The 144,179-nt window shown below is 42.2% G+C and overlaps 4 protein-coding genes across 6 annotated transcripts; all 4 read right to left on the bottom strand.

Moving 5' to 3' along the window:
* Window positions 1-5,928: 5,928 nt before the first annotated feature.
* On the bottom strand, window positions 5,929-13,806 carry GSTO1 (glutathione S-transferase omega 1). Its single transcript, XM_063434562.1, has 6 exons — window positions 13,657-13,806; window positions 12,774-12,882; window positions 11,215-11,437; window positions 10,415-10,516; window positions 6,810-6,916; window positions 5,929-6,196 (listed from the first exon to the last, which is right to left on the bottom strand). Exons 1-6 carry the CDS (start codon window positions 13,685-13,687, stop codon window positions 6,043-6,045), a joined length of 726 nt encoding a protein of 241 aa, XP_063290632.1. The 5' UTR covers window positions 13,688-13,806; the 3' UTR covers window positions 5,929-6,042.
* Window positions 13,807-20,255: 6,449 nt separating this feature from the next.
* Window positions 20,256-71,311, bottom strand: LOC134575300 (glutathione S-transferase omega-1-like). Of its 3 annotated transcripts, none has more exons than XM_063434564.1 (6): window positions 71,096-71,311; window positions 33,728-33,836; window positions 32,588-32,810; window positions 26,906-27,007; window positions 23,879-23,985; window positions 20,256-20,421 (listed from the first exon to the last, which is right to left on the bottom strand). In XM_063434564.1, exons 1-6 carry the CDS (start codon window positions 71,124-71,126, stop codon window positions 20,268-20,270), a joined length of 726 nt encoding a protein of 241 aa, XP_063290634.1. In that variant the 5' UTR covers window positions 71,127-71,311; the 3' UTR covers window positions 20,256-20,267. The 3 variants fall into 3 exon arrangements, with proteins under 3 accessions (XP_063290634.1, XP_063290635.1, XP_063290633.1); XM_063434565.1 differs by lacking the exon at window positions 71,096-71,311 and adding an exon at window positions 36,543-36,597; XM_063434563.1 differs by lacking the exons at window positions 20,256-20,421; window positions 23,879-23,985; window positions 26,906-27,007; window positions 32,588-32,810; window positions 33,728-33,836 and adding exons at window positions 62,373-62,650; window positions 63,928-64,034; window positions 64,926-65,027; window positions 66,077-66,299; window positions 68,137-68,245 and having other exon boundaries at window positions 71,096-71,289.
* Window positions 31,904-32,395, bottom strand: LOC134575301 (stathmin-1-A). Its single transcript, XM_063434566.1, has one exon. The coding sequence runs from the start codon at window positions 32,346-32,348 to the stop codon at window positions 31,935-31,937; it is 414 nt and encodes a 137-aa protein (XP_063290636.1). The 5' UTR covers window positions 32,349-32,395; the 3' UTR covers window positions 31,904-31,934.
* Window positions 71,312-124,368: 53,057 nt separating the features above from the next.
* On the bottom strand, window positions 124,369-135,969 carry SFR1 (SWI5 dependent homologous recombination repair protein 1). Its single transcript, XM_063434149.1, has 4 exons — window positions 135,892-135,969; window positions 133,684-133,803; window positions 126,606-126,983; window positions 124,369-124,604 (listed from the first exon to the last, which is right to left on the bottom strand). Exons 2-4 carry the CDS (start codon window positions 133,783-133,785, stop codon window positions 124,413-124,415), a joined length of 672 nt encoding a protein of 223 aa, XP_063290219.1. The 5' UTR covers window positions 133,786-133,803; window positions 135,892-135,969; the 3' UTR covers window positions 124,369-124,412.
* Window positions 135,970-144,179: the final 8,210 nt, after the last annotated feature.

A 144,179-nucleotide genomic window follows, 5' to 3' on the forward strand; every position in this document is an offset into this window, starting at 1 on the left:
GAATACCATTGTGGTCAGCAGTACCCACAGAATTCCACAAGAGGGAGATCTCCTCAAACACCAATGCTAATATTATACATGCATACACATTATCACCACTACATTTATATTTCTATAAATCTGGCAGTCTAATGAATAACAGAGCGGATTTAAATTGGCAAACCAAATTGGTGAATTAAAACTCTTGCTGCCATTCGTTATGATTATCTAAATGTTATTGCTCTGGGGCTTGTGGGGTCCATTGTGGACTACAACCTGAATCACATTACATGGGGTGTACATACAGAGATACATTGGATTACCAAACAAAAACCAAAGGCACAAGTTATACATTTATACATCGAATAAAACTTCTGGTCATCATTTCATGACCTGTTCTGATTAATGCAAATATAATATATTGCTTTACTGAAAGAGTAGTGGATACATTGGCTGGAGGCTAGAAGAAGCAGAATATTAAATCAATGCTTGGGAAGTGTTGAAACCTCACCTGCAGAAATAATTCCAATATTTATACACTAATGAGGTTTTATAATACCCTGGCTATTCAAGTGTATTGGGCTTTTTTTTTTTTTCAATCATCATCTACATTTCCACGTTGTACCTAAATTCATCCTCAGTCTGATCTGAGAAAATCCCACATCATCTTTGTAAGAAGAGTAGATTTATTTGTCATTATAATAGGACATGGGGGGGGGGGGGCGTGGCTAGCTGAGACACTGAGCAGACGTGTATGTGTGGTGCTCCGGCTCCATACATTGGAAAAGAGACCTTATTGCCACGAGTTGCACAAAAAATGAGTTGCCCTCAAAGAGCGATGGGGCGCAAACATTAACCCCTTAAGGACACATGACGTGTGTGACACGTCATTATTCCATTTTATTCCAGAAGTTTGGTCCTTAAGGGGTTAAAGAAATGCTTGCCCAGAGAGTGTTAATCACCCAGACATCTGACTGTCCTTTGACCGACCTCAGGCCCGAAACAAGATGGTGCTGGGGAGGCAGTATGGCTCAAGCGACTCCAGTGACTCCATGGATGAAGAGAGATCGCCACAGGCCACCAATGGAGTGTACCAAAGGGCAGACTCAGACGCATCTCCCTCTCCAAAGGGGGACATAGAAAACTTATCCAGGACCTGAAAGAGGTCTGGAAGGCAGATTTGGTGGGAGTGTAGGCGGAGATCGACGGCTGCGCGGGGGATTGGGGAAGTGGAATGCGGAGAGTAGACACACGAGCGGCGTCTGACAGACACCTGCTCCCATGTGGAAGCCCTCACTCAACAGGTCTAAAGCCTCTCCTGCACGGTAGCAATATTCGAGGCAAGATACCGCCAGAAAAACATCAGGATTCGTGGAGCACCTGAAACAGTAGGCCCAGAGGCCCAACTGGATGTCGCTCACAAGGTGACATGGGCAATGGAGGTGAGAGGTGCAGGAGACTCACTGCATATCGTGGCAGCTTTCAGGATTTGGAAGGCACTGACCGCCCCACTGGACGACCCCATCGCTGTCACCCGGGACATAGCGGTGAAATCAGCCATTATGGCCTGTTCTAGGAAATACCCCACTGTAAATGTGGACAGCTGCAGGATTACAGCCTATGCGGACTTACCCTTCTTGGTCCTGGCAGCCAAATTCCTGCCCATCACCAAAACCTTGGTACCGGTGGGGTGTCTCGGGGACCCTAGGGGTACCACAGGGGTGGCGTCCTTGTTCTTTCATCCACAGAGGACCCAGAGGAACGTCTGCAGAAGCTCCAGCTGCCACCTCTGCCTGTGCCTCCCCCAACACAGCAGGAAACCGTAGCCCAGGGAGTTTAAATGGCCAAGGCGACACGGGAATCCAAGTCCCAGGCAGGGGAAGTCACAGGGCCCTCCATAGGACTGCACACATTGAAAGTCATTAGTGGCCTCCTTACAGCACAGCCTTGCCCTGGGATCCTCAGGGACTCATGTCCAGCTAATGTCCAGTTTTAGACATGAAATTATGCCTGTTGAAGTTGTCCTTATTTGCTTTTGTTTTACTTTTAGCAAGCTTCCGAGTTTTCAAAAATGCCCTCACATAGCTAGTGAGAGCACCTCGTGTATAGTATATGCATTACTCAATGTATTGTTAGCCCTAACATGTTTTCTTAACGATGTGACTACCATATTACCAATTATTACTGATGTGCTATAAGCATTGTACCGTACAAACAAATCTTGTGGTTCCACCCACACAAAACTAAAGAATTATAATAGGACATGAGAATTAAGCTACAAATTAAACTAGTAGTCGTAGAACAAGAAAGTAGGTTTGGGCACACCCAGTAGTTTCTTCAGCAGTTAGACCTTATTGTGGAGTTCAAAGATTTAGATAACGTTTCAGCTCCCCTGAGCCTATGCCATGTCTACCTGCTGAAGAAACTGTTGGGTGTGCCCAAACCTACTTTTGTGTTCCACTGGATTTGTCTCGACTGGGGCCCTCCCTGTTTTGGAGCACCCTAGTGGGAGTACTCCCTGAAAATGTGTGTGCAAGGTCCTCTGAAAATGCTACAAATTAAACTGTCTGGGTCACCATACTGGCAATATGCACAATGATTCTGTTTCAATTTAAAAAACAGACAGGATACGGAACACATGGGGTGGTTGTCAGCACTGTAACACGGTTGTGTAATGCCTTGACGTAACGTGATGTGCGTTGACGTGGCAGGTGAGCTTACACTTAGATGGCCATTGGAGTGATACTAAAAAATCTCTAGTTAGTTAAATGTCCATAGGGATTTAGGATAGTGAGCAAGTAACGTTTTTCCTTGGGTTTTATTGCATATGCTGGGGCTGATGTGTACTATAGTCATTGCTAGTGCCCAGCAGTAGTGGGAGTTTGAGTGAAGGACTTCATTTTGTATGTTTGTAATCTTTGTTTTATAGTTACTCACTGACTGACTTATATGACATTCATTTATTTATTTTTTTACTATGGTTTATTTTTTTTATTTTTTTTTATTCTGTATTATTTTTTTTATTCTGTATTATATGTGAATACATTTTCTATGCGAGCAGATCTGTTATGTAGTGTTATGTAATGTCTAACCAAATCAACGATGAGTTTCCTAATATCATCACTATGCAATAATAATGATATCCAGCATCATATTAGTACCAGCACTTAATGGACAATGGTTGGAATGTGGCTCTCTCTAGTGGTATTATGTGGAAAAGCCTTGATTTCAACACTCCGAAGTGTTATCACAGTAAATATCTTAATTCAACGTAACAAATTATGGAACATTGGGGGAATAACAGCAAGCATACACAACAAAAAACACTTGTGTACGTGCAAAAATACAATGAAAAAGGGACATTTGTATTTTATATACCAGGTTTAAATGTAAGCTCATTTTAGCAGGATCCTCACCACTATCAGTTTTTGTACGAGGGGGGAGAATGGGGTACGGTACTTATTCTTTGCAATAAGAAAACAATAATGTTCCTATTATGAACGGATCCTCCTTTATCTATACACACTTTTAGTGGCATTTGGTCACATATTGCTACTTTGTAGACTGCATTACTGTATTTGGACAGTAAATAAAGAACATTCACCAGAAACCTTTATACTTCCATTTTTGGAAAATGTGCCTCATTGTATTCAGTTTGTTTTCCTATTGCATATTTAGTGTGTATGCATTTGTGTGCTGCTATGTATTTTTTTTTTTTAGCAATAATGAAGTGTACTGTTCACCAAGCATATATATATATATATATATATATATATATATATATATATATATATATATATATTGTCCACTTCGTTGTGTTTTTTACATGATCTATGTATTTTTTACTTTTTTATATTTCACGTTTAATCATCAGGCGAGACCTAACCTCAGCATTTCTGCAGGGTAATGCAGAGCTTCTAACCAAGTGCAGCTCCAAAATAGGCATCGGCAAGGACTCCTTTCTGCAGGACCTCTCCGATTACTGCGAGGTAAGTTGCCATCGAGCCTCTGCCACCACACCAGGATCACTCCACACAGGTTTGCACTACCCAGCATTTCGGTGTGATGGGTGGCCTGATCCCCCTGATTTGTTTTGTGCAAGCCGCAAGCATGATGGTGATACCTCATGGTGTTTTGTCAGCCTAAGAGAATGGATACTATGAGATAATGTTTGCAAGGTACATAAACATCTCTGTATTGTGTGTGTACCTGTATTATACACAGAGCAGTGTGTGTGTGTTTATACATATCTATGGAAAGAGTGAGGGAGGCTCAGCAGCTCTCTATGTAAGCATACAGTATATCCAGGTGTTGTGTTACATAGCTAGAGTGAAATGTATTTTGTAGGTTAATTTAGTTAAATTCTGTACTGTAAGTGAACCCCTGATGTTGGAGCCAGCAAGTCTACTCTTGTAATTGCACGTTATCTACTACAGCAAAGGGCTGTGTTAATGTAGTCTAAGACTGTGCAACAGGGACAGTGGGTCCAGATATCTAGTTGGCCGATGAAGATAACCTCTTGCTGTCAGGGTGGACCTGCACAGAGGGAACAAGAATTAGTGTAACGAATGACTTTGTAACCAGTTCTTCCCTTTGTGCTCTATTTGCCCAGTTCTGTGTTCCCATTGGGAAAAATGTTTTTACCGTGTTTTTTTTTTTGTGTGTGTGTTTTTTTTTTACTGTATGCTGGATGTTTCTACAATAAACTTCGTAATAAAGTTCTTTGCGTTCCCAAGAAGAAGCTTGTTTGTCTCTTCATTGATGTCTCACAAGTATATTATTCACTGTCCTCTATATAGTAGTTACTAATAAGAGTATTGCCAGAGGACTAGACAGATATAATATGTTATAGTAACCAGATACCAGTGTATTATGTCCTGCATTGCCAGTGGATATGCCACCACAGCTAAGTCCTAGCATTTAGTTAAGCAGTCTAGTGGTGCAGATTAGGTAAAAGAAACCCATGGACGATAGCATGCCCAAACTGGTACACCGTCAGTGCCAGAGACACCAGGATCATATCGTCACAGCCGGCATCGGGAAGGACTGCAGATATTAGGTACAGGACTAACTATGTTTCCTTGATCACCGACACATACGTTTATTACTATGTCGAATGCTCTGACTGTTTGGATTTACACTCTGCTGCATTAATAAGAGACTGGATTTTTGTATTCACCTTCTGCCCATGTTAGGATCAGCTTCCTATTAAAACAGATCCTTTATCTATACACACTTCCATTTGTCAACATAGTGCAACATTGCGGACTGCATTACTGCATTTGAACACTATATAAAGAACGTTCACCAGATACCTTTATACTTCCATTTTTGCAAATTGTGTCTCATTGTTTCACTGTTTGTGTTTTCTTACTGCTTATTTAGTGTGTATATAATTGTGTGATTTTAAGTGAATTTATTCATTTTTAGCATTAATATATTGTCCACTTTATTGTGTCTTTACATGATCTATGTATTTTTTTCAACCTTCATTTTCTAAAGAATGGCTCCTGGTATTAGAGCATTGTTTAGTAGACAATTATTTTACCATACTTTTACTATCTATCTAGAGAAAGTTTCTTCTAAAGTACTCATATTTCTATTTTTTTACACCAAACTCCCTATTGGAATCTTGGCAAACTTTAGTTACCATGAGTAGAAATGCTGAGAAACTGGAAAATAAAATTTGTAGAAACTAACATGGTATATCCCTGTCTTCAATCACATGTACCAGAGTCCCTGTACGCAGCATTAACACTTATTTCTCTTAAGTTCAAGTGGTACAAACGTATTAAACATGTACCTGAATATTCCAGAAAAAGTTTAATTTTATTTATAGGCCTTGCATCAAACCATATTCCATTGCACTAGGGGGCCCTAGCTTGACCTTAATGCCAAGAAACTTGTAAATTATGCAGGTTTTTCCGAGTTCAAAATAAGAGACAATGCTAAACACTCAACGTTTATTGGTAAAATTTAGTTCTACAGAAAATAACATCATCACGAACAATGGTTTCAACCGAATAAGTTTGATAAATATGATTTGTCTAGGTAGCAATGATTTTAAAGACCGTAATCCACAGCATTGATGTTGCCCTGTATGTACAGCTTGAAAAATTCCTGCAAAACTTCTGGTGGAGTGAAGGTCTCCTTCACTGCAGGATCCTTAAGCATGAGGTTGTACCACTTCTTCAGCTCTGGAGTTTGAGTGAAAATACTACAAAACAAAACAAAATAAAGAGAAATAAAGGGTTGGTTTAAAGCAATTCTAAGCAGATAACACAAAGTTTAAATGTCCTTTAAATGCACTTCCACATTTCCCACAAATGCCCATTAATGCGCTGCAAGATGTCAAATTTTGGTGTCGGAGCTCTACGAATGACACAGGAAGATAGCTTTCAGCTTCACCCATTACCCAATCAAAATCCACCTAACGGGTAACCTTTGGTAACCTGATTCCCTGTCTCCATTCAAAAGAGAGCATGTAAAAAAAAAAAAGCTTTGCGGAGAAAAAAAAAAGCATGATTCTTAAAGATAAACTTTTTCAAAAAAAATCAATTCATTTTTTTAGAAACCCTATATGACCACGTGTGCAAAATGAAAACATGACGACAAAAGTAGTTGATTCGAAAGTTTAAAATGAGCTATATCACTGTAAAACTGACAGCTCATCAAAACGGGAAACATAGAATTATTCAATTCACCGGGATTCACTCTAAACTAGCATAAGCCAGTCCTTTAGAATCAGTGGGACAAAAGAAAAAAAGTTATCTCTGGTCACAAAGACCCCATGTGTGCAACATATAATATGTGATGGTAGATTCTCTTACTCTTCAACGCCAAATGCTACGAAACGCTCAAACCATGGATACAGCATGTAATCAATCATAGACAGAGATTCTCCTCCAAAGTAAGGTGTCTTTTTCTTAATTAGAATCTGGAAAATATATATAAAAAAAAAAAAGGATGTTAAAAAATGTACATAACATTTTCTCTTCACAGGCTCACATTCTCCTCTGCTGTTAAAGTTCAAGGTTTATTAGTCATGTCCCCGTGCAACTAATTTAGAGAAGAAACAAAGACTACAAACAGAACATTTAAATAATGCAACTACAACGCAAGACTCTCGGGTTGAATTCAAAATGGGGTTTGGGGGGGAAAGCTAAAAGGTTTTACTAATTTAACATCAAAACTAAAAAAAATCATCTTTGTAAAGACAGTGTCAGGAGGGGTCTAAGCACAGGCGATGCTAATTGCCATTAATAAGGTGTATCGGTGGTACGACTGACAGTCTGCTGGGCAGAGGGTAAGACCTTAAATGCCAGCCTATGCGCAGGATACATTCTTTGGAATGTTAATTTACAAAGACAAACAAAGGAGACCAGAAAAGTTTTAGTTACGAAGAATATTTAGAAAAATGGGCTTCAAGGGAGGATATTACAAATGTAGACTTACATGGAAGTATTTACTAAAGGATATCATAGAGAATAAACAAAAAAAGAAAAAAGAAAAAAATGCCATTCTACCTGTGTATGATTTACTGAGAAGATTATAGGCTTAAAAAGTAACTTTTAATAAATAAATCTATAATAAAAATATATTAAAGAAAAATCATATGAACAACAGGAGTGGGTGGAGACTATACAGTGAGTAAAACTCTGACTACTTATGCAAGCTGTAAAAGTGTATACATAACACTAATGCTGAAGCAATACTGTTTTGCTATAATATAACATCAGTGTATTCCCAAGTAATAGAAGTGATACTATATTATATATCACTAATAGCTGTAACAAGAGGGGGGAGATAAGACGACTGCTAAACCAGTGCTGTCAATAGTTAAAAGATTTATGGATAAGTAAATCCCTACATGATAGTACAACTAACGACATGGGTTAGCTCCACATACAATAATTGATAATGTTCTATGGTGCTTAACCTCAGAAAGATCCAAGATAATGGTTCAGCTAAGACAGATTACTGACAGATGGCAATTAGCCAGTTAAATATCACAAAAGCTGCCTAGATCATAGCAGCGTATTGATAATAAATAAAGGTTGCTGTCAAGCAGTAAAGTGTAAAATAAGGGGTTGCTGACCTGGCTCAGTTTTTTCTGCAAGATACCTAGCAGTATATTCTAGTGTAACAACGGCTGCCTGCACTGAGTTATCTTATGCTTTACCACAGTTGAGCACAAAGTAGTAGCTCACCTGTGAAGGACTGCTGACAGGCAGCAGTTAACCGGTTAAAAGTCACACAAGTAGCCTAAGTGCTAGCTGCATCTAAATAATAGGTCAAAGTATAAAGAGAGGGTTTACAAACAGTTTTGAACAGGTTGCCTAGGTAGTAGAAAATATACAGACAGTGACAGAGGAAGGTGTATAGAATAAAGATTCCTGAGTCTTGTGCCTTCGAGGGCACCCCTTAATAAAATGCCTGGTCTTATCAATCTCCCCCCATGAACATAATAAAGGAAAAAGAAAGAAAAATAAAGTATGTACAGAGCACATAAAATTAGTGTTAAGAGTCTCCAATATGCACTCCTGAGATGCTGGACATGAAAGAACTTGATGTCGGTAATTTAGCAATTGATAAGCAGAGAGTTAGGTGCCGACACCAATAATGTGTCAGTATACTGATGTTATATTGTAGCAAAACAGTATTGCTTCAGCATTAGTGTTATACACTTTTACAGCTTGTATAAGTAGTCAGAGTTTTACTCACTGTATAGTCTCCACCCACTCCTGTTGTTCATATGATTTTTCTTTAATATATTTTTATTTTAGATTTATTTATTAAAAGTTACTTTTTAAGCCTATAATCTTCTCAGTAAATCATACAAAGGTAGAATGGCATTTTTTTCTTTTTTTGTTTATTCTCTATGATATTCACCATTTAGGGGTTACCCCCCTTTTTTGTGCCCTCTACCTTGTGATATCTAAATTTTGGCCCTAGGTTAATTCTTTTCATTTTCTTCGTATAATATTTACTAAAGGAGTTCAGTGAGTTATGGTTAAAATAAACAGCAGGGTTTAAAAAAGAAAGGGGAAAAAAATACAATTGTGATGTGGGGCTAGAATAAGCAGCCTTCGGCACTCCAGATGTTGTGGACTACATCGCCCTTGATGCCTTGACAGCATTACGAATTTAAGAGCATTATGGGAAATGTAGTTCACAACATCTGGATTGCCATAGGCTGCCTGCCCCTTATGTAGTAAATGCCACCTTCTGCATGGTACATAGCACTTCCTTTAGGGGTCTCGTCGCAAACTATTTTGCTTGCCATACTGTGTGTGATGATATTTTCTATTTAACTCTGTTTCAGATTTTGAATTTGGTTTCTGCTGCTAAGAATTTTATTTTTTATAGTTGTGTCTTTTTGCCGAGCCACCGGCAGTATTTAAAAGCCAGCCATATTGTAGTTCTGCCATCTTATCAGTGTTGAAGAGCTTTCTAAAAGTCATTCACAATGGTTTGGCTCTTGGAAAGCTCACAATTCGAGCACCATGTAACTGCGTTTTAGTTTCCATGACTGCATTTCCCTTGTTTACCTCTGGATGATGTTTTTGTGCTAGAGTAGTCCTGACCCATCAGTCCCACAATATGTAGCTAGTTACGTCATAAGTTCTGTATCCTGAAAATTTCTTAACAAAACTTACTGGAACTTATTTAAACTTTTGGATTTATTTTTGGGGGTATATCCCTTTATGTTTTGTAACCTTAATGAGCTAGGAACCCTTCTCAGCAGATCAAACATTTGATTTTATCCTGGGGGTGCAGGTAAGTGGGGACACCTCCTGTTCACTCTGTTTGGTCTACACCTGTGAGTGAGTACTCATGTAAATTTATTTCATGTATGTCGTATGTATTGCTTCATAAAAAGTACACGTTCAGACATTTTCTGGTGATCGTTGTCCTTTAAATTAGTCTGTACTTGTGGCAAGGATCTGGAATATAAACACTTACCTGTTGCTTCAGTGTGAATGTACAGTTTCTGTAGTTGCCTAACACTGGTGCTTTATCCAACTTTTTAATTATTTCCCTCTATAATTTTATATATATTTTTTTGTCATGAACTTTATAATTTTTTTCTCAATGCAAATTCTTTTTTACTTTTAGCACAAGTCTAAGCTTTATTAAAATGAATATACCTCGTTATTTACTATAGTGAGAACCCAAAGTGATTTTCAAATTTCAAACCAAAGTAGCCAAACTCTAAAAATGTATAAATGCTTCCAGTTTGCATATTTCAGCCTTAAATTTCAAATTAACTTTCGTTAAGAACCCTGTTATATTCATATCACAGCCACATTGATTTATTTCCAAATATATATAAAATCTATTTGCTTTACATATATCTTTGGATCTTAGTATCGATGCACACAAAAATGGCTTAAAATGAAACCTGCTGGCTCTATATGAGATATAGCCTCACCTGTTGTAGTTTCTGGAGCTTGCCGAGTAATTCTGTCTTGAGTTCAGCAACATCTTTTTTTTCTTGCTGTGCCCCAAGGATTTTATAAAGTAGTGTGGTTACCTATAAATAATCCAAGAAGAAATTAGTGGAAAAAAAGTTGGCAGTCTTTTGTAGAAGAACTTTATATGAACATCTATCAGGGCTGGAAGTAAAAACCTATTTTTCTTGTGTGTGTATATACACTGTACACATGTTTATAACTTAAAAAAACATTGAAATTTTAAAAATTCTGCTTTGGTGCTTAAAGTGGTTATGGTGTCAGGTGTGCTGTGGATGTAAGTAGTCAAACAGTTTGCGTTTGGATCTGAGCCAATGAGCTAAGCTTTGCACTGTGGGGCTTAGCTCAAAGCAGAGCATCTGGTTCTCAGAGAGGCAGTGACTAGCGCACAGTGGACGGACCCCCAGTAAAAATACAAATTGTTGGCAAATGGTGTGACTGCTTACACTGGTGGGGTACCGGGACAATTGGAGCACTATAACCACTACAGCTCACTGTAGTGGTTATGGTGTTTGGTGTGTTCCTTTAAATTACCGCTCTGTCTGGGCAGCACAAATGATCTGACTGTAAGTGACTAAATGAAAAAAGCCAAACGGTATTTTTGTGAACATTTTGACGGCACTGCTCTACATAATCATATAGGTAAAAGCTATATACCAACTGTAACGGATCACGACCCAAGCCCTTAGAATACACGATGGAAAGGGAGGCAATATGTCAGGTTAAGCCAACAACATATAGTTGCCTAAATTATACATACCCCATTGTAAAACTCCAAAATCATCTTCTCCTTTGCCTTTTTGATTGGGTCTGCAGGGGTTAACTTCTTGCCAGGATAGGCTTCATCCAGAAAATCACAGACTATGGGGGACTCGAAGATTACCTCCCCATCACTCAGCTCCACAGCCGGCACACAGCCTGATGGGATTTTCTCCAAAAACCAGTCCGGCTTACTCTTTAAGTTGATGTTAATGACGTCATGCCTAAAATAAACTGAAGTAAGTACAAGGGATTTTTTCATACAATAATAGGCACCCTTGGGGGAGATTTATGTATTTTTATTCCAATCGAGATACCGACAAAACCTGGACTGTTAGTGTCTAGTGAGGACTGACTTGAGAACCACTGATCTAAATTAATAGCAGACAGACAATTGAAAAGATAGGACAAAAAAAAGTAGTCTTCTTGAGAAGTAGAGATCAGAATTGAGAACGCCGGTCCAAACCGCCTCCCCAAAACAACCCACCGCTCACCCATAATATCACATGACGTGTTTAGCCCATAGACTAAGTTAAGGAATTTGTTAATGGGCTCCGGCAGTTTCTGTTCAGGAGGAATTAGATATATATAATGTTCTCTCTTTCATAAAAATAATTCGACATGGTTTATACTTGTTGCACATATTTGTACAGAATTCTTTTGACTAAAGTGGGAATTCCAAGTACCGTAAATTTCAAACTTAAGGAAAATATTGCTGAGTTAAAAAAATTAAGTCAACTGTGCTTTCACTTCGGCTACGCTGGGCTATTTCGAAATCCCTATCAATTCTCTTCTTTAGTGAATATTCATGTTACATTATAACAAATTGCATACTTTATATATAAACAGAAATATCTTTATCGTCCTCCCTAATAGTGCATGTATTTGTGGCTTAATGACTTGTTTGTTGAACAATGAAAAGAAGACCTTACAGGACAAAAATATTCTTTTATTTTTTTTGGCCCCAAGAGGAATGTCTCAATAAAGTCTAGCACAACGGTGTTATTAAATCAACCAATAGCTGCTGTCAAGTATTATTTAGAGATAAATTTGATTTGCTGGTGACAGCCTGTATTTCAATATCTTATAATGAAATATCACTGCATTGGAATCAATGGAGATTTATATAAGTGGTTTTTGTTCTAAAAATTTGTGAAAATTATAAAAGAGGCGAAGTCACTAATTGAATGTTTTTGCTGGTTTCCATGGTAGTTAGCCCAATTTTATTACACATGAACACTGTGATAAATCTCCACTGTACTGTACACATCAAGCCCATGTGCATTGTTCTGTCCTCGTAGTGTACAGGATGGGAGAAATATTTTATCTCTGACTTAACACAGGTGAGTTAACACCTGTACATGGGGTGCGGTCCTGAGGATAGGTTTGGAAAAAAAATCTCTGTACAGACCTTTCTTCTACTGGTCATGACATGTACCAAAGACATAATCCTGCATTTATAAACTGCAAAAAAAATATGTCATTATAGATTTATTTAAATGGGCAAATAGGGCACTCTGATTCTTTATATTGAAAAATGTAAATTTTTGAAATGCTTACTTGATGCCCTTGGCAAATAAAACCAGTCTTGCTCGCTGGGCAAATGGACAGAACCTCATGCTGTAGAGACGAAGATTTCCTTCAGGGACAGGCCCCGGGGCAGGGGAGCCTAAAAAATAAAAAATAAATCTCAATATATAACTTACAACACATTGGGATTTATTCAGTCAATGATGACTTGCAGTGAACTGAAAGTCTGATGGCCAATTCTCCATCTCAGCTATAGTGGCAAATTCAGTATTTTATTCTATGGTGTGCATTTTGGTTTTCAGTTACCATTGACAATTAGAATATTGTATATAGCGACAACATATTCCGCAGCGCTGTACTATAGAAAAACGGACAAAAATATAAGTCTAACAAAACATGGTTAAAATTTCTGATGCAGATGAAGAGAAAATTAAATCACCTTTTAGCGAAAAAGCCCTTTAATAAAGTACAAACAAGGGCAAATTATTTAAAGAGACAATATAGGCACCAAGATCACTTCATCTCAGGGGGACACTGCAGTATTAGCAGTATTAGAAATACAGATTTCTATTGCTAACACTATAGTGTTCCTTTAAAAAGAAAAAAACCACAAAAAAAACTATAAACAAAATGACAGCTGTTTTGCTAGAATTGAAAAATATTTTAAGTTTTGTTGGTAACAATGCAGATAAACCTGTAACTCCTGGCATTTAAGAGGTATGGGGTCATACATCAACCATACAAAGTGATAGGAGCAGTTAGCAACTTAAGTATTTTTAACTACATTACCCATTGATGCTCATCCAACCTGCAGCACTTGAAACTGCAACTACCTTGCCCAAGCTGTCTAATACATGGTTAACACAAAATGGTTAACCTCCAGGATCCTTCCCAGCTGACAGCATGGATTTACCTTTTCCCAAACTCTTCTGAGACCCAGTCATGTCTGGGGAGGGAGTGCAGGCAGATCCAGAGAGTGAGACACAAACCCAGGGAGGAGATACAATGTATCCGGAGCTCTGCACTGCCTGCTGCCTATATACTGTATCCCCACCCCTCCGGTCTAATGATCACCCAGAAACAAACAGCAACACAGCACTCCTGCATGACAGACGCTAATCTGTATTATTTACACACTGACAGGGGGTTATAATACAGCCATTATACTGTACTACACACTGACAGGGGGGGGGGATTATAATGCAGCCATTATACTGTACTACACACTGACAGGGGGGGGGGATTATAATACAGCCATTATACTGTATTACACACTGACAGGGGGAGATTATAATACAGCCATTATACTGTACTACACATTGACAGGGGGATTATAATACAGCCATTATACTGTACTACACACTGACAGGGGGGGATTATAATGCAGCCATTATACTGTACTACACACTGACAGGGGGGGGATTATAATACAGCCATTATACTGTATTACACACTGACAGGGGGAGATTATAATACAGCCATTATACTGTACTACACACTGACAGGGGGATTATAATACAGCCATTATACTGTACTACACACTGACAGGGGGGGATTATAATGCAGCCATTATACTGTACTACACACTGACAGGGTGATTATAATACAGCCATTATACTGTACTACACACTGACAGGGGAAGATTATAATACAGCCATTATACTGTACTACACACTGACATGGGGATTATAATACAGCCATTATACTGTACTACACACTGACAGGGGGAGATTATAATACAGCCATTATACTGTACTACACACTGACAGGGGGATTATAACACAGCCATTATACTGTATTACACACTGACAGGGGGGATTATAATACAGCCATTATACTGTACTACACACTGACAGGGGGAGATTATAATACAGCCATTATACTGTACTACACACTGACAGGGGGAGATTATAATACAGCCATTATACTGTACTACACACTGACAGGGGGATTATAATACAGCCATTATACTGTATTACACACTGACAGGGGGGGATTATAATACAGCCATTATACTGTACTACACACTGACAGGGGGAGATTATAATACAGCCATTATACTGTACTACACACTGACAGGGGGATTATAATACAGCCATTATACTGTACTACACACTGACAGGTGGGTTATAATACAGCCATTATACTGTACTACACACTGAGAGGGGGAGATTATAATACAGCCATTATACTGTACTACTCACTGACAGGGGAGATTATAATACAGCCATTATACTGTACTACACACTGACAGGGGAGATTATAATACAGTCATTATACTGTACTACACACTGACAGGGGGGATTATAATACAGCCATTATACTGTACTACACACTGACAGGGAGATTATAATACAGCCATTATACTGTACTACACACTGACAGGGGGATTATAATACAGCCATTATACTGTACTACACACTGACAGGGGGATTATAATACAGCCATTATACTGTACTACACACTGACAGAGGGATTATAATACAGCCATTATACTGTACTACACACTGACAGGGGGATTATAATACAGCCATTATACTGTACTACACACTGACAGGGGGATTATAATACAGCCATTATACTGTACTACACACTGACAGGGGGATTATAATACAGCCATTATGCTGTACTACACACTGACAGGTGGGTTATAATACAGCCATTATACTGTACTACACACTGAGAGGGGGAGATTATAATACAGCCATTATACTGTACTACTCACTGACAGGGGAGATTATAATACAGCCATTATACTGTACTACACACTGACAGGGGAGATTATAATACAGTCATTATACTGTACTACACACTGACAGGGGGGGATTATAATACAGCCATTATACTGTACTACACACTGACAGGGAGATTATAATACAGCCATTATACTGTACTACACACTGACAGGAGGAGATTATAATACAGCCATTATACTGTATTACACACTGACAGGGGGAGATTATAATACAGCCATTATACTGTACTACACACTGACAGGGGGAGATTATAATACAGCCATTATACTGTACTACACACTGACAGGGGGATTATAATACAGCCATTATACTGTACTACACACTGAGAGGGGGAGATTATAATACAGCCATTATACTGTACTACACACTGACAGGGGGATTATAATACAGCCATTATACTGTACTACACACTGACAGGGGGATTATAATACAGCCATTATACTGTACTACACACTGACAGGGGGAGATTATAATACAGCCATTATACTGTACTACACACTGACAGGGGGATTATAATACAGCCATTATACTGTACTACACACTGACAGGGGGATTATAATACAGCCAATATACTGTACTATACACTGACAGGGGGATTATAATACAGCCATTATACTGTATTACACACTGACAGGGGGAGATTATAATACAGCCATTATACTGTACTACATACTGACAGGGGGAGATTATAATACAGCCATTATACTGTACTACACACTGACAGGGGGATTATAATACAGCCATTATACTGTACTACACACTGACAGGGGGATTATAATACAGCCATTATACTGTACTACACACTGACAGGGGGATTATAATACAGCCATTATACTGTACTACACACTGACAGGGGGATTATAATACAGCCATTATACTGTACTACATACTGACAGGGGGAGATGGACAGCATGTAGTAGCTGACTGACATACTCAGCCAGTGAGCCGCCATGTACTGCAGGGCTCAGTTTAGGAAATCCAACGTTATCTTTATAAAGAAAGTGCTGAAACCGAGACTAGGACTTGGCCGACCACGGGTAGGAATTCAAACCATTAGCATCATGTTGTAATCACATGTTGGGTGTCAATTAAACCCTCAACGAGCGATGTGATTAATGTGTATAATGTAAGGCACAACATTAATAAATGTGTGAATTGTTATTTATAATTGTTGTAATTCTCACCATACAAGTATTTTTAGGAATGCGACTTTGGTATTGTCGTTAATCTCCCAGTCTATAGAAGAATAGAAAGCGTCCTGCCGTCTAAGACTGGAAGCAGTAAAACCAGATAAACTTTCAAAGTCATTACAGAAAATGTAACTGCCCTTTAGCCATTAAACCGCCTCAACGGAAAAGCACAATTTTTTGTTTTGTTTTTTTTCTCGACTGGAATGACTAAGCACATACTTAACAGAAAACCTACATATTCATGATGACTGTCAACATACATTACGTACATTTATTAAAGCCGTTTGAAATCTGTCATGGAAAACATGCACATGCAGAAAAATGAACCAGTTGAACTTTTAAAGGTGGCAGACTCTTTAACTTATTTTTTTATTTTTCCAAGAACATTGTTGCAATTTCACTCTTTACAGAAACACGATAGGGTCAGGCACATAAACATGTATTCCTGACACTGTAGCTTTAAAATACCTATTTAGGTATCAGGCCTTTTTTCGCATGCTGTGCTGCGGCTTGCTCCACCTCCATGACTGAGATCATCAAACATGATGATCTCAGCCAATCCAATAGGGTTCCAATAGGAAAGCATTGGGAGGCTATTGTGAAGGCTCGGCAAAACGATGCATTGTGCCAGTCAGCATCTCCTCACTAGAATTGATCCATTGAATCATTGCCACTAGAGGTATTCCTAGGCAGCAATGTAAACATTAAAAAGCCTGCAGGGACAGGTTATAGATACCAGAGCAACTACATTAAGCTCTGGTGACTGTTGTGTCCCTTTAACTTAAAAATAAGCACATTGTATGTTAAAGGGACAATCTAGATTGGGATGACTCAGCACTCAACATTTTCTTTGCAAATTAAATCTGAGCTTTTAAACTGAGGCTAAAAATGGCAAGCAGTTACTAAAGTATACTTCCAACTTTCCAATTTACGCCTCAACGTAATATTTTTGGATAAACTTTTTTTTTTTTTTTTAAATTCTTTATTTTTCCGGTTGACAGAATTGACAAGTACACGGATGTTGCACAAAAGGTATTGCGTGGGCTTATGCAAAAGCCAAAGTGCAAACAGTTCAAAAATACATTGTGATACAGAGAGGTATATACAGGTAGAGTAGTTATTTGGTAATGCAACATTATTTTCTCGTATGCGATTCTGTTCTGTCGAGTTTCTAAACATTTTAAACAAACCAAAACAAATATAAACAAGTTTGAACGTACGGTCATGTTTCCTTGTTGCAGCACAAGGAACAGTAACTAAAATTTAAGGGGCGAGAGGGGATTATTGGATCAACTTTTTAAAACGATTATTTTAAAATATCAAAAATATATCCTATGTAAAAATGTAGCATTATTAAATCATTTCAAAAGTTTATGCAAAAATATTAAATAATTTGAAAAATGTATCCAAATATATTAAATCGATCGGTTAATTTGTTAAACTATAGCCCTGTAAGCCTTACTTCAGTAGTGGGGAAAGTAATGGAAACCATGTTATAGGGATAGGATTGTTGAACATCTAAAATCACATGGATTTCAAGATCAGAGACAACATGGGTTTACTAGAGGGAGATCATGCCAAACTAATCTTATTGATTTTTTTTTTTTTGATTGGGTAACTAAAATAATAGATCAGGGTGGTGCAGTAGACATTGCTTACCTAGATTTCAGTAAGGCTTTTGACACTGTTGCACATAGAAGGCTTATCAATAATCTGCAATCTTTAAGTTTGGATTCCAATATTGTTGAATGGGTAAGGCAGTGGCTGAGTGACAGGCAACAGAGGGTTGTAGTCAATGGAGTATATTCGAAGCTTGGGCTTGTCACCAGTGGGGTACCTCAGGGATCTGTACTTAGACCCATTCTTTTTAATATTTTTATTAGTGATATTGCAGAAGGTCTTGATGGTAAGGTGTGTCTTTTTGCGGATGATACTAAGATATGTAACAGGGTTGATGTTCCAGGAGGGATAAGCCAAATGGAAAATGATTTAGGTAAACTAGAAAAATGGTCAGAGTTGTGGCAACTGACATTTAATGTGGATAAGTGCAAGATAATGCATCTTGGACGTAAAAACCCAAGGGCAGAGTACAGAATATTTGATAGAGTCCTAACCTCAACATCTGAGGAAAGGGTTTTAGGGGTGATTATTTCTGATGACTTAAAGGTAGGCAGACAATGTAATAGAGCAGCAGGACTGAAACAGATTTTTAAAAAAGTCAGCTTTGCAGCACAATGAGGCGGCAGCGTATGAACTGGCTTTAACTCATGTGTATGGAAAATGACATCCTGAAGACCATTGACTTCAAGCCACTTATAAAGCAATTCTCTGCAAATACATTTTGCAAAGGTTTGTGTTGAACACTTGATTAATAATAAATAATTCATAGTTATGTCATACTGTGCTCTCTCCATCTGTATGAGTACCATTTTTATGTTGAATTTCCAGCTTTTCAACTTCAAAGCTCTTGTTATATTATTAAAATGTTTATGTGGATTAAAGGACCACTATAGTCACCCAGACCACTTCAGCTCAATGAAGTGGTCTGGGTGCCGCCATGTCCCCCTAGTTTTATCCCTGCAGCTGAAAACATAGTAGTTTCAGAGAATGTTTACATTGCAGGGTTAATCCAACCTCTTGTGGCTGTCTTCCTGACAGCCGCTAGAGGCGCTTCTGTGACGATGAATGCAAAATTTGCATCTAGTGTGCAGAACGTCCATAGGAAAGCTTTGAGAAATGCGTTAGTAAGGGACTGTTTGAATGCGCGTGCGGCACTTGCCGCAAATGCGCATTCGGCTCCACTCGGGAGCTGACGTCGGCGGGGGAGGAGAGATCACCAGCACCGAGGGAGCCCGGCGCTGGATTAAAGTATGTAACTGAAGGGGTTTTTACTCCTTCAGTGCCAAGGGAGGGGGACCCTGAGGGTGGGGGTTCATAAGGATGCTATAGTGTCAGGAAAACAAGTTTGTTTTCCTGACACTATAGTGATCCTTTAATCTCTGCTGCAAAGCATGTTTTTGTCATCTTTAAACGCTGATTTTATTGGAGGTACCGATAAATATAAGCTTAATGTTATTGATCATTTAAATTTTAATTCTTGTGAGTGGTTGTGTAGGCGGCCATCCCAAATGATTGTCATCCGTACTGCAAATATAAATACCTTAACTTACAGGATATAGCTCAGACTGTATTTCTGCCTCATGATAGGACAATATTTATATTGAAATTTAGTAAAGACTTTGCATCTAATCCAGTGGCGGTCGCGGAGCTAAGCAGAGGAGGCCATGGTGAATTACCGTATTTTCATTTTCTTTGGCCCAACTTCAGCGCACAGATGGCCAAATCCATATTCCATTGTGAAAGCCAATCCATAAATTGCCCTTAGAGGGCCACAGACCTTCATGATCAAATTTTTTTTACTAATACTTATGCAGGTTTTTCTGATTTTAAAATAACAGACGATGCTAAAGAGAACACTCAACGTTTATTGGTGAAATTTACTGCTACAGAGATCATCATGAATACTGGTTTAAGCCGAATGTGTTTGAAAAATATGGTTTGTCTAGTTAGCAGTGATTTTAGAGACCGTAATCCACAGCCTCGATGCTGTCCTGTGAGTACAGCTTGTAAAAATTCTTTAAAACTTCTGGTGGAGTGAAGGTCTCCTTCACTGCAGGATCCTTAAGCATGAGGTTGTGCCACTTCTTCAGCTCTGGAGTTTGAGTCAAAATACTACAAAACAAAAAGAAGAGGAACGGTTAGTTTACAGCCACTATAATCAGATGACACAAAGCTTAAATGTCCTTTAAATGCCCTTCCACATTTCACACAAAGGTCCGTTAATGAGCTGCAAAATGTGAAACTTATGTGTCGGAGCTCTACGATTCACACAGGAGGATAGTGTTCAGCTCCACCCATTACCCAATCAAAATCCATCTAAACCAGTTCTGGAACACACATTGTGCTGACCGCTAAAGAAATGAATAATCTTTGATAACCTGATTCCCTGTCTCCATTCAGAATAAAGCAGGTAGACGCCTTTCCGGAGAGAAAAGGGAAAAAAACATGGTTCTTAGAGAACATGTGTATTTAATAATTATAATCTTTTTTTTTTTTTTTTTTTTTAAATAATGTGTTTGATTATTTGATATCCTATGTGAACACGTGTGCAAAACAAAAACATGACAACAAAAATAGTGGATTGAAAAGTTTCAAATTTGAGATATCATGAAGGGCGGAGCTTCTCAGCTGAGCATACCAGACGTGTATTGTCTGTGCTCCTCTGCCTGGGACAGGGGGTATGATAGAAACATTTAAATATATAAAGGGAATCCGCATAGTAAAAGAGGAGAGTATATTTAAAAGAAGAAAAACTACCACAACAAGAGGACAGAGTCTTAAATCAGAGGGGTAAAGGTTTAAAAATAATATCAAGAAGTATTACTTTACTGAGAGGGTAGTGGATGCATGGAAGAACCTTCCAGCTGACGTGGTAGAGGTTAACACAGTGAGGGAGTTTAAGCATGCATGGGATAGGCATAAGGCTATCCTAGATATGAGACTAATTCAGGTATTAAAACAATTGTCCAGACTAGATGGGCAGAATGGCTCCTATCTGCCGACACATTTTATGTTTCTATTGACTAAAAAACAGTTCCTAACCGCTACCAGCAATCATCCTGATAAGGTGACGTTGGTGTATCCATTGATACCAAACTTGGGTTTCCCCATCGCTAGAACGCCTGCTATGAGGATTGCGGGCTACCTCAGTGTGGGCTGTGGAGCGACAGCTGCTCTCCTAGCCCTTCACCTGGCAGAGTGAAGCTAGTGTCGAGCTATTTCCTCCCCCCCCCCCCCTCTCTGGACCGGTGGGCGTCATCCCGTTTCCCCCAGATTTGCCCCCTATACCCTTTGTCAATGTAAAAACTGGTTTGAATCGTCACTGTTAAAGCTTCTTAATTTCTTCTTGTCTTTGATTGATACATACGTCTTTTGTATATATAGTCTTGGGCCAAATGCTCGCCCTATTAATAAATGTCTATATTAATAAAAAGTACTAATACGCAATCTGACTTACGGTTTCTTCAGGTTTATTCTTAGTTACGGATACATAATAAAACAACAAATGATGTTACAGGATAATAGATATTCAACAGCAGATGGTAATTGCTGGACTTTTTTACATCCTTACATCTTTACATCGTGCGAGAGGCAGAGAGAACCAAGAGCTAAGAGAGAGAGCCCAGAGAGAGAGAGAGAAAGAGTGACAAGAGAGACCTTGTGTCCCTCTGTTACTATATATATATGTGCCTGTGGCGAAACCAACCTCGCCACTGTGAACTGGAGAAGCCTGGTTGCCCGCCTGCTGCCTTTGGACTATGGTCCTGGGACATTGGGCCCTTTAAAAACAGTGTTCGGCCCTAACAGAGTGCATGTCACTCATTCTGGCCCCTTAAATATTGTGGGAGAAGGATTGGCACTTTTTATATGGCACTTCGGATGCAGCCGAAGTGCCGAAGTTGTCGAAGTTGCCGAAGTGCCGAAGTTACCGAAGTTGTCGAAGTCGTCGAAGTGACCGGCATCGGACAAAGGACCACGTGGCGGCGGCCATTTTAACTTCGAACACCGCCGACCCTTACCATCGACTCCACTTCGACACTTCGACTAAAGTCAAAGTACCGGCAACACTTCGAACGGGACTTAGCCGTTTATGCAGGAAATTGACCGACCGCACAGCCCAAATCCATGGAACTGTTTTGGGCAAGAAAATGTGCTTGCGGTCGGTCATAAAAGAACTCCCGTCTAACTTTTTATCCACTGAAGGGATTGGTATGATTTTTGAGAGTGTTTATGTTTAGAGTATGCTGAGTCTGAATATGTTATTTTTATGGAGATTAAATGTATGGTTTTAGAGTTATGAAAGTTGGGTAGAAAGTATGTTTTAACTGTATGTGTAATTGAGTTTCCTCTCAGGATAAGGGGAGGGAATATGTGGGATGTAACTGTGATATGATTGGTTGTTTTATCCCTCCCTGTGGGCGGTCCTGTATTTGCAACAACTGTAATAAAAAACAGGTTGGGTGTCCCAGCACCTGAGTTCCTGCTTAACCCTCAAAGTGAAGTGTTGTCTCATTCTTGGGGGGAATTTGACTGTATGCCGATTGCCAGGAGTGTAAGCTGTTCGTATTGCTTTTCCTGTTCGGCTGCTCCCAGGTTTCGTGTGTCTCTTGTTCGGGAGTTGGTGAATACGTGCAGTTTGCAGTTCGGGAGATTGGTGATTGCAGTAGCTGCTGGTCTATCTGGAAAGGGGATTATCGCCTAAACGATTTTAACCTCTTGTGAGCGAAACGGTCCGCAACAGTGCCCATACTGATGTCAGACTATAACTCTAGCCATATAAGGATAAGACCCCCAAATCCACATTCCAGAGCTCTCATGCAAAGAAAGCCATGTGACTTAGACCATCTGTTTCTTATGTCAATCCACACATCTATATATAATCAATAGAAACATAGAATATGCAATATTCTACAGTCGACTACAAGCTGCTGACATTGCACGGGCTCAAAGTTTTGCAGGCTCTCTTAAGATGGCAGACGCTCCTACGCTACATGTGCTCAAGCTTGACACAATCCACAACAACCCTACAAGACGCATTCGAGCACCTACTCACCAATGTAGACAAGCTCGTTGAAAGCTTCTGGGCAAAACTGGCAGCAAGTACCTCAATAACACCACCTCAGAATCGGGAGGAAGTGCAGGGTCAAGACTGAACAGAGGTGAGCAGGCCCACTCTGGCGCAACCTCTCAACAAGCATCATGCCCTGTTAAATATGTCCCACCTGGGCTGAAGGACATAGGGGATATGTAATCCCCCTACATCTACCTCAGAGGCTGAAGAATCCTCGCAGATGGCGGCGACCACCCAGAGCTTCTGCCCGATTGGGAAAGACTTGGTCTCATGTCAAAGTCCCCGAGTCTCTGGCCCTGTGATGCTGGCCTTCAACACGGTCCAGGATGTTAAATTGGCAGTTTATCAAACTGGGGGACCATAGAGTTATTAAATTCACCGGTATTCACTCTAAACTAGCATGGCCTAGTCCTTTAAAATCAGTGAAAAAAAAAAAAAACTAAGGTCCCAAAGATCCCATGTGTGCAACATATAATATGTAATGGTGGCTTCTCTTACTCTTCAACGCCAAATACGACAAAGCGCTCAAACCACGTGTACAGCATATAATCAATCATAGTCAGAGATTCTCCTCCAAAGTAAGGTGTCTTTTCCTTAATTAGAATCTGGAAAATAATAAAATATAAATGTGGTGTTAAAAATGTAAATATGTTAAATGTACATAACATTTTCTCTTCACAGGCTCACATTCTCCTCTGCGGTTAAAGGTCAAGGTTTATTAGTCATGTCCCAATGCAACTAATTTAGAGAAGAAACAAAGACTACAAGCAGACCATTTGAATAATGCAACTACAATGCAAGATTCTCAGCCTGAATTCAAAATGGGGGGGGGGGAGGTGGGGGGAGAGTTAAAAGGTTTTACTAATTTAACATAAAAACTAACAAAATGATCTTTGTGTCAGGAGGGTCTAAGCACAGGGGATGCTAACAGCCATTAATAAGGTGTATCGGTGGTACGACTGGCAGTCTGTTGGGCAGAGGGTAAGACCTTGAACACCAGCCTATGCGCAGGATACATTCTTTGGAATGTTCATTTACAAAGACAAACTAAGGAGACCAGAAAAGTTTTAGTTACAAAGAGTATTTTTCCAAAGTAGACCATTTCATTATCATGGCTTAAAGGGAGGATAAATATTACAAATCTAGACTTACATGGATTTATTTACAAAATAGGGAGTGAGTTATGGTAAAAAAAAAAAAAAACAACAGATGTTGTAAACTACATCTCTCCTGATGCTTTGTCCATATTATGGCTGTAAGGGCATTATGGGAGTTGTAGTACACAACATCTGAAGTGTTGTAGGCTGCCTACCCCTAATGTATGGGATGCCCCTTTCTACATGCTCTACAGCAAGCATTTCAAACTTGCTGGCCACAATGGACATCTCTGCGGCCCGGCGAGCTGCGAGTACATGCTTGGTTAAAGCAGAGTAGGCACATGCTTTCTCCACATTGCAGGTGCCTACTCTGCTAACATTTACCCGGCCAGGCCTCAGAGAGCGCTGGAGCTCAGTCTTCCTGCTCCCTCGCGCGTGCCGTCTATAGTGATGCCGGAATATGACGTCATTCCGGCACCCGGCATCACTAAACTGCATGCAAGAGAACAGTGAGCAGCAGGAAGGAGATCTCTAGATAGAAGATCCCCACTGGATCCCAGGGATAAATACAATGATATGAGTGTGTGCAAGAATGTGTAAATCTGTCTGTCAGTGAGTGTGTGTCAGTGAGTGTGTATGTGTGTCTGTCAGTGAGTGTGTATGTGTGTGTGTGTGTCAGTGAGTGAGTGTGTGTGTGTGTGTGTGTCTGTCAGTGAGTGTGTGTCTGTCTGTCTGTGTGTTTGTGTCTGTCTGTGTGCATCTGTCAGTTAGTGTGTGTGTCTGTCTGTGTATGTCGGTGAGTGACTGTGTGTGTTTGTGTCTGTGTCAGTCAGTGTGTGTGTGTCTGTGTCAGTGAGTGTTTTTGTGTCTGTCAGTGTGTGTGTGTCTGTGTCAATGAGTGTGTTTGTGTCTGTCTGCCAGAGTGTGTGTGTGTGTGTCAGTGAGTGTGTGTATGTCGGTCAGTGTTGCAATGGCCACCGCTGGACAGTGGAGGACCTGGAGGTGCACGGAGGCACGCAACGCCACATCACATTCCAACGTGACGTCGACATGCCCCACCTTCACAGGGTTTCAAGAAGTAGCAGGAGGATCCGTTTTGGCACAGGGTGAGGACGGCGTCATTTTGGGTATACCAGAAGCCGGACTCCGCAGTCGCATACTGGCAGCGGCAATGTGAGTGGAGTCTGCTTGTTAGCTAAAGGAGGGTGCTGGGATTTAGTAGAAGGGGGACTGGGATTTGGTATATAGGGGAAACTGGGATTTAGTACAGAGGGGGGGGGACTGGGATTTAGTAGAAGGGGGACTGGGATTTGGTATATAGGGGAAACTGGGATTTAGTACAGAGGGGGGGACTGGGATTTAGTAGGGGGGGGTGCTGTGGTTTAGTAGAGGGGATGCTGTTTTTTTTTTATACTGTACTTTTCAAAATAAACCTACGTTTCTATCAAAATTTAAGTTTGGTTTTTTTGCGGACCACATAAACTTAAACCTTGTTGCTAGCCTTCAGGGGTCTCGTTCCAAATTATTATGCTTGCCATACTATTCCTTATGATATCTTCCATTTTCATTTTTTTTAATTTATTTTGCTGCTAATAATTTTATTATTTTAGTTAGGTGTTTTTTTTTATCTGAGCCACCTGCCAAATTGAAAAGCCAGCCATAGTGTAGTTCTGCCATCCTACCAGTGTTGAGGAGCTTTGTAATAACCATTCACAATGGTTTGGCATCTTGGAAGCTCACAATCCGAGCACCATGTAACTGCATTTTAGTTTTCATGTCTGTGGCTTTCCCTTGTTTACCTCTGGTTGATGTTTAGTGCTAGAGTAGCTCTGCCGACACATCAGTTCATGCTAGTAACATCACAAGTTCTGTATCTTGAAATGTATTTAGCGTAACTGATTGGAACTGGGTCAAATTATGGGATTTATTTTGGGGGGTAAATTGCTTTAATTGTGATTACCTAAATGATCTATGAACCCTTTACAGCAGATCATACATTTGGTGTTAGCCCTAGGAAGCAGTCTGCACACGTGGATGAGTACTCGTGTCTATTTATGTATGTCATGCTATGCTTCATTAAAGGCATTTGTTTGGAAGACATTTTCTGATGACCGTTGTCCTTTACATTAGCCTATCCTTGGGGCAAGGATCTGGAGCACTTACCTGCTGCTTTAATGTAAACATACAGTTTCTGTAGTCGGTCAACGCTGCTGTTTTATCCAACTTTTTATTTCGCTCTATAATTTTATATTTTTTGTCACAAACTCTCATTCTTTTCTCAATTCAAATTATTTTCGTTTTAGAACACGTCTCAGCATTAATAAATTAATATGCAAGGTTATTTACGGAAGTGAGAACTCAAAGTATACAATGCCGACGAAAATGGCCAAAAACTAAACCTGCTGGTTCTTATAAGGACTCGCCTCACCTGTTCTAATTTTTGGAGCTTGCCGAGTAATTCTGTCTTGGGTTCAGCAACATCTCGGTTTTCTTGTTTTGCCCCGAGGATTTTAAATAGTATTGAGGGTACCTGAAAATAATCCAAAAAAAGATTTGTTAAAAAATTGTGTCAGTCTCTTTATATTAGAACCCTATGCGAACATATATCTAGGCTGGAAGTGATACCTATTTTCTAGTCTATATATGGTATGCATGTATATAACTTTTTTTAAATTGTGCTTCGGTGCTTAAAGTGGTTATGGTGTCTTGTGTGCTGTGGATTGCTCCAATGTAAGTAGTCAAGCAGTTTGCTGATTGCTCTCAGCTAATGAGCTAAGTTTTGCGCTGTTGGGCTCTCAGAGAGGCAGTGACTAACGCACAGTGGACCCAGGTAAAAAGACAAATTGTTAGTAAATGGCATGACTACTTATACCAAGGGTGCCAGGGCACTTGTTGCACTATAACAACTGCAGCACACTGTAGTGGTTATGGTGCTTGCTCTGTTCCTTTAATTACAGCGCTGTCTTCACTGCACAAATTATCTGATTGTAAGTGACCAAATGAAAAAAGCCAAACTGTTTTTTTTTTGTTTGTTTGTTTTTTTCTGACAAATGGTTTTATTTAGACAAACTATTACAAGTAATAGACAGAACCATTGAGATTGAAGTGCAATATGTAACAGTCTGAACACTGGCATGATACTAGAAAAACCCCACACGCCAAAAAAAACTAAAAAACTTTCCAGTTTAATACAAAAAAAAACAGGCACAGATAGAAGGCCGGATAATTGAAAAGCTACAATTCAATTATTATCCAAGCAAACAGAGTGCAATTTAACTATGTAAATGAAGAACTGTCACACTGTTGGCCCTTAAAGCGGCACTGTCATGCCGAACTTACCTTTCCTCAATCTCTTCCTCTTCTCCCCCTCTCTCAGGATCTGTTATTCTTTTCTTCCTGTCTTCTTTAGTTTTCTTTAAAACCATAAGACAAAGTAGGGACTCTTTGTCTTATGGGATTCCTCCGCTTGACCAGCTCTGACCAGCGGAGGAGCAAAGTGTGCTTCATTTCCGCTGGTCAGAGCAATTTTCCCATGATCCCTAGCTTTCCTCCCAGTTTCCACAATATTTCCTGTCAGTATTGCCGAAAGTCCTGTCACTTAGACAGAACGCCGGCAAAACTGCCGAATTGCATCCTAACAGAATGAGCACCGTTTCTCCATTGGTGTTAGGATGCAATTCGGTACTTTGTTCGGATCGGAATTTCATTCAAATGAATGAAACTCCGATCCTATTCATTGCTGTGGCTGCATCTTGCAGCCGCTTAGTAGATAACTCCCTAATTCCCACGGTATCAGGGAGCTATCTATTAAAAGGCTGAAAGACCTAAATTGGTCTTTCAGCCAAATTTACTAACACCAAGTAAAAATGACTTGGTATTAGTAAATAATATGCCCCTACTCGCTATACCGCGAGTAGGGGCATGTCTAGTAAGCAGTGAGCAGCCTGTGGCTGCTCACTGTAGAAAAAAAATATTGCCCCCCACCCCTAAATGACGGGTGGGGGCCGTAAAGTAAAATAAGGGAGGGAGACCTATTGTCCCCCCCCCCGGCCCCCACCCCTGAGCGGTGGGTGGGGGCCATAAAGATAATGAGGGGGGGGGACCTACTGTCCTCCCCCCGGCCCCCACCCCTGGGCGGCGGGTGGGGGCCATAATAGTAATAAGGGGGGGGGGGATCTACTGTCCTCCCCCCCCCGGCCCCCACCCCTGGGCGGCGGGTGGGGGCCATAACGATAATGGGGGGGGGACCTACTGTCCTCCCCCCCGCCCCCACCCCTGGGCGGCGGGTGGGGGCACTAAGTAAATTCCCCCCCCCCCCATCAAGGTGACTAGGGGTGCCCAAGCCCCTAGTCACCCACCCCCCACCCAAATAAAAAATGCCCCTACCTACCCCCCTCACCCTAAAAAATAGTGAGGGGGGAATAAAATTGCTAACCTGTAAAGTAAAATTAAACTTACCATTCGACGTCTTCTTTTTTCTAAAATCTTCATTTTTCAGCCCCAAAAAAGGCCAAATAAAAAACCATCATAGCCGTCGAACTAAAAATAAAATAAAAAACCCGAGCGCAAAAAAAAAAACCCGACGAAAAGAAAAAACCCGAGCGCACAAAAAAATAATCCATCTTCACCCATGGAGGGCTCCGCGCAGACTGAGCTCCGCAGGGCGGGGCAAGGCTTATAAAGCCTTGCCCCGCCCTGCAATTAGCCTAAGAACACTCTGATTGGTGGGTTTAAGCCAATCAGAGTGCTCTTTGTCATTTTACAAGCGTGGGAAAGTTCTTTGGAATTTTCCCACGCTTGTAAAATGACACAGAGCACTGTGATTGGATGGCTTGAAAGCCATCCAATCACAGTGCTCTGTGTCATTTTACAAGCGTGGGAAAGTTCTTTGGAACTTTCCCACGCTTGTAAAATGACACAGAGCACTGTGATTGGATGGATTTAAAGCCATCCAATCACAGTGCTCTGTGTCATTTTACAAGCGTGGGAAAATTCCAAAGAACTTTCCCACGCTTGTAAAATGACACAGAGCACTGTGATTGGATGGCTTGAAATCCATCCAATCACAGTGCTCTGTGTCATTTTACAAGCGTGGGAAAATTCCAAAGAACTTTCCCACGCTTGTAAAATGACACAGAGCACTGTGATTGGATGGATTTAAAGCCATCCAATCACAGTGCTCTGTGTCATTTTACAAGCGTGGGAAAATTCCAAAGAACTTTCCCACGCTTGTAAAATGACACAGAGCACTGTGATTGGATGGCTTGAAATCCATCCAATCACAGTGCTCTGTGTCATTTTACAAGCGTGGGAAAATTCCAAAGAACTTTCCCACGCTTGTAAAATGACACAGAGCACTGTGATTGGATGGATTTCAAGCCATCCAATCACAGTGCTCTGTGACACTTTACAAGCGTGGGAAAATTCCAAAGAACTTTCCCACGCTTGTAAAATGACAAAGAGCACTCTGATTGGCTTAAACCCACCAATCAGAGTGTTCTTAGGCTAATTGCAGGGCGGGGCAAGGCTTTATAAGCCTTGCCCCGCCCTGCGGAGCTCAGTCTGCGCGGAGCCCTCCATGGGTGAAGATGGATTATTTTTGTGTGCGCTCGGGTTTTTTCTTTTTCGTCGGGTTTTTTTTTTGCGCACGGGTTTTTTATTTTATTTTTAGTTCGACGGCTATGATGGTTTTTTATTTGGCCTTTTTTGGGGCTGAAAAATGAAGATTTTAGAAAAAAGAAGACGTCGAATGGTAAGTTTAATTTTACTTTACAGGTTAGCAATTTTATTCCCCCCTCACTATTTTTTAGGGTGAGGGGGGTAGGAAGGGGCATTTTTTATTTGGGTGGGGGGTGGGTGACTAGGGGCTTGGGCACCCCTAGTCACCTTGATGGGGGGGGGGGGAATTTACTTAGTGCCCCCACCCGCCGCCCAGGGGTGGGGGCGGGGGGAGGACAGTAGGTCCCCCCCCATTATCGTTATGGCCCCCACCCGCCGCCCAGGGGTGGGGGCCGGGGGGGGGGAAGGACAGTAGACCCCCCCCCCCCCTTATTACTATTATGGCCCCCACCCGCCGCCCAGGGGTGGGGGCCGGGGGGAGGACAGTAGGTCCCCCCCCCCTTTTTTCCATTAGGGCCCCCACCCGCCGCCCAGGGGTGGGGGCCGGGGGCTGGAGGACAGTAGGTCCCCCCCCTTATTACTATTATGGCCCCCACCCGCCGCCCAGGGGTGGGGGCCGGGGGCTGGAGGACAGTAGGTCCCCCCCCCTTATTACTATTATGGCCCCCACCCGCCGCCCAGGGGTGGGGGCCGGGGGCTGGAGGACAGTAGGTCCCCCCCCCTTATTACTATTATGGCCCCCACCCGCCGCCCAGGGGTGGGGGCCGGGGGGTGGAGGACAGTAGGTCCCCCCCCCCCCCTATTACTATTATGGCCCCCACCCGCCGCCCAGGGGTGGGGGCCGGGGGGTGGAGGACAGTAGGTCCCCCCCCCCTTATTACTATTATGGCCCCCACCCGCCGCCCAGGGGTGGGGGCCTGAGGGGAGGACAGTAGGTCCCCCCTCATTCCCATTATGGCCCCCACCCGCCGTCCAGGGGTGGGGGCCGGCGGGGGAGGACAGTAGGCCCCCCGTCCCCCCCTTATTACCCTTTTTTTTTTTTTTTTTTACAGTGAGCAGCTACAGGCTGCTCACTGTTTAGTGGACATGCCCCTACTCGCGATATAGCGAGTAGGGGCATTGGGGAGATTTTAATCTCCCTTGTGCTATTATGGGGGTCATATTGACCCCCATAGAGTGAGGGGGGGACCTGGGGGGCTTATGAAGTGGTGGGGAGCTCTGCTCCCTGCCGCTTCTATAGTTACATATTACAAGGAGGGAGCTGCACGCCGGTAGCTCCCTCCTTGTAATAAACTGAACGAACAAACTAACACTGATACTCAGTGTTAGTTTGTTCGTCTGATTTTTTCTATTCATTCATTCGTCTGTCTGATGAATGAATGAATAGGTGAAATTCCCGTTCGCATGTCCAGGTGTTTCACTGGGCATGTGCGGGAATCTCACAGTCTGTGTAGTGTGGGTAGATGACGTGTCCCATAGGGACTTCACCTACCCACACAAAGATGGCGGCGCCCTGAATAAAGATCGGGCAGAAAATAAAGAATAAAAAATAGGTAATGTGGGGGGCATAGGGGCATTTGGGGGTGACTAGGGGGTCGATTGGATGTAGTTGAGGCGGGAGGGGGGTTAAAAAAAAAACGGAATTCGGCATGACAGTGCCGCTTTAAGTTGTTAGACTTGTGATCTAACCAGTGATATGCAACAGCTAAAGAGCTGCAATGTGACAGTCTGGATTTACATCACTGCTGCAGAACAAAGCTCAGGAGGGGGGATTATTAGCTTTGCAATGCTGTGGTCAACTGACACAAAATGACTCAGTTTTCACAAACATCTTTGGACTATTTTCCCCTTCGAATTTCTTCCACTTTCTTATCCTTCTCTCGCAATCTCTCCAGTTCGGCAGCCATTTGAGCTTCTCTTTTCTCTTTATTAGTTTCCATTTTTGAAGTAAGCTTTTCTTCTGCCATTTTGCTGAAGTTATTATTCTCTTCAATTGCTTTTTGCAGAACGTCTCTCTCAGGCTCACGCTTTTCATTAAGTTGTTTCAGAATCTCTGCCTCATGTAGTTTCCTTCTCTCCTCTGCAGCCTCCAACTTCTTCTGAATTTCTTCCAATGAGCATTCCTTTTTCTTTGGAGAAGATATTGAAAGATCAGGAGCTGCATCCGTTGATGGAGGACTCAGAATAAGCTCAAATGCTTGGCCTGAAGCACGCTTTTCCAATTCTTTAACTTTGATATCTGAGTCAGCCATTTTGAGATCAAAATTAATGATTTGAGCAAGCTGTCTGTCTGCCGATGATTTCCCGCCAAACTGTTTTTTGTGAACACTTCGACTGAATCACGACACTGCTCCACAGATTTCATGAAAAGTAAAAACTATATACTGTACCATCCTTTATTATAAAAGACTAGCCCTTAGAATATACAATGGGGAGGATGTTAACACTCGATGTTGAGCAAATATCACACAATTCCCTAAAGCATGCTTACCTCCGAGTAAAACCCCAAAATCATCTTCTCCTTTGCCTTTTTGATTGGGTCTGCAGGGGTTAGCTTCTTGCCAGGATAGGCTTCATCCAAAAAATCACAGACTATAGTGGGATCGTAGATGACCTCTCCATCACTCAGCTCCAGGGTCGGCACCTGGCCCAATGGGTTTTTCTCCCAGTACCAGTCTGGCTTACTCTTTAAGTTGATGTTAATGACTTCATACCTAAAAATAAACTCTAGTAAGTACAATGGATTTTTTCATACAATAATAGGTGTCATTGGGGATGGGGAACATTGGGGGTGAGGAACACTCCGTGAACATAAAAAGACAAAGTTGGAGTAAATGTGTCAGTGTAAATGAATACCAGAAACAATTGAGAATTTAGGACCAAAATGAAAAATAGTCTTCTTGAGAACTTAACACGTTTAATGAAACAGTATTGCCTTTTTAATAGAATGCAGAATTTTAAAAAAAATGGATAAATAAATAAATAAAACAACCGCAGCTCCTGCATAATATTATATAGAAAATGTTTAGGCAGCAGACTAAGTAAAGACAATATTATAGTTATTTATAGTTTATACTTGTTAGATTTTTAACAAATTGTATATTTATTAGGAAATATCATTGCAGTGAAATCAATGGAGAAGATTTATCAGAGTGTTTTGTTCTAAAAAGTGGTGCAAATTTCAAATGGGCATTAAATTTGTTAATGGAATGGGCTTGCTGGTTTCCATTGTAATGACCCCAGTTATTACATCAGAACACTTCGATAACTCTCCTCCACTGTACTGTATACAGCAGGTCCATGTGCATTGTTCTGTCCTCAAAGTGTACAGAATGGGGGAAATATTGTATCTCTGGTTAACACCTGTGTATTATTATTATTATTATTATTATTATTGCCATTTATATAGCGCCAACAGATTCTGTAGCGTATGGGGTGGTCCTGAGGATAGGTTTGGAAAAAACTTGATAAAGACACCTTTCTGATATTGGATACAACCTGTATCAAAGACCCAATCCTGCATTTATAAACTGATAAAAAATACAAGTTCTGTCATTACCGGTTTATTTAAATGGACACATAGGGCACCCTGATTCCTTACTATGAAAATGTGTCTTTTTGAATTGCTTACTTGATGCGCTTGGCAAATAAAACCAGTCTTACTCGCTGGGCAAATGGACAGAACCTCATGCTGTAGAGACGAAGATTTCCTTCAGGAACTGGTCCTGGGGCAGGGGAGCCTAAAATAAAAACTCAGTATTTAACTTACAAGACATTGTTTTTTTGTTCAGTCAATGATGACGTGCAGTAAACTGAAAGTCTGATTGCCAATTCTCCATCTCGGCTATAGTGGCAAGTTCAGTACTTTATTCAGTGTTGTACATTTTGTTCTTCAGTTACCACTCACAATTAGAACATTGCATATATCGCCAATAGAAAAACAGACAAAGATTTATTTCAAACAAAACATGATTGCCATTCTGAAACGGGTGAAGAGGGCCCTGCCCAAACGAGATCAGGATTTAGCAAACAAAAAAAATAAAAAAATAAAGTATAAAGTATAAACTAAACCACAGCTGTTTTGCTAGAATTGAAAAACATTTTCTGTTTTGTTAGTAACAATGCATATAAACCTGTAACACCTGGCATTTAAGAGGTATGGGATCATGCAAAGTGATAGGAACAGTTAGCAACTTAGATATTTAAAACTATATTACCCATGATGCACAGCCAACCTGCAGATGGTTGTTTTAAAAAAAAAGTGAAACTGCAAGAATCCTGCCTGGGGGGCGTGGCCTGGCACCGCTACAGCCTAGACGCCATTTCTAACAGCTCCGTACCTGAACTTCCACAACCACCGAAAACGGTGAAAATAACTTCGAGCCGCCAACTACAAACACATATAGCAGGCAGGGGAACCCCTGCTGAACCGACTCATGCCCTTCCGATTCGGATCGACCTCAGCGCCATCCCGCAAGAAGCCAGAAGCCTCGGTCTGGAAGCCTGAGAGACGCAACTTACCACGCCGAGCTCCTCGCGGACTGGAGTGAGTACCTAAACCCCTATCAAAACACCCAGACATAGCAAACATGGGTCGATAAACACAGAAACAGGGGCGCCCATACAAGAGGCGAGAGACATAGGGACACTCCTCAAATGCTCCAGGCCCAAAACGGCTGGGCACTCAACTCCCCCAGCTAACTCAGACGCCATAGAGACCCAGGAGACTGAAGAGGGGAGCGGGAACGAAAGCGTTCAACCAGGCGCAGCGACAGCCGCCACAACTGAGTCCCACAACCCTGCACACGCCACTAAAAAGGACATTGCAGACCTTTACGATAGAATCAAGCTGTTGTTTGACGCTGACATTGCCCTAGTTAAAACAGAAGTGCAAGCGGTCACTGACCGTGTACAAGCCACGGAGGAAGATGTGATCGACATAAAGCAAGGCCTGGCAGCCCTAGAGGACACTGTGCAACAAATGAAAACTCTGCACTCCTCTCTGACACACAGAGTGGACACCCTGGATGACAGGAGCAGGCGCAAGCACATAAAAATCCGCGGAGTCTCTGATGCAGTGACCGCGGAGGAGCTGCCGCACTTCCTTAGGCGGCTGATGGCCACAACTCTACCCGCCAAACAAGCTAAACTAATCCCGCTGGATGGAGCATACAGGGTCAATAGACCCCAGCGCGCCCCAACGAGCTCGCCCAGGGATATTATCCTCAAATGCCAAACCCTCATGGATAAGCAAAAGCTTATGAAGGCTTTCCAAGACAGGGCCCCTATGGACTTTGAATCACACCAGCTCACATTCTACCAAGACGTCACTAGGGCAACCCTTCTCTGGAGAAAGACTATGCAACCCATCACAACTAAGTTGCAGGAGGCAGGAGTGGCCTACCGCTGGTCCGCGTCCCGAACCCTAACGGTCCTCAAGGAAGGAAAGATACACACAGCGACTTCCCCAACGGATGCCCCCACTTTCCTCGCAGCCCTAGACCTAACGAGAGACACTGGAAACCCAACGAGACCGGCAACACACCATCACTGGGACATACCTAATGTGACACCCTTTGTTCCATCTCGGAACTGGAACACATCTCAGGCTCAGGATTCAGTGACTTAATCTCTGCATTGATGGCACTACCTCAGTGCACCTCTCCAATGTCGGCGGCAAAGAAACACCAATCAACGAGCCACACACCAGTGGCACCCTACAGATCGAACTGTAGCATACGGTTATAACATGTTCTTTTTTATAGTTTCTGTTTAATTCTATGTTTTATGGCACACATTGCCAGTTATTACGCAAACACTGAAACACAAACAGACTAACCCTTTATTCCTCCTCTCACCCTCCCCTCCCCCCCCACGCACACACCCACGTACATGCACCGCACCACTGACTTACCCACCTCAAGACTAGAACCCCACACTAGGTGGTCAGAAGGCACGACCCAAGACGACCTGCCGACCTCTGGCACAGCACCAGCAGGAACCCACTCACCACATCCCGTTCACCACGGAAGCTCATAAAAAACACCCCACACAACAAGACATAACACACATTAGACAAAAACCGGGTGCACCTTCCCATCCACCTGACAATTAAGCTTAAACTGTGTATTGAAATGGTGATTAACCTGCTAATAATCCTGTAATTTACATAAAATGAGTGGTAAAAACGCATGGAACCGCTAGAACGGTGCTAAATTGTTCTGCCTGGTAGCCCCCAGACATACTGTACTCTACTGTTCCCTGGAACAAACCATGCACCGATGACAAACTCAGAGATCAACTAATCAAATGTGTATCTGTATCATACATATTTTGTTATCTTGTCATATAATCTATCTTCTATGTAACACGTACTATAAAATGCTTCAACCACTCAATAAAAGAAAGAATTACAAAAAAAAAAAAAGAATCCTGCCTGGCTTTACCTTTTCCCAAACTCTTCTGAGAGTCAGTCATGTCTGGGGAGGGAATACAAAGTATCCGTAGCCCAGCACTGATTGCTGCCTATATAATGTCATGGAACAAGGAACGTACATCCTCTTTGAATTCTGAGGTTTTACATATCAGGACATAACAAATTTGTGTTCCTTAGCAGGTCCTAAAATTAGGTAAATACAACACCACATGACATATTAAACAGTGTCATGATTTGTTTAAAAACAATAAAGCCAAAATGGAGACGCCAGGTGTGAAATTCTAATTACACCTTATGATTCAATAACCAAGTCAGTGTTTTCTGTTTGACTCGATTAGTCTCTCACATCGTAGTGGAGGAATTTTGTCCCACTCTGGTTTTGCATTTGTTTATGCCAGCAAAACCTCTCTTAGGTCCCACCACAGCATTTTGAATGGGTTGATGCCTGGACTTTGACTCGGCCATTGTAACACTTTTGATTCTTTTCTTTTTCAGCCATTCTGTTGTAGATATATGTTGGTGTGCTTTGAATTATGGTCCTGTTGCATGACCCAATTTTGGCCAAGCTTTAGCAGTTAGGCAGATGGACACATTTGACTCTAGAATACTTTGGTATACAGATGAGCATCTAAGGAAAGAATTCTCCCCTCCTTGCCTTTCTGTTTCTCAATCACACATAGATCATGCCTTTCCTACCCTTCAGACATTCTCCTCAGCTACTGACCAAGAGGTGGCTGCTCTTCTTTGCTCCTCTCGCCCCACCACTTGCCCGCTTGATCCTGTCCCATCTCACCTTAGCAGATCTCTCTCCACTTGTCTCGTGCCTTCTCTAACACACATCTTCAACTGCTCGCTCTCTTCTGGCATCGTCCCTGCTGACCTTAAACATGCCACTGTAGTACCTACACTAAAAAAAACATCCCTCGACTCATCCACCCTCTCTAACTACCGTCCCATATCCCTGCTCCCTTTTTCCTCAAAGCTTCTGGAAAGACTTGTCTTTACCCGTGTGTCTCTTTTCCTCAATTCCAACTCTCTCCTTGACCCCCTTCAATCTGGCTTCCGCCCTCTCCACTCTACAGAGACTGCCCTTATCAAAGTTACTAACTACCTAATCGCAGCTAAATCCAAAGGCCACTACTCCATACTAATTCTTCTTGACCTCTCAGCGGCCTTTGACACCGTTGATCATGCTCTCCTTCTTCAAACTCTTTAATCGCTTGGTCTCTGTGACTCTGTCCTCTCGTGGTTTTCCTCTTATCTCTCCCAACGCTCATTCAGTGTCTCCTTTTCTAATGATACCTCCTCCCCTTGCCCTGTCTCGGTTGGAGTCACCCAAGGCTCCGTCCTTGGTCCCTTTCTATTTTCTCTTTATACTGCCTCTCTTGGCAAACTTATTACCTCTTTTGGATTCCACTACCACCTGTACGCTGATGACACCCAGCTATATCTCTCCTCCCCGGACCTCTCCCCTGCCGTCCTGCAACGTGTCACTGCTTGCCTTTCTTCCATCTCTGACTGGATGTCCTCCAACTTTCTGAAACTCAATCTCTCAAAAACTGAGCTCCTTGTCTTTCCTCCTCCTAATACTAATCCTCCTCTTTCGCTCTCCCTTCAAGTTTGTGGTACCAACAAGCGCGCTGTCTAGGCGTCATACTTGACTCTGGTCTCACCTTTGAGCCTCACATCCAGCATGTTGCCAAATCCTGTAGATTCCATCTTAAAAACATAGCCCGCATCCGCCCTTTTCTTGCACCAGATACTACCAAGGAGCTTGTCCATGCTCTAGTAATTTCCCGCATGGATTATTGTAACCCTCTCCTGATTGGTCTTCCCAATAGCCGTACTGCACCCCTACAGTCCGTAATGAACGCTGCTGCTAGATTGATTTTCCTCTCTAGTCGTTTCTTTCACACCTCACCCCTCTGCCAGTCCTTATATTGGCTTCCTTTATGCTATAGGAGTCAATTCAAGGTACTAACTCACACCTATAAAGCACTGAACAACTCTAGCCCCTCTTATATCTCCTCACAGATCCATAGGTATGTCCCTTCTCGGTCTCTCCGCTCTGCCCGTGACCACCTCCTGTCCGTTGTCCGCACTCGTACGGCCAACTCACACTTGCAGGACTTCTCGCGGGCGGCTCCCTTCCTATGGAATAGCCTGCCTACCGCCATCAGACTCTCCCCTAGTCTTGCATCTTTTAAGAAGTGCCTTAAAACCCATCTCTTTAGGAAAGCTTATGGCCTCCAAGACTAACCCCTACCTCACATACCTGTCTCTTGCCCTCTCCTAAAGGGCAGCCCACCCTATTTGATTGCAAATTCCTGTCCTAATGTGTTTTACACCCCACCTCCTAAAGAATGTAAGCTCGATTGAGCAGGGTCCTCTTCAACCTATTGTTCCTGTAAGTTTATTTGTAATTGTCCTATTTATAGTTAAATCCCCTCTCATAATATTGTAAAGCGCTACGGAATGTGTTGGCGCTATACAAATGGCAATAATAATAATAATGAGTTCATGGTTGACTCAATTACTGCAAGGTTCCCAGGTTCTGTGGCTGCAAAACAAACCCAACACCTCATCACCCCACCACCACCGTGCTTGACAGTTTGTATGAGGTGCTGAGATGCGGTTTGTTTTTCACCAAACATGGTGCTGTGCATTATGGCCAAACATCTCCACTTTGGTCTCATCTGTCCAAAGCACATTGTTACAAAAGTCTTATGGTTTGTTTAGATGCAACTTGCAAACTTGCAAACTTGTGCCGTGCGGCCATGTTCTTTTTTGGAGAGATTATTATTATATAAGGGGTGAACTGACCATTGGGCAGTTTGGTATTCTACTGAAGGTCCAAGGCAGTCAGGGGTCCTGCTGAACAGCCATACTCTGGCTGTGGAAATCAGAGATTCCTCACATATCGTGGCCTGACCTTAATGGCGTAAACGCTTAACGCTTAACGCTAATGCATAAACGCTTAATTTCACTGACTACCAGCCAGCAAAAACGCCAAAGTTTGAGACTAACCTGATCCTGGAACCTACTGAGGTACCTCGGCTTGATCGGATTGATTGTAGTCAGAGCTAATTATCTGCGTTTTCAGTGGGCCCTGGTGAACCAACTGATCTCCCACTCCATGTGACACAGGCTTATCTTGGTCTCGTTTTCACCCCTCTTGACTGGTGGGGATTATCACTGGCTTCTACAAGACAATGAGACTCTCTGTTGCTGTACCTGCTAGAGGCTGGACACAGCTCCCGCGCACAAGATGGCAATGGTGCAATAGAGATTGGGGGCGGGGCCTGACATCCAAGATGGCCGGACGTGTCTTCAACTAGCTCCTGCAAAATTCGAGCCGTATCTCAGAATATGAGGCTTTAATCCTGGAAAAACTAAGTTAGACACTCATAGCAAACCAATACTACCGCTGGTGGTTCAATTCCAACTTCAACAAAATTAATCTGTTTGAAGAAGACCTCGTCTGGCACTGTGGCCTAGCGAGACTGACAGCCTGAAGGTGGAGAGAGGCGGTCAATCTCCTGCCTTGTAGTGCGCATCTCATTGCGGCCCCTGGGCTCTGGGGCTCCACTACCCCCCCCCCCTCTGGACCGGTGGGGGTCATCCCGGTACCCACAGGGAGCACTTACCTGCTTGCAACGCTTGCAACACGGGCATTGCCCTTAACTGAGTATAAGACCGCGTGGTGGGACCAAAATGGCAGCCGCACAGCAGCAGCAGCCCCACATCCAAAACAGCCCAGCAGGCCAGTCATGGAGGGATATCCTCGATGCCAAATTTAACGCGATTTGCCATGCATTCTGGCAAAGGATCAACACCAGGCAGCTCGCCAAAGCCGCTGCCGCCACACCACCGACCCTGCCAATCACTGCGGTACACAAGCCTACATCTGGACAGAGGGTCCATGCAGATCAATGCCTACCTCACCGACCACCTACCTACAGGGATCGCCGCGCTCTGGAGTCCCTGCAGGTCTATTGTTTACCCACCGGGAAGGGTGAAAAGCCTGGACATGGGGCACCAGAGCCCCTCAGGACCCGAGCTGAAGGAGGTGTTAAGTTGTGGCACTGCGGACCGGACTCTGTACTCCTGCATAAAGCCAAGCTACATCCTCATCGGGGTGTCAGGGTGCGAAGGAGATCAGTTACTGATACAGAGACTGCCTTCCTGCTGTGGCCCATATGTGGGGTTGGTTGACTACTGGGTACCACTGGTGCCAGCTATTTCGGCACTCCAGACATTTCAGACCCATGATGAGAAACAAGCTCTTGTTTTATTTTTATGCCATACTGGCACTTTTCTCTTCTGTGTAGTGCCATCACTGGTACTCCACATAACAGCTAATATAGTGAGCTACTTCCCCAACCATTCTCTAATACCTACTGACACATACAATGTCTTGTCCTCTCACTAATGTACTACGCGCTATATACAAGTGGTAAGGTGCCCATACAGCCGATTGCGACCCAGTGGTTCTCATAATATGTAACTCCTAAGTCTATACGCTGCGCGGTGCTTATTTGTCTAGTTTCAGTACTCCTAACAAGCAGATATTACGGTTGTTTCAGTTGTGTTAGCCAGCATGTTTTAAAAAGATCCAGACCTGTGAGTAGATAGAATGTATTAACCCGTAATGACAATGCTTTAGCACTGTTTTAAAATTGTTGTCTCACTGCGGCTCCAGCCCAAGAGCAGCCTGCTCAGACCCACTAAGCGATTGGCAAATGTATAAGATGTCGTAGGGTATAAGGCTACTCAAGCAAGCGTGTTAGACTCCTGTCTCCAACTTATTATAACTCTTGAAGCTACTATGCACGTCATGTCAATTTACTTCTTGCGAATCTCATCTCTTGCTATAGTTAAACGTATTAACTAATCTTCCAACTTACTCAGCGATATTCTAACTATTAAAAAATGTGCAGTTGTACTCTTATGTCACAGATTGTCAGCTTTGAAAGGTCTGTAACTGTTATTGTGGCATTACAGATATGTTTGTACCTCCCTTTGCACAATAAAAATAAAGAATATAAAAAAAAATAAAAAAGATGGCAATGGTGCTTCATCCTTGTGGTCCTGAAAATATACAGCCTGGGCTGGAACATCTTGACCATCTTGCTGCACACTCACTGAGGTGGCTGGAAGAGATATTTAACCACTTTTGGGCCTCTTTGAAGGTGGGACAATCAGCCACACAGCAACATCCTCTGGAGGGAGAGATGGAGAGCGAGAGCTGGGTGGCGCATGGGCCTCCTTCAGGAATTCCCTTTCATTGAGCACACATACCCTATGTTTCTATCCTACCTGGGCCAGGGGCTGACAAGGGCATGGCCCCATCGCATCAATCACACAGACAGAGGACCGACCGCTACCACAGACACTGTACCATCTGGACCTTCTGTTTCTCCCTTTTGGGAATGGACTTTGACTCCTAAAACCCTTGAGTCTGTGGCTCACAGATGCTGGCCTGGGACTGGAGGGACTCCCTGCCTCACACATCTGGCATCGCTACCTATCAAGCCCACTGCAAGCATGTTTTCTGTTTTCCAAACGTGTGCATTGGCTGAGTGTCAGCTTACCAGCTAGGGAAGTACTGCTGCTTGTATTATAGATCTCAGTAATAGCCAATGATTATTATAGCCATATCAAGTTCGCATAGAGATATGTTTTTTATCTATAGGTTTACCCATATGCGTATTCTATCTATGTACTCTGTTAGTACTTTTATTATGTTATTTGTATTACATTGTAGGGTGCAGTATAGCTAGAGTAACCTGATATTGTTACGGTTATCACTGCAACATACAGACAGCGAGACGTGGTCGCCCTGGAAGAGACTTGAACCTGAGGCCTTGTGCATTCCTGGTCTGTGTCTCTGTGCCTCTGAACCACATTTGGTTCTTACTCTCTGCCTGGAAGTTCATTCCTGCCCTGTCTAGTATCCAGCACTGGGGGCTGGACATTATTTGGAATTACTCCTGGTACACCTGTTGTGGATAGTCTCGTTAGCCAGGTATAAAACACTGCCTCTCCTAGAAGGCAGTGTCAGTTCCTTGACTCTGGTTATCGGTTTGCTGTCTCCTGTTCTCCAGTGTATCTCTTGACCCCGGCTTGTTGTTTCATTGATTCTGACTTCTGGCATCCTCTGACCTTTGGCTTCCCACGACTATTCTCCTGCTTTTTCTGTTCCTGTACCACGACTTGGAGTTTACCCTGCATAGCCCCCGTGCACCGACTCACAGGCCAGGTGAATTCTCACCTGACCACCTCGGCCTGTGTTTTCTTGCAAGGGTGAGCATATATCTCTGCCTGCTGGACTCCCAACCCAGGTTGCCTTTACTATTATCTGATCAGCCAATGTCTATACACGTTTCACTTCTTTCAACCATGATTATTCCTTATATATGTTTGATATTTCAACTATTATATTTCAAAATATGTTCATGTTTCATCTCACTGCCCTCAAACTGCACTGTACTCGGGTTAGATTGTTAATTGCTTTTGGGGCATAAGAAACTTGTATATATCCTTATGTAAAAAAAAAAAAAAATATCAACAAATATATTAATTATTTTAAAAGTTTGTCCAAAAATATTAAATAATTTTAAAATCCAAAAATATAAAATTGAATGTTTTATTTGTTGAAATTCAGATTTTAGTGCATAATCCTAATAGTTTTTGTAATCTTTCTATACCCCTCTTTACCCCCATGACTTGCCTGAAGGAACAAGATGTCAGGGTTAATAACTGAAGCCGGTGGTTGTTTGGGAATTTTTTATTTTTTATTAATTTTTTTTTTTTTTACCAACATTCATTATCGGTTTATTTACCATACTTCAAATTATAGAGGGCTGTAATAAAAATTGCTAAATGTATGCCTTACTCACTACAGTTCAGTGTTTATATTAATTTTTAAAAAGCCTTAAACAAATATGAAACCAATATGTCACACTAATACTGCAGTGTTTGTCTTAATCTTATTAAAGCTTTTACTGTAGGTATTTTATAATTATCTTAACACAGTACTATATGATTGTCCTCTGCACTACAAATATAAATTCCTTAATTTATTTATACCGGTATATTATATTATTACATAGTTCAAACTGTGTTTCTTCCTTACAATAATAATATTGTTATATAATATTTATATTGCAGTTTCATAAAGACTGAGCAACATGTCCAGTGGCAGAACTAATGTAGATGGCCCTGGTGAGTTTTCTTTTTTGTCCCCCCTCCAGTGCAAGGGTGGCCAAATTGTAGATCTCCGTCCGTTGTCCAACAAAGCTTTGCCAGCTAGGGATCTACAATTTTCCCATGCAAGATAAAACAGGGGTAAGAAACCTATTTTGGGTCTTAGATAACCTTTATTAAAGAGGCACAAACTAAATCACAGATACTCAAAGAATTAACAAGTTGGTGGGACAAATAAACAACTAACATAGGACTCAGAAATAGAATAATGGATGTGCTGCCAATCTCGATCATGCCAGATATGTTAGATAAAATAAAAATAGATACTTGGACAACCAGGGGGGTAACATAAAAACATACTAGTGGAACATAAAATCAAGTCTTTCAATCAAATTATGGAGGAATATAATATTCCCCCTAAAAGAAACCCTTTAATTATCTACGAATTAGGCTTCGTAGCAGAATACCTCCTTAAAAACAAGAGGGAGGAAAATATAAGTCTTATACAGCTACTTGAACTAAAGAATTATAAAAATCTGTTGGCAAAATGCGCCAAGGTTATATATAGTTGGAGACACGACAAACCTGATTAATAAATGGGAAAAAGAATTGCAAGTACATATACCAGAAGAAGAGTGGAAAAGTTCCCTAGACAAATTAGAAAAATATATACATTGCCTAAACCTTACTGAAACACAGTATAAACTCTCAAACAGATGGTACCTGACACCTAAACGTTTAAAGAAAATTTTCCCAGAGTCTTTAGATAGATGCTGAAAATGCAAAGTTAATGAAGGCAACTTGATCCATGTATGGTGGCAAGGCACACCCATAAATACATTTTGGAGAGATGTAATCAATGTAATTTATCAAATAACGGAAATGAAATTAGTTTTAAAACCTGAAGTGGTCCTGTTAAACCTGAACTGGCCAAAAATGACAAAAAAAACCACAAATGTTAACGCTACATATTATCACGGCAGCTAAATTACTTTTAGCACAAAACTGGAATACAGGAACAATCCCATGCACCCAAGAATTAATCACACAAGTCATATGGCAGGCAACAATGGAAAGGGGTATCTTGGTGAACCTAGGAAACAGATATACTTAAACAGAAGACTGGGATACATGAATAAACAAAATAGAAATGTCTACCTATAGTGTCAAAGTTCCTCTCGAGACCCCTCTCGTTCCCTAAATCCTTCTTTATTTATTGTATTTCTTTTTTTATTATTATTTTTTTCTCCTCTCTGAATATAGTGTGTAATAATCAACAAGGGCATAATTCACATCCAGTTACAGAGAGGGGAGGGGACAGGGTAGAGGAGACGAGGAAACAAGATGAACATATAGAATTCCCCAAAACAGAATTTAAAAAAAATATTTGTAATATAAAGGATGTAAGATGAGTTCTCTCTCTCTCCAAAGCAAGCTGTGAAACCTAGACTGACAGACAGGAATTCACAATAGGATTTAATTATCAGGGTAGGGTCAGGGTGGGACATGGGGAGTTTAACATGAAACACTTAATACATTTTAGGAGATATTTATGATGACAAGAGTACCAAGTCTGAATCACAGATGCATCAGCAAAAATAATACCAGACAGATACATGTCTGAAATGGAAAAAAAATGGAGAAAACTAAACAAAACACTTGCCAAATGCTAAGGAATATAGCCTAGCAGTGCAACTAAGACGTGCACTGGATTGGATACAAAACCAGCATAGATTTTCAGAGTTGCCATTGGAGTCCTTCCTGGCGGAGCCGGACTTACTGCTGGCTCTCCTGCACAGGCCACACCACCTCCTCTCAAAAAAATTCCTCACGAACCCACTTATACGTACCCCAATCAGGGCCTGGAAACAAGCCCAATCTAAGATGGGAGCTCACCCTTTAATATCACTGCCTTTCACTCGCAACACTAACTTTGCCCCGGGTACCGACTATCCCTTTCCGTTGTAGGCAGACCAGGGTGTCACGACTCTCCGCTCCTTAGTAGACCACACGGGTCAAAGATTTTTAACGCTGGCGGAGATACGGGAGAGATCCCCGGACCTTAGAGCCCCATGGTTTGCATACCTCCAGGTGTGGCACTACTACCACTCTATCACTCAAACTTTCACAGAAGCGGACTGGGAGAACCCTTTAGACACCATGCTGTGCTCCACTACACAAGCAACTCATTCCACTTCTAAACTCTACATGTTCATACGATACACTCCAGACTGGATTGGTCTTCAAACAGGCATGGGAAAATGGAAAAAACACTTTCTGATATAACTCCTACAGACATCTTGAGGGTGCACCAAGCCCAATGCCAAATTCTGCCTATCGTCTCTTACTGAGACCTGTTTCTAAAGACTCTTCACTACGCCTATTATTCACCACACAGACTACTTCTACTATCTAGGGAAGACTCAGGAACCTGTTTCAAATGCGCACACACAAGAGCCGACTTATATCACTGTCTGTGGGAGTGCACACTAATACAATAATTTTGGGCTGAGGTAAAAACATACCTTATGAATGGGAACATGCCCATAAGGTGTTCTTGCTCCTGGGACCTATCCAAGGTCAACTCCTAACTAATAAACTATTCTTCCTCATAATCGCAGCTATTGAACGCAAGGCCATTCTGCAGGTCTGGAACCAGCCGAACGCTCCCATGCTACAATTATTTTTATCTAAACTCAAATTTCTTTTCAAAATGGATTGGTTGGCGACACTAACCAACAAATAAATCTTTGCCAGGAAATGTATTCTGACTTGAAAATCAGATATACTTACCATATTGTTACCATATTGATGGCCACTCTGTCTAATCTCTTCACACATTACTAGCCAACAAACCCTAACCAGACACACCTATTTATTATACGGTCTGATGTGACACATTGTTGCAGACAGCGATAAAGCAATAATGCCTACATCAACTGAACATTAACTAACCAAGAGAACTGGACGTAACTGTTGTCTCCGCTTAATTGTATTTTTTATTTTTTTTTCGGATTTTTACATTTTTTTTCTGATTTTTTTTTTTTTCTGATTTTTACATTTTTTGTTAGGTTTTGTTAGCTAAAACAAAAGAAAAAAGAGAACACTGTGGATGTACAGTATTTTCTTGCTATGTCAACTGTATAACTGCTCCTTGTTCACAAACTTTGGAGAATGATATTGTATATGACGTATTATTTTCACCTGACATCCGCAATAAAAAACTTAAAAAAAAAAAAAGAAAAAAACTACAATTCTGGCATGAACAACGTCACGTCCGTTTTTATACATAACCCCAGTGTTTCTATATCTCCTCTTCCAATGCTATTTCTGCTCTGCTTTTGACTGGACTTAACTATGTGACGTAATTTGCTAAATCTTTAATACATTATTGAATATTGAGCATCATACACAAATGTTTTATTTAGTGGTGTAATTTGCAGAAAACAGACTGTTCCTCTGTAAACTTCAGTGAAATTATTACTCTAATCATAATATGGAAATACAAAATATTCTGGAAATATAAATGATATACCGTATGGATATTAATCATATGATATTAAAGTTAATTTAATATAAATTATATTAAAGCCAGTAACAGCTTTAATACACATAAGATAAACAACTCCTAAATTAGTGTTACATCATTTGATGCAGTGTCATAGGACAGGTAAACATGAAGTGACACAATGTGATAGATTAGTAAAAGCATACGATCGCCTGCTCAAATTGATTCCACTGGTTTCCATGGTGACTGCACCACCTTTAGAACTATGCTCTGCTTTTCGATCACAAGGAGAGAGACACAAGGCAAAAGAAGATGTCTGGAGTTCATAAATATGATATTTACTAGATGTACCTTCGGATTTGAAGTGACCTTGCCTGGACTTTATAACAAGGATATAATAGAAATTGTGATTGTACTTTATAACGTATATATAATTTATACTGCTGATATTCCGTTTCTTCCCCTCTGTTAGTCACCTCTTACTTAATCTCAAATACAATTTAATGGCTTTTCCCTAACCATCAATCATCCGCAGACAGAACTCCAAATCACAAAACGGCTCATTCAATGTTTGTTCCATTTGCTCTGTGATTCGTCCATATGGCAATTGAGTCAAAAGGAACTCGGACAATTTGAACGTGAGTCGGGATTTTGTTTGAAACTGAAGGTGCAAGTCTAGAGTCGAACACCATTTAATTTGATCACTTTTACCTGAGCCATGTATATATCTAAACAATTGTTTATTAAACAGGGAACTCAAAAGTACTTTCAAATTAATTTTCAAATTCACTGAAGCCAGCTTTATTTTCATTTAGATTATTCTGGCCTTACATTTTAAACTAATTTTGAAATTCCCATCAACTGGTACGCTGGTGAATAACCCAAATACTGTAGATCAGAACAAAAGCTACATGATGACATTTTACATTAATTGCAGGTGCACGTCTAATTTGTCTGAGTTTTAACCGAACAAAACACTTTGTGTCATCTAAATCTATTACAAATATTCTAAAATGAATATTCAATATATTTCATATATTCTTTAATAAAAGAAATAGTAGAGAAATATATTAAAGGTGTGTTTTGTCCATTATATGCTTCGAGGCATGACTTGACATTGTAACGTAAATATAGATTTATCAATATGCTAACACGCCTTCTTAAACAAACAGTGCATTAAATATACAAGTCACGCTGACCATACCATAGAATATATACATTAGCAAGTAAGAATGATTTAACAATTTACTATCCTATTCTTTCTCATATTCTTTCAGTTGATGGCAGGTATTGTATACTAACCGTCCGTAGATGTAATTTTGTTAATCTGCAAATATATAATTGGTCTGGGTGCCTTTAGTGTCCCTTTAATCCGTTGTTACTTTATTTCTTTAATGAAAACCTGTCAACAATCAGATTACAAATAGGTTTTCAAGTAAGAAGCATTTTTACTCTAAAATAAAGCCATTATGCCCTTATCTGAGCACTCATATCACTGAACTACAATGTTAAGAAAGCCTTGGAAAACACACCTTTATTTGGACAGTTTAATGTTTTCCTCCGTGGTGTAACACAATAAGGTGTTGATGTTAACCATGAAAAATTAGAGCTTTCTTATTGCTGTTGGTGACATGGTACATCAAAGCTAAAACGAAATTCACCCAATAATTAGGTAAATGTGAAGAATTCACACAAAAAGTGCGAATTTAATCAATTTTAGATTTGAAAAAATCCTCAGCGTTTTTATTCTGCTATTTTGGAAGTTCACTTTGAATTCCTGAAAATTCAAAACTGATAATTACAGAAAGTAAAAGGTAACATGCAAATACATGGTTGTGTATTATTTTGTAATCCATACACACATATACAAATACCCACTCAGTAGTCTTATTTGGTATATTTTTTGTATATTACCGCATACCTCCCAACATAGCAAAATGGACAAGAAGGGACACTTTCATTTTAGGGGTATTTGGTTTGGTATTATGTGAATTACTAAAAACAATTTATGCAGCTAAAATGTAATTTAGATCAAGAACAACGCATCTTATTTATACAGACTGATTTCTAAACACATTTATTACATTACAGTGACCATTGTGGCTGTGGAGCTCTGTTCTACACACAATATGAAGATCCTACAAACGAGGGATATTAGGGGATAAAAGTGGGACATAGGGATTTGGCCCCAAAATAAGGACTGTCCCTACTAAATAGAGTCAGTTGGAAGAGATGTTACTGGGTAGAAAACTAATTTGCCCCCACGGTAGCCTGAATTCTTTGTGACATAAATTCAACACTCCAGACTCTTAAATGACTTTGTCTTGCTGATATGCTTTATTTGTGAAGTGTGTCCTCTTTTTTTGAGTTTAGAAAAAGTGCAGATTTGCACTTTTTATAAATGAACCTTGTTACACCCCCATGGCTGTCAATCAGACTACTGGTCATGTTACTTCCTGGTTTGGTTAGCTAAGAGGCAGCAATTGCCCAGATCACCTGCCTAGCAAAGACTTCTCATTGAGCTGCATTGGGAAGCCTGTGATTGGACAGCCACAAAAAGTCTGGGCGGGGTTAGAATGCAAGGGCTTGCAAAGGCTTCAGACAAAACTGCAGCTTCCCCCCAGTCTTGTGTTCATTGAACATGCTTAAGGCAAAACTAGATTTGGCTCATTATCCTGCTGGTAGTAGAATTTAGAAGATGGATAGACTGTGGATCTATAGAGAAACACTTCGTGGTCCGTAACAATATTTAGGTAGGCCGTGGCATGGAGTGTATGCTCAGTTTGTACTAAGGGGTTTAATGTGTGCCCAGAAAATATTGCCTACACAACAGCATGCATTACAGGTTCATGTTGTTTATTAGAAATTCTAACCCATCTCTATGCATGTTGCAAAAGATATGAAGAGTCATCAGACCAGGGGAAGTGTTTTCACTTTTTTTTTTTTATCTGAAAGGAGCAGGACCCAGTGTGATCCTCTGCTACTTCAATGTACAATGTGTTTTGCATTGACAGATAATCTTCACGTATGTGACCCATCGTTATTTTATTGACTATCACCTTCCTATCACTCTGAACCAGGCTGACCATTCGCACATTCGCAACCTTTCTTAAACCTTTTAGCAAGACATTTTTCACCCAATGAACTGCATCTCACTTGACGTTTGTTTTTTGCACCATTATCTGTAAACTCTAGTTATGCATAAAAATTTCAGTAGATCAGTAGTTTCTAAAGTACTTCAACCACCACTTCTGGCAACAACAATTATTTTGACATTTACTGTGAACAACTGAAAATCTAGGACCTATCTGCATTCATTATACATGGATTTACTGTGACACCACACAAATGGATATTTGCATTAGTGAAGCGGTCTACCTAAATTGGCAATTCAGTGTCAAGAAATACCAGTAAGGGAATAAACTCACATTTGTGTTAGGGACATAGAAGCCGAAACAAGAGTGTAAAGAGAGTAACAAGATATAGCAAAGTGTAAGAAAGGGGAAAAGTCGGTTGAGGTGTGCCGGAACCGACGTAGTAGTAGGTCTGTAAATAAAAAGGACCCACCCAAAAAGGTGTAAAGAAAAGGTATAAAAAAAGGGAAGAGGAGGGTGGGGTCATGCAACGCCAAGGTACGAAATGAGACAAAGGGAGGTGAGTAGTGGGTTTAAATAGAGAACCATGCCACGCCTTCACATTTAGCAGAGCCTAATCACACCTGGCTCTGGGATTGAAAAGTGCAGCTTGAGAGAGATAATTCCCACAACAGCATAATTAGGAAGAATAGATATTCTTAAATCTCAGCCAAACAAGGGTCTTCCATATAAGTAGGAGACAAGCAGAGAGGTCAGGGCCCCCTATTGAACAGTATCCAAATATTTATTACAATAAAAAAAGGTTAAAAACTCTTACTTAAATAGTGGTTGGAATTGCCTGCAAGGTAGCAACAAAAGAGGATGCAAAACAAGCAGATGCTGATGTTCAGCGGTCACTTCCAGGATTCATTGTAATCCAATCAAGTGGGGCGTCTTAGTCTTCCTCTGAGTGATGTGTTACCTTCTCGAGCTTCATTACATGACGGTGTAACTTATTCACTCCTAATATCATGTATACATGCATTAACATTTATATACTTTGCAAAATGAAATGTAGTCTATAAAGCCTCAGTCACCTTAATTTTTACTCCAGCAGGATTACCAGCTAGTAGAGGAATGTATGCATATAGAAAGAATCCCAGGCACTCACTGTGATTGTTCTTCAAGCAGGTTTATTGCAACGTTTCGACCTCAATGAGGTCTTTTTCAAGCTTGAAAAAGACCTCATTGAGGTCGAAACGTTGCAATAAACCTGCTTGAAGAACAATCACAGTGAGTGCCTGGGATTCTTTCTATATGCATACATTTCTTGGGTTTTTTTTTTGCTGACCCTTGCCCAGTAGCACCCTGTGTTTAAATTGATGTGATTGAGTGCAACCCTATCTCCTTTTTTCAGTAGAGGAATGTATGTCTTTACCAGGAACCAATTCCACTCATTTAATGTTTGCAGATGTGCTGAAAACAGTATCTCCCCCCCTACCAAACAGTAAAGGAAGTTTTAATGGGTATTCCCATTCCTTATAGTCGGGGAGGGGGGTTAGATGGAACTTTCCCATTTCACTGTTTGCATTGCATTCGCATTTCGGAGACTGATAAAAAAAATATTACAGCACCTTTTAAATACCTTTTCTTTTAGAAATCTGTAATTTTACTGTAAGTAGGCATTACACTTGCTTGCAGACATTCCTTTTAAATACAGAAGAAATAAAAAATAGGTTAGCGCTAATAATACAATGGCCTTACAAAGGGTAACCCTCTAACTCTCTTAAATAGAAATGCACAACAGGAGAAAGAAAGGCTGCGCCAAAAATAGAACAGAATTAATAAATAAAAATAGTCCCAATAGATATCAGAGGATGAATTGTCTGTTCCACAGATTCCGCTGGTAGAGTATTTTCTCTGTTTGTGATGATTCAGATCGTCTCGTAATATGGAAAACACAAGAAGAGAGGACCAATCGTGCGGAATGTATAAAATGAATAATTTTAAAAAAATAATAAGATATATTACACTCACATTTAAATGAGCTATGACCAGCTCAGGTGTAACAGGCATTCAGCAGAATAATCCCCGCTTGTAGGATATTTTGGATGCTTGTCCTCCGGAGGATGTCCAACTCTCAGGGAAGAGGGAAAATAGGAACAACAGATAGTGCTCTCTGATAATATGATGTAATATAAATAAAATACATCATTTTTATCAAAATGGAATAGCATTAAAACCTGGCAAGAATAATTTTGATAAAACCCTAGTGGTGAAACGCGTTAATGGTTTTAAAATTGTGTATTTTAAATAATAAATGAATTTTGGCTATATTATTGTGCAACTATAATATTTTTTTTTATTTTTTACACAAATTTCATGAGAATTTTGAATGTTGCATAAATATATACTCTACATAGCATATATAAGGCATAGAATTCTCTGAATATATCCACACAATACACCTAGAATGTTAATATTACCAGCTGTTCAATAAATGGAGCAGTGCTATAATACTCAAAATATTTGATTAAGTTCAAATCACTTTAGGAGTCATTTAGGAGTTAAATCACTTTGTTTCTGTTTATGCAGCCCTAGCCACACCTCCCCTGGCTATGATTGACAGAGGCCTGCATGAAAAAAAAACTGGTTTCACTTTCAAACAGATGTAATTTACCTTAAATAATTGTATCTCAATCTCTAAATTGAACTTTAATCACATACAGGAGGCTCTTGCAGGGTCTAGCAAGCTATTAACATAGCAGGGGATAAGGAAATCTTAATTAAACAGAACTTGCAATAACGAAAGCCTAAATAGGGCTCTCTTTACAGGAAGTGTTTATGGAAGGCTGTGCAAGTCACATGCAGGGAGGTGTGACTAGGGTACATAAACAAAGGGATTTAACTCCTAAATGGCAGAGGATTGAGCAGTGAGGCTGCAGGGGCATGTTCTATACACCAAAACTGCTTCATTAAGCTAAAGTTGTTCAGGTGACTATAGTGTCCCTTTAATGCAAAACACTTCAGAAAACAGGTCATTAAATGCAAATTTAAAAAACACACACACAAAAAACATTATGAAAGCATGAAACACAACAATCTTTTAATGCTCTTTTTTTGATTTGTCCATTTAGGAACTGCAAGATCTCATAATCTTGCTTTAGCTGCAAGCCTTCTTTACTTGGGGAAAAAGGCATGCAGCTATTCCCATTTGTTGACCATGGTCCCTCTAAACTTACCCTGGTCACCCAATAGGCGTGAATGATGTTTGGTGACAAAATTGCAATTTTCAGATAAAAGGGTTCCTACAACTAAAACACAGTATTTCCATAAAAAGAAAAATAAACACTTAAACTTACCTCCGTTCCATCACAGAGTCCAAGATCTCCCTGTAGCCTGGTGTTTGCAAAGAAGGAGAACAGGGAGAATGGATAGGGCCATTATGGAGGTGGATACCATTGTGTTATTAGCTGTCTGGCACCAGCGTGCTATGTGTGCTAGCATCAGACACCAGGTTTGCACAGAATCAACATTAGCCCCCCTGGAACTCTGACGTTGCCATCATTATCTACACCTCCATGAGCTAAGGATTTATCTCTGTATGTTCAGCTATTCAAAGAGTAACACTGCACATACAGACTCCAAACACCATAACTACTTCAAATAAATGAAGGCGCCATGGTGCTTGCAGGGCCGGCGCTTACTATAGGCGACTTAGGCAGGAAGCCTAGAGAACGGTGAGATTTAACCTAGAGAGAGGCTGTATCCAAGCGGCAGCTTTTGTTAGGAGGTTGAAGGTGGGTTGAAATTGGGAGAGCGTAACTACCACATTTTCCTTGCGCTTATGTCCAAAGTCTGCTGCTCCTTTAGGAGTCGTTGCATGTAGTGGAGGGTTGTTAGCTTAAAAATGTATCTCATCTACAGTATTTATGTGCAAATGTTAAAAAAAAAAAAAGAGAGACTATATTTAAAAGAAGAGAAACTACCACAACAAAAGGACGTAGTCTTAAATTAGAGGGACAAAGGTTTAAAAATAATATCAGGAAGTATTACTTTACTGAGAGGGTAGTGGATGCATGGAATAGCCTTCCATCTGAAGTGGTAGAGGTTAACACAGTAAAGGAGTTTAACCCCTTAAGGACACATGACATGTGTGACATGTCATGATTCCCTTTTATTCCAGAAGTTTGGTCCTTAAGGGCATAGGCGTGCGCAGCCTATTGCATTAGGGTGTGCACTCTAAAGCACAAACACACGCCGCATGTGTAATATATATATATATATACACACACATACACTGCTGTGTGTGTGTGTGCTGCTAGTGTGCTGTGTGAGGGTGGCGTGAGGGTGCTGTTAGTGTGTGTCTGAGGGTGCTGTTAGTGTGATGTGTGTGTGAGGGTGAGGGTGCTGGTAGTGTGCTATGTGGGTGAGGGTGTTTGTGTGGGTGCTGTTTGTGTGTGAGAGTGCTGGTAGTGTGCTGTGTGTGAGGGTGTTTGTGTGTTTGTTAGGGTCCTGTTACTGTGCTGTGTGAGGGTGCTGTTTGTGTGATGTGTGTGGGTGTCGTGTATTTGTGAGGGTGCTGTTTGTGTGTGTGTGTGGGTGTTTGTGAGGGTGCTGTTAGTGTGCTGTGTGTGAGGGTGTTGTGTGTTTGTAAAGGTGCTGTGTGTGTTTGTGAGGGTGCGGTTAGTGTACTGTGTGTGTGAGCCTGCTGTATGTGTCTAGGTGCTGTGTGTGTGTGGGCTGTATGTTTGGAGGGATTGTGGAGGTGGAGGCAGATTAGTAAATATCCCCCCTCCCTACCTTATGTAGGGAGGGGGGATCCTTGCTGCCATGCGCCATCCCTTGTGGTCCAGTGGAGAGTGAACTCTAGCCTGCGGAGCTAGAGTTAACTCTCGCGAGATCTGAGTGTTGCCGTGGCAATGCTCAGATCTTGTGAGAGGAACCTGGCAGAGCTGCTGTCTAGAGCTCCCCGGGTCCTCTCCTGCCTCCCTCCATGTTGCTGTGGGTTGGTGAGGTAGATCTTTGATCTCCCCGTCAGCCCATGGAGGCTAAGAGCAGAGCCGGCACTCAGATAGTGCCGTCTCTGCGTGAGCCGACAGGGGAGATCCGGAGATCTCCGGAGAAGTCCTGGGGAATAAAGTGTGGGAACTCTTTTCCCACTCCCAAAAAAATAATATACACGTGTGTGTGTGTGTGTGTGTGTGTATATATATATATATATATACTGACACACATACACAGTCACACACATATATATACACGCGTGCACACACATACTCCCACACACTCACAGACACACACATACAGACACACACACACACATACACTCACAGACACACACACATTCACAGACACACACACTCAGACAGACAGACACACTTACAGACACACACACATTCACAGACACACACACTCAGACAGACAGACACACTTACAGACACACACACATACATTCACAGACACATACACACTCAGACAGACAGACAGACACACTTACAGACACACACACATACATTCACAGACACACACACACTCAGACAGACACACTTACAGACACACACACATACATTCACAGACACATACACACTCAGACAGACAGACAGACACACTTACAGACACACACACATACATTCACAGACACACACTCAGACAGACACACTTACAGACACACACACATACATTCACAGACACACACACACAGACAGACAGACACACTTACATACACTCACAGACACACACACATTCACAGACACACACACACTCAGACAGACAGACACACTTAAAGACACACACATACATTCACAGACACATACACACTCAGACAGACAGACACACTTACAGACACACACACACTCAGACAGACAGACACACTTACAGACACACACACATACATTCACAGACACATACACACTCAGACAGACAGACACACTTACAGACACACACACACTCAGACAGACACACTTACAGACACACACACATACATTCACAGACACACACACACAGACAGACAGACACACTTACATACACTCACAGACACACACACATTCACAGACACACGCACACTCAGACAGACAGACACACTTAAAGACACACACATACATTCACAGACACATACACACTCAGACAGACAGACACACTTACAGACACACACACACACACACTCAGACAGACAGACACACTTACAGACACACACACATACATTCACAGACACATACACACTCAGACAGACAGACACACTTACAGACACACACACACTCAGACAGACAGACACACTTACAGACACACACACATACATTCACAGACACATACACACACACACTCAGACAGACACACATTTACAGACACACACACATACATTCACAGGCACACTTACAGACACACACATAGAAATTATTTTTCTTTTAATAAAAAAATGTCCACCCAGCCTCCCTACCTGGAGTGCTGGCGTGGACTTGTCCCTGGGGTCCAGTGGGTCGGGTGCCTGTGTCCATCTCAGCCGCGGCGAGGGAGCTGTGTGCTCTCTGCTTCCTCTCACCGCGCAGGCTGTCTGCTGTAGCTGGGAGCCGGAATATGACGTCATATTCCGTCTCCCAGCATCAGCAAACAGCGCGCGGCGAGAGGGAGCAGAGAGCACACAGCTCCCTCGCCGCGGCTGAGATGAAGACAGGCATGAAGACACACCCCCCCCCCCATGACAGGGGGAACATGATGCCGGAAGGGGGCATTTGGGGGGCACTGAGTGCCTGCAGGAACAGCGTTCCTGCTCAAATAAAAGTGCAGGAACGCTGTTCCTGCAGGACTCAATACATAGTGCGTGCCACGGGGATTAGGGTGTGCCCAGGCACACCCGGCACACCCCGTGCGCACGCCTATGCTTAAGGGGTTTAAGCATGCGTGGGATAGGCATAAGGCGATCCTAGCTATAAGAGTAGGCCAGGGACTAATGAAAGTATTTTGAAATATTGGGCAGACTAGATGGGCCGAATGGTTCTTATCTGACGTCACATTCTATGTTTCTATGCTTTTATATGGCTCGATGTTCTAAAAACACGATTATCCCTTATCACTGTTTTTCTCTTTTTATAGCAGTTGGAGTTTATCAGCAGGTCTATGACCTGGGCTGATTATTTTTGCTGTAGGAATCCTGAATTGTAAGAAAAAGACATTCCACGAGATGATGGGTGTGATCTTTTTCATTATACACCCTGTTTATGTTCACTGAATACACACACCTACATGCATCAATGGAGCAGAAAAAATGTTGACATCAAAATATTGCAAACAAGTTTAGTCTCAATATACAAAGACAGGTGAGATTGAATAGGCAGACAATTCTAGATAAATCCAGTCTTAATAGTGTATTTAATGCAATGAGCATTCAAGACAAGGGAGACATTTATGAAGGGCTTTTTTACTGTTTTCCGTTTTCCTGTGCTTTCTTTGTGATTTGGAAATAGCTGTTTTATCTAGTTATGTTGGGGCATAAAAAAGTTTTTACAGATTTGTAACATTTGTGTGGGTCCATTCACTATCTAATGTTAATGAGAGGGGGTATGTATGCGCATGCATTCAGTTGAAGTGGTTAGTGGGCAGGCCCGGACTGGCCATCGGGCACACCGGGCAAATGCCCGCTGGGCTGCGGTGGCCATGGGCCGAGGCCGGCAGGGGAGGTCCCATGATCTTCCCTGCCGGTCTATGCAGGGCCGGCACTATCAGAGCGCCGGCCCCGCTGTGTGCTTTGACGGGCCGGTGGGGAGATCAGAGATGGAGAGGACCCGGCAGAGCTCTATCTTGCCATGGCAATGCCCCCGATCTCGCGAGATTGACTCACCACTGGACCACCAGGGATGGTGTGCGACTGCGAGTGCGGGTCCCCCCCACTCTCTCCTTGGTACCACCGTGCCAGTCCCCCCCCTCCCAGGCTAAAGGTAAGAAGGGAGGGACATAATGCCTGCTTATTAGTTGTTTTTTTACCCCCCCAACACACAATCCCTTTTAAGATTCACACACAGCACTCTCACTCACAGCACTCTCACAAACAGCACACACAGCACTCTCACACATATCACACAGCACACTCACACACAGCACCCACACACACAAATCACACACATCACACTCAGCATCCTCACACACATCACACTCAGCACCCACACACACAAATCACACACAGCACCCTCACACACAAATCACACACACTGCACCCTTAAACACAGCAGCCACACACACAAATCACACACCCAGCATATACACACACTAGATCCCTATAAACACTCTGATTCCGTTATATACACACACTCACTAGATCTCCTACACATTCTGGGTCCTTCAAACACACACTAGACTCCTGTATATACACACACACACACTACATTCCTAACATACACAATCTGGATCCCTTATACATACACTAGATTAATTGTAAACAAACACATGCTACACCCCTAAACACACACTCTCTACAACCCCTACAAACATTACATCACCTATATACACACACACACACACACACACACACACAATAGCCTGTATGCACACACTTACTACATCCCCTATACACACATTCTCTACAGCCCTTAGCCACATATGCATTACATTACACCACACACACAACACGACTAAAACCGACCTTATTACACAATATCACACCACAATCAGCTCACTCTACACACACGCAATACCACAAGCAGGCTCCAAACACACACACAATACTCTTTCCTGGCCCTTTTGTCTCCTGGTATCCATTTATAGAGACACCAGAGACAAGTTGCAAGGAAACACAGTGCAAGCATGTTATTAAATTTACTTGCACTGTGCAGAACAAATACAGGGCATTGTTTCTCATCGCTCACTTTGAGAGGGGGCATGTTTGTCATTGGTGATGACGAAACACACCCTCTCTGCCCCGCCCCCTTCTTAGTGGGCCGCTGTGCTAAAAAAATGCCCTTGACGAATTTTTCTCCCAGTCCGGCCCTGTTAGTTGGTTGGGGTGGGTTTTTTTATGGGAGCCTGGTCATCTGATCATGATCTGTCCCCAAATAGGCGATTTAGAAGCCAGTAGACTTGCAGTCTCTTGGCCAACATTTCATTGCCCTTACCTGTTAATATTGGCATCCCAAGGAACTCCTGCCAGTGTTACTGTTATTTGTTATATCTTAATGTGCTTTTCAGTGCCTCAGTGCAGACAAACAAATTGCACTGAAATAAATATGTCTTGTGTAGCTGATATGGCAATTATTTGTTACATCTGTTACCTTTTTTTTAATTAATTTGTTTTTTTACAGTTTGTTAGATGGTAAATGCTATTTGATGGCCAGTATCATTTGAGGTTGTAGTGTGCTAATACCTAGGTATTAAGGGATCGCAGCCCCCTCCCCCATGGCAGTACAGATAGTACAGCTGTAGGGGGCAAGACTGTCAGCTGGGGCCCTGTGTAAACCTGTGTAATTGGGGAGGTTAAGGTATATTTCCTAACTGGGTTGCACTGTCCAGCAGCATCAGAGCGAGCAGGACGAAGCCCTGATTGCTCCCTGGTGGGCGGCAGCGCTGGCTACATCCTCCCAGAATAACCACTCTAGCGTTGGTGTTTCCCTTTTCTCTGCTCCCATATAGAAGAGCTTAGAGCCGGACCCTCGGTGTTGAGGCTGGGCTACCACGCCACAAAGCAATTGAGGTAGAATTTGGAACTGTGAGAGGGGACGAAGGCAGAAGTAAGGGTTGGGGAAAAATTGCGTAGTTAAAGGGACACTCCAGATCCCTAAAGCACTTGAGATTGCTGAGGTTCTTTGTGTCAAGTGTGTCCTTTTACAAAATGTGCAGATTGCAATAGAAATTGGCACTTTTATACCCCCCCCCCCCCCCCCCGTGAATATAAACATTAATTTCGTACTTCAAATTCCATACCGGTCACGAGCCTCGTTGGCTCCATTCTAACAGTGACTGCTCATTCACTGCATTTTATTTCCATACAATTCGTGCTGGCTATGGCAGTTCTTTTTTTAAAACACGAATGGGCGCATTCTGCCAAACGTTGCCCTGTTCATTCGTTCACAGGTTAGGTGGTCTTACTGAATTTCAGCTACTGCCACAAATTTTATATTCACTGATTTGGTTAAAGTTATTGCTAAGCTCCAAATTCATCCATGAAATTTCAGATTTGAGTGCGCCACCTAGTGTTCTTTTCTTATATTACACAATATATGTTTTTTATGGTTTTTATTTTATTTGGTTTTGTCTTTGTTTTGATAAATGTTAAACATATAGTATAAGGACAGAATATCTTAGTTTTTAAAGCATTTGGCTCATATTGGGGCTAAATCCATAGTTTCTAATATTTTTGTAATAGATTCTGTTGGTCTTCTTAAGGAATCATCTCAACTTAAACTTGTGTCATCTTCTTTGTTCACATTCAACTGTTGGTATGTTTGCGTTTGAAACGTTATTTTATTTCATATTTACACTTGTCTCATCAAGTTCCTGATGTTCTGCCTTATTCTCTTTACTTTACATAAACTTTGTGTATTCTGAATCGTAGGCCAAAATGTTTTCAGCCGTGCTTCAAGCACTCCTACATCAACTGTAGGTTAGTTCTAAATTTCCGAGAGAGGGGGAGAAAGGGGGGTGGGGGGGTTAGAGAGACATACATTTTGGGCCCGAACTGTGATCTCGGCTCCGGCAGACCAGCCTTTTGTGGGATTCCCCCGTGGGGACCGGGATGACCCCCACCGGTCCAGAGGGGGGGGGGGGGATGCGGGACACCAGGAAAGCTGCTTCTTGTAGAGGTCTCCAGGGCGGGAGATCGGCTGCCTCTCCCAACCGCTAGGCCGCATCTGTGGAGCATGGTGTTTCTCGGCAGGAGTGCACAAGACAGGTGTCCACAATTCCCCCACGCGATCCAGCAGTGAGTTATCAGCTAACAGGACTGCAATCGTCAAGATTTTGGCCAGTAATAGCCAATATTAAGCCTGTTTGTGTTAGAGCTCGCTGTATACACGTCTTGCTAGCTCGGCTGTCAGGCCCCGCCCCCCCTCTTCTGCTCTTTTAATAGCTTGCTAGACCCTGCAGGAGTCTTCTGTATGTAAATAAAGTTTGATTTGCAGAGCAGGAGGGGAAAAAAAAAAAAACAAAAACACTATCTTATCAGATTGAAAATGAAACCATCTTGTTTTCAAGCAGGTTGTGTCAGTCACCGCGCCAGGGGAAGTGTGGCTAGGGCTGCATAAACAGAAACAAAAGTGACTTAACTCCTAAATGTCAGATTTTACCAGTGAAACACGCTTCATTACATACAGTTGTTTTGTGACTATAGTGTCCCCTTAAGTATTTGTGTTTTACTGCAGTAATACCCACTCCATCTGTTTATAATCCACTTTGGGGTGACCACATCTTTCAAAAATACCCTCCCACCAATCTATATTTATGCATATGGATTAAGCCGGTTTGTTTATTACGATAAGGGTGAGTTCACTTTAAGTGTCCCACTGATTGTTGGTTGCTTGACCATTTTTATTGTACTTATTTATTTTTTTAAAAAGGAACACTATAGTTTTAGGAATACAAATATGTATTCCTAACACCATAGAGCCCTAGTCACCCTTTAGGTAACTAGGGCCCCATTCCGCAGCAAATAAATGGTAAACCATTTATTTGCTTACCTTAATCCAGCGCCAGGCTTCCTCGGCACTGGTGACCTCTCCTCCTCTATCAACGTCCGCTTCCGAGTGCGCATGCACAGCCAGAGGCAGTCATGGTTAAATTGTATAAAATAATCTTTTGGAATACAAATACACCTCAATTAAAAAATAGGAAAACTATAAAATGTTCAAGAAACCTAAAATCGCACCACTTGAAATGGATGAACTCATTATGTTGTATGTGGCACATGTATAGAATGAGACATGTCTACACCTGCCCATAACCACCACCCACCCCCCCAGATATTAAACAGATATTGCATCATTGTATCAGCCACTGTGTTGAATGGTTGCAGTGAAGCCTCAAAACTAGAGCATTGTTAATTATGCAACTTGATCGGAACTGAAGACAAGGACTGCTGTTACAGACAATCTGCCTTTATTGGTGAATTTTGGTGCTCTAGACATTAGCATCCCCAGAAACAGATTTAATACAAATTGTTTGTGTAAACAGAGGTTACGAAGGCAGCAGTGACTTTAAAGACCGTAATCCACAGCATCGACGCTGTTCTGGGAATACAGCTTGTAGAATCCCAGCAAAACTTCGGGTGCGGTGAATGTCTCCTGCACGGCAGAATCCTGAAGTATGAGATCGTACCACTTCTTCAGCTCTGGTGTCTCAGTCAAAATACTAGAGAAAATAAGAGTTATTAATGGCTGGTTAAAAACCAATACAAACAGAGAAAAGTACACAAAAAAGGGAAGAGTATATATATATATATATATATATATATATACACACACACACACACACACACACACATACATACATACATACATATACCACCACTGATGTGATAATGGTGTGCTTAAGGTAATTCAAACTTACCCCTATGGGTTAACACAGTATTCAGAAAGATATGATACAGCGAAACGCGTTTCGGAAGGAAGACTATATTTTTTTTTAGAACATTTTAATTTGCATGTCAAGTCTTTATTTGTTCAGTAAATTTATTTTATACAAGATACCAGTCGACCATCTTCCATCTTGCTGCAAAAGAAGGGATGTAGCCCCCTTAAAAGGCACATATACCTATATACATGGTTCCCTTGTTTCCCCACCTCCTTCATTCATGAGGAACTTGTGAACAAGAAAGGAAACAGCGGTCTGGTGTCACCATAGCACACACATACCCAAGCGACTTGAGCCTATCTTAAGAGGCTCTGGCCTATGCGAGTCAGATCATTGTGACTCTACACAACTACAGATATTTCCACACTTTGTGTCACTACAATATTGCACTATATAAGTTTTATTGTTTGAGATTTGTATATTGAGATATACTCCCTTTAAACTGAATACTGTGCTAACCCATAGGGGTAAGTTTGAATTACCTTAAGCGCTCCATTATCACATCAGTGGTGGTATATATATACACACACACACACACACTCTTCACTTTTGTGTACATTTCTTTCATATACAACAACTTTATAGGGGGGAGAGAGTCCCTATATCTATGTGGTAGCTGCTGCAATATCATTATTTTTAACCCCTTAAGGATCAAACTTCTGGAATAAAAGGGAATCATGACGTGTCACACATGTCATGTGTCCTTAAGGGGTTAAAGTGCCCATCTTTGCACACATATACACTAATTTCTTACAAAAAACAGAACACACGCAAGGTGTAGAAACCCTTGTTCCCACAGGGATCTAGTAATGAGCTGCAAGATCTGGAGCTTCTGGGTCAGGGATATGAGATTTTCTGTTTAAGCATGGAAGATAGGACCGGCAGGGTCATAATAGTGGATGCGGGTACTAGTAAAGCACACCCTGCTTCCAGAGTCCTCCATTGAGGGAGACATTTATTTCTATTCTTTTCATTGCACTAATTTAATAGTCACTTGTTCTATAAATATGAACTACACATGGAACATCAAATATTTATGTAATGGTTCCTCTTACTTTATCACATCAAACAGGGGGAAGCGTTCAAACCACGGATAAATCATGTAGTCAATCATCGACACAGATTCTCCACCAAAATAAGCCGTTTTGTTCTTAACTAAAATCTGTAGAAAAAGAAGGGGGAAACAAAATGTGTAAAATGTAAAAAAAAAAAAAAAAAAAAAAAAACACAACATTTTTTCTCTGCATGTTTCTCTAAATTTGGTTGCACGGGAAATTAGACATTTAGCCCACACAACAGAAGTAAACAAGACATTGTATTCATAGTAAGCAATAAGCTGAGGAATGGTATGACTATCCCTTCTAGCAATACATATACAATGCTGCAGAAATTTGCATCCATACCATAACTCCTAAATATGGTTCTTATCATTTTAATAACTTGCAAAAAAAAAAAAATAAAAAAAAAAAAAATAACTCAATTCTGATTTTCTCCCCGCACCAACAGTCTACAAACCGTGAACAAAGTTATTTTTATTTTGCCATGAATGTTCTATTTGTGGAAAGACTTGAAAAACAAATTTTAAAAGGAACATTTTTTAATTGGGTCAGCTGGGTGTCACTCCCAGCCTCTTCCCTTCCAATAACGAGAGCTGGAATCTCCTACGGATCACTCTCGGCCAATGAGCTACACAGCCTGGCCCTTTAGGTGACTAGTGCCCCATTCCGCGGTAAATAAATGGTTAACCATTTATTTGCTTACCTTAATCCTCGGCACTAGTGACCTCACACACACACACACACACACACACACACACTAGGTTTAAGGTCAGACTGAGGAATTCTGCCTTTTAGGTTTAGAGGCACTTCATGCTCACATCCCACTTTTTATTTTAAGATTAGTAGTATTGACTATCTATGGAAATTATAGAACTAAATATTTTGACTCCACAAACTACTGAAGAACAAAAAAAAAAAAAAAACATTTAAATATATTAAAGGCTGAAAGCAAAGCAAAACTACAAGTGCCGGTAATATTTGAGAAACATTCTTACCTCCTCCAGTTTCTGGAGCTTGGTGAGTAATGCTGCCTTTTGTTCGGTTGCATCTTGGTTCTCTTTGTAGGCCAGGACTAATTTATGGTGTGCCGTGGTCACCTGAACAAAGCCAAAAAGTTGTGAGAAAAAGGACTAGCAGTCCCTTACATAAGAGAACGTTTGCCATTCACAAAGTTCATTTCACCAGCCATCACACGTTTTACCTAGAACTATAGGAAACTTTAAGAGTAATACTAGTTTTCCCAATTTGATTCAATATTTAGTAAATAAATGGTGCCTCGGTGCCTACGTTTGCTGCGGACACCTTTAGGTTTAAATGCACGATGGCAGCAAGACTATACTATTAAACATTAAATATGGACATCGGAAGGTTTTTCTCAGGATTTATTTTTTAACCCACAGTGAACAAACTCCCACTACTCGAAAAACAACTGCCTTACAGGGGGTTAAGACTTGCACCGCTGCTTAGTAAAAGTCATGTCTGTGCTACTCCGATAATCTGCAATGCCACATCCCTGCCTCTAACGGAACGGAATTCGTTTTCAATAATTAAAAGTATAATATAATAGGAACAAACTGGATACTGTGCACAACAATTCTAAAGGCACACTGTAACTGCTCTCATATTGAAGTGGTTATAAGGTCTGGAGTTCCCTAGCTCCACCCTTGGATTCAGCATTAAACCAGTTTGAATATTTTAATGGTGAGCAATAGTTTCCAGCAGCCTATCCCCCCTGTGCTGCTTGAGATAATGAAGTATTAGCTTGAGCTCAATGGGTGGCTGTGATTGGATGAGTGTCAGCTGACTGCATTCAGATGACGCTCTCAGTAAATCACACCTGCCTATGTGAATTGGTATGGCTAGACAGAAATGTTTATCTGCCTTAGCCATACCACTAATTGTGATAGAGATGTGGGTGGCTTTGGGTCCTTATTTAGTGTTAAATAAAGGGTATTGAAAATGGTTTAACACTGAATGGAGGAACAGTGCCCGAGGATTCCAGGCACTATAACCACTTCAATGACATGAAATGGTTATAGTGCCTAGTCTCCCTTTAACACCGTTCTCCAACCTTTTCCACTTAGCCTAATGTTCCAACCATATTATGCTAGACATCCAAAATATCATGGTATCAAATCATACATACCCCAGAGAAATATTCCAATAGAATCTTCTCCTTTGCCTTTTTGATTGGGTCTGCAGGGGTTAGCTTCTTGCCAGGATAGGCTTCATCCAGAAAATCACAGACTATGGGGGACTCAAAGATTACCTCCCCATCACTCAGCTCCACAGCCGGCACAAGACCAAGTGGGTTTTTCTCAAAAAACCAATCAGGCTTATTCTTTAAATTGATGTTAACAACTTCATGCCTAAAGGAAACATTAATAAAATAAATTTTATGTACAATATTTTTTTTTGGACAAAACAAAATGCCATAAATGACAACTAATTTGGCTCAAAAACGGTTTTATTTACTTGCATTGAATTTTTGTTTAACTAAAAGGGGTCTTAGTAAACATATCTTTGCTTACTTGTGCCATAAATGCATGGAAGTTTTCATTTGGGGTAAATCCACTAAACAGTGATTTTTATTGACTTTGTAAGTGCGCAGTGGAGTGTTCCTTTAAGTGAGCATGAGTCGGTTACTTCCTGAGTTGATTAGTGCAACAAAGATGCAACGCTTGAGAACGTGCAGTAAATGCATGAATTTCAAATGTAATTATATATATATATATATATATATTATATATAGAATTTATTATTTATTTATTTTCTCTCTCTCTCAATTTTTTTTTTATATTTTTTTTTTAATTCTTTATTTTTCATTCGATAGGAATAGCAAGTACAATACAACTTACAGGCTTGCGCAGAAGCCAATATCTAATATAGCATTCTTGGACATACAATATGCAACATGAGTTCACATGACAAGACATTTTTGTGACCTTTTGTGCCTTGCTTCCCATCGAGGATTTTTAAAAAACTTTATGGTTCCACTCAACAGGTGAGACAACTGCACAGTAACGTTCGGCTTACGCAGAAGCCAACAGAAATATAGCAAGTGGCTAAACAATACACATCAAGTAGGCCATGCGAGTCTACCCTGCGTCCCCGCACAATCGATGCCCCATCAAGAGAACCTTCACCTTTCCTTCAGGCATATTGGCTACAGTTGGGGCCCCATCTGCAACCCTACGTTTTATAGTTACCCCTGCTCATGGGCTTCCCAGCACCTCCAGCAGCTTGATTATGCCTGGCATAGAAAAATACTCGTCCCTTGGAAGTCAAGGGAGAAAGAGACAAAGAAGAAGAAGGAAAAAAAAATAAAAAGGGGTATATAGCAGGAAAAGGAATAATCAGTAAGAATACAGTATAGCGGCAAAGTGAGAAGAAATAGCTAAGGCCAGAGAAAGAGGTGAAGGAAGGGAGAAGAGAAGGGGGGGGGGGGGGGGGAGAACCTCCACACCTGCGGTAGCTCATCCAAAGTGCTCAAAGGGGGGGGGGGGGGGGGGGGTACAGTAAAACGGATCTAGTCCATATTCAGGTCTGCACCCTATCAGTCACCGCTCGAGCCTACCGGGCTATTGTCCCATGGCTCCCAAAGTTTTTGGAAAGGTACAGTCGTACCCCTCACCCTGGCAGTCAGGTCATCCATAATCCTACAGTCACGTACTCTAGAGATCACCCATGAGAACTCCGGTCCTTCCGGTTTGAGCCACTTAGTCGCTATCTCCCTGCGCGCACTGAGAGTTATTTTATGAGCCAGTGTCTGTTCTCTCTTAGTCCACCCATCAACCGTTCTGTTCAGCAAATACATCCAGGGGTCCATCTTCAGGGGTCTATCAAAAGTCTGCTCCAGCAGATCTTCCACCGCTTTCCAGAAGCTATGTAATTTCGAGCAATCCCACCACATGTGGATGTATGTTCCGCGGGATCCACAGCCCCTCCAGCAAAAGTCCGTATCCAGTTTATGCATTTTGTATAGTTTCACTGGCGTAGTGTACCACCTGAACATAGTCTTTCAATTTTTTTTTTAAAGTGCATTATAGAAGAAGAAAAAAAAAAAAAAAACCCCATCAACTTCAGTCTGTAATTTCCCTTTAATTGGAAAAAAACAAACAAACAAAAAAAAAACACAATAAAATCCTTCATTTTGCCAAAATAAATAATTCTTATTCATAATAAATGGCTTGTTTAAATGCTTACTTGATACCCTTGGCAAGCAAAACCAATCTTGCTCTTTGTGCATAGGGACAGAACCGCATGCTATAAAGACGGACAGATCCTTCAGGAACAGGCCCTGGAGCAGGTGAACCTGATACATAATAAACACATGTAAATGTTTAACAATCCAAACAACAAAAACATTACACACACACACACACACACAAACTAAACCTCCACTGCCTGCGTATAACTCTAGGGTATGACTGAAAAATTGTGCAATTTTGTTAATTACAACATAAATCACCGCAATTAAAAAAAAAAAAATATATATATATATATATATATATATATATATATATATATATATATATACACACATACACACACACACACACACACACAGTCAGGAAGTAAGTCAGCATTTGAGTTCTACAGAGCTTCGATAGACAGAAATGGCATAACACATGCTTATCGATTTCCTATGACACTTCCATATCCTGCAGAGGTTTGTAAGTTATATTACCTTTCAATGATCAGAAAACTTTAAAGGAAGGAGTAGGGAGTATTTCAGTTTTTAATTGCTATGAATTTAATTTATTTTGCAATTTTTTAAATAGTCTGTTTACAATTCCGGGATATTGGGAGACTTCTCCGCTGTAGCCACCATCACATGCCTTCTGATTTTTTCCACGTTCCTGTCCAATCCAATGCATCTTCACGAAAAGCATATGTGAAGACATACGCATGTGCAGCAAAATGGCACGCTTCTCCAATCAAATGTTGCTATGAGCAGCATTTTATTGAAGAGCCGAGCATGACTTGGTTCAGCACACAAATTTTTGACACTTTAATGCTTTATATTAAAATGACAGGACCACTGCACCCAGAGCACTTCATTGGAGTAAAGTGGCCCAGGTGCCTTTCAAGATCCTTTAAAACCCCTTAATGACACAACTTCTGGAATAAAAGGGAATCATGACGGAATATATCCGTCGTCTGTCCTTAAGGGGTTAAGAGACATACCATCACTCAAATGTCTGTAAACTCCATACAATGCAGTATGATTGGCACTGTAGCCCGGAGCAGTTAGTGTTGCAAATGAGTTTTTCTCTGCAACGCTAAATCTTTGACGTATACTGTAGCTTTTGTACTCTCGACATCTACTGTCGGTATAGACAAACACTGAAAAATATTACCAGGCCTCTTGTGTCTGAAGTAATTTATTCCATTAGAAACAGGTCTATTAAATTAAGGAATGTTTGGCATTAGTTGTTCTTTATTTCCCAAAGGAGAATCCTCTGTTCACAGCATAATTAATGAAATAGCGTTACCCAAGTCTTTATGAAATTTGCTTTATTATGAATCCGTAAAAATACAAAAAGATCTTATATACTATGATTAAGTGTGCACATTCCACACGTGAGGTGGCAAGGGATTGTTGGTTACACTGATGAACAATTCCTATTTTAGTATTATTATGGATTCATAATGAAGATAATTTCATATGGATTTGGAACACTCTGTGAACAGAGGCGTCTCCTTTGAGAAATGTTGTATTGTTACTTCTGACCATGGATCCGGCTCCAAAATCGGTGGTCTTTTGAGCCCGGTGGATCTACTAAATAGTAAATAGCTGCTTTCATATATCCCTATATAAGGGAGTGTCTGCTATGTTTAAATAAGTTAGCAGTTCTTACTCTCAATACATGTTCTACAACGTTGGGCCCCTGACAAATATAAACACTTCAACTGCGACAGCATACATATTGATGACTTTTTTTGCTATATACAATCCATTATTTTACAGTATATATTCCATTAGCTGCTCCACAACGTATTGCCTTGTAATAGTCAAATAGTAAATCCTGGCACTGCCTCTGCCAGAAGCCAACGTCTATTTTGTATTTTCGTGCATGCGCGATAATACAGAACTGATGTCTATGGAGGATCTTGCAAGACCACGGGTGTCTCCAAAGACAATTCCTTTGATAAAATGTAGAGAAAAATAAATACATAAGACAAAGTAGTTTCTAATTTGTCTTATGGTATCTTGACTTCTCTCAATTTCAGTTAAATTCAAACACAGTCAATGCAGGTATTTAATAAAAATGTTATCTTTACAAATGTATTTTTTTTGGGGGGGTGGGAGGAGGAATTGTACAAGAATTGGGAATGCCTAAAGCCATACATGTAGTTCTATGAGCAAGGTAAGGGGGTGTGTGTGTGTGTTTTGCTTTAGCCCTGCTGGAAGCAAGCAACATGTTATGCAAGCACACACAGCAAGAATGCATACATCCACATATTATATAGTTTTAAAAGGGGTGTGGTGAGGAAGTAAGTACTGTACATGGCTGGGCCTAGCACAACAATCTGCAGCCACCCTCCATGGCACTACGGTGGAGGGTTACAGGAGCACTGTCACTTGGTAGAAGGATCACAGGGGAAACACTCACTGGGTAGGAGAGTCACAGGGGCATAGTCACTGTATAGGAGGGTCACCCAGAGGGCATAGTCACTGGATAGGAGGGTCACACTGACTGAGGGTACTGTCACTGGGTAGGAGGATCACAGGGTACTGTCACTGGATGGGAGAGTCACAGGGGCATAGTCACTGGATGGGAGGGTCACAGAGAGGGCACTGTCACTAGGAAGGAGGGCCACACAGCGAGGGCACTGTCACTAGGAAGGAGGGCCACACAGCGAGGGCACTGTCACTAGGAAGGAGGGCCACACAGCGAGGGCACTGTCACTAGGAAGGAGAGTCACAATTATTCTGTCGTTATGCCAGCCATCACACACCACGTGGCGCCTGTATAACGCTGAGGCCACGAATCAGGGCTCAAAAACTCTGCAAAACGCCGTAAAACACAGCAGCCCTACTGCAAGCAAGATAAAACAGCCTGTACTCCGGCAGGGACAGGGTTAAGACTAGTCCAAGGGCGAAAGGGTTATTACACCAAGACCCCAGGCTGCTTCCCAGCTGACAGCATGGATTTACCTTTTCCCAAACTCTTCTCAGAGCCAGTCATGTCTGGGGAGGGAGTGCAGGCAGATCCAGAGAGTGAGACACAAACCCAGGCAGGCGATACAAAGTATCCGGAGCTCTGCACTGCCTGCTGCCTATATACTGTATCCCCTCCCCTCCAGTCTAATGATCACCCAGAAACAAACACAGCAACACAGCACTCCTGCATGACAGACTATTATCTGCACTTTATACTGACAGAGGGATTATAATACAGTTATTATACTAACAAGGGGATAGTGGGTAAACGGGTCAAGAGGCACGCAAAGGGTTAAGGTTGAGGGTTAAGGGTTAGAGGGAGGTTGAGAGGCACACAAAGTGTAAGGAAGTTAGGAGTGAAAACCAATAGATTAAAAGGTTTAGGAGACTCACAATAAGGTTGGGAAGCTGATAAAGACGCAATAGTTATGTACGTTTAGCACTTTGATTGTGACACCTTGATTCTATAAGAAGAAGAAAAAAAAACTCACAGGCACTCCAACTTCAAACAGTGCCTGTGAGTTTTTTCTTCTTGGATTATTGTACTGGGATTGCTGGTCCTGCTCTGGAGCACCCTTGGCCGTTGGGACTGAGTGCGGTTCTCATCACTTACCTTGATTCTATAGGCACTAGTCACTTTAGGGTATCTATATCCTCACTCTCCTGAAAATATTAGTGCCTTATTTAGGCGTTTGGCAATGTTCTGCTAATAAATCAGCATTTTTCTCTTTTTGTTGAGTGCGGTATTATTTCTTTGTATTTAGCTATGAGATAAAGCCAGGGACTAATGAAAGTATTTAGAAAATTGGGCAGACTAGATGGGCCGAATGGTTCTTACGTGCCGTCACATTCTATGTTTCTATAGATAAGATGGAAAAAGAAAAAACATTAGTTTTAGATATCAACTAAAACCCAGGGCTCAAAATAGATTCCCATATCAGTCCTGAATCTAAAAATGTCTCATGTCTCATATCTAAATTAATTTGTGGTAGTGAACGCTAACCCTATACCGAGTAACTAACTGTGCACCTACCCAGGGCCGGTGCAAGGATTTTTGGGTACATAGGCGAAGATGAATTTTTCCGCCCCCCCCCCCTCTAAAATTAACATCTTCACCTATGTGCCTCCTAACCAGCCCCTCCCTCTTCCCCGTCCCTTAGTGTTCCTCTCCCCTCCCCCTCTTTTCCCTGTCCCTTGGTTTTTCTCTCCCCTCCCCTCTCTGTCCCTTGGTGCACCCCCCACTCTCTTAGCGGTCACACTCCCCTTCCTGGTGTGCCTCCTACCTGTCTTGTAGCGTTGCGGAGCAGACCCTCTACAGGAGCTTCAGTTTTCTGTACCTGGCTGGACTGACAGGGAGTGCTCTCTCAGTGAGCACCTCCTCTCAGTCTGGCCGGGTACAGGAAACAGAAGCTCCTGTACTGTGCTCCGCTCCGCCATGCTACACTCAGTGGTGTATACACACTAACAGCCACACACACTCAATGACAAACACACAGACGTCACTGACAGACACAGACTCGCTGATCTGACACACACTCATTCATTCATTGACAGACTGTCAGGGTACCTGAGGTCTCTACCTCTAAGGGAGGTAGAGACTTGGTGGTTTATCCGTCCAGGCGAGCTGTTTCCTCCGTTCCTCGCGGTTCATCCAGTCACTTAAACACCGGCCGCGAGGAATCCACGTCCTTTTCTAGCAGGACGCTCAATACGTGACGTCATGACGCTATCACGAGCGATCTGTCACTCAAGTGTCCGATATCCAATCGGTACTTGTCAGAGGCGTGATTTCCATCCAGAGCCAGGGTATTTAAGCTTACTCCTTACTTCAGCTCATTGCCCTGTCGTGGTTCTAGCTTGTCTAGTCACTCAGTGCTCTGGTATTCTGGTTTGCTCTATTGGTTTTGACTCGGCTCGTTGTACTACCCTGCTTCTCTGTTATCCCTTGACCCGGTTTGTCTCTCGCTTATCTGTCTTCTCGTTCCCTCGACCTCGGCTTGTCTCTGACTATTCTTTATTACTCTCGGTACGTTAGTCCGGCCATTCTAAGGCCCGGTATACGTACCTTTCCACTCTTTGTACTCTGCGTGTTGGATCCCTGTCCCGATCCTGACATTACGACAGGGCCAATGGATCCTGCAGGTACAAACAGTCAGCTTGGTTCTTCGGATCCCAGGTTTGACGCCATGGAGCATAGGATGGATCAGATGGCTTTGGCACTACAGGCACTTTTGTCTCGTGCTAATAATCCACCTGAGGAGACACGTACTCCTTCTATTTCTCCTGCAGTCTCAGGTCTAGAGGTAGCCACTGTAGGTGCTTCTTCACGTATTACCCCACCAGTACGTTATGGCGGGTCACCGGAGAAGTGTCGTGGCTTTCTAAACCAGATTAGCATCCATTTCGAATTACAACCCCGCTCTTATCCTACAGATAGAGCAAAGGTTGGATTTATTATTACTCTACTCATTGAAAAAGCTTTGAGATGGGCCAATCCTTTATGGGAGAATGATAATCCACTAGTCTATAATTATAATGCCTTTGTAGCTGCGTTTAGAAGAACTTTTGACCCCCCTGGCAGAAAGGTCAATGCAGCTAGATTAATGTTGCGCCTTAGACAGGACAATCGAACACTTGTGGATTATGCACTAGAGTTCAGGTCCTTGGCGGCAGAAGTTAAGTGGAACGAACAGGCTTATATAGATGTGTTTCTGAATGGGTTATCAGATGTAATCCTTGACGAGGTCGCTACTAGAGAACTCCCTGAAAATTTGGAGGATTTAATTTCTTTTATATCTCGTATTGATGAACGCTTAAGAGAGAGGCAGAACACTCGAGATAGGACCCGTAGACCCTCCTTTAAACTAGCGCCTACCTTTCAAATCTCTGAGTTCGAAGACTTACGTATTCCTGAACCTATGCAGATAGGCAGTACTCATCTCACTGAAAGGGAGAGACAGTACAGGAGAAGGGAGGGTTTATGTATGTATTGTGGAGTCAGGGGTCATTTACGCCTAAATTGTCCCAATCGTTCGGGAAACGCTCGCACCTAAGTTCCTCTAGAGGACAGGCCTTGGGTGTTTCTACGTTGTCCTCTATTCACAACTACAAAGAGCTCAGGCTTCTGTTACCCGTTTCTTTAAAGTGGGAGAAGGGAGTAGTTAAGACTATGGCACTAATCGATTCTGGAGCTGCTGAGAGCTTTATAGATCAGGGTTTTGCTGCCAAGCATGCTATTCCATCCCAGTTAAAAGAGACACCACTGGCTGTTGAGGCCATCGATGGTAGACCGTTACTTGAGCCTGTTATTTTCCATGAGACCATACCGATTAACTTAACTGTTGGCATCCTACATAGAGAAGACATATCCTTACTGCTCATTTCTTCTCCGTCTATTCCCATAGTTCTGGGGTACTCCTGGTTGAGGAGACATAACCCTATTATTAATTGGGAGTCAGGGGAGATAGTTTCGTGGGGACAGAATTGTCAAGAGAAATGCTTGCGGAAGGTCTCACCCCTCGGCTTAACCAACACATCGGCTAACTCTGACAACCCTACAGAGACACAAATTCCGTCTCAGTATCTAGATTTAAAGGCTGTATTTGACAAAAAGAAAGCCGATACCTTACCTCCACACAGGTCCTTTGATTGCAAAATTAACCTACTCCCTGGTACCATGCCGCCCAGAGGTCATGTATACCCGTTATCTACGAAAGAGAACTCAGTTCTAGAGGAGTATATTCACGAAAATTTAGACAAGGGATTCATTAGAAGGTCCTCCTCCCCTGCCGGGGCTGGATTTTTTTTTGTTAAAAAGAAGGATGGTTCTTTGAGACCTTGTATTGATTATCGAGGCCTAAATAAGATAACCATTAAAAATGCCTACCCGATTCCCTTGATTACCGAACTCTTCGATCGTTTGAAGGGCTCTACGATTTTCACCAAGTTAGACCTCAGAGGGGCATATAACTTGGTGGGAATCCAGCAGGGACATGAGTGGATGACGGCATTCAATACTCGATATGGTCACTATGAATATACTGTTATGCCTTTTGGGTTATGCAATGCACCAGCTGTATTCCAAGATCTGATAAATGAGGTTCTTAGGGAATTTCAGCAAGATTGCGTCATTGTATACCTAGATGATATACTCATTCATTCTAGTGAGATTGAGATTCATCACAAACAAGTCAGGAGGGTTTTGCACAAGCTTCTCCAGCATGGCTTGTACTGCAAGTTGGAGAAATGTAGCTTTGATCAAACCCAGGTAACCTTTCTCGGCTATGTGATCTCTGGGGAGGGATTTAAGATGGATCCGGATAAGCTCCAATCCATTCTAGAGTGGCCTTTACCCAAAGGTCTTAAAGCCGTACAGAGATTTATTGGTTTTTCTAATTATTATAGGCGCTTTATTAAGGGCTATTCTTCCATTATTGCACCTATCACTAACATGACCAAACAGGGGGCTGATACTAAGAATTGGACTACTGAAGCTCTCCTTGCGTTCAAGACTCTCAAGGAGCTTTTCGCTTCCGCTCCAATTTTAGTTCACCCCGACACTTCTCTGCCTTTTTTACTTGAGGTAGACGCATCAGAGACTGGTTTAGGTGCTGTCCTATCTCAAAGGTTGGGTGTTGATAAACCATTACATCCATGTGGATTTTTCTCTAAAAAATTGACCGGTACTGAAAGCAGGTATGACATTGGTGACAGAGAATTACTAGCGGTTATCAAGGCTTTGAAAGAATGGAGACATTTATTGGAAGGTACATTACATCCTGTTACCATTCTGACAGACCACAAAAACTTGTCTTATATCGGAGAGGCCAAGCGTCTGTCCTCCAGGCAGGCTCGTTGGTCGTTGTTTCTTACCCATTTCAATTACGTTCTGACTTACAGACCTGGGTCAAAGAATTCTAAAGCTGATGCGCTATCTCGCCAATATGAGCCCTCTGCTTCAGTTGAACCACTTTTGTCCTCCATTGTACCCAAATGCAATATTATTGCTAATACCAGTCTCAAAATTCATTCTCCGCTACTTGACCAGATCTTGAAGTCACAACATCTAGCTCCCGGAAACACTCCTGAGGGAAGAAACTTTGTTCCTCCTGAACTTCAACTGGAGCTCTTACAATGTTTTCATGAAAGTAAAATAGCTGGTCATCCTGGTATTCGCAAGACATACTCTCTGATATCCAAGGATTTCTGGTGGCCTTCACTTCGAAAAGATATTGAGGAGTTCGTCGCTGCTTGTGAGACTTGTGCCAAGACTAAACTACCTCATGCATCTCCATGTGGCCTGTTACACCCCTTGGACATTCCTGAGAAACCTTGGTCCTGTTTGTCCATAGACTTTATCGTTGATTTGCCTGCTTCCAAGAGACAGACTGTTATTCTCACGGTGGTGGATAGATTTACTAAGATGGCCCATTTCGTGCCATTACCTAAACTTCCGACTTCTCCTGAATTGGCGGAGATTTTTGCGAGAGAGGTTTTTCGCCTACATGGGATTCCTTCGGAGATTGTTTCTGATAGAGGTTCTCAATTTGTCTCACGTTTCTGGAGATCCTTTTGTTCTCAAATGGGCATCAAATTGAACTTCTCCTCTGCCTATCACCCTCAGTCTAACGGAGCTGCTGAACGTACTAATCAAAAGATCGAACAGTATCTGCGTTGCTTTGTTTCCGAACACCAGGACGATTGGGTCGGTCTGATTCCTTGGGCGGAGTTCGCACACAATAACCTTGTTTGCGATTCAACTCGCTCTAGCCCCTTCTTCATGAACTATGGCTTTCATCCTTCGATTTTTCCTTCGGTTTCCTCTTCTCAGGGGATACCGTCGGTTGATGATCATGTCGCCAACCTGAAGAAATTATGGGATCAGACTCGGCAAATTCTATTACATAGTTCCTCGCTGTTCAAGAAACACGCTGACAAACATAGAAGAGCGGCTCCTGTTTTTGTTCCTGGGGATAGGGTATGGTTGAGTACTAAGAATATTCGCCTAAAAGTTCCATCTATGAAATTTGCTCCTCGCTACATAGGCCCTTACAGGGTTCTCACTCGTATCAATCCGGTTGCGTATCGCCTTGCTCTGCCACCTGCCTTACGCATTCCTAACTCTTTTCATGTCTCCTTGTTGAAACCTCTTATTTGCAACAAATTCTCCTCTAAGGTCTCCTCGCCTCGTCCTGTTCAGGTGGAGGGTCGGGAGGAGTACGAGGTCAGCTCCATCATTGACTCCAGAATTTCAAGGGGAAAATTGCAATATCTGGTCAACTGGAGGGGATATGGTCCTGAGGAGAGGAGTTGGGTACCTCAGGAGGACGTTCATGCTTCTCGCCTTCGCAGAGCATTTCACCTCCGCTTCCCATCTCGCCCCGGTTCATTCCGCCCGGTGGGCGTATCTGAGAGGGGGGGTACTGTCAGGGTACCTGAGGTCTCTACCTCTAAGGGAGGTAGAGACTTGGTGGTTTATCCGTCCAGGCGAGCTGTTTCCTCCGTTCCTCGCGGTTCATCCAGTCACTTAAACACCGGCCGCGAGGAATCCACGTCCTTTTCTAGCAGGACGCTCAATACGTGACGTCATGACGCTATCACGAGCGATCTGTCACTCAAGTGTCCGATATCCAATCGGTACTTGTCAGAGGCGTGATTTCCATCCAGAGCCAGGGTATTTAAGCTTACTCCTTACTTCAGCTCATTGCCCTGTCGTGGTTCTAGCTTGTCTAGTCACTCAGTGCTCTGGTATTCTGGTTTGCTCTATTGGTTTTGACTCGGCTCGTTGTACTACCCTGCTTCTCTGTTATCCCTTGACCCGGTTTGTCTCTCGCTTATCTGTCTTCTCGTTCCCTCGACCTCGGCTTGTCTCTGACTATTCTTTATTACTCTCGGTACGTTAGTCCGGCCATTCTAAGGCCCGGTATACGTACCTTTCCACTCTTTGTACTCTGCGTGTTGGATCCCTGTCCCGATCCTGACATTGACACACACTCAATCACAAACATACTCTCACTGATTTGACAGACACTCACAAACACACACACACACACACACACACAGACACAGACACACACATTCATACAATCATTCACAGACACACACAGACACATACACACACTCACATACACAGACACACACACTCACAGACACACACACACAGAAACACTCACAGACAAACACATACATACACACACACACTCACACATACACACACTCACAAACACACACAGACACACACTCACAGAAAAACATACACACACAAAGACAAACACATACACACACACTCACACACACACACACACACACACACACTCACAGACACACACTCACAGACAAACACACGCACATACACTTTCAGACACACACTCACAGACAAACACACACACATACACTTTCAGACACACACTCACAGACAAACACATACACAGACACACACATTTAGACAAACACACACTCACACATACACTTTCAGACACAGACACACACACAATCACAGACACACACACTTTCAGACACACACACAAACTCACACATACACTTTCAGACACACACACTTTCAGACACACACTCACAAACACATACACAGACACACACACACATTTAGACAAACACACACTCACACATACACTTTCAGACACAGACACACACACTTTCAGACACACTCACACATACACTTTCAGACACAGACACTCACACATACACTTTCAGACACACCACACAATTAAATATTAATATCCACCCAGCCTCCCTACCTGGAGAGCTGGTGTGGATGTGTCCCTGGGGTCCAGTGGGGCTTCTGTGCGGCGGGCGGCAGCGTTCTAATGAGAGGCTGCGAGGGAGCTCTAACCTGTCTGCTCTGCTCCCTCGCGGGCTGTCTGCTGATGCCGGGAGCCGGAATATGACGTCATATTCCGGCTCCCGCAGCATCAGCACACGGCGCGCGAGGGAGCAGAGCAGACAGGTTAGAGCTCCCTCGCAGCCTCTCATTAGAACGCTGCCGCCCCCTGGGGATCCAGAAGGTGACCTGGCAGGAGGGAGCGCTTCCCTCCTGCCGGTCACTGAAATCTGGCGCCCCCAGAGCCGGTGCGCCCTAAGGCGGCCGCCTGTGCCGCCTTATGGACGCGCCGGCCCTGCACCTACCCTAACCGTAATCCTCTGCTATCCCTAAATCTAAGGCAGCATTACCCTAACCCAGCATTAACCCTTATCCAACACTAACCTTACCTAGAACTTAGTGGAATTTTAGTGAAATTTCAATAGTTATTATGAGCATTTCATAAATATTCTATCTTTATAAAATACTCATTTTGGGGAGGAGAATGAGTGCACTTTAAATTTTGAAAGGAAACTTTTTTTTTTTTTTTTTTAATTAAGTATATGTAAAAAATTAGAAAACGTATCCCTACTTTTAGTGCATGACAAGATCCTTCAGCCATATATATATATATATGCACCTTGGGTCAGACAGTGTTTGAAAGCAGACAGTCTCTATGGTCTTCCCTGCACAGAAGCAGGGAAGTCCATAGAGATTAACAGATGGTTTTCAAATACAATCTGACCCAAGGTGCATGCATATGGCTGAAGGATCCTATCTTATACTAAAGATAGGGATATGTTTTTATGGATTTATTTTTTTTAGACCTACCTCATTAAAAATAAAAAATCTATTTCCTGTCAATCTTTGATTAAAGAATTATTAAATCAAAAATCGTTTTGAGGTAACAGTTGTTCTTTAAAGGACCACTATAGGCACTCAGACCACTTCAGCTTAATGAAGTGGTCTGGGTGCCAGGCCCAGCTAGGATTAACCCTTTTTTCTGTAAACATAGCAGTTTCAGAGAAATTGCCATGTTTACCTATGGGTTAATCCAGCCTCTAGTGGCTGTCTCATTGACAGCCGCTAGAGGCGCTTCCGCGCTTCTCACTGTGATTTTCAGTGAGAAGACACCAGCGTCCATAGGAAAGCATTGATAATGCTTTCGTATGGACTGGCTGAATGCGCGCTCGGCTCTTGCCGCGCATGCGCATTCAGCCGGTGACGGAAGAAGAAGGAGGAGAGCGCCCAGCGCTGGAGAAAGCGGTAAGTTTAACCCCTTCAACCCCCTAGAGCCCGGCGGGAGGGGGCCCCTATAGTGTGTTTTCCTGGCACTATAGTGGTCCTTAAAAGTCCACTATGTGAAGTATGGCATGAAATGTCCTAATATTGTTAGGGGGTTAAAAAAACTCTCCATAACCACTACAACTCACTGTCATGGTTATAGTGCCGAGAATGCCGTGGGGCCCTCACAAAGAGAACCGTCAGAGTAACTGGACTGCAAGCATAGCTGACTTAGAGAATATGTTTAGCTTGTCTATTTTAGCCATTAATTATAATAAATTTTTAATTCCCAACAATTCTCATTAAACTATAATAAATTGTAACCCTGCCCGCGTTTGGGATGTTCCATTTTTTTTCTTTCTCTCAACTTTGTATGTTTATTTTTTTTTTTTTTTTATCTCGTATGCAAAATGTTAGAAGACATGTAACAGGTTTGAAAAGAGGGTGCATTGTTGCCTACGCAGAGGCATAGTACATCAAACAAACAAAAGTAAGGCTTATTACATATTTCGTAGTGGTTCCGACCTAGGTAAAGGTGGGCAATTCATAACATTTGATAGAGAACAGTTTACCCACGCAGGGGTAGTGTTGTATGTTTGGTAGATGGTTTGAAATGCAGGGTTGTTACATCAGTAGCTTTGCAACATTAGCCTACGCAGAGGCTTATAACGTATGATCCCTGTGATTTTTGAGGCCGGCATTTTGTTTCATTTTGTATTATACCTTTCTTAAGTACATTGGGTGTGTGTGGTCTCATGGGGCATAGTCACTATAGTGATATTGTTTTACGATATATTGCATAGTGGTTGCTGTTGCGTGCATTCCATAGGGAATTGGTTAGCCGATGTTAGAGTGCTATATAATGTATCTAGGTCAGTTTTCGTAGAGGTGTATAGCGGTACATCTCTATTGGTTGCCTTGTACGAGTGTCCTTGTTCAGAAGCCGTGTCATGGTGCCCTTGTGTTATTTCTCTGTTCGAGGCTGTCTCCGGGTTGGGGTCAGTCGGGCTAACTGCTTGTTTTCGTGTGGTTGTGGGTATGGGGGATGTGTGCTTGTGGGTGTGCCGTTGGTGGTGTTAGTTTAGTATTTTGGGAGTTAATGGCTTATAGTCCCGATGGGTGGGGGGCTCGTTTGGTGGGCTTCTATGGGTAGTGTTAGCCTCCCATTATCTAGTGTGGTGCTCTGGTCCTTGAGGCTGGTCTCATTCGCCCTGGATCTCAGTCTCAACCTTCCCATGTCTACGGTGTCAGGATCGGGACAGGGATCCAACACGCAGAGTACAAACAGTAGCCAGATACGTATACCGGACCTTAGAATGGCCGGACTAACGTAAGTAGTACAGTAGAGAATAGTCAAAGACAAGCCGAGGTCGAGGGTAACAGAAGACAGGTAAGCGATAGACAAGCCGAATCAAGGGTAACAGAGATAAGCAGAATAGAGCAAACAAGCCGGGTCAAAACCAAAAGGGAAAACTAGAGAACACGAGCACTGAGTGACTAGGACAAGCTAGAACCACGACAGGGCAATGAGCTACTGAAAGAAGCACTGTTAAATGCCCTGTTCAGATAAGTAGACACACCTCCGTCGAGTCCTGGTTGGTCCTGAACCAATTGAGTGACAGGTCGTTCCGGGTTGACGTCCTGACGTCGACGTCCGGGCGTCATGCTATAAAAGGGAGTCACTCCCTCGCGGCCGGCTTGTATGACCGGATGGACCGCGAGGAAGAGGGGAATCAGGCCGTCCGGATGGATGAACGATTAATTCTCTACCTCTCTCGGAGGTAGAGGCCTCAGGTACCCTGACAGTACCCCCCCTCTCAGATACGCCCACCGGGCGGAAGTAACCAGGACGAGAAGGGAAGCGAGAGTGAAATGACCTGCGGAGACGGGGAGCATGAACATCCTCCTGAGGTACCCAACTTCTCTCCTCAGGACCATATCCTCTCCAATCGACCAGATATTGTACTTTCCCCCGGGAGATTCGAGAATCGACGATGGAATTGACCTCATACTCCTCCTGACCCTCCACCTGAACAGAGCGAGGAGGGGCGATCGTGGAGGAGAATCTGTTACAAACTAGTGGTTTCAGCAACGAAACATGGAACGAGTTAGGGATGCGTAAGGTAGTAGGCAAAGCTAGACGATACGCAACTGGGTTAATTCGAGTCAACACCCTGTAAGGTCCAATATACCGAGGAGCGAACTTCATGGAAGGCACTTTTAACCGAATGTTTCTAGTACTTAGCCATACTCTATCGCCTGGAACAAACACCGGTGCTGCCCTTCTACGTTTGTCAGCGTGTTTCTTCACCAGCATAGAATTGTGCAAAAGAATTTGTCGAGTCTGGTCCCACAACTTCCTCAAATTGGCAACATGGACATCAACCGACGGTACCCCTTGGGAAGAAGACTCCGAAGGAAGAATGGAAGGATGAAAGCCATAATTCATGAAGAAGGGGCTAGAATGCGTAGAATCACAAACGAGATTGTTGTGTGCAAACTCCGCCCAAGGAATCAAACCGACCCAATCGTCCTGGTGTTCAGAAACGAAACAACGTAGATATTGTTCAACCTTTTGGTTGGTGCGTTCAGCAGCTCCATTGGACTGAGGATGGTAGGCAGAAGAAAAATTCAATTTAATGCCTAGTTGAGAGCAGAAGGATTTCCAAAAACGGGAAACAAATTGGGAACCTCTGTCCGATACAATTTGGGAAGGTATCCCATGTAAACGGAAGATCTCCCTAGCGAATATCTCTGCTAATTCGGGCGAAGATGGGAGTTTAGGTAAGGGAATGAAGTGAGCCATCTTAGTAAATCTGTCCACCACAGTGAGGATAACAGTCTGCTTTTTAGAGATAGGCAAATCAACAATGAAGTCCATAGCCAAACAGGACCATGGCTTTTCAGGAACCTCTAGAGGATGCAGAAATCCGCATGGAAGCAAATGAGGTAGTTTAGTCTTGGTACAAACCTCACACGCCCCGATGAATTCTTTAATATCTTTGCGTAAATCAGGCCACCAGAAGTCTTTAGAGATCAAAGCATACGTCTTGCGAATGCCAGGATGCCCAGCCACCTTGCTGTTATGGAAACAGCGTAACACCTCTAGTTGGAGAGTGGCGGGAACGAAGTGTCGATCCCCAGGAGTCTGTTTGGGCGCAAGATGTTGTAATTTCATGATCTCAGTAAGCAACGGAGAGTGAATCCTGAGATTCGTGTTAGCGATGATGTTACCCTTAGGAACTATCGAGGAAAGAACTGGCTCAGTTATAGTAGACGGTTCATATTGACGAGACAAAGCATCGGCTTTAGAGTTCTTAGAACCAGGTCTGTAAGTAAGTACATAATTAAAGTGGGTGAGGAACAAGGACCAACGAGCTTGTCTGGCGGACAGGCGCTTAGCCTCCCCAATATAAGACAAGTTCTTATGATTCGTTAAAATAGTAACAGGGTGTAATGTCCCTTCTAGTAAATGTCTCCACTCCTTTAAAGCCTTAATGACCGCTAACAGTTCCCTATCACCGATGTCATATCTGCTTTCAGGCCCAGATAATTTCTTAGAGAAGAACCCACAAGGGTGTAACGGTTTGTCCACCCCTAACCTTTGAGACAGAACAGCACCAACTCCCGTCTCAGAGGCATCGACCTCGAGTAAGAACGGCAGAGTCGTATCAGGGTGGACTAGAATGGGAGCAGAGGCAAAAAGTTCTTTGAGAGTCTTGAATGCAACAAGAGCCTCCGTAGACCAAGTCTTAGTATCAGCCCCTTGTTTGGTCATATTGGTAATAGGCGAGATGATAGAAGAGTATCCCTTAATGAAGCGCCTATAATAGTTGGAAAAACCAATAAACCGCTGAATAGCCTTGAGACCTTTAGGCAACGGCCAATCTAAAATAGACTGGAGTTTGTCAGGGTCCATTTTAAAACCTTCCCCAGAAATCACGTAACCAAGAAAGTCTATCTGCGACTGGTCAAAGCTGCATTTCTCCAATTTACAGTATAGACCATGTTGCAGAAGTTTGTGTAGTACCTTTCTGACTTGTCTATGGTGAGTCTCAATCTCCCTAGAGTGTATCAGTATGTCGTCCAGGTAGACAATAACACAATCATGTTGAAACTCCCTACGTACCTCATTAATCAAATCCTGAAATACTGCAGGAGCATTGCAAAGTCCAAATGGCATAACTGTGTATTCATAATGGCCATACCGAGTATTGAACGCCGTCATCCACTCGTGTCCATGCTGGATCCTCACCAAATTATATGCCCCCCTGAGATCTAATTTGGTGAATATTTTGGAGTCCTTAAGACGATCAAACAACTCGGTAATCAATGGGATAGGATAGGCATTTCTGATAGTTATTTTATTCAAACCTCGGTAATCAATACAAGGCCTCAGCGTGCCATCCTTCTTTTTAACGAAGAAAAACCCAGCCCCGGCAGGGGAAGAAGACCTCCTAATGAATCCTTTCTCTAAATTCTCACGGATATATTCCTCTAGAACAGAGTTCTCCTGAACAGATAAAGGATATACATTACCCCTCGGGGGCATAGTACCAGGTAGAAGCTTAATTTTACAATCAAATGGCCTGTGTGGAGGTAATGAATCGGCATTCTTCTTGTCGAATACTGCCTTTAAGTCTTGGTACAGGGGCGGTATCTGTCTCTCAGTGGACTGAGTAGAACTACCTGGTGTATTAATATTGGCCAATGGAGAAACCCTGCGTAAACACCTCTCCTGGCAGCTCAATCCCCACGAGAGTATCTCCCCTAATTCCCAATCGATAATAGGGTTATGTCTCTTCAACCATGGATACCCCAGAACTATGGGAACAGAAGGGGACGAAATGAGCATGAGAGATAAATTCTCCACGTGTAGGATACCAACATTTAAGTTAATGGGTATGGTCTCACGAAAGATAACAGGGTCCAGTAATGGTCTACCATCTATGGCCTCAACGGCCAAGGGTGTCTCCCTTAACTGGGATGGGATATTGTGTCTAGTAACAAAGGCTTGGTCGATAAAATTCTCGGCAGCTCCGGAATCTATCAAGGCCATAGCCTTTACCACTTCTTTCTCCCAGGTTAAGGAAACTGGTAGCAGAAGCCTGTGATCTTTGTAATTAGGAGTAGAGGACAAAATAGAAACACCCAAGGCCTGTCCTCTAGAGAAACTTAGGTGCGAGCGTTTCCCGGGCGGTTAGGACAGTTCGAGAGTAAATGACCTCTGACTCCACAGTACATACATAACCCCTCCTTTCTCCTGTACTGTCTCTCCTCCTCAGAGAGGCGGGTATAGCCCACCTGCATAGGTTCAGGGAGCAATGAGACCGTGGAGTCAGGACTTGGAAATGCGGGAGCTAACCTAAAGGAAGGTCTCCGATTCCTCTCTCGAGTGTTCTGTCTCTCTCTTAAACGTTCATCTATACGAGAAATGAACTAAATTAAATCCTCTAAATTCTCAGGAAGTTCTCTAGTAGCAACCTCGTCAAGAATTACATCTGATAGCCCATTCAAAAATACGTCCATATACGCCTGCTCATTCCACTTGACCTCTGACGCCAGAGACCTGAACTCTAGTGCATAATCCACAAGTGTTCGGTTCTCCTCTCTCAGTCGTAACAGTAATCTGGCTGCATTAACCTTTCTACCTGGAGGGTCAAAAGTTCTTCTAAAAGCAGCTACAAATGCGTTATAGTTATATACTAACGGGTTATCGTTCTCCCACAGTGGATTGGCCCATCTCAGAGCCTTTTCAATGAGTAAGGTGATAATAAATCCCACCTTTGCCCTATCCGTAGGATAGGAGCGAGGTTGCAATTCAAAATGGATACTAATTTGGTTTAAAAAACCCCGACACTTCTCAGGAGTACCACCATAACGTACTGGTGGAGTAATGCGAGAAGAAGCACCTACAGCGGCTACTTCTAGGCCTGAACCTACAGGAGAGATAGGAGTAGTACGTAACTCTTCTGGTGGATTATTGGCACGAGATAATAACGCCTGTAGTGCTAGCGCCATCTGATCCATTCTGTGATCCATGGCCTCAAACCTAGGATCAGGAGAACCAAGCTGACTGTTTGTACTTGCAGGATCCATTGGCCCTGTCGTAATGTCAGGATCGGGACAGGGATCCAACACGCAGAGTACAAACAGTAGCCAGATACGTATACCGGACCTTAGAATGGCCGGACTAACGTAAGTAGTACAGTAGAGAATAGTCAAAGACAAGCCGAGGTCGAGGGTAACAGAAGACAGGTAAGCGATAGACAAGCCGAATCAAGGGTAACAGAGATAAGCAGAATAGAGCAAACAAGCCGGGTCAAAACTGTAACGGACCGTTTCACTTACAAGAGGATAAAACCCAGTTTAGGCGATAATCCCCTTTCCAGATGCACAGGCAGCTACTGCAAACACCACTCTCCCGACTGGAGACACACGAACACTGAATCCAAGAAACCTTTTAAATTCTCCCAAGCATATGAATGCTGTAGACCGTTGAATAGGAACCATACGAATAGGCTTGTACTCCTAGCAGTCAACTGGAACAGCATGCAATAAATCCTTCCCCCCAATAATGAGACGACACATCACTTTGAGGGTAAAACAGGAACTCTGGACTGGCTCATCCAGCCTGGCTTTTATTTCCAACTCACACATACAGGCCACACCCAGGGGGAGGCATAAAAGAACCAATGACATAGATGTTACCTCCCACACATCCCCTCCCCTTAGTGTGACACATAATCCCATTATGCATACAGTGTAAAATATACTTTTACACAACTTTCATAACTTTAAAACCATACATCACATTCACATAAAAATACATATCCACAATCAATCCATTCAGGGGAACAACATATTAAAAAATGGCATGAATCCGACCAGGGGTTCAAAAGTTACTAAAAGTATCTTTTGTTCCTTTCTGGCTGGCAGAAAAACATCCCCACAATGCACCCTGGTTTCCTCCCTTCTGCCCTGGAGTTAATTGGAGAAGTAATCCAATTATCCAGGACTAGAGGCAGACTCCATTAACCACATGGTTGCAAAACGACATAAAACACTTTAAAATACATAAAGTCACATTTACACATAACACACAGACATTTCACCTATCCCCAGATAGCTGGGATCTGCACGCACAAAACTACCGAATAGCGCGCAGATCCTACTCACACAGTACAATTGCCATGGAGCTAAAGTCTTTCCCATAGTCTTTCATTATATGAATAGGCTCCATGGTATGGCTATCTGGGGTATCACATTCCCATAAAGTCTGGTCCATAGTCCAAAGGCAAGAGGCGGGCAATCAGCCCCCTCCAAGGACACGTGGCGAGGTCGGTTTCGCCACAAAAACCAAAAGGGAAAACTAGAGAACACGAGCACTGAGTGACTAGGACAAGCTAGAACCACGACAGGGCAATGAGCTACTGAAAGAAGCACTGTTAAATGCCCTGTTCAGATAAGTAGACACACCTCCGTCGAGTCCTGGTTGGTCCTGAACCAATTGAGTGACAGGTCGTTCCGGGTTGACGTCCTGACGTCGACGTCCGGGCGTCATGCTATAAAAGGGAGTCACTCCCTCGCGGCCGGCTTGTATGACCGGATGGACCGCGAGGAAGAGGGGAATCAGGCCGTCCGGATGGATGAACGATTAATTCTCTACCTCTCTCGGAGGTAGAGGCCTCAGGTACCCTGACATACGGTCGGGGTTCAGTGTTGGTTCAGGGCAGGTTCGTGTCTCGACCCATCGGACCGTGTGTGCGTTAGGGGTGTTGAGGTGGTGAATGATTGAGTCGGGGTGAGTTCTTGGGTGTTCTCCCTCCTCCTCTCCACTTGGGCGTGATGTTGTCACTTGTGTCTTGTGGAGGTTAGGACAGAGGGGAGGGGTCTGGTGTTCTGTGTTGTACCGCGTGGTCCTGTGGTGGTATGTCTGTGTTCGTTCTGTCTTTGTTTTGTGGGGGAGTATGTCATGTTCCTGGGGGGGATTTAGGGGTGGGGTCTCCCTAGGGGGCTTGAGCCCCCACGTCCCGCAAGTGCCCAGGCCCCTCCTCGGTACAGTCTGTTGCATGTGTTCCCGTTGCGGTCTTCGGGTGTGGCTGCCTTGGTCCTCAGGTGCCCTGTCTCCAGGTGTGTGTGCAGTGATCTCCTGGTCTGCGGGGTGTGTTGCCCTTAGATCCGTAGGCCCTCAACCATCATTGTCCATCCTTCGTGGGCGTGGTCCTGGGTTTTGTCTAGTGGTGAGCCATTGTAGCCAATGGAACCATGTCTCCAGGTATGTCTGGGGTCTTCCTTTTGCTGTCAGGATCATTTCCTCTTTGATCCTTATGTCTTCTACCCTTGTTATCCAGTCCGTCAGGGTGGTATTATGGATTTTTTCCAGAATGTTTGGATCAGGCTACGTGCCGCATTTACCAGATACGGGGTGATCGTTTTTTTGTAGGTGGGGGGCTGTAGAGGTGTCAGGTGTAGTAGGTAGTTTTCTGGTGTGAGTTCTATGGCGTTGTCTGTGAGCGTCGTAACCACCTGGTGTATGTCGTGCCAGAAAGGTTTGATCCGTGGGCTTGTCCACCAGATGTGGTATAGCGTGCCCAGTTCAGTTCCGCATCTCCAACATTCTGGTGTGCTTGTGTCATACATAGAAGCGAGTTTCTCTGGTGTTTTATACCAGTGCGATATAATTTTGTATCCCGATTCTTGGTATCTAGTGCTTATGGAGGTTTTGTGTGTCATCGTGAATGCTGTGGTCCATTGGTCTTGGGTCAGCGGATGCCTGAGGTCTCTTTCCCAGTATCTGGTAAAGTAGGGAAGTCGGGTATCTCCCTGTGGTGAGTTTAGCAGTCGGTACAGGAGTGATATGGCGTGCGGCGTGGGGGCGTCTTGCGTACAGATGGCTTCAAACGTGGTCAGGGGTCTGGCTGCCGAGGGTAGGTTGGGGATTCGCTTCAGTGCGCTCACCAATTGGTGATGTTCCATTTTTAAGACTGACAATTGTTTTGTTTTCTTCCATTACACACATACAGTTGACGATTTGATAATTTTTCTGAGCTCCTGACCATTATCAGATTGCCCCCAAGAATAATCCCAAATTTCTTCACACAGAACAATTATAATAATTTCAAAAATAGCCAAAATGTTTGTAATACGCAGGTATTTTTATTCATATTCTGTTTTGACACGTGTATTAAATGAGACAGGTCTACGCCTGACCATAACTACTGAATATACCCATAATTGTGTCATTGTTGCAGGTAATCCATAAACAGAGTGCTGGAGGGCCACTGTATTTCTTTAAAACTACAGAGTTGTTGATTATTCAGTTTGTTCTGAACTGACAGCAAGGATTGTTGAATGAAAGAATGATCAGCATTTATTGGTGAAATTAGAGAAAAGAATTATCAGAAACATACAAATTGTGTGCGTGTAAACAGGTTCTGTAGCAGCAGTGACTTTAAAGACCATAATCTCCGGCCTCAGCGCTGTCCTGTGCGTACAGCTTGAAAAAAACACGGAAAACTTCTGGTGCGGTGATTGTCTCCTTCACTACAGAATCCTGAAGCATGAGATTGTACCACTTCTTCAGATTAGGTGTTTGAGTGAAATTACTGCAGAAAACAGAGTAGTTAGAGGCTGGTTAAAATCAAGCAGCTAAAACATCCACATTTAAAACCCTCTTGAATGCACTTTTAGGTTTGCCACAGAAATCCAGAGATGAGCTGCAAGACCTGGAGTATCTGGGTCAAGACTACAACCAAGTTCCACCTAAACCAACCCAAGTCACACACATTTTTTTTTTTATCCCAATATAGATATACTGACTGGATACATTGTGTTCATTCAGATTGAGAAAGGCAGAATTGTGTCAAAAGGGTGCCAGCACCCAAGTTAAAAACAATCTGCCATGAAATTCTTGCTTATTATAGAGCTAGGGTGCGGAAGTGTTGTTTAAGGAAGTTTTCCCTTACATGGGGTCTTTTTCCTTTTCATTAATGTGTTGTATGTTCATAGTGGATTATAACTGTAGGTTTTAATTCCAATATATTTTATGGTCTTTACTCTGATGTGTGGTGTCATTTTATCTTTCCTCTTAATGACAGGTCTTAGTCTCCTTGGGAGGGACAGAGTTCAGCCATTTTGCGTGGCTGCAAGTGACACCAGGCCGCATTTGTTCATATTCATTTGTTGTCCCATAATATATAATAATATATAATATAATAGTTGAAATTTTGTTGATTAATTCCATTCAATGAACCTGCCTCAGAACTGTAAGGCTTGTGCCCAGCCCTTTTCTTTGTTTATTATAGCTTTGGAGTTTAGTTCACAGGACATAAATGTAGCTCACATATTGGAAATTACAGGAACTGCACACAGGTTTCTAAAAAAAATAGATACATTTGCCCAATAAATATAAATATCAATAAATTCTAAAGTAAGTAAGATTTGAAACCACTTCTTTCGTGGAAGCCGTGTCAGTCACAGACAGGGTAGGTGTGGCTAGAGCTGCGTAAACAGAAGCAAATGAATTTAACTCCTACATGGCAGAAAATTGATCTATATCTCAAAGCAGCTTCATTAAGCTAAAGTTGTTTTGGTGCTCATGGTATCCATGGTAATAATAACAAATACTAACACACATGGAACATCAAACATGTATGTCTTACTCTAGAACATCAAGCAGGGCGAAGAGTTCAAACAAGGGATACATCATATAGTCAATCATCGACAGAGATTGTCCTCCAAAGTATGCCGTTTTGTTCTGAACTAAAATCTGGAGAAAAACAAAAAACAAGTATATAATTAAAAAAAAAATTTTTTTTTATAAATCTTGTTTGTTTCTGCTCTTCCAATGCAATCAATTTAAAAATAACCACTTGTACACGTTTAATAATTTTTAAATTTTTTTTTTACACAAATATTTTTATTTATTGACAGACTTAGCATATACAAATATAAAACATTCAGAAGGACATGAAACGTCATGCTCACATTTATACAGAGAAAAAAAATACAGACTGCTTACAGGGGTATTGGAGAAAGTTAATCATAGACAAATGTCACAAGTTAAATCATCTGATTAGCAGAGAGATCATTAACTTTCCTTATTCAATTTTCGCACGCAATGTATTTCTTAGAAGCTAGTCCCTGAGATCTATATAATAATGCTTCCACATTTAACTGATACAGCACCTGTGAGTTAAGATTAGCTAATGTAAAAGTATTTAAAGATTTCCAATTATGGGCAATAAGAATTTTCACAGAGATCATAAAATTAATATAAATAATTGCCTCTTTCTTTTGCAGTTGGTTTATATTGTGCAAAATAGCGTTCTCTGGGGCTTTAGGAATAGGTTTTGTTAACAGAATTTCTAGTTCCACAAAACCTCTTTCCATTTATTTTTTATTCTGATGCAGTCTCACCAGATGTGGATAAAGGATTCAAGTTGCAAATATAAGTTTCAGCGCTTAGTGGATAAACCCCTTATGAGTAATAAGGGTGCATTTATATGCAGACAATGTTTGTGATTTTAGGCAGAAAAAATAAATAAATACAATGAAAAAATAAAAATAAAAACAACTAGGGGGCGGGGCCGGACCGCTGAGTTGGACGGTCGCAGGCAGAGGGAGCTCCTGCTGCCTCATCATTAAATATGCCGAAAAACATTAATTTCAGCCAAGAACCGACCGACCACTATAGTGCCCTAGGCAGAGGGCCTGCTGGAGCCAGGGAGAGGCTGGCTTTTCAAGCTACAGTCCCCTGGAGGAGAGGTCTGCGATACCCCAGCCTTCTCCCGCGGTGAGTGGAGCGGACGGCCGACGCACCACTACCCTGCCACACAGCACCCAGCCTGGGGCTCGGATCTGAGCAGACCCGGCCCTGTTCCCCCCCCTATGGACCGGGGGGGTGATCCCGGTCCCCGCCCGGGGGCATAGCAGCTGGAGCACACAGGCGCCACAGACACACTTGAGGGCCCGACCGCACCGCACAAGATGGCGACTGCCACGTGCACTGAAGGCAACAAACAAGCATATGCTCAGGAAACCTGAGAAGACGGCGGCCCCACTCTCTCACAGCTCGCCAAGCGACATCTCACCTGCCAGAACAATAACCTAAAAGAAGACAGGCAGCAACGGAGGTTTACCGGTCATGGAGCGGCGGAGATACTAACCCGCAGGGACTCAGCTTTATCCTTATGACTCTGCCGACAACCGAAGGGAGCCACACAGCAGAACAAGCAACCCCCACTGCCGACCTCGGAGACCGCTCCTCTCGACACCTAACAGAGGCAAGCTTAAGCGACACACCTGGAGAGGTACCGCAGCCTACAGGGACACCAACACCGGGCCGGGCTGAAGCCCGCACGGGCTGACTATAGATCCGCTGCCACCCTTGAAGCATCGGACCCACTATGCCAGTGATCCCTGAAGCGTATGTTGCTATACGAACTTTTGAATGGACTGGGTGATATTATGCCATACTATATCAGTAGATAGATGACTGGCTTTAATATGCTTAAAGTTAACATGCTACATCTCTGACCACAGCAGACCGTTTACACTCTACTCATAGCAACACACACCATGCTAACACTCAAGGCACCTTACCATTGCAGAAACCGTTACTCAGCCTGCACTCATACCTCGCTTGCAACAGCTATGTTTTAAGCCATAATGTCTAATATATATGCCCACGCGCTGCCTGTAATTCCAACACGTACCCTGCCTCCCCGGGTGAGTTATTTAGGAGCAATCCTAAACAAGCAACATTATCACGCATTATCACACGTGTAACGCATCCATTGTCTTAGCAACCTTATGTGACTGATATATCCTGCCTGCATAACTCACACAGCTATATAACCAAATAACTGAATACCGTTGTATATCTTTTTGTCAGTACGCGACCTTAACATAAAAATGTGCAAGTACAAACGTATACCCCACTGTAATTATTGTCTGAATAACACGAGGAATGCCTTTGGGGTACCCCGTGTAACGCTGTAACATCTTATGCACTGCAAAAAAAAAAAATTAAAAAAAAAAAAAAAAACAACTAAAGTTCAAAATAGTGGTGGAAAATACCACAAAAAAAGTCCAGAGTCTGTAAAATCAACATGCAAGTCCTGCAGAAAAAGAGTCCAGTAATGTAATGGAAAGTGGAGGTCCAAATGTGTGTAGCGATACCTTGGGTAAAGAGAAACAAAATAGTATATAGTGTAACTCTATAACAAATTTATTGCCCAGGGTATAAAAGGTCCCCCCCAACATAAAAACTCTTACACGGAATAAAATATGATACTCATCATTGTGCAGGAAAAAAAACCCTTGCTTGCTCGTTTTAAGTTCAGACTGATAGTCCGGTTCCCCAGGGAAGACAGCGGCTGCCTGGTGCACTCAGGAGGGCTGTCTGAAACGCTGGTGGTAAGTCCGGCTTCTTTCAGGAGCTTGTGGAGGAGGGTGTGCTGCAGATGAGATTTTTCTTTCACCCTATCAACGCGTTTCGCCCTTCTACCAAGGGCTTTTTCAAGATAGGTGCTCCAAACATTACTTGCCAGTTATATACTTTGCCGGACAAACGGATTCAAATTTCTTAAAGGTATATACTTTTCATAGACACCAATTAAAAAATAAAAAACAACCCCTACACATAAACGCCTGTTGTAATACAGTGATAGATATGCAGATCTTAAAAGCTATGATATAATGCCATCCTGGTGTGGTTGAAAGGCAATTCTAATATAATAATAGATATGCAAAACTTAAACAGTACCATCCAGGTATGGTTAAAAAAAGCAACCTGAAGTGTCATAAAAATACATAGACTTTGAAATATACAATGGTGCCAATAGTAAAATTTGTTATTAATACAGTTGTACATCTTGCTCTAACACCATAATATTTTGTAAACGTCATTTGTTAGTTTAAAATAGTAGCAAAAATGTTTCATTGTTGGTAATCTGATAAATGATCTTGACATGCAAAATTGGTGAACGCTCCTAACTTGGGGGTAGCATTTTTAACAAATGCATACAGAATATCCAGTTGTCTCTCATTTTCTTTAAGAGCAGAAACTTAATAACAAATGTATCTCTAGAGAAGGGAGTGCATGATATTATGCACAAAACACCAATAATGGCCGTATTTGCAAAAAGTACATTATGATTTTCTGTATTAGAACTAAAGTCTTAACCCTTGTTCCCTTAAAGGAAAAACCTTTAGATACTGGGTAAAATATATGCTACCTTTAAGTACATAAATTATACTCTTAAAGGTATATTTCATGGTGGAACTGCTATATTTGGAGATTCCTAACCAGTGGGAGTATATATTCTCACTGGTATTTGCATATATCAAAAATGTGATCCCCGCATGTTAGTCATATTGACACTACAATATATGGGCTAGTTCCAGTTCTGCATTCAAGCCTGAGGGGGTGAGAGTTTTCAAATTATAAATCCAGAACATTTCACGGTATGTTAAAGTTTTACTCAATTCGCCTCCCCTCCAAGGTACTTCTATTTTTTCGATACCACAATATGAAAGAAGTGTCGGATCACAGTTGTGGTGTGTTCTGAAGTGATAAGAGAGGGAGTGTTTGTCAAAGCCTTTTTTAATATTGTAGGCATGTTCTCCAAGTCTAACTTTAAGTGTTCTTTTAGTTTGACCCACGTATTGGAGGCCACACGGGCACTCTAACATATAGATGACCTGTTTGGTGTTACACGTAATGCAGTCCTTGATATTGAATATTTGTTTAGTTACCGAGGACTGAAAGGTTGTATAATTTTTCCCTCTAGTGCTTAATTTACATATGTAGCAATTGCCGCATTTATAATATCCTTTCTTTCCAATTAAGAAATGATTAGGTCTTATTGGCTTATTGTAACTATGTACTAATTTATTTTGTAGCGTAGGGGCCCCCTAAAAATTACCCTCGGTTTTACAGGTAAAAGCATGGCTAAAGCGCCATCTTGCTGAAGTAAATGCCAATGTTTCTGTACGCTTTTTTTTTATATGGTATGCCTGAGCGCTATAGTTAAACACTAGAGGGCATAAGTCCTCAGTGTCCTTTTCTGGCTTGGCTTTCTCCTGCTTGTTGTGTAAGATTTTTGAACGTTCTATAGTAGTTACTTTATGGAGAGCTGCTTCTAGTACTTTTTCATCGAAGCTTTTTTCTATAAATTGTTGTTTTACCTTATGGAGTTGTTGGTCACATATTTCATGGTCCGTACAATTTTTTTTGACCCTTAGAAATTGGCCAAACGGGACACCTAATAGCCATGACGGATAGTGGCAGCTGGAAGTCAGAATATAGCTGTTCACGTCCACATTTTTTTTAAAAAGTCTTAGACTTTAAAGTTCCTTGTTGGTCCGTGTATAGGACCAAATCCAAGAAATCTATGTTTGTAGAACTATACTTATATGTGAAGGATAGGTTATATTCATTCTTATTGATGTGATTGAGAAACTCTATAAGCTCTGCCTCCTTTCCTCTCCATACAAAAAAAACATGTCGTCGATGTACCGTCTATAGAAGACCAGGTTCGCCCCCCACTGGTGCCCTTGCCAGATGAACAGATTTTCCCAGTGGGCCATGAAGATGTTGGCATAGCATGGGGCGAACCTGGTCCCCATAGCGGTACAATTCGATTGCAAATATATATCACTACCATACCAAAAAAGTTGTTATTTAGTATAAAGTCAATACATTCAATTAAGAATTCTACTTGTTCCACTAACATGGTGGGATCCTCATACAGTGTTTTTCTTACTGCTTTTAATCCCAGGTCATGTTTGATGACAGTGTACAGTGACGTAACGTCACATGTTACCATTAAGTAATCCTGTTCCCATTTCAGACCTTCTATATTTTTCAACAGGTCTCCACTGTCTTTTAAGTACGACCTCGCCTTTTTGACAAAGGGTTGTAATATAACATCTATGTATTGGGATAGATTGCATGTTAGGGACCCTATCCCAGAGATGATGGGTCTACCTGGGGGATTTGAAAGACTCTTATGGATTTTCGGTAATTGGTAAAATACCGTTTTTTTCGGATATACAACCATAACAAACTCCAACTCCTTTTTATTCAATATATTTAAAAACCTACCCCTCTCCAATATACCAAACAGGCATTTCTCAGTGTCTAGCGTGGGGTCCCCCTTTATCTGCTTGTACGTAAGGGGATCATTGAGGATTCTTTTACATTCTGTATTGTAGTCCTTAGTATTCAGGACCACAACCCCCCCTCCCTTGTCTGCTGGTTTTATTGTGATATCTGTGTTGTCACTGAGCTCCTTGAGTGCTTTACTTTCCCATACACTTAAGTTTTGTTTGTGTTTGGCTACTTTTTTCGGTAGCTTTTCTATATCTGCAGCTACTGCCAGAATGAAAGCCGACATAGGTCCACTTGTCTGATTAGTTGGACAAAAAGATGATTTATTTCTTAGAGTTGTATGATGGAAAATAGTGTGTTCCGGTAATGGTATCGCCGGGACCGGGTTATTCAGAAAAAAAAATTTTAAGGTTAATTTTCTCATATATTTTTGTACATCCAAGTATACTTAGGGCGAACACGTGCGCGGTTCGATCCGCCCCCTATTCGTCATCATTGACTAAACTTTGACCCTGTGCCTCACAGTCAGCAGACACATTCCAGCCAATCAGCAGCAGACCCTCCCTTCCAGACCCTCCCACCTCCTGTACAGCATCCATTTTAGATTCATTCTGAAGCTGCATTCTTAGATAGAGGAGGGAAAGTGTAGCTGCTGCTCATTTGATAGGGAAATGTATAGCTAGGCTAGTGTATTCAGTGTCCACTACAGTCCTGAAAGACTCATCTGATCTCTGCTGTAAGGACAGCACCCCAAAAAGCCCTTTTTAGGGCTAGAACATCAGTCTGCTTTTTTTTTTGTGTGTAATCTAATTGCAATTGCCTGCCTGCCTGCCAGCTTCTGTGTCAGGCTCACAGTGGATACTGTGCCCACTTGCCCAGTGCCACCACGCATATCTGGTGTCACAATAGCTTGCATTTAAAAACAAAATTTGTTTTTCACTGTAATAGATTAATTAGCAGTTAGTTGTCTGCAAGCGTCTGTGTGTCAGGCCAACAGCGTGTACTCTGCCAGTGTGCACAGTGCCACTCATATCTGGTGGCACAATAGCGTGCATTTAAAAACCTACAAACTTTTTTTCACTGTAATAGATTGAATAGCAGTTAGTTGTCTGCTAAGCGTCTGTGTGTCAGGCTCACAGTGGATACTGTGCCCACTTGCCCAGTGCCACCACTCATATCTGGTGTCACAATAGCGTGCATTTAAAAACAATTTTTTTTTTTCACTGTTATAGATTGAATAGCAGTTAGTTGTCTGCAAGCGTCTGTGTGTCAGGCCAACAGCGTGTACTCTGTCAGTGCACAGTGCCACTCATATCTGGTGGCACAATAGCGTGCATTTAAAAACAAAAAACTTTCTTCACTTTTATAGATTGAATAGCAGTTACTTGTCTTCAAGCGGGTGTGTCAGGCCAACAGCGTGTACTCTACCAACCTCTGCCACTGCACATTGCCACTCATATCTGGTCTCACAGTAGCTTGCACGCATAGTACCAGTAATCAAAAAAAAAAAAAATGACAGGCAGAAGCAGGCCACCCCGCAGGGGCAATCGTGGTCGTGGTGCTGTGATTCCCTTTTGCCCTAGAATAATGCCCAGTTTTCAGAGGCCACGTACCCTGAACTTGAAAAGTTCTGAGGACATAGTTGACTGGCTAACACAGGACACCCAATCTTCTACAGCTTCCGCTCGGAACCTTGACGCACCATCCTCCTCCAGCTTAGCTTCGGGCACCTCTCAAGATACCACTCACCCGCCTGCCGCCACCACCAACACTAGCACCACAGCCGCTTCACTTGGTATGTCAGAGGAGTTATTTACACATCCGTTTGAAGAAATAAGTGATGCGCAACCATTATTGCCAGAGGATGTAGATAACAGGGATATGTCTCAGGCAGGCAGCATTACACACATGGACGTACGGTGTGATGATGATGATGTTGTACCCGCTGCTGCTTCCTTAGCTGAGTTGTCAGATACAAGTGAAGCGGTTGATGATTACGATACGTCCATGGATGTCACGTGGGTGCCCGCTCGGCAAGAAGAACAGGGCGAAAGTTCAGATGGGGAGACAGAGGGGAGGAGGAGGAGACGAGTTGGAAGCAGGGGGAGGTCGTCACAAGGAGCTAGTGGCACAGTCAGACAGCATGCATCGGCACCCGGGGGCAGGCCGACAGCACGCCAATCAACGCATGCTGTGTCCACCACCAGAATGCCGTCATTGCAGAGCTCAGCAGTGTGGCATCTTTTTTGTGTGTCTGCCTCTGACAACAGCGATACCATTTGCAACCTGTGCCAAAAGAAACTGAGTCGTGGGAAGTCCAACACCCACCTAGGTACAACTGCTTTGCGTAGGCACATGATCGCACATCACAAACACCTATGGGATCAACACATGAGTACAAGCAGCACACAAATTCAAAGCTGCCATCCTCCTCCTGGTCCAGCATCTTCAGCCACGTCAACCACTGCTGTCCTCCTTGCCCCCTCTCAACCATCCGCCACTCCGTCTCTCGCCTTGAGCAGTTCCCGCTCATCTGCCCACAGTCAGATGTCTGTCAAGGACATGTTTGAACGTAAGAAGCCAATTTCAGAAAGTCACCCCCTTGCCCAGCGTCTGACAGCAGGCTTGTCTGAACTATTAGCCCGCCAGCTTTTACCATACAAGCTGGTGGAGTCTGAGGCGTTCAAAAAATTTGTGGCTATTGGGATACCCGGACGAAATTTCTTTGCACAAAAGGCAATCCCCAATCTGTACTCGATTGTGCAAAAGGAAGTAATGTCATGTCTGGCACACAGTGTTGGGGCAAGGGTCCATCTGACCACTGATACCTGGTCTGCAAAGCATGGTCAGGGTAGGTATATCACCTAAACTGCGCATTGGGTAAACCTGCTGACGGCTGCCAAGCATGGAATGCGTGGCTCTGCAGAGGAGTTGGTGACACCGCCACGACTTGCAGGCAGGCCTGCTGCCACCTCCTCTACTCCTCCTACTCCATCCTCTTCCATAACTTCCTCGGCTGAGTCCTCTTCTGCTGCTGCGTCTTGCTCCACATCAACACCCCCCCGTTCCCCCCCCCAGCTCCCCAGGTACTATTCCACATCCCGGATACGGCAGTGTCACGCCGTTTTGGGTTTGACTTGCTTGAAAGCAGAGAGTCACACCAGACAAGCACTCCTGTCAGCCCTGAACGCACAGGTGGAAAAGTGGCTGACTCCGCAGCAACTGGATATCGGCAAAGTGGTTTGTGACAACGGACCAAATTTGTTGGTGGCATTGAAGTTGGGCAAGTTGACACATGTGCCGTGCATGGCACATGTGTGTAATCTGATCGTACAACGCTTTGTGCATAAATACACAGGCTTACAGGACGCCCTGAAGCAGGCCAGGAAGGTGTGTGGCCATTTCAGGTGTTCCTACACGGCCATGGTGCACTTTCCGATATCCAGCGGCGAAACAACATGCCAGTGAGGCGCTTGATTTGAGACAGCCCGACACGTTGGGATTCAACACTCCTAATGTTCGACCGCCTGCTCCAACAAGAAAAAGCCGTTAACAAGTATTTGTATGACCGGGGTGCTAGGACAGCCTCTGGGGAGCTGGGATTTTTTTTGCCACGTTACTGGACGCTCATGCGCAATGCCTGTAGGCTCATGCGTCCTTTTGAGGAGGTGACAAACCTAGTCAGTCGCACCGAAGGCACCATCAGCGACATCATACCATTTGTTTTCTTCCTGGAGCGTGCCCTGCGAAGAGTGCTGGATCAGGCCGTAGATGAGCGTGAAGAGGAAGAGTTGTGGTCACCATCACCACCAGAAACAGCCTTATCAGCATCGTTTGCTGGACCTGCGGCAACGCTGGAAGAGGATTGTGAGGAAGAGGAGTAATGTGGCTTTGAGAAGGAGGAGGAAGACCAACCACAACAGGCATCCCAGGGTGCTCGTTGTCACCTATCTGGTACCCGTGGTGTTGTACGTGGCTGCGGGGAAGAACATACCTTCAGTGAGATCACTGAGGACGAGGAACGGGACATGAGTAGCTCGGCATCCAACCTTGTGCAAATTGGGTCTTTCATGCGGTCGTGCCTGTTGAGGGACCCTCGTATAAAAAGGCTGAAGGAGAACGACCTGTACTGGGTGTCCACGCTACTAGACCCCCGGTATAAGCAGAAAGTGCCTGAAATGTTACCGAATTACCGCAAGTTGGAAAGGATGCAGCAGTTCCAAAATAAATTAAAAAGTATGCTTTACACAGCATATAAGGGTGATGTCACAGCACAACGGGAATCTAACAGGGGAAGAGGTGAAAGTAATCCTCCTCCTCCCACGACCACGCGGGCAAGGACAGGACGCTTTACAGACGTGTTGTTGATGGAGGACATGCAGAGCTTTTTAAGTCCTACGCATCGTCACAGCCCTTCGGGGTCCACCCTCAGAGAACGACTCGACCGACAGGTAGCAGACTACCTCGCCTTAAGTGCATGTATCGACACTCTGAGGAGCGATGAACCTCTTGACTACTGGGTGTGCAGGCTTGACCTGTGGCCTGAGCTATCCCAATTTGCGATAGAACTTCTGGCCTGGCCCGCTTCAAGTGTCCTGTCAGAAAGGACCTTCAGTGCAGCAGGAGGTATTGTCACTGAGAAGAGAAGTCGCCTAGGTCAAAAAAGTCTAGATTACCTCACCTTTATTAAGATGAATGAGGGATGTATCCCGAAGGGACTGACAGTGGGCGATACATTCGACTAAAAAAAGGCCTGATGAGGGGGACTACTTAACACACCACTCCTATCTGGTGGCACATTAGATTACACGCGCAGTGCCCCAAATTTGAAGTAGGAGGATCGGCCAAGCGTCTTTTTCCCGGTTCCTAAAATCGATGCCATATACACGTCCCCTGAAAGGGGACGTAACAGGAATTAAACTGATAGGAATAGTACTACTTAACACACCTTATAATAACGCAGAGAGAGGCAACGCAGAGAGAGGAGTCTGAAGAAGAGGAGTCAGAGGAAGAAGGTGGCTTTGAGGAGGTGGAAGACCAAACACAGCAGGCGTCCCAGGGGGCTTGTTGTCACCTTTCAGGGACCATTGGTGTTGTACGTGGCTGGGTGGAGGAAGAGACCTTCAATGACATCAGTGAGGACAAGGAACGGGACATGGCTAGCTTGGTATCCAACCTTGTGCAAATGGGGAGTTTGCGGTTGTGCAAATGGACTGTTTGCGGTGCGTTAAGCAGGGAGTTTGGTCTGTCACTGTGAAGCGGGCGGAACCCTTACACTACCTGATCGATACAACATCATACCTGATGTTTTAAAGCAGGTATTCCAAACAATTTAGGAATGTTAGGTGATTTATGCCCTTTATGGATTAAAACCAGACTCTGCATCAACTATGTAATTTTCCATGGGAGTTTTGCCATGGATCTCCCTCTGGCATGCCACAGTCCAGGTGTTAGTCCCCTTGAAACAACTTTTCCATCACTATTGTGGCCAGAATGAGTCCCTGTGGGTTTTAAAATTTGCTTGCCTATTGAAGTCTATGGCGGTTTGCCCGTTCGCGAACATTTGAGGAAATTCACGTTCGCCATTCGCGAACAGAAAAAAACGGTGAAGATGGAACTGCTGCCCGTTCAAGTTTCCGAACACCCACATGAATGGTATATCGTGAAAAGAGAGAAAATGAGTGTCCTTAAAATATAACTCTTAATAGTAATTCTAAAATCTAGTCTGGATATCCTAAATGGAAATTATATTCAAAAATGTAGTGATAAATGTGGTGAAACCAATCTCGCCACTGTGAACTGGAGAAGCCTGGTTGCTCGCCTGCTTCCTTTGGACTATGGTCCAGACTTTAAAAGACTTATTTTCCCTGCAGAAAGGCTTTTTCGTGCCTTTTCTGCCGGGGTGTTCGGTAGATTTTATCTACCGAACAAACTAACGAATGCGGGACCACCTAGGAGATGGAGTGTGCCGTCAATTGACCGCCCAGAAGCTGCGGTTAACCGCAGCTTAATTGACAAACGCTGGGTGGCCTTTGTTCGTCAAACGAACACGTGGCGGCAGCCATCTTAGCTCCCGAACAGCGGTGTTTTGCCGTCAAGTGTCTGGAACTAAAATCGGACACTCGACTAAGCAAACACAGCAGAGACCTCCAGACTTCCGTGGATTCGTGCCGCCGTTCGGTAGAAAGACTAAAGTTCACATGGGGAATCTAACGAACCCAAGGAAACCCACGGATGGCAAGCCGTTCGGGACTTTTTAATACATTAACAGAGACCGACCGCAAGGCCAAACCTCATGGAACTATTTTACTTTGCCTGAGCGGTCGGTCAATACTTTAAAGTCCCATAACTCCCGGACCCTTTATCCGAATGGGCTGATTTTCAAATATGTGGTTCCTCCAGACTAGGGCTATCTGGAGTTGTGGATGTACCCAAAGTATTTAGGGTAAATCCAAAACTTAGGGGAAATGGTGTACTGTTTAATGGTGTTAACAGATAAGTTAGAGGGAGGAGATGTGTGGGTTGTACCTTAAACTGTATTGGTGTACTGTAAACCACTCCCTTGCATGGGAGAATCCATTACAAAGCCTGTTGTGGGAATAAATCTAGAGTTCCTGTTTTAACCCTCAAGCTGAAGTGTCGTCTCATTCTTGGGGGGAGGATTTATTGCATGCTGTTTCAGTTTGACTGCTAGGAGTGTAAACCTATTCGTATGGTTCCTATTCAACTGTCCACAGCATTCAGAGGCTTGAGAGGATTCCTATGCTTCTCAGATTCGGTGGTTGTGGTGTCTGCGGCAGTGCTTTAAGTCCTCAGGAAGCGCTAGGAGCATCCTTTAACGGAGGTACCCAGTCGGGGTGCCAGGCGATCCGTTACAATAAACTAAAGTATATACATTCTAATATACGCAAGTATAATAATAAACCAATGTATAAACATTCACTGGTTAATAGCTTGTCAATAGGAAAATATGTAAGGTGATCCTGTGGACCTTTAATAGAATACAGGGCAATATGTAGAGAAACCCTGTGGGCCTCTAATAAACAGCGTACAGGGCTAAATTATATAGTATTTACGGACATTTAGAAACCCAGACATTTATCTGCAACGATTGTTTAGCATTCCACAATGGCTTAGTAATTGTCGCTAGCCACAGAAAAATGTGTATATGATGATACACCAAAGTAAAGTATGGCATTCGGGAGATACGAATTACCGACTGGAGAGAGCATTTGACACTTGAAAGCTTTTGTATGTTTTGTGTGGTTTTCATATAAAATCCCTCGAACGGAGACCGGCCCTTACCAAGATTCCTCTAGAACTATTTTGGGCTTACACCTCGTGGCCGGCCGGTCAAAACTTTCCCTCGGTGGCAATTCCAAACTACCGAACCAATCTTAGTGATTTTTGGATATGATAGTCACTCAGATCAGGGTTATCCGGGGATGTGACTCAAAGAGTTTCCATGGGCTTTGGGGGATACTTTTGGCGTGTTGTAAAATTGTTGTATTTTTCTGTACCTTATTGGCAATAGCTTGATAAATGTACACGTTTATAGTGTAATAAGAGTAATGCTGTCTATTTAAGTATATCCTTTTAGCTAATCTGGGAGCCTGTCGTCTCAGTGGTAGGAAGGACAGATATAGGGTGCTTAAGTACATTACAGGCTCCAGACTTGCTGAGTGGTACTATGAGTGTAAAAGCTCATCGCTATAGGATCCCTCACCCAGCCAGAGAACGCAGGCTAGTAGCAAACGGAAATCCAGTAAGACATGCATATGGCTTCAGTTTCTAATGCATAATGTATGGTAGGCACTAACTTTTAAAACAAATTAAGAGAACTTATCAAATTAAATGAAAAGGTACGATAGTTGCTCTTGGCATTCAGCCAGTTAAGTCCCGCACTGTGAACAGGCTGATAGCCGGACTTGGGACGGCTGCAGACCTTCATCTGATGCCGTTGATGTGCTTTAATAGATAGTCTGTTTGATAGCTCAGCCTGGTGTCTCGCCTTCCAGTTGGTCTGCGCCAAGTGCCGGTCTTCCCTTTGGGCTCCCCACCTGATTTGTGTGTGCGGTTCTGTAGTGAGCGGTACATTGCGTTTGTCCGATGGCGTCGGTATGATCCTTTCCGCTTGATGTGAGCTACTTCAGAGCTCTGTGTCAGGTGTCTGTCAGTCACTTTGGCTCCTGTCTGTCAGTCTGTCAGTCACTTTGGCTCCTGTATAAACTGCGTGCCGTGTAGCCGCCTTATGTAGGTGCAGGTTCTCCTCCGTCGCGGATGTAGCTTTTTGTTCAACGTGGGCCTCCGACTTGTCGGGCCAGGATCCTGGTTCCCAGTGGCTTGTGGGGTCGTTTTGCTCTGAGGCAGCCTAGGCCCTCTGCGGATCTCAGAATTGCTTTCCTTCTCCTGAGGCTGGGCCTACGACGGCAGCATCCAATCTTCCAGCCCTCGCCAGAACGCTTTGTTGTGATTGTTCATTTTTTAACACACCATTTGTGAATATGCCTGGTATGTCACTTGACTGTCCATCATTAAATAAAGAATAATAAAAAAAACAAACGTGCAGCGTTCCCAATACTGTACAGCCGCGCGCGCCTAACAATCTGAGAGGGCGCGCAGCCGTATAGTATTGGGAACGCTGCTCGCATCGCAAGCACATTCTTAAAGGGGAAATGGGAGCCTAACCTTGCAGTCGGCTCCCATTGGCCCACGTCACTCCGGCCAGGAGCAAGGATTTTCGAGTAGCACGTGGCTCGCCTGAGGCAGGAGTGCTCAAGCCACATGCGGCTCCATCAGAGAACCCCTGCCAGCACGCGGGTAAGTACTGTTACACTCCCGAGCAACTGAGATCCCTGTGAGGTTATGAGCGGTGCTTAGGGTCGACACCCATCTGGGTTCCTGGCCCAGAGGGAGAGTAATGGGTTCCTGCATCACCCCCTGCTACCGCTACCAAAGTTGTGGTGCGTTGAAGACTGCGTTATTATAAGTGTTGCCAAAAGCCATTACAGATGATGTCAATTGCCATATTAACATGTGCTTCCCACCTCTGCAATTTGCCTCCAATGGCTAGTCACGAAGTATAATGGAAGGAGACAATCTTAGATTGCCACGTGTCGCTACAGAGATTTGTGGATCGTAGCTTCTTGGTGGGGACCTGGATAACCCTGACCGACACAGAGGGGTCTCTACTGGGGTACTGTCGGGTCTGATCCTTCTTCCCAGGAGATCGGACGGTTTCTCCAGTCCACAATGCCCTCTAGGCAGTCTAGGCCGCTACCCTTTGGTTGCAAATGCTACTCGGCTGGCGTTATCCCTGAATATTACATACTGTTATAATGGTCAGTAATATACTAATGGGGAGGAAGCTGTGGTGATAGGCTGGTGGGAGTGAATATAGGAAGCCCCCAACCAGCTTTTTATGTGGGGTTCACACACCCTGTCACTAGTTTTAGCACAATGAGTAGACTGTAGAAGAGGATAAGGCTCTGTTTGATCCTCTACCCAGTCTGCAATAGGAGACGTGCAAGTGGAGGTGGTGGATATACAGCCTCATTTTCCACCACTCTGGCCTCTCGATGCACACAGTTTCTATTTTCAGACTGATAATGCAACAGGGCCAAACTTATCATCTGTCACTGTCCAAATTGTGTTTTGCAAAATTTTATGATACACTGCACATACAGAAATATTTGATGTAACTCCACCTCCAGCAGCATCATTAGCCAGCCTGGAATGAGAGTTATAGGCCGATATATTTCTGTACATAGACACTCATTCATTGGATTAGAGTGCTCAGCTAATGTTTTCAGTCAATGTAAGGCAGAATCAGAATACCCAGCTTCAGTAGTTCTGCATTATGTGCGGGGGCACTATAGGATAGGGATGTGTATGAGCAAAAAGAAATTGGTTTGGTTCAGAAATTTGGGTAAGTAAATAGATTTGTCTGCTTCGGCAATTCGAACCAATGGCACTGATGAATCGGTTCGATTCAGCAATTCGGAACTTCGCCAATTCGGACCCTAACCCTAACCCCTTGTTTTATTCCTAACCCTAACCACTTGTTTTGCCACTTTTCAGAAATCCAAAGCACTTCAGCAATTCGAACTTTGGACATTCGTAAGCATCCGAATGTACATTTGCAACAAAACAAATTGCACATGTCTACTATAGGATACTATAGTGCTAGAAATACAATTTTGTATTTTTAGCCTATAGTTTTACTTTAAAACAACATTCCAGTACCATCTGTTGAATATATATGCACCTTGTGAGATTTACATACAGCTTTTTCAAAAGCACAATAGCATTTATTCTGTATTTGTGGTATAAGAATACATCAATTAACATACTTTTTCTTATTTAAAGGAACACTATAGGATCAGGTACACAAACATGTATTCCAGATCCTATAGGGTTAAAAACACTATCTACCCTTCCTCCCCCCCCGCTGGAATAAAATCTTACTTTTATTCCAGTCTGCTGTTGCTGGCTCTGCTCCTCATCTGCCTCTTTGGCGGACATCATCAGAAGTGGTGATCTCAGCGAACCACAATTCTTTACCACATGAAAGCATTGGATTCACTGAGGCAGATCAGGGACAGAGCCAGCACAAGCCAAACACAGCCCTGGCCAATCAGCATCTCCTCATAGAGATGCATTGAATCAATGAGTCTCTTTGAAGAAAGTTCAGTGTCTCCATGCAGAGGGTGGAGAAACTGAATGCCAGTGCTGCATTTTGTGCAGCACTGCCACAGGAAGCTCCTCTAGTAGCCATATGAAGAGTGGCCAGTGGAGTTTTCCCTAGGCTGTAATGTTAACACTGCCTTTTCTCTGTAAAAATAGTGTTTACAGCAAAAAGCCTGAAGAGACGGATTATACTCACCAGAACAAATACAATAAGCCAGTGTTTCCCAAACCAGTCTTCAAGGCACACCTACAAGTCCAGGATTTAGGGGTGACCCAGTTGTGTCTAAGGTGTTTTTTCTTTTTTTCTAAAAACACCTTAGACAAAACTGGGTAATCCTTAAATCCTGGACTGGTAGGTGTGCCTTGAAGACTGGGTTGGGAAACACTGCAATAAGCTGTAGTTGTTCTGGTGACTATAGTGTTCTTTTAAATATATACCGACTCTAAATATGCACACCTTAAAAATCAGCATTTCATAAACATAGGAGTCTTGTCAAAAGCTGCCTTATTGTAGACCAAGCTAGACTAGAAATATTACTGTATAATTTAGTATCACTACCTTTCCCCTTTGGATGTCAACAAAGTCAGAACAGAAGCACAACTATAATTGTGCCTTTAGAATGGTTAACCTCTGTACATTCCACCCGTGGTCAGTAATTGCATCTAATACATCAGTAGTTATATCTCATATTTTAATAGCTGCTACATCCTTGATACCCAGATATTGGAAAAAAGGTTACATTACCATCTGAAGGAAAGTTATAAATTTTATCAGAGAAAACCAAGATTATGAATTGGCTTTTAGACCTTCCATATTTTTAGCAAATGTGAGCAATATATGGGACAAGTGGGATTCAAAAAATAAACTAATAATATAGAGAGGTGGATTTATTTTCTCAGCATGGATAATTTAAAACATTTGTATTTATTATTTATTTTCTTCTTGATGTTTAACATATTTCTGTTATATATTGCTTCTTTTTTGTTTTTTTAGAAGAAGATATACATGATTATCTCAATTATTAATATTATGGTCAGTTGTTTTATATACCCTACCTTCCCTTTTTCCCCTCTATTTTCTTTTTTGTTGTTTTAGATTGTCAATATTGCTTAATTGATACTTTCCTTTTACCATATTAACATTTTATTTGATATTAATTCTTTATAGGTATATTATAGTCTACTAGTTGTTTAATTTATAAAATATTCAATAAAAAATATTTGAAAAGTAATTGTATCCCAACTAATTGCAATTCATGAATTTATGAAAGGCCGTCTTTACGTTTCTACTAAAGCTTATCAACTGCCTCAGGTAGCCACTAGGAGGCAGCAAAGCAGTATTTTTCAGAACAGTACTATTGTTACATTGCCAAGGTTAAAGGAACACTATTGGCACCCCGACCACATTTGGGTGCCACGTGCTCCCCATTTTAACCCTGCAGCTGAAAACATTGACATTTAGCTGGAATGATGGTTTCCTTTGCAGGTTTAACCTGCCTCTAGTGACTGTCAAAATGAGAGTGGAGTAATAATCTGCTATTTTTATCAGATGGTCTCAGAAATAACATACGCACACTAGCCTAATTCAAATTGAATTTCAAATTTGTGAAGTAACTAATAAAGATCGTATCTCCAGAAGGATATTGATACATTGGAGAGAGTTCAGAGAAGGGCTACTAAACTGGTTAATGGATTGCAGGATAAATTTTACCAGGAAAGGTTAAAGGACCTTTACATGCATAGTTTGGAGGAAAGACGAGATAGAGGGGATATGATAGAAACATTTAAATACATAAAGGGAATCAACACAGTAAAGGAGGAGACCATATTTAAAAGAAGAAAAAATACCACAACAAGAGGACAGTCTTAAATTAGAGGGGCAAAGGTTTAAAAATAATATCAGGAAGTATTACTTTACCGAGAGTGTAGTGGATGCATGGAATAGCCTTCCAGCTGAAGTGGTAGAGGTTAACACAGTGAAGGAGTTTAAGCATGTGTGGGATACGCATAAGGCTATCTTAGCTATAAGATAAGGCCAGGGACTAATAAAAGTATTTAGAAAATTGGGCAGACTAGATGGGCCGAATGGTTCTTATCTGCCGTCACATTCTATGTAAAATAAAATCACAATAACCAAGACTATTATAATAGTTTCATCGTTGCTGGGTAGGGATCGACCAATTATCGGTCTGGTCGATATTCTGTATTTTCAGCAATATCGGTATCGGCCAATAAAGATACCAATATTGACAATAATGCAGACTAGGGCCGCCATCAGGGTCTTGGGGGCCCGCGGCGGTCCTGGGGGACCCAGCACACTCTTACTTACCTTCCCAGCAGCTCCATTCAGCTCCCCTGTCTAACTCTCACGAGTCCCGCAGCCGTTAGAGCGTTGCCGCAGGTTAAAAGTTAAAAAATAAATAAAAATGCCACCCCTCCCTTTTTACACACACACACACACACACACACACACACACTGCATCCACTATACACACACACACACACTGCATCCACTATACACACTGCATCCACACACACACACTGCACCCACTATACACACACACACACTGCATCCACTATACACACACACACACTGCATCCACTATACACACACACACACAGCATCCACTATACACACACACTGCATCCACTATACACACACACACTGCATCCACTATACACACACACACACACTGCATCCACTATACACACACACACACACTGCATCCACTATACACACACACTGCATCCACTATACACACACACTGCATCCACTATACACACACACTGCATCCACTATACACACACACTGCATCCACTATACACACACACTGCATCCACTATACACACACACACACACTGCATCCACTATACACACACACACACACACTGCATCCACTATACACACACACACACACACTGCATCCACTATACACACACACACACTGCATCCACTATACACACACACACACACACTGCAGCCACTATACACACACTGCATCCACTATACACACACTGCATCCACTATAAACACACACACTGCATCCACTATACACACACACTGCATCCACTATACACACACACACTGCATCCACTACACACACACACTCACACTGCATCCACTACACACACTCACACTGCATCCACTATACACACACACACACACTGCATCCACTATACACACACACTGCATCCACTATACACACACTGCATCCACTATACACACACTGCATCCACTATACACACACACACACACTGCATCCACTATACACACACTGCATCCACTATACACACACACACACACTGCATCCACTATACACACACACACACACTGCATCCACTATACACACACACACACACACTGCATCCACTATACACACACAATGCATCCACTATACACACACACACACACTATACACACACACTGCATCCACTATACACACACACTGCATCCACTATACACACACTGCATCCACTATACACACACACACACACACTGCATCCACTATACACACACTGGATCCACTATACACACACACACACACACACACACTGCATCCACTATACACACACTATACACACACTGCATCCACTATACACACACACACTGCATCCACTATACACACACACACTGCATCCACTATACACACACACACACTGCATCCACTATACACACACACACACACACTGCATCCACTATACACACACACACACACACTGCATCCACTATACACACACTGCATCCACTATACACACACACACACTGCATCCACTACACACACACACACACTGCATCCACTATACACACACTGCATCCACTATACACACACACACTGCATCCACTATACACACACACACACACTGCATCCACTACACACACACACACACTGCATCCACTATATACACACACACACACGCTGCATCCACTATACACACACACACACTGCATCCACTACACACACACTGCATCCACTATATACACACACACACACACACACTGCATCCACTATACACACACACACACACACACTGCATCCACTATACACACACACACACACACTGCATCCACTATACATACACTGCATCCACTATACACACACACACACACACTGCATCCACTATACACACACACACTGCATCCACTATACATACACTGCATCCACTATACACACACACTGCATCCACTATACACACACACACACACACTGCATCCACTATACACACACACACTGCATCCACTATATACACACACACACACACTGCATCCACTATACACACACTGCATCCACTATATACACACACACACTGCATCCACTATACACACACTGCATCCACTATACACACACACACTGCATCCACTATACACACACACTGCATCCACTATATACACACACACTGCATCCACTATACATACACTGCATCCACTATACACACACACACACACTGCATCCACTATACACACACACACACACTGCATCCACTATACACACACACACACACTGCATCCACTATACACACACACACACACTGCATCCACTATACACACACACACACTGCATCCACTATACACACACACACACACACACTGCATCCACTATACACACACACACTGCATCCACTATACACACACACACACACAGCATCCATTACACACACACACACACTGCATCCACTATACACACACACACTGCATCCACTATACGCACACACACCTACACACACTGCATCCATTACACACACACACACTGCATCCATTACACACACACCTACACACACTGCATCCATTACACACACACACACTGCATCCACTATACACACACACTGCATCCACTATACACACACACTGCATCCACTATACACACACACACTGCATCCCCTATACACACACACACACACTGCATCCACTTTACACACACACTGCATCCACTATATACACACACACACGGCATCCCCTATACACACACACACACACTGCATCCACTATATACACACACACTGCATCCACTATACATACACTGCATCCACTATACACACACACACACACTGCATCCACTATACACACACACACACACTGCATCCACTATACACACACACACACACTGCATCCACTATACACACACACACACACTGCATCCACTATACACACACACACACTGCATCCACTATACACACACACACACACACACTGCATCCACTATACACACACACACTGCATCCACTATACACACACACACACACAGCATCCATTACACACACACACACACTGCATCCACTATACACACACACACTGCATCCACTATACGCACACACACCTACACACACTGCATCCATTACACACACACACACTGCATCCATTACACACACACCTACACACACTGCATCCATTACACACACACACACTGCATCCACTATACACACACACTGCATCCACTATACACACACACTGCATCCACTATACACACACACACTGCATCCCCTATACACACACACACACACTGCATCCACTTTACACACACACTGCATCCACTATATACACACACACACGGCATCCCCTATACACACACACACACACTGCATCCACTATACACACACACACACTGCATCCACTATACACACACACACACACTGCATCCACTACACACACTGCATCCATTACACACACACACACCTACACACACTGCATCCACTATACGCACACACACTGCATCCACTACACACACACACACTGCATCCACTGCATCCATTACACACACACACTGCATCCACTGCATCCATTACACACACACACACACGCGCACTGCATCCACTATACACACACACACTGCATCCACTATACACACACACACTGCATCCACTATACACACACACACACACTGCATCCACTATACACACACACACACACTGCATCCACTATACACACACACACTGCATCCACTACACACACACTGCATCCACTACACACACACACACTACACACTGCATCCACTATACACTCACACACTGCATCCACTATACACACACACACACACACTACATCCACTACACACACACAAACACTGCATTCACTATATACAAATTACATAAACACACACACTACACAAACACACTGCATCCACTACACCCACATATATTCTTGAAAAAAAAATTATTCTGACTGGCATGTATATTTTGTGCATTTACCTTAATTAAAAAAAATGTTCAGTTAACAGTAGATTTGTGAAGAAATAGTTTATTTTTTCAAAATGGTAGATGTAAAGAATATCGGTAAGTTATTAGCAATCGGCCTGAAAGTTCACAGATTATCAGTATCGGCTCTATAAAAAACAATATTGGTCGATCCCTACTGCTGGGCAACTGGCAAAATCCCAGCGCTCTTCACAATCGGCATTGGGCCATGCTAAGAGACCCTGTCTGTAAGGGTCTGCCCTTGAGAAACTGCCAGCAAAACAATATTGCAGCGGAGCACGACATGCTCAGTGGCGGGCATTTAAAGAGCTGCATGACCTTCTCAATTTGAGTCCAATAGCCACTAGAGGTGTATTTTTGGCAAAACATTGAAATTGTGAAAAGATTGCTATTCAGAGACATAAAAATAGAAAAATGCTTACTTACATTGCTTCATTTACAATGCTAGTAGGGAAGCATTGAATTGTCATTGCATTTAATATGTCAAAGTGTTTTGATAAAACAAACAGTTCACAGTTCAAGAGTTTAAAATTATTTTGTAAACAGTGAATTTTTAACCTTCAGGCTATGAGACTCATCATGGGTATTTTGTGTATCTGTCCAGACACCTGTCAAGGATTTAAAAATAAACAGTCATTCAGAAAGATTGGAGAGGAAAACAGAACATAAGCATTTTTAAAAATATTTGAATGATCATTGAATCATATCTGTCACTTTTACGTATTTTGCAAAAAAATAAAAACAACAAAAGTGACCAATCTGGTTGGGATCCAGTGAAACCGGAAAATGTAGGGGTTACTTACCTGAAGCCTGTCCCTTGAAGCAGCTGACGCCATTTTTTTCCCTGGGTGACCATCTTCAGCTTCAACTGTCAGTCACGAGAGTACAAAATTGAGATCTACACTAATAGATTATTACACTAATTAGGTCCCCCTCGTGCTGCCAAAACAGCTCTGATGCGTTGAGGCATGGACTCCACCAATGTCAGAACGTGTCTTGTGGTATCTGGCACCAAGACATTAGCAGCAGATCCTGCAAGTTGCAAGGTGGGGCCTCCATGGATTTGGAGACTCAGGCAACACCTTGAACTCTTGGTCATGTCCCTCAAACCATTCCTAAACATTTTTTCCAGTGTGTAGGGTACATTCTGCTGATGAAAGAGGCCCCTATCAGGGAACACCATTGACATGAAGGGGAGTATGTGGCATGCAACAAACTCCAGGTAGGTTGTATGTGTCAAAGTAACACCCACATGGATGCCAGGACCCCAGGTTTCCCAGCAGAACATTGCCCAGAGTATAAAACTGCCTCCAACTTGTATATCTCCATTCCTTATAATAATTGGTGTAAAGCATTTCTGGTGACAAGGAAACACATACATAATCTGAATATTCTTGAGATTTTCACAAAAATTATGTTTAGATGGTATTTGGTCCCTCTAAGACTTTCTAGAATATCCATCTCTAATCTCTCAAATTGTTGGCGATGCTTCCACCCTGATGGGACTTTTCTCCATATTTGGTGGACCTGTCCCAGAATTAAACCTCTTTGGAATATTATATTTGACCTTATGTTTAGAATTGGAGGTATACGCCCTGAGCTTAAAGCGGATCTTGCACTACTCCATCTTTTTGGCTCAGAAATACAAGGTAATTTAAAATTGATTCTGGTCCACTGTTTAATGGCAACTAAAACTCTAATTGCTAGATTTTGGAAACATACGGAGATCCCAAGAAAAGGCCAATGTAAAACACAACTATTATACCAACTTGAGATGGAGAGGGGCTTACTTACTTTTGAGTAATAATTTCCATAACGAGAGACTTTGAGTTTTATTCTGAATTTATCGTAAACATTACAGACTGGTAATGGGTTGGAATTCGGGTAATAGACATATCAATTTCTGTCAAGCTGGTTTGAAAGCAAGATTGGGATTGCTTCGTGGGAGCTCTCCGATCCTTTACTAGATATTGGAATGGCTTTATTCATGGGTAATTTGACTTTTTTTTTTCTTCTCCCCATGTAAGACCAATTGTGTGTGTCTTGTTTGTTGGCTGTGGCCCATCTTTGTCTCCCTGTGTGGATGTGGTTGTGGCTATTTTCTGTTATTGTTGAGTTTGGTAATGTGAATTTACATTTTGTGTCTTGGATGATGTGTGTGACTGTGTTGTATGTTGTCTCCGGGTTGGGATGCCTCTTTTTTTTGTCTGTGGCATCTTGCTCGTTTGTGTGACGTGTTTGTCTTTTTGTAGTTTGGCATAAACAAAACAGTGGAAGGGATTTTGATAAAAAATAAACAAGCAAAAAAAAAAAAAAATGAAAATGTAAGAGATAAAAAAAAAAAAAAAAACTGCCTCCAACAGCCTGCCTTCTTCCTATAATGCAGCCTGTTGCCATCTCTTCCTCAGGTAAATGACGAACACACCAGCAGCCATCCACCTGATCCAATAGAAAACGTTAATTATTAGACCAGGAAACCTTCCATTGCTCCATGGTCCAGTTTTGATGCTTACATCCCCATTGAAGGCACTTTCGGTGGTGGACAGGGATCTCGATGGGCACTCTGACTGGTCTGCGGCTACACAGTTCCATGCGCAGTATTCCTGACACTATAGGTCTAAATAGCTATTTAGGCCGCTGGCCCCCATTTGTCCCAGGTTAAAAGGTGATTTTTCTCACCTTTTTCTAGCACCGGGCATGTTCAATAGGAAAGCATTGGGAGGCTATCAAACATGCTTTCAGCGTCTCCATGCAGAGCGTGGAGACGCTGAACGTCAGTCCTGCACATCATGCAGCACCTCTAGTGGCCATCTGAGTGACTGCCACTAGAGGTGTTGGAAAGCAGTAATGTAAACACAGTCTTTTCTCTGAAAAGGCAGTGCTTACATTAAAAAGCATACATTAAGCTGTAGTTCTGGTGACGATACGGCCCTAAATTTTTCAGCAATTTGAGCTACAGTGGATCTTCTGTGTGATAGGACCAGAAGGGCTAGCCTTCCCTCCCCACTTGCATCAATGAGCCTTGGACGCCCATTACACTGATGCTGGTTCCTCTGTTGTCCGTTCTTGCACCACTTTTTGCAGGTACTGCATGCCGGGAACACCCCACAAGACTTGCCATTGTGGAGATGATCTGACCCAGTCGTTTAGCCATCACTATTTGGTTATTGTCAAAGTCACTTGGATCTTTTCACGCCCATTTTTTTCTGCTTCCAACACATGAAATTGTCTGTTCACTTGCTGCCTAATATATCCCATCCCTTGACAAGTGCCATTGTTACAACATAATCAAATGTTATTCACTTCACCTGTTAGTGGTTTTAACGTTGTGGCTAATCAGTGTATATAGAATTCTGCGAGGCTGCTGGAGCCTGAATCGCAAGTGATGGCTGCTGGAATTGCACAAAAGTTGAGGGCTCTGCCTTTTGTCAACCTCAGGTTTTTTTTTTTCTTAAGACAAAGTAGTCCCTACTTTGTGTTATGGTCTCTTTGGATTGTGATGAAAATTGACTGACATGTCGGACTTTTTCATAAAAAACAACAACCCAGTATCAATGCCCATACTATAAAAGGGTATCTTAAAACAAAATAGGTACTGTTTTGTAAGTCAACAGAACTAGAAATGGGTTCTAGCCAACAGATTGTATGCTACTGCAATTATAGGTAAATGCAACACTTCAATAAAAAAAAAAAAACACATGGGAAAAACATCTCCTAGGAGAAATACTTGATATGCAGGACAAAACTTGATTTGGAACATTTGTTATACTGAAAACCGCTATTAATATTTTAAGTCCTAGCTGGGTGGCCAATAATTTACTAGTTACACAAACTCAAAGGACAAGCTAGGTCAAGGAATCCAGAAACAAAACTAAGTGTAAAAAAAAAAAAAATATATATATATAATTAATATTTATAATACTACGATATGATTATATTAGGCGACTAGAACCATGAAAGGGAAGGTATTGTGCCATCTAGCATTCAAACTTAAAAGGATAGCAGGACCCAATGAAAATCCTAATAGGTTTAAAAAGAAATACACCAAGCACCATGACCACTTCACTGATTTGAAGAAGTCACTACTACGTGCAGCAATTCACTATGAAATACTGCACATATAGAGAAAAACAGTAATTTTACTTACCGTAAATTCCTTTTTTCTTAGTATAGTGGCAGTACTTACAAGTGGGATGTTCCTTAGGATTCTGGACAAGAAGCTCCCCCTTCTTTAGAATTTAAATGCTGTGCTCCGCCTGCTGCCTCCATATAAGCTGTAACTCAGAGACACTCACCAGTAATACAAAAGAACCAAAACGGAGACCGAATGATGCATAGAATTTAATCTATTTGAAAGCGGAGGGAAAGCCAGTACTGCCACTATACTAAGAAAAAAGGAATTTACGGTAAGTAAAATTACTGTTTTTCCCTTCGTATAGTGGCAGTACTTACAAGTGGGATATAGCAAGACCCCTGCAAACAACAAAGGGTGGGAACTCAGCAGGCCACAGCTTGTAGCACCTTACGCCCAAAGCAGCTTCAGATGATGAGAATACGTCCAGCCTACAATGCTTGATAAAAGTATGTAAGGAAGACCAAGCAGCAGCTTTGCAGATGTCTGCAGGTGAGGCGGCTGCTCTTTCAGCCCAGGAGGTCGTCATAGCTCTAGAGGCACGAGCCTTTAAAGGGAAACTAAGGGGAATCCCTTTGGATTGATAAGCCAACCTGATTGTATACGTTAGCCAACAGGCCAAAGAGGGCCCTGAGACAGCACAACCCCTGTTAGCGCCATGAAAGAATACACATAGATCTAAGGATCTAATCCCTGAGTCATCTGAAGACAGATTTTCAGGGATCTTCTAACATCTAGGAGATGTCACATTCTTTCCAGATCCGACGTAGGAAAATGATAAAACCCCGGTAGGACAATAGGTTGGTAATCGCAGCACCAGAAAAAACCTTAGGCAAAAAAGAAGGCTTGGTGTGCAGGACCACCCAGTCGCGATGAAAAAGGTGAATTCCGGAGAGAAAGAGAGAGCTCGGATCACACCTACTCAACTAGCAGAGGCGATAGGCACCCGGAAAACCATCTTGAAAGTAAGAAACTTGATAGGAACCTCCAGTAAATGTTCAAATGGTGGTTCACAAAGGGCTCGAAGCACCAGACAGATCCCAAGTAGGGAAAGGTACTACTTAGGAGGCCTCTTAAGCCTTATGGACTTAGAAAAAGCAGGTTTGAGGCAAAGCCCCGAACCAGGAAGTGATTTAGAGCTGAAATCTGGCCTCTGAGCGTAAAACTCCCAGGCCGGCTTCAAACCCATCTTGCAAAAAAGAAAGACTTTCCGGGATAGAGGCTTTGGCCGGAACCAACCTCGAAGTGAACACCAGGTTCTGAACTTCATCCAAACTCTGAAATAGATTTACGAAGTGGACCAGCGGACAGAAGACAGCAACACATCACATAAAGGTCAGAGAGACCATGGCCTTGAAGGATCACCCTTGCAGCAACCATGCAGTCAGGTGAAAAATATCCAGAGTTTCCACGGGGAGAGTCACATTCTCCAATATTTGAGAAGAGACTGGAGATGCCAACGTGAGATTGTCAAGTTTTCCACTTCCGAAAACCAACTCCTGTTCGGCCAGAAGGGCAGGACTGCCAATTACTTGCCTTCTTCATCTTACTTATGAACAATCCGTGGTATAAGAGCGACAGGAGGGAAAACATAAGCCATGTCGAAGGTCCAAGGTATCGATAGACCGTCTAGGACAACTGGGTACTCTCCTGAATGGAGAGAAGCAAAACATTGAACTTTCCTGTATCTCCTTGTGGCAAACAGGTCTATCTCCGGCCTGCCGAAGCGTGAACCCAGCGCCAAAAAATTTAGCTTGACAGTGCCCAGTCTGCCTGGGACCAAAGTCTACGGCTGAGGCCGTCTGAACTAATTTTAGAGACCCTCTGACCTGGGTAGCTGATATAGCGAGAAGATTCGCTTGAGCCCAAGACATATGAGGTAGCAGAGCTTTTGAAGAGCTTTTACCTTCGTGCCACCCTGGCGAAAAAAACCACTGTAGTGGCGTCGTCCGACTGAATCCTCATTGCCTGATTTGTGATGGCTGAACGGAAGGAAACCAGTGCCTTCCAAACCGCATTAATCCCTGAAACTTCAGGAAGCGCCTGACTCCACTCTGTTCCAAGACCCTGACGGAACTGAGAAGCTAGATGGGCGCCCCAACCCATCTGGGAGGCATATGTGGATATCATAAACCATTGTTTCTGAGCAAACGATAGGCCCTTTGGGATTTTGCTTCTGTTTTTCCACCAGTTCAGGAGTCCTTTCACCCTTTTGGATAGGTGGAAGGGAGAGTCTAGATCTCCCTGTTTTCGTGTCCATTGGGAAAGGATGTCCCATTGCAATGGTATTGCTTCTGCCTTTGCCCAAGCCACTGCTGGGATTGCAGAAGCGAGGAGGCCTAGAACCTCATAGCATCTCTGATTGAACTTAGGTTTTTATGCAGCTTTGATACGGCTTTTAAAATCCTCAATTGTTTCACTAATGGTAGAAAAAGAGAGAGGGACTGTGAATTTCCTCTAAGACCCAAGAACTCTAGACTTCGTGACGCCGTCAGCTTGGATTTTTCCAGGTTCAGGATCCAACCGTGATCTCTTAAAACCTTCATTGTAATCGTGAGATGAAGATTTAGCAGTTGTCTTTATTGGGCCTTCAGGAACCAAACGTCCAGGTATGGAACAATCGAGATACCTTTCAGACGTAAAACCACTGCTATGGATGCCAGGATTTCCGTAAAAGCTCGAAGAGCTGAGGACAGGCCAAAGGGAAGAGTTTAAATGTAAATGGAGAATCCTTCGCTTTCTTGAAACAAGAATGCTTGGGCACTTCCGGATTTGAACCCGGGACCTCTCGCACCTGAAGCGAGAATCATACCACTAGACCAACAAGCCAGTGTTGCTAGAACCGCAAACCTGAGAAACTTCCGGGAAGATTCTGAAACCGGTACATGGAGATAAGCATATTTAAACCAACTCTGCCATGTAATCTCCCTTTGTAAAATGTGTGTCAAAAGACAAAAAACGTTCCATACGGAACTTCTGTCATGGTAAGCAGGTGTTTACCAGTTTCCATCTGGTTTTTGAACCAAAAAAAAGGCGTGAGTAAACTCCCTGAAATACCCAACGTTTGGGTACCTCTCTACCACATTTCTTAAAGAAAAAGAGAATTTGTTTACTCTTGATGGATAGCTTGACAGTAGGAAGGATGGACGTGGTTTCGATGAAACTTTATTCTGTAACCTTCTGAAATGGTTCTTGTAATCCACCTATGAAGCACTCTTTCCTAGTCTTGGGTGAAGAACCGAAGGCGTCCTCCCATTCTTATGGCGTCAAAACTTCCTCTTTTGTCATGCCTGTTGGATTCCTGTCAAGACCACTGGCTGTTTATTTGAGGTACAAGTTGGTCTCCCATACAAGTACTAACCAGGCCCGAGTCTGGATGGCTTCTGAGATCTGACGAGATCAGGGATTTTCAGGCTGGTATGGCCATAGGCCATCATGCTTTTGAAACCTGCAAAACCGCCCTGGTAACGAAAGGACCTCTGACCCTTGTACTGAAAACTTTAATATCCCTGGGTTCTTGAATCCAGAGGCAGGGCTTTCTTCGTATCAGACATCTGTCTAACAATGTCTTCCAAAGGAGTGCCAAAAAAAAATAAAAAATTTTTTGTTCCTTTCAAAGGGTAATTCACATAAGGATGCCTTAGACGCAGAGTCAGCTGTCCATGTTCGTAGCCAAAGAGCTCTTCTGGCTACTGACGACAAACCCATAATCCTCGCTGATAAACAAAGAAAACTCATCTTTCAGTAGGAACAAGAGATGGGAAGGATCTGTATCAGATTTCCCATAATGGAATCTTCCAGGGCTAGTAGCCAAACGCTCTGAGCTCTGAGGACCGCTGAACCTGCAAATTCAGCTCTGCACTGATATCCTGCGGCCTGGAATATTCTACTACACGAAGTTTCGGCCCGTTCGTCCATTGGGTCTTTAAGCCCTGAGACTTCGCCAATGGGTATAGTGGTTTTCTTTGATAGCTGGTCAATCTGAACATCCACTTAGGAAGATCTTCCCATTTTTCTCCAGACTGTAGCTTGACTTGAACGTACGTCTTTCAAGATTCTTTCATTCTCTATGATGGAGATCCAAGATTTAAGGAGACATTGGGAAACCTTTAACCTTACCCTTGGTAGGTTCAGTTTCTTGTACCGCCGTCGTCACTTCTTTAATACATTTCTTCAGCTCTTCTGGTGGAAACCCCTCCTCCACACTTGAAGCCAGGCTGGAAATATCCGAAGGCGAAGAGACGTCAGACACAGAAGGAGATCTATTCCTCCTACGCTGTGTGGGCAGTTTCTCCCGAATAGCTTCAAATGTCTGGGACAAATTTTCCTGAAACCAGCCCAGGAAGGATGCCATATCAGTCTGCTCGGCTTTTACTAGCCGATCCGTTGCGCACTGATTGCATGTATTTTTGCGACATCCGTCAGGTAGAGGTAACGCACATTCCAGACAACATAAGTGCTTAGATTTACTTGTGGTGTTTGGAACAGAAGTTGACATCTTGTCTATATCTGTCTTATCTGGAGACATAGGACTTATTCTAGAAGCATGCATAAAAACAAAAGGTGAAAAAAAAGGAGAGTTCAATAGTTAAACCTCACCTTAAATCACCTAAGATCCGTGTAGGAGGGCAGGTGACACGGAGAACCAGAACTGTACACCCACCCTTGGGGTCAGGAAGGTCCTGCACAGCCATGTATCCAAATTTTAAATTTGGCGCCAAACACCGTTTCGCGCATGCTCAGTAGCGTGATTCTGTGTTTGGTGGAACGCAAAGCCTCCCGGGCGTGCGTTCCACCGCTGTGCGCATGCGTAATGAGCAATGAAGGAGAACCGCCTGGGAACTCAGTCAGAAAAAACCACAAAAGACAGTACCCGGTCACGTTCCGTAACGCGAACCCGGAAGTACGGTTGCCGCTCAGTTCCCGCCCGGGAAACTATCGGGCACTCACCTCCCGGTCAGCAACCTGTGCTGAACGCACCAAATCTCCACCTGCACTGTGGGGGAACCTGTCCGTCCCGTTGCCGGGACAAGAAGAACTGGTGAGTGTCTCTGAGTTACAGCTTATATGGAGGCAGCAGGCGGAGCACAGCATTTAAATTCTAAAGAAGGGGGAGCTTCTTGTCCAGAATCCTAAGGAACATCCCACTTGTAAGTACTGCCACTATACGAAGGGAAAATATGCTTTGTTGACAGGGGTATAACTCCACAGAGTTCCTTTGCATTATGTTAATTCTGGGTATAGTTGCCATCTGTTGTCAGCATACACAGCATGCTGGCGACAGAATCAATGGTGGCGGGTGTGCCTCCTCCCCAGGTGCTGCCTATGTCTTACCCATTCAACAAGCGGGACTGATGTCCCCATAGGAGGTACAGGCTACAGAGATAATTGCTCGATCAAAGTACGTTTTTTCCTGTTTATTTTTTTTTTGTAGAGGGTTGGGACATGCCAGTAAGGGTTGCTCCATTCATAAACAGTGTTTTATTATTAAAAAAAAAAAAAATTGTTTGGAGTAACTCTGTAAGGATGAAGCAAAGTGGGGTGAACTGGAATTGAACTGCAAAGCCTCAACAGTATATCAGTTCCTAGTTTCATCAAAATCTAATGCAAAATTCTGCAGACACTCAACAGAGATGAGTAAGAATCACAGCACTGTCCTTTCCAAATATGTCCTTTCCTTCTAAATACGCAGACACGTTAAACGCTGGTAAGGATGTTACGCTGTTCATTTTGGGAGAAAACAAAACTGTTTTAAAAATCAACATGTTAGAAACATTTAAAGAAAAAAAAAAAACTATTAGTTCATATAACAAAAATGCAGTTGGAAGTTAGAAAATATTTGCCTGGAGGAGAATGCAATGACTCCAGTTTAAACTTGATATTTTATTTCTTACTTAAAAGACTAACAATGAAACGACTTGCTCTGAGGCTCATCTCTTTACCATAAAGAAATAAATATTTTTAATACAGATCATGAAAAGAAGAAAAATATATTCTAAACTAGTGTGTGGTGGGAGTCTTTGACCAAAATGTTGTAGGTCAAAACTATTGTCTATTGTATCATTCTGTATGAGGAAGTGTCCTTGTGCTCTTCTAGAGTAAGTAGTCAATCCACTTAAAAACAGTTTGATAACTCACCACCTGCCACCCTCCCCACCATCACTATAAAGCTTGATGATCCCAATGTTAACAAAATAGGCTCCTTATTCTTAACATTGTAGAGCAGTGGTAGACAACCTTCAGCATGCCAGATGTTGTGGACTACATCTACCCCAATACTTTGCCAACATTATAGCTATAAGAGCATTATGGAAGATGTAGTCCACAAATCTGGAGTGCCAAATGCTGCCTACCCCTGTTCCAACGTATTTCTTGAACTTAACATTACCACAAGAGTGATTTTATGAACAACCACACAATGTTCCATGTATCAGTATTACATAAAAAAAACGCCATGATATATGTGGTCTTCCATGGGTTAAAACATCGTACAGAATAAGGATAAACAGCGTGGGAGGGGGAAGGGGGGAAAAAACCCCCACAGGGGCCCATTGTATTGCAGTAAAAACCGTATTCACACACTGATAAAACTACCATACTGCATCATTATGTTCAGAAATATACAGTGAGATCAGGCTTTGTGAGTAGACTACAAATAAAAACACCCCCATTGAGTTTTATTATTACATTTTTTCCCACTGATTGTCTTAAAACGTTCACTGACATGCTGTGAAAGCAAAAATAATTAATCTTAAATGTCCAGCTGTTAGAAGAACAGGGGCTTCTACATTTACTCATGGCATGTTTGGCGTCATGTTTTTTTTATTTATTTCACATTTGTAGAGTGGTCAGTTGGCTTGCACCTCATTCATTCTAGTGATATACAGATATTTTGCTTAGTGTTCACATACACTGTAAGTAGTAGACATAAGATAGGTTACGAGAACCAATATGTTTATTAATAGTGAAACAGCAAGAAACAGGCAAATGATTAATCGAATGTAAACAATATAAATATAGACAATGTTTTGTTACCTTACTTAAACTTAAAGACATTTCTCTTTCAGTGTTCACATACAACGTTTCAGAGATTTTCAAAATCCTCTTCTGCTCTATTATATTGCAGTAATTTGTCATCCAAATTACAGTTCTCTATTAGCTGTGTGAGGCTGATTTTGGAATTTTCGGATGATAAAGTTGTTTGGAGTTCATAGAGTACTTGCTGGCTACTTGTCCTCCATTTTTCTATCAAAGAGTGTAGCTCTGTTAAATTGTTCTAAATGAGAGACAGAGGGAGAAATGTTGTAACTTTATCAGGGTGAAGTTTTAAAACGTGCAAACTTATTAAGCCAACAACCAAAATATATCACAGTGAATTGGAAAAAAAGAAGATGGTTACATATGCTGTATGCATATATACAGTTCAACTATAAACAAAAAATACTTACACAAAAGGCACACCGATCACATTGACGGAGAGTTACTTACGCAGATCAGATTGTCTTACAAATCATATATTGGTTCTAAGCACAGTTTTACAGTTAACCTGCCAAAAGAACAACTCACTGTAGTGGTTCTGTTGCCAGGATTACCTTGGCACTCCCACTACCAAACCATGATGCACTCTCCACACTACTTATTAGGCAACATACATCTCCTATGATGCTTTGCCAGCTTTATGGCTAGAATAGCATTATGGGACATATTGTCCACAAAACATGGAGTGATAATTGTGCCTGTCCGTGTCCTAGAACATTCTTCTGAAGTTTAAATTGTCGTGCACAGAACACGTCTAAGCATGTTGTTTTACAGAGTTATAATTTAGTAAAATATGTTACAGCAAAAAGTGAGAACCCTCACAATTTCACAGATGTATAGGACTGAAGAAAAAAATATATATATAATATATATATATATATATATATATATATATATACACACACACACACACACACATATGAGATGTGGCAAAACCAACTTCACCACTGGGCATTGGAGAAGCCTGGTTGCTCGCCTGCTCCCTTTAGACTATGGACCCATGTTAAAACGCTTGATTTTCCCCTGCAGAAAGGCTTGTTCGTGCCTTTCTGTCTGGGCGTTCGGTAGATTGAATCTACCGAACAATCGACCACCTGGGAACTAGAGTGTGCCATCAATTGACCTTCCAGAAGCTGCAGTTAACCGCAGCTTAATTGGTGAACGCTGGGAGGTCGCTGTTCGTGTAGCTCACACGTGACTGCGGCCATTTTAAAGTCCCGAACAGCCAACGGTGTTTAGCGCCCAAACTATGGAACAGTCAGCCTCCTTCCTTCTGCATTTGGTAATTTCACCGAATGCCTGTTCATTCGGTAGTTTAACCGTATGAACAGCATTACCCCAGATAGCCATGCCATGGAGCCTATTCGTGTAACGAAAGACTATGGGAAAACGTTGGCTCCATAGCGATTGAACTGTATGCATGTTATCTGAACGCCATTCAGTAATAATCAGCCTGTATATCAGGAAGGGAATATCCTCTAAACGGCTTTTAACCCCTTTTATGAATGGGGGCGCCGTTACTATATATATATATATATATATATATATATAATTATTACTATTATTTATAATAAAAATAATAAATTAGGTATGGCAATATGGCAGCCAAGATTAGCACTGCAAATCTTTGTGAATTACAGATCTCATGATAACACAGCCAGTCTTTAAGTAGCTCAAAGAAAATAACAGTGCCAGTTACACGAGACTATTTTTAGAGGGTATTTTAGTGTGCCTCATTGGTAATTTGATTCAAAAGCATTTTAAAGGAACATTTTAGTGTTAGGAATACAAAGATGTATTCCTCACACAAACGTGTTTTTCCGCCCCCGTAATGTTGTAAAAGGTTAAATAACCCTTTAATCACTTACCAGATACCAGCTCTAAGTCACGCTCCGCCTCCTTCAATGTCAGCTTATGGAGGGAGGGGGACCTAATGAGTATGCGCAGCGAGGGGCGCGTGCATAAGGCCTTTCCCATAGGAACGTTTTGCCTCAATTATTTCCTAAGAGGGTTTTCCTTGACACTGGATGTCCTCATGCAAAGCGTGAGGACGTCAAACTCCATGTAACTCCAGGAAGCTCCTATAGTGACTGACTAGAGGCAGTCTTAGTACTGCAATGCAAACATTGCAGTTTATATAAAGTCACACATGTTCTTTGGTTATTTTCAGTCTCCATTTAATTTTTTTTTTTTTTTGTAATAAAAGTTCGCAAATGCGGACCTAAAATTGTTCTAGTACCTTAGCTCTATAAAGCTTAACCATTTTCAGTCTTCTCAAGAATTCTTCCTTGTCCTCCACTCGCTTTAATAATCTCCTTTTTTCCTCAACCATCTCCAAGTAACCAGTAGATCTGTCTTTAGTAGTTTGCGGCAGTGATTCCAGTGACATTCGGTCTGGTGGACTAAGCACATCTCCAGTTTGTATATTGCTATGTACAGCTCCAGACAGAACTGTGTTCTTTACATTTTCCAGAGAATCTTCACATACATTAGAGTTGTTAGTCAGAGACCCCTCAATGTCTTCACTGTCTATTTTAAGACGTTTTACAACAGGACATGCTGAACTAAAAGACCTTCGAGATTTTCTGAGACGTTCACGCAGTGTTGCACTCATAGGCTAGAAACAGGGGGGAAGAAAATAAATCTAATTTATCCAAAAAGAATAAAAATGAATTACCATGAGTACAAGAAAGCATGGTTTGAATTTAAAAACTATTGAACAAATTTACAAAACCAAAAAGAAAGAAACTATGGGAGAGAGTTATAAGTGAGAGTTTTAAGTGATTATAGTGATTGCTACTTTTGTAGCGCTTTGCCCCAAAGTAGTACTTTTGCCTCAATAAATATACCTTGTGTTCAAATAACATGTCAGTTTTGCTTTGTTAAATATACTATATATACTAATTATATGATTTAACAAAGCAAAACTGACATGTATGTATGTATATATATATATATATATATATATATATATATATATATATATATATATATACACACACACACACACACAAAGTTTATTATGTGCTTTATTTGAATAATCTGGTTACTGATACCCAACAAACTCATACAATTCAGTAAATCAAAAATGTATGTTGTGCTACAATACATTGTGCAATTTTTAAAAGATGCTTTACTTTCACAATGCCCTCTCTCAGTAAACATTTCAAAATCAAAGCTGGCCCGGGGAGAAATGTGTGAAATTACAGCCATAGGCAAACAAACTCAGAATGTATGACCATCACTCAATTGTCAAGATGATATAAGTACGGACTGCAAAACTGACTCATTTTGGAATCTGTATACTTTCATAAAATAAATAAAAACATTGTACATAGATTTTTGGGGTATTTAGTCATTGTTAGATATTAGTAAAGAAGTCATAAAGCCCTCCAGCTGAACAATGATTGTTACAATATTGGTATCCTATGTTTTGTGTCTTAAGGCTTATTTACAGGCAGCTTTTCCAATTCTATTTTACACAAAATAAATTACATTTTAGAAAGGCAATACTATATGTGTGCATATTATATATACATACATATACACACGCACGCGATGCATATCATTTGTGCCATTCCGTGAATTTCCATGCTTCAATTTGAAGCCAACAGGTTTATCATCCATATTTGTCACGTGTAAATGGGTAGTGGAGATTAAAACTATGTCCCATCTAGGACTACATGAAAAAGATGGCCTCCCACTGCAGTAGCAACAAGTGGAAGTTTAATCCCAACAGCCATTTTTGATTGGCTGAGGTACACATCTCATTAACATCTGAACAGAGTAAAGGGTAGAACTGCATGCATCTGAAAAGACACATAGCAGTTTTACTCATTTATGTTTTAACAGAGCATGTAACTTGTACATTTTAACATACGTGTCCTTTTTGATGGAGTATACCTCACAATAATCTGGAGGATGATCTGTTCAGGATATTTCCCAGTACTTAAGAATGAAAATGTGAATAAGTAAAGAAGGAGAGACAGAGGAGATTTGACCAGATAAAATCTGAAATATCGAAAGCTATTCTATCCACTCAGAACACCCTGTTTTACTTGCACTTTGTGTGTGAAGCTATTGTATAGAAAGCTATTCTGTGGCAAAAAAAGTTTAGACGAGTGCAAAACAAAAGCAAGTACAAACATTAAGCCCACGTGTGTTTATGATCTCAAGTTACCAACTTTTAAAGTAATATCGGTCAGTAATCTGTATATATTTGAACAATATCTCTCAATTCGTTCTGTGTGTTGTGGAGACTAAAGTAAGGCAGATGATTTGATTATCAGAGAAAATCGTGAGAAAGCTTTTAAAGCAGTTTCAATTTACTACAAATCAGTAATAGTATTTGAGAAAAGCAAACTAAAATATATATATATATATAAAGATTTGGAAATATCCACATTATCAAGAAGTTGTGAAGAAAACAATAAAAAAGTTCAACATTGGAACTGCATAAGGGGGATTGAAACAGAAGGTAGAGAGAGAAATAAGAAAGACATAAAAACAAAAAGGGGCCACCAGACTAAGCAGTGAAATAAATGACTACTGCAAAGATCCCAAGGAAAAATTAACTTAAACAAGATAAAGGAGTATCGCCCATCATCTCTCCTCAAAATAAACAAGTAAGAGACTATTCATTATCAGAAGAATCTCTTATGGAGGATAGGAGAAAATACACGTTTAGTTTGCAGGAATTTATCAAAACCAATCTAGAAAATCAAACAGAAACCTTCAAACTGGAGATTAATAATAGTACATGTCAACTAAAACAAATAGAAGAAAGTGGCATAAAAATAACAAAGATGGAAGAAAAATATGAAAAAAAAATGGAATTCCAGTACAAGATGGTTACGGAGGCGCAAGAAAGAACAAAAGATTATGTAAACAGCTTGGAACAGAGAATACATCTAATAGAAGACAGACAAAGAATAAAGAACATCAGAATAAAAAAATATCCCTGAATCCATCATGAAAATATAAAATAATTTCTGTTTGAATTCTTTGAAGCGCTAGACATCAACCCAGTGGTGTATCCTGGTTTTGTGCTGCCCTACGCAGGACAAAACTCAGGCACCCCTCTACCCCCCCTGCGCCACCCGTTCCCAACCCTTCCCCCCCCCTCCTAAATACACACACACACACACACACACACACACACACTCACTAGCTAAGACACACACACATTTTTATTTATTTTTTTTATTCAACCCCCCCCAGCCTCCTTACTCCCTGGGGGTCCAGTGGCTGCTGGGCGGCCGGCCGGTGCGGGAGCACTTTCCCCTGAGCTCTCTGCTCAGCTCACTCGCGCGCCGCCCGCAGAGTGAGGCTGGGAGCCGGAATATGACGTCATATTTCAGCTCCCAGCCTCACTCTGCGGCCGGCGCGCTAGGGAGCTGAGCAGAGAGCTCAGGGGAAAGTGCTCCCTCGCCGGCCGCCACCCAGCAGCCTGCCTTGTCAGTTAACCGACAGGCTAACAAGGCATTTGCCCTGGGCATTTGGGGGCGGCTTTTTTTGCCACCCCCTGGAAAATGTCGACCAAGGCAAATGCCTTGTTTGCCTCGCGGCTAAAACGTCCCTGCATCAACCCACAAAATCAAGAATTGGCGATTGAAAACACATATCGTGGGAGAAAACTGCAAAGTATTCTAGAATCAAGTCCAAGAGATTTGGTAGCCGTTTTATACTCTCTTCAAATTAAACAAAAAAGCTAATATGAGAAAGATTTAAAAGCATCACAATTAAAAAAAAAAAGTTTGCTGCAGCCCTGGCACCACTTAAAGAACATAACATAAGATACTAGGGATCGACCGATAGATTTTTTTTTTTTTTTTTTTTTAAGAGCCAATACTGATAATCTGTGAACTTTCAGGCGATAGATGTACAGAATATCGGCAAGTTACCATTTTGAAAAAATAAACTATTTAAGGTAAATGCACAAAATATACATGCCACATGATGTGCATACTATTATTAAAGGGTACCATTTTATAAAGTGCATAAAATTGTAAAGTGTACATATTTTTTAAAGTGTTTAAAGTATTCCAAAGTGCACAAAACTTAGTAAAGTGCATTAATCCTATATTTAAAATGTATCTAGTTATATGCATGTATAGAGTACCTATATTATAAGGCAAATAAACGGAATATGTGTACACAATATGTTTGGGGTGTTGGAATCTATGGGCTTTTGTGGATGGGTGAAGGCAGCAATTAAACCATATATCAAGATCCAATGGCTAGGGTGGTGGGAGTGGATTTATGTTCTGATAGTTTTTTCTTGGGTAACGGTATCCGTCAGGGTTGTCCTCTCTCACCAATACTATACATATTAATCTATGGAGCCTTTAGCAGTAAGAATAAGGTCAAACCCACCCATTAGGGGGATTACAGTAGCTTCAAAAGATCTGAAGAAGTGTATGTATGCTGATGATACCATAGTGACCCTGACCGATCCCACTGTCTCTGTTCATTTAATGAGATATCCCTGTACAGTGAGATTTCTAATTACAAGATAAATATAGATAAATGAGTGGTTATGTTCAGAAATTGCGATGCGGATATAAAAACCAAATACTGCATATGTATGGCTTTAGAGAGGCGAAGGGGAGTTTTGAATAATTAGGTGCTATGCTCTCAGACAAACAAATACTGTGAAATACTATGTTATTGAGCTGGCTAGGAAGAATATTATTAACGCTTATATACTTCCCAAGTGGAATTTTTTTTTGTTTAATGATTCTACTTTTTGTTATATGTTGATTCGAACAATGTCTCAAACCACTTTAACAAACTAGTTTAAAAAAAAAATATAGGAAATTTAGTACAATATTAATATTGATGTTAGTGTCTGGGGTGAAACACAAGTATGTAATAGGTGGTACCTAGTGCTAACGAGACTAAATAAAATTGACCCGAGTGCTCTAAATATCTGTTGGAGATGCTAGAAGGCAGGGGGAAGTCATCTACACACATAGTGGAGTTGCCCAAAAATTAAAACACTATGGGATCAGGTATACAAAACGTTATACAATATTGATAAGATTAAAATTGATAAAATTCCGATGACATCATTATTACGTTTGGGCTGGCCGGATTTAACAGCATCTCAATACTATTTGGTTACACATGGCTTTCTGGCTGTGAAGATTCTCATGGCAAGAAATTGGAAACAACCTACAGAAATAAGTTATACCCAATGGGTAAAACAACTATAGATGGAACTGAGTATAAGCTGGAGAAATAAATACCCGGTCATTAATAAACTATTAACAGAGAAATGTCTTGATATAGCATTGTCACTTACATAAAGTCTGAGTAAAATATGCACTTTAGATTTTGTTTTATATATAAGGAATAGATAAGTACCTCTCTCCTAGCGGTCACTTTTCCTCTCAGGTAGAATGTATTATGTATGAGACAATGCAAGTATTTGGTCTGTTTAACCCCTTAAGGACCAAACTTCTGGAATAAAAGGGAATCATGACATGTCATGTGTCCTTAAGGGGTTAATGTATTTTGTGTGTTTTTTTTTAAACTATGAGAAAACTAAAATAAAGAGTATTTAAAGTGACAAAAAAAAATGAAAATATGTTGCTCACGAGAGAGAGAGAGAGAGAGAGAGAGAGAGAGAGAGAGAGAGAGAGAGAGAGAGAGAGAGAGAGAGAGAGAGAGAGAGAGAGAGAGAGAGAGAGAGAGAGAGAGAGAGAGAGAGAGAGAGAGAGAGAGAGAGAGAGAGAGAGAGAGAGAGAGAGAGAGAGTAGAATGTTCCGTGCTGGGCCTCACAATATGCTTCAAATAGAATTGTAAACATTTCAGGAAAGGAAAAAATGCTGCACATCCGTATAAGTTAATTATTTTCCCATTTGAATCACTGTAAAACAACATGTCTATAAAAGAAACAAAAATGTATCTTGAAATGAAAAACCCAAGTACCTGGAAATCTTTCAAGCATATTAAAATTTATGGAAAATTAGTTAGTCTCAGATCGCATGCTACAAGTTGTTCGGTTTCTGCTCTAATAAAATAAACATCATTAAATGAAAAACATTATTTTTGTTTTTAAAGTAAGTGTTCAGGTAATGCGCCACCTGAGCGCTGAGTTTATCACAGGAATCATCAAAATTTAGCTTATTCAATGAAAACATATATGAGGGAGATTTATCAAAGAGTCTACAACATTTAACTGTCTAATATTCAGTATGTTTGCAATTTGTTAAAAGAACACTAACGCTATGAATATAAATCTGCATTCCTATCCCTAAATTTACATAATGTCCACCCCATCCCCCACGTTTTGTCCCTGTTTGCAGAGACAGGCTAGAGACACCAGAACTACTTCATTAAAGGGACACTATAGTCACCTGAACAACTTCAGCATAATGAATCAGTTTTGGTGTATAGAACATGCCCCTGCAGCCTCACTGCTCAATCCTCTGCCATTTAGGAGTTAAATCCCTTTGTTTATGAACCCTCCCTGCATGTGACTTGCACAGCCTTCCATAAACACTTCCTGTTTAGACAGCCCTATTTAGGCTTTCTTTATTGCAAGTTCTGTTTAATTAAGATTTTCTTATCCCCTGCTATGTTAATTGCTGGACCATACAAGAGCCTCCTGTATGTGATTAAAGTTCAATTTAGAGATTGAGATACAATTATTTAAGGTAAATGACATCTGTTTGAAAGTGAAACCAGTTTTTTTTCATGCAGGCTCTGTCAATCATAGCCAAGGGAGGTGTGGCTAGGGCTGCATAAACAGAAACAAAGTGATTTAACTCCTAAATGACAGTGAATTGAGCAGTGAAATTGCAGGGGAATGATCTATACACTAAAACTGCTTTATTTAGCTAAAGTAATTTAGGTGACTATAGTGTTCCTTTAAGATGTGTAGATATAGTGGCCTCTGCCACCTTCCCACAAATGGCAAATAAAGGTTAAAAAAAATATATATATTTTTACACTTGCCTTGTGATCCTCCTCCCCCAATGCCAGGCTTAAGGGGACAGGGACACTGGGACAATGAGGCAAAGTGTTCTGGGTGCCTATAGTGTCCCAGAGCAAAAAATAATAACTAAATGTGCATTTAGGGTATGAAAGGTCACCCAATTTTATTATGGTGAATCAATGCAGAATACACAAATGTAACAAGTGTGATGCAACATATGGTGCCCCCAATGAGAGAGATATAGAGAAGGAGAGCGCAAAAAATAACTAGAAAATGCAAAACTGAATAGAAAATGTGTCATGTGAAAAACATGTAATTCTCATGTCTCCCATAAGTAGCAGCACTTTATTAAGCACCATAACTCCATGCATACCTGGTTTCCTACTACGTTGTTCTGAGGATCCGGTGACCCTGGATATTGCTTAGTTGTACACAGAGATGCATGATGTGTGTAGTGTGCTTCCATGTTACACATATAAGCTTGAGTTTCTCACTGCAAAGAAAAGGTTATTAGAAAATTAGCAAATTTCATATGTTTCTGTATTTTGTGAAAATGGTTAAATGACAAAGGAATAACCTATTAGACTGAGCAAGTACCTACATACAAAATAATTAAAGTAGATCACCTCCCCCAACCACAACCCCCCCCCCCCCAAAAAAAAAAATAATAATAAAAAAAAAAATATATATATATATATATATATATATTTTTTTTTTTTTATATATATCAGTATTTAATATAGAATCTTCATGAAATACTAATTTTGACTGTGTTGGAATTTCATTGAAATACCTACCTTCCTGTATTCATTTAGCAGCCCAACTATTCAACATGACTTGGGCACATAAAGATGCTGATCTGAGCTACATTGCGGTTATGTTCTGTTCTTTTTTGGCATTGAAAGCCGTAGACTCCACCCTGCCTTCAAGACGCGTATGTTTGTCATTTCCATTTTGTAGGAACAGCAATGTTTTCATTACAGGGTTAAACACACCTCTGGTGGCTGTCTTCCTGGCTGCCACTTGAGGTTCTATTCTCAATCGAAGCACTTGGTTGGGCAGTGCATTGCTGTCCATGCACACTAGCCTCCCAATACTTCCCTGTGAAGGGAAAGCATTTTATTGGCTGTTAGGGGAAGTCACCTAACACTATGGGGTTCCTTTAAAGTAACACTCCAACTATCATAAAAACTACAGCGGACTGTAGTGGTAATGATGCCAGGGGTGCCCTGACACCTCCCAATGTAAGTAGTCAAACTGCATGACAGGCTCTCAATTAAGCCCGGTGCTGCAAGGCACTTTAGCAGAGAGCAATCAGCTGATGCTCTCAGCCAATTAGCCGGCCCTGCACACATTAGCACAAGAGAGCCAACAGAAGCTCCTAGCTCTCCTGTAGGCTACAGCAGAGGGAGAAGCCTGGCAGACCTCAGGTAAGAAAACAGACCATTCTAAAACAAGGATGCCAGGGAATACCCGGCACCAGAACAACTAAAGCTCACTGTAGTGTTACGGAGCTTGGAGCATTTCTTTAATATTGCTAAAGCAGAATGGGAACTTCCACTTTAGCAATATCTCAGAAGCCTGTAAGGACTATATCACCCAGGGGAGCCAAGTAAGTGTCAAACCTCAAACTCCTTAGTACCATAGGACCTCCTGTCACCATAAATGCGACAAAGTGCTGTAAGTGGCTATGTTGCACAGACTACGGTCACAAACGCACTCTACTCCAAGAGTGTGCGTGACACAGTTGTGGTGGTGAAAGGGTTAAAGATCACTTCATGAAACTAGTACCATTACCATATTGAAAGGATTGAACTAATTGAGTTTGTGCCATATGGTCAAAGTCAGTTAGTTTACATTGAAACTAGACATATAGGCAGCTCAAGTGTAAAATGTCTTACCTTGCAGGACCTTTGATAGATCAAATAGGGCATTCCTTTTCACACCTTGCAGAAGCTCCTTTTGATCAAATGAGCAATTTCTCTCTGCCATTTGTCCTCTACCCAGGAGTCAAATTATTGATGCACTACACAAGTTATATTAAATAGCAATATTCCACAGTGTAATAATAACTTATGCACCCTTGCCGTGACCACTACCACTTGCATTTAGACGTTTTACTTTTTTTTATGAATAAAATAAAAATTATATAAAAGGGGGGGGGGGGGGGGGGGGAGGGGGTTGGTGGAATTGCAGATTACTCATTTTTCACTAATGAATGGATGTTTTTTCCTACGTGCAACCTCTAATATGCACACACTGCTGGGCAGCACTCTTTATGTGCTTATCCTCAAATGTAAAGATGCTGGATGTAGACATTTAATACCAACATTATCTCTGTAAAGTTATAATAAAAGATATTTGTACAGACAATTTACACAACAGCTCTGTACATATACGGGTTAGTCATTGTTAGTACACATTCCTTCCCATTAGCCAATGACTAGGGAAGGGTGGGGGCAGGGGGTGGTTACAGGGAGCAGATATTGACCTGCCCATTAAAGAGGTTCTGCAGCAGCTGAGGCCACTTCCCAGCTAGGACACCTGACAGCCTTCAGATAACAATGTGCAGCGCTCGTACCCGCTAAATGCCAGGAATGGACGGCTCTGCCTGCCGGTGCCCACGGTGCGGCCACACACTGCTTCCACCCCTTTACCGTGGGCACAGAGTCCTGCAGTTCTTCCCGCCAAAAAAATCCGAGAAAGTAACCAATCACGGCGCAGTTTGCGTCCTCACCAGCGCTGCGCCCGGCTGTGATTGGCTGACAGTATTTGTGAGGGGCGGAGTCTGGAAAGAAGCAACTTCTAGTGCTCTATAAACTACATCTGTGTGTTTAACCACTTGGGCATAGCCATTTGAATAACACAACTTTATTAAACACACACACTATAGTTTGCCAAAACATAAACTAGCTTTTTTCTTTTTAAATATAAAATTTACATGTTCAGGTTAACATAATAAAAGGGGGTCAATGAGACCTCTGAATTCAGTGATGTAGATACATCTGGAGTTTTATGACAGAAACTATATAGGGATGCGATTAGTTTTTAGGTTAGACTATGAAATTGAAAGAGCATTCAATTTTGTGCACCTCCATAATTTTATCCTTTACACCCTACATGTCGTGGTTTTTTGTTTTTTGTTTTTTGTTTGTTTGTTTGTTTTTTGTAGCCCACAAATGGACAATGTGTCTTATTCTTCTATAACAGCTGTGTGTGTCTGTCAGTGAGTGTGTCTGTCAGTGAGTGTGTCTGTCAGTGAGTGTGTCTGTCAGTGAGTGTGTCTGTCAGTGAGTGTGTCTGTCAGTGAATGTGTCTGTCAGTGAGTGTGTCTGTCAGTGAGTGTGTCTGTCAGTGAGTGTGTCTGTCAGTGAGTGTGTCTGTCAGTGAGTGAGTGCGTGTATGTCTGTCAGTGAGTGTGTGCGTGTATGTCTGTCAGTGAGTGTGTGCGTGTATGTCTGTCAGTAAGTGTGTGCGTGTATGTCTGTCAGTAAGTGTGTGCGTGTATGTCTGTCAGTAAGTGTGTGCGTGTATGTCTGTCAGTAAGTGTCTGCGTGTATGTCTGTCAGTAAGTGTCTGTGTGTGTCTGTCAGTAAGTGTCTGTATGTCATTGAGTGGCTGCTTGGCGATGGCCTTGTAGCCTATTCCAGCCTTGTGTAGGTCTACAATCTTGTCCCTGACATCCTTGGAGAGCTCTTTGGTCTTGGCCATGGTCGAGAGTTTGGAATCTGATTGATTGCTCCCTTTAAGAGAGTGCTCCTAATTTCAGCTCGTTACCTGTATAAATGGGAGCCAGAAATCTTGCTGATTGATAGGGGATCAAATATTTTTTTCTCTTACTGACATGCAAATCAATTTATAACTTTTTTGACATGCGTTTATTTTGCGGGGGTTGTTATTCTGTCACTGTTAAAATACACCTACCGTATCATTCAAATTATAGACTGATGATTTCTTTGTCAGTGGGCAAACGTTCAAAATCAGCAAGGGGTGAAATACTTTTTTTCTTCACTGTATGGGTGTATTTCAGTCAGTGTGAATATCAGTCATTGGTTTATTAAGATACATTTAAATGTGTGTATAAACTTATTTAAGAGCCAGTGTAAATCTCCATGCTCAAATGAACTGTGGGGCAAGTCCACTGTTATGGTACTTTTTAGCAGTAAACCAAAATGTTTAAATGTCTATCTGTTCCTGTCCAAATTAGTAAAATTGAATTGCGTATATACGCTGAAGTAATTAAGTCTGACACACAAGGTTCAGGTTAAAATAACTTCGAGAAAATGTATTGGCAAGTGATTAAAAAGTGGGCGCGCAGGCCCTTTTAAGAGGCATTTTACGTCATCATTGATTATTAGAATATCAGCAAATAAACATCATTAATTGGATTAATTGTTAAGTGTCGGGATTAGTGTCCTCCTATCAATATTATTAATTGGCTCAAAAACTAAGTGGTTAGTCCCGTGCCCACCCACCAAGAGGTGGGATTGTTCTGGACACGGGTGGGGACAAGGGGGTCTTGAGCGTCATTTTACACAGTCGGTGATCTCAGGCCTCGTGGCCAGGTGCAAGGTCTCTTATGAATAGAACATTTCATTACTACTGTGTTCTCATGGCCTTCAAATTATACTATGTTGCAAGTTAAGGAAAAGTCAGCAATTCCTGTGTTAATCATGTCTTTATAGAAAATACAGTCTTTGTCTATTGTATTAGATGTGCTGGGAAATTCTGTCATGTAAGGTAGTTTTAAAATGAACAAGTTAGGTTATGAGGACAAAATGGAGGATTGAAGAAGTCAGGTTAGGAGGACAAAATGGAGGATTGTCACAGTATAAAGTTAAAATGGAGTTAGTGCAATAATTCAATACAAGTACAATAAAGATTTTTAATAATCCCACATCAGTCCCCCCTATGAAATGTTAGATTCTAAGAGATAAAAACTTTATTAAGTTAGTATCGGGAAGACGTGTTAACCCAAAGGCACAGAAACCCCGTGGCCGCTAGCTAGGTGTTAATGCAAAGTGCAAGACTGTCCCTAGATCTGACCCTGATAGGCTAACTCATCCGTCAGTATGGCTCTCGAACACTTCACACCCATGGGTGTCCCATGGCAGCTAACCCACCACTTCTCCACACGGGGCCTTTACCATTCACTGACAGATGCTGTCCCTAAGCTAGTCCCTTCCTAGAATTCCTGCACTTTATCAACAAAAGGGATTGTTTGCAGCGGCAGACAGGGTGAGTTGATGTCTTGGAAATCTTGGTCATCAACTTCGAGATGGGTGAAAGTGGGTGCCGCTTGGTCAACAGTCTTCATGAGGGATTTTCTCAGACATGGGAGGATACAACAAAAGAGAAGAGCAAAGATAAAAAAGAAAAATTAGTATAGCCATACCAATATGCATTAAAGCCTTTTGCCATCCTGTCATCCAACCAAACCATCTTTCCCAGGGATCTTTTATCCCAGAATTCCTTTTTAACTCTTCAGACAGGTCATTCAATTTCTCTATGGCTAATGTAACTTTACCATTAGGGCCTGTGTTTTCTGGGATATAGGTACAACATGTCATGGTGTCGGGCAAAATTTTACAAACCCCTCCTTTTTCGGCTAAGATCATATCTAGGGCCATTCTATTCTGGAAAGCCATTTGGGATGTGGCCTGCAACTGTTCGGCCAACCCCTGGAGGGCGTCTCTGGTATAATTAACAAAACGCTGTTGATTATAATAAATGTAATTTATCCAATTTAAATTCTTGTTTGTGGTAACTATGGCAAAAAGTGATTCAAATCCTGCAGCAACTTCATCTCTTGCTTTAAACTCATTGGGCACCCCCCTAGGCACTCCAATGGCATCAATATACACATGAGGATCAAAACTTCCTTTCACTGGGGCGTCACGCTTAACCTTAGTGTGCCTGGACTCATGGGTGACGAGGTGTGTGTCAGAGATGATCTGTATAGGCATAATGGCTTTAGCCAGAGTACACTCCCCCCACCACTCTTTGTCCATTCTGGATCTTAGCTGTAAATCCCCACACAACCAGTAAATATCCCCTAATGACCTGGTGTGAAACTGCAACAAGTTCATAGAGACATTTCTGTAGGTAGCACAATACCCCTTAGAGAAGTTACCCAAGAATTTACCAATTCCATCATAATTAGCATAACAAGTGTAATTACCTTTATACACGGTAATACCATCTGGGGGTTTGACATCCTTGGTTAGGAGAGGATACTCCTTTGTCCATGCAATACATATGGACCTGTTAAAATTATAGTGATAGGCAAAAAGGCTTAAAACACATTCCTCTACATCTACTGGCAGGATTAGAGGTACAGTACCCAGGTGAGGCCGGGCACTGCCACACACATAGCATGCGGTCTTATTATGCTTATTAGCATTATATTTCATCCATTCTAACCATAAATTTACATCATTAAAACCTGTTTCAGTGGCCATGGTATCTTCAAAGGTGGGGTTAGCAATGGCCATCATGTCTTGAAAGGTCTGGATATGAGGTTTTAATGGGTTAGGGACCATATGGGTGGCCCCTTGCCACTCAGAAGAGTTACACATATCTTTGAGGTAGAAATGCCCTAATTTACGGTAGGAACCCTTTTTCCAATACATTCCCATCACATACTGGTCTGCATCTGTTGGGCTTGGATGCTCAATGTTAAGGATTAATTTCATTGGTGTACCCCCCCCAGGCTTTCTCAAAGTCATTCTCTGGAGAAGGGATCTACCATGATCATCTACTTTAGATAAGGCACTTTTTGGCTTGTAACCCCAGGCAGGTCCGGCATTCCATCCCGCCGCCCCCCAATGGTTACAATTGTGCCCCCATTGCTTGTCAACTACACAAACATATGGGTCTTTTGAATGAGGGATATCTCTATAGATACTCTGGATTTGTGATGTGGGAAATGGGCATTCTACAATATCACAGTAGTCAAAGGTGTAAGTAGCCACATGGGTGCATGATGAATTGTACCAGAAGGTATACCCACTAATATCTTTGGTGATGGCTACTTGCTGGGCCTTTATGAGGCTAATTAAGGAGAAGGTGTACCAGAGGTACATACTTGTGCGGTATCTGCTTCCTCTGGGGCAGGGGACTTCTTGCAGTGGGAAGCGTGGATCCAATTTGGCCTACCGGCCAGTTTGACGGAGGTTGCGGTAATCAGGAGAACTTGGAATGGACCGTCAAATCTTGGTTCCAGGGTATTTTTCCGCACAAACTTCTTGACCAGAACCCAATCTCCGGGAAGCAGGTTATGGGTACCTGTATCCAATTCGGGATCTGGAATTGAAGAGAAAACTTGGGCATGTATTTTGTTTAAGGCACTTGAAAGTTCAGTTACATAGTCTACTAAAACATCTGATTGGAGCTGTAACTGCTGCGGATAATAACAACCTAGTCTGGGTGCTGTCCCAAATAGAATCTCATATGGGGACAGTGAATGCTTCCCTCTAGGTGTGTGCCTAACACTAAATAAAGCTATTGACAGGCTTTCTGGCCAGGGCATTTTTGTTTCTTGTGACATTTTTAACATTCTGGCTTTTAGAGTGCCATTCATGCGCTCTACTTTACCACTACTTTGTGGGTGGTAAGGGGTGTGGAAGGCTAGAGTCACCCCTAGAGCAGTCCAAATTTCTTTAGTCACTGTTGCTGTGAAAGCTGGGCCTTGATCACTTTCAATGACTTCTGGGAGTCCGAACCTACATACTATCTCTGTAAGTAGGCGTCTTGCGGTTGTTTTTGCAGTGATATTGGCCACTGGGTAGGCCTCTGGCCATCCTGAGAACATGTCCACTATTACTAGTGCATATTCATGGGGCCCACTCTTGGGCATTTGGATGTGGTCAATTTGAATTCGCTGGAAGGGGTACATGGGCTTTGCCAGGTGTTTTGCAGGCACCTTGATTGGTCTTCCTGGATTGCATTTTGCACAAATGACACAGGCCTTACAGAAGCTGCTGATCAATGTTGTGATTCCGGGTGCTTCATAATACTTCTGTATGAGGGCGGCCATCAATTCCTTTGACAGGTGTGCAGGCCCATGTGCCCATTGGACAACTGCTGGATATAAATTTTTGGGAAGACAAAATTTTAAGTTGTTGTAATATACTCCGTCCTTTTGGACAGCTCCTTTCTTTTTCCATTTCTGGATTTCTTCAGGAGTGACTGCAGCTTGCTGTTCTCGCAAAATTCGCAAATCAGTAGGAAGAGTTTGCAGAGCAAAAATAGGGACTTCTTCTTCTTCTTCTTGTTCGGACACTTCTTCATCCACTTCCTGCAGATCCCTGGCCGCTAGCTTAGCAGCCTGATCAGCTAAATGGTTGCCCTTTGCTTCATCTGTATCCAATTTCCCATGGGCCTTGACTTTCAAAACGGCCACTTCTTTAGGGAGTAGGAGGGCATCCATTAGCTCCTTGATTGCAGTGCTGTGTTTGACTGGTGTACCGGCGGTGGTAAGAAATCCTCTTGTCTTCCAAATTAGGCCGAAGTCATGTGCCACACCCAGAGCATATCTTGAATCTGTATAGATGTTGGCACGTTTTCCTTCGGAAATTTTGCATGCTGAAGAGCCTGTAATTCAGCTTCTTGCGCAGACATTGCTGGTGGTAAAGATGATGATTTAATAACTTCATCTGTTGTGGTTACGGCATATCCTGTATGGTATCTTCCTTCTTCATCAGCATATCTTGAACCGTCCACAAACAGGGTAAAATCTGGATCTGGTAATGGATTCTCATGTACAGTTGGTAAGTGCACTGTTTCCATTTTCATCTGTTCGAAACAGTCATGAGGTGTTTCTGGGTCATAATCATTCATTATGAGCAGATCTTGAAATTCTTTTTCTAGGAAGTGGCGTGGCCATGCTTCCAGAAGGTCAGTTGTTGAGTATTTGACAATACCATTTTCCTGTAGCTGTTCTTCATCCATGGTGGCCCATAGCTTCGCCATGGGCCCAAGATCATTCCATGACCTTGTCTTCAATTTGGTAACAGGAATATGTGGGATAGCAGTATCCCAATGGCGGTAGAGGTAGTTGAGTTGTTGAGGTAGTTGGACCAAGACCATGCTATTGCCTTCAGAGTCACAATAGAAATCTTGAGCAGTGAGCTTTACATCAGTCCAGTGGTAAAGCTCATCTTCATAGCAAGGTTCAGGAGTAATGTTCGGCTTGTACCACATGGTACAGAAGGCATAATCCGGGCCTTCACAAAGAGGTGTCTCATCTTCATAAAATGTCAAATGTGGATGCATGACTTTCTTGATACATCCACAGAGCAGATAAATGTAGGTTTCATCTGTGATAAATCCATAATAGATACCCCCCTCAGGGAGTGGAAGAAGAGTGGACGGGTTAAGAACTTGACATCTTTGGATGGAAATGTTGTCAGGCAGAAGAAGATGGCACTGCAGGCGTAGGTGTCTGGCTGGAGACACGTGCTTGAGTTGGACTTGGTTGATGATGGCAGAAATGTCATGAGGGGCCAAAACAACCAGAGGGTGGCCAAGGACCAGGTCTGAGGTTCTTTCTATGAGCTCTCTTGCAGCAAAAACAGCCCTGAGACAGGAAGGAGTCCCTCTGGCCACAATGTCCAGTTGACATGAGAAATATCCAATAGGCCTCTGGCGGCCTTTTAAGTCATTAGTTTGGGTGAGAACTCCTGTTGCATGGCCTTGTCTTTCAGAGACAAATAATTTGAAAGGTTTGGAGTAGTCAGGTAGGCCCAAGGCAGGAGCAGAAGCAATGGCACGTTTTAGAGCATTGAAATTGTCCAGAGCTTCATTGGTCAAACAGAATGGGTCAGACTTAAGAGCATCATAGAGAGGTTGCATAAGCAGAGAGGCTTCTGGGATCCATGCTCTGCAGTAGGAAATGAGGCCTAGGAAGGCATGAAGAGACTTTGAAGTCCTTGGAGGTGGAATGTCCAGTACAGCTCTTACCCGGTCCCGAGTAAGATGTCTGGTACCTTGAGATAGGCAATGTCCAAGGAAAATTACTGAAGGTTGGCAGAATTGGAGCTTGATGAGCGAAGCTTTACATCCTTGTTCTGCCAAATAGCAAAGGAGACTAATTGAGCAATTTTCAGTAGTGGGTATATCATCTCCACAGAGCAACAAATCATCCACATACTGGAGCAGAACAACTTCTGGGTGCTCGGCTTGCCATGGGTCAAGGATGGTGGCCATGGCCTTTGCAAATTGACTTGGAGAATTTTGTGCCCCTTGGGGCATGACAGTCCAGGTATACTGTTGCATCTCATGGGTGAAAGCAAACAGGTATTGGCAGGATGGGTCCAGTGGAACACTGAAAAAGGCATTGGCTAGGTCAATGACTGTGAAAAATTTTGCAGATGGTGGGACTCCAGAGAGCAGAGTATGGGGATTTGGTACAAGAGGGGTGTCCAGGACGGTAGCTTCATTGACAGCACGGAGATCCTGAACCATCCTGTACTTCTCTGGCTCACCTTTTGGAGTTTTCTTTTTCACAGGGAATAATGGGGTGTTGCATTCAGATTTACATTTTACCAGGGCACCCTTCTCCAAGAGTGCATTGATGTGGATAGAAATGGCAGCAGCCTGTGCTGGTTTTAATGGATATTGTGGCTTTCTTGGTAACTTAGCTCCTGGAATAAGCTTTACCACCACAGGGGGAACATTTAGGTGACCTATGTCCTCTGGGCCTGAGGACCATAACTTGGCGGGCACCTGTGTTTTTAATACCTCTGGGAAATTGGACCTTAATTCTGCTGCTTTCTCACGGGGCTTTTCTAAATGCAGCATCAGAGGCAAGGAGCACAAGGCTGAGGTGTCTGATTCAGATAGAGGTGTGGACATTTCTACCTGCCC

Source organism: Pelobates fuscus, chromosome 10, assembly GCF_036172605.1.
Source record: "Pelobates fuscus isolate aPelFus1 chromosome 10, aPelFus1.pri, whole genome shotgun sequence".
In the NCBI taxonomy this organism is placed as follows: domain Eukaryota; kingdom Metazoa; phylum Chordata; class Amphibia; order Anura; family Pelobatidae; genus Pelobates; species Pelobates fuscus.

Coding starts and splice junctions, on each gene's coding strand:
- GSTO1 (XM_063434562.1), bottom strand. CDS start 13,687: ATGACTGGGTCTCAGAAGAGTTTGGGAAAAG. Junction 6,917..10,414: donor AGCTCCAGAAACTACAACAG/GTGAGGCTATAT, acceptor TATATTTTCCAG/ATTCTAATTAAGAAAAAGAC. Junction 6,197..6,809: donor GTAGCATTTGGCGTTGAAGA/GTAAGAGAATCT, acceptor TTTGTTTTGTAG/TATTTTCACTCAAACTCCAG.
- LOC134575301 (XM_063434566.1), bottom strand. CDS start 32,348: ATGGCTGACTCAGATATCAAAGTTAAAGAATTGGAAAAGCGTGCTTCA.
- LOC134575300 (XM_063434564.1), bottom strand. CDS start 71,126: ATGACTGGCTCTGAGAAGAGTTTGGGAAAAG. Junction 23,986..26,905: donor AGCTCCAAAAATTAGAACAG/GTGAGGCGAGTC, acceptor ATTATTTTCCAG/ATTCTAATTAAGGAAAAGAC. Junction 20,422..23,878: donor GTCGTATTTGGCGTTGAAGA/GTAAGAGAAGCC, acceptor TTTGTTTTGTAG/TATTTTGACTCAAACTCCAG.
- SFR1 (XM_063434149.1), bottom strand. CDS start 133,785: ATGTGTAACATGGAAGCACACTACACACATCATGCATCTCTGTGTACA. Junction 126,984..133,683: donor ACAACGTAGTAGGAAACCAG/GTATGCATGGAG, acceptor CCCTGTTTCTAG/CCTATGAGTGCAACACTGCG. Junction 124,605..126,605: donor TTAAGCTTTATAGAGCTAAG/GTACTAGAACAA, acceptor TCTCTCATTTAG/AACAATTTAACAGAGCTACA.